General features: G+C 49.4%; 4 protein-coding genes, 1 non-coding gene and 1 pseudogene across 8 annotated transcripts; 2 read left to right on the top strand and 4 right to left on the bottom strand.

Annotated features, from left to right (window-relative positions):
- Nucleotides 1-19093: 19093 nt before the first annotated feature.
- LOC123458174 lies at nt 19094-19196 on the bottom strand. Its single transcript, XR_006635472.1, has one exon. It is a non-coding gene; the product is annotated as a U6 spliceosomal RNA (small nuclear RNA).
- Nucleotides 19197-29454: 10258 nt separating this feature from the next.
- On the bottom strand, nt 29455-71967 carry Ptpa (protein phosphatase 2 phosphatase activator). Of its 2 annotated transcripts, XM_004671773.2 has the most exons (10): nt 71733-71965; nt 66596-66693; nt 63080-63166; nt 50924-51049; nt 44948-45065; nt 42452-42551; nt 41595-41719; nt 39538-39638; nt 34642-34749; nt 29455-30908 (listed from the first exon to the last, which is right to left on the bottom strand). In XM_004671773.2, the coding sequence occupies exons 1-10, from the start codon at nt 71761-71763 to the stop codon at nt 30831-30833; spliced, it is 972 nt and encodes a 323-aa protein (XP_004671830.2). In that variant the 5' UTR covers nt 71764-71965; the 3' UTR covers nt 29455-30830. The 2 variants fall into 2 exon arrangements, with proteins under 2 accessions (XP_004671830.2, XP_044989774.1); XM_045133839.1 differs by lacking the exon at nt 39538-39638 and having other exon boundaries at nt 71733-71967.
- Nucleotides 71968-72679: 712 nt separating this feature from the next.
- Nucleotides 72680-88144, top strand: Crat (carnitine O-acetyltransferase). 2 transcript variants are annotated; one of them, XM_004671776.2, is made up of 14 exons: nt 72680-72861; nt 75098-75361; nt 80097-80215; nt 81638-81691; nt 82215-82380; nt 82553-82727; nt 83258-83436; nt 83931-84031; nt 84422-84541; nt 84667-84789; nt 84877-85012; nt 85362-85424; nt 86493-86630; nt 87386-88144. In XM_004671776.2, the coding sequence occupies exons 1-14, from the start codon at nt 72835-72837 to the stop codon at nt 87599-87601; spliced, it is 1881 nt and encodes a 626-aa protein (XP_004671833.1). In that variant the 5' UTR covers nt 72680-72834; the 3' UTR covers nt 87602-88144. The 2 variants fall into 2 exon arrangements, with proteins under 2 accessions (XP_004671833.1, XP_045005063.1); XM_045149128.1 differs by lacking the exon at nt 72680-72861 and adding an exon at nt 74389-74491.
- A 1640-nt stretch (nt 88145-89784) lies between these two features.
- Dolpp1 (dolichyldiphosphatase 1) lies at nt 89785-100907 on the bottom strand. Of its 2 annotated transcripts, XM_004671778.3 has the most exons (8): nt 100789-100907; nt 97363-97463; nt 97041-97125; nt 96847-96946; nt 96662-96760; nt 95333-95461; nt 94834-94923; nt 89785-91182 (listed from the first exon to the last, which is right to left on the bottom strand). In XM_004671778.3, exons 1-8 carry the CDS (start codon nt 100862-100864, stop codon nt 91146-91148), a joined length of 717 nt encoding a protein of 238 aa, XP_004671835.1. In that variant the 5' UTR covers nt 100865-100907; the 3' UTR covers nt 89785-91145. The 2 variants fall into 2 exon arrangements, with proteins under 2 accessions (XP_004671835.1, XP_004671836.1); XM_004671779.2 differs by lacking the exon at nt 95333-95461 and having other exon boundaries at nt 100789-100880.
- A 4892-nt stretch (nt 100908-105799) lies between these two features.
- On the bottom strand, nt 105800-135686 carry Miga2 (mitoguardin 2). Its single transcript, XM_004671780.2, has 16 exons — nt 135610-135686; nt 131737-131958; nt 129538-129748; nt 125638-125750; nt 124084-124201; nt 123655-123791; nt 118742-118859; nt 117451-117551; nt 116821-116936; nt 115062-115134; nt 114842-114928; nt 109427-109525; nt 109093-109227; nt 108403-108456; nt 107738-107854; nt 105800-107493 (listed from the first exon to the last, which is right to left on the bottom strand). Exons 2-16 carry the CDS (start codon nt 131830-131832, stop codon nt 107290-107292), a joined length of 1779 nt encoding a protein of 592 aa, XP_004671837.1. The 5' UTR covers nt 131833-131958; nt 135610-135686; the 3' UTR covers nt 105800-107289.
- Nucleotides 123197-123286, top strand: LOC123458371 (annotated as a pseudogene).
- Nucleotides 135687-140347: the final 4661 nt, after the last annotated feature.

The raw sequence follows: 140347 nt of genomic DNA, 5'->3' as shown, positions 1-140347 counted from the left end.
GAAGAATGGGCATGCCAGGGCCTCTGGCCACTACAAGCAAACTCTAGATGCATGTGCCACTTCGTGCATCTGGTTTTATATGGGTACTGAGAACTGAACCCATGCCAGCTTTGAAAACAAGTGCCTTTAACTGCTGAGCCATCTCTCTAGCCCTTTTATTGACTTTTGTTTTGTTTTTCCAGGCAGGGTCTTACTGTAGCCTAGGCAGACTTGGAACTCACTCTATACCCTCAAGCTGGCCTCAACACATGGTGATCCTCTTACCTCAGCCTCCTGAGTGACTAAAGGCCTGTACCATCACGCCTGGCAAAACTCCCCCAACGCTTTTTGTTTGTTTGTTTGTTTGTTTTGTTTTTCAAGATTGAGTCTTTCTCTAGCCCAGGCTAACCTGAAATTCACTATGTAGTCTCAGGATGGCTTTAAACTCATTGTGATCCTCCTGCCTCTGCCTCCCAAGAGCTGGGATTAAAGGTATGTGCCATCACACCTGGCTCCTGGACTTACTTTTCAAAAAATATTTTATTTATTTATATTTAAGACATAGAGAGAATGAGACACACACACACACACACACACACACACACACACACACACACAGAGGCGGGGAGGGAGGGACAGGATGAGCACACCAGGACTTCCTGCTTCTGTAAATGAACTCCAGATGCATGTACCACTTTATGCATCCAGTTTTACATGGGTACTGCGTAATAGAACCTGGGCCATCAGGCATTGCATGTAAGTGCCTTTAACTGTTGAGCCATTTCTCCAGCTCCAAGACTCACTTTAGAACCAGACATGATGGCACATGTCTGAAATACTACCATTTAGGAAGTAGAGGCAAGAGGATCAGGAATTCAAGTCCATTCTTAGTACATAGCAAGTTTGGGAACATTAAAAAAAAAAACAAGAGGGCTGGAGAGATGGCTTAGTGGTTAAGGTATTTGCTGGGAAGCCCAGCGACCCAGGTTCTATTCCCCAGTATACATACAGACCAGATGCACCAGATGACACATGCATCTGGAGTTCCTTTACAGTGGCTAGAGGACTATATCTACCTCTTTCTCTGTCTCTCAAATAAATAAATAAAACATTTTTAAAAGAAAGAAAAAGAGGGGCTTAGCAGTTAAGGAACATCCCTGCAAAGCCCAAGGACCCAGGTTTGATTCTTCATAACCCATGTAAGCCACATGCATAAGGTGGCACATATATCTGGAGTTCATTTGCAATGGCTAAAGGCCTTGGTGTGCCATCCTCCCACTCTCCTCTCTCTTTCATAAATAAATAAAATAATATTAAAAAATTTTTTTAAAGAAGAAGTTCGTTTGCAGTGGCTGGAGGCCCTATCACACCCATATTCTCTCTCTCAAATAAATAAAAATATTAAAAAAAAAATTTCAAACAAAGGAGAAGCTGGGTGTGGTGGTGCACGCCTTTAATCCCAGCACTCGGGAGGCAGAGGTAGGAGGATCACCATGAGTTCGAGGCCACCCTGAGATTACATAGTGAATTCCAGGTCAACCTGGGCTACAAGTGAGACCCTACCTTGAAAAATAAAAACTGAAAAAAACAAAAGAGAGAGAGAGAGAAGACTCACTTTTGGTAAGGGACAGCAACTTGACTGGCATCAACTTGTACAAAAGATGGGACTCTGCTTCATAGTCCTAACCTGTAGTGAGCCCAGATGCAGCTAGCTTCAGGCACAGCTGGATCCAGGCACAACCCTCTATGGTGCTTTATTGTTCTCGTGGGACCTTTTTCTCTGCACTTCCCACTCTCCTGCTGTAGACCAGCTTCCTGCTGCCCTGGTAGGAGGCAGCTCTGGCTATGCTATCCCAGAGGGACTGTCCTCTTCCTTTATGGCTAACTTGGAAAATTCCAGGAAAGAACTCCATGATGCTCCCAAACCTGCAGGCAGGCCTGTGAAAAGTTGGGAGCCCCCACTGGAAGCTCATAAGCCAGAATGGTCTGTTCTTTAAATATTTTATTTGAGAGAGAGAGAGAGAGACACAGAGAGAGACAGAGAAGGGGGGGCAGATAGAATGAAATGAACTCCAGACACATGCTCCACCTTGTACATCTGGCTTTACATGGGTACTGGGGAATTGAACTTGGGTCCTTTGGCTTTGCAAGCAAGCACCTTTACCTGGTGACAGAGCAGAGACGTCTTCTGCACCCTGAGCTGAGGAGGCATTTTTTTTTTATCGACTTGGAAAGACACAGGGCCTGGACAGGGCTGCAAGGGACCAGGCTGATGAGGCACAGCCAGCACTGCTCTGGAGAAAGAAAAGTTGCCTGCCTGGCCTGGGGCCACTTGGTGCCTCCTAGGTTTGCCACTCTGGAGTGAACAAGGGAGGAAAGGCCCCCCTCCCATCCCAGACAGGAGTCGGGTTCTCCCAGCAGGCTCCAGACAGAAGGCCACAGGGGCTACTCCCAGGGGATTCATGGCAGGGACACTGCAAGGAGGCCAAAGTGGAAAAACTGGGCTGGGAAAATGTATGGGTTCCCCTCCCTCCCCCCATCCGGGACTCCAGATATAAATGAAAAAGACTTTAAAAAATGTATTTTTTTATTTATTTGAGAGAGAGAGAGAATACGCACATCAGGGCCTCCAGCCACTGCAAACAAACTTCAGACATATGTGCCACCTTGTGCATCTGGCTTACATGGTACTGAGGAATGAAACCTGGAACCTCAGGCTTCATAGGCAAATGCCTTAACCACTAAGCCATCTCTCCAGCCCTGAAAAAGACTTTAAAGGAAAAAAAAAAAAAAAAAACTACTTATTTATTTATGAGAGAGAGGCAGATAGATAGAGAGAATAGATGCCGGGCCACCAGCCACAACAAACGAACACTCAGACACATGTGTCACCTTGTGCATCTGGCTTATGTGGGTACTGGGGAATCAAACCTGGGTCCTTAGGCTTTGCAGGCAAACGCCTTAATTACTAAGCCATCTCCCCAGCCTTGAAAAAGACATTTAACAGGAAGCAAAGATATTGGCCAGCACAGCAGAGGGAAGACACACCCTGGCAAGTCGAACATGGCCACTTGGTGGGGCCTGTAGACATCTGGGATACAGATAACATGATTCGTTCACCTGTTCAGGTAAGCAAGGCTGAAAAGAGGCTCAAAGATGTTAAGGTGGCTACACTAGGCAGGAAGGCCACAGATAACCTTGATTTCATACATCTCGATGCATGCTTCTCTATATCGCCCACATTTCTACAATGAACATGCTTATTATTTTCTAAATATTTTATCTTTATTTATTTGTTTATGAGAAAGAGAGAGAGAGAGGGAGGGAGGGAGAATGGGTGCACCAGGGCCTCTAAGCCACTACAAACTCCAGCCCCATAAACATATTATTTATTTATTTATTTGTTTAAGAGAGAAAGAGAGTGGGTACACCAGGACCTCCAGCCACTGCAAACAAACTCCAGATACATGTGCCACCTTGTGCATCTGGCTTATGTGGGTCCTGGGTTAATCTGGGTTCTTTGGCTTTGCAGGCAAGCACCTTAACCACTAAGCCTCTCTCCAGCCCCCAAACATATTTTTTTTTAAAAAAAAAGAAAACATGGTACCCACGCAAGGTGGCTCATGCATCTGGAGTTCATTTGCAATGGCTAGAGGCTCTGGCATGCCCATTCTCTCTCTTTTTCTGTCTCTCTCTCTCTGCTTGCAAATAAATAATTAAAAAGAAAGAAAGAAAGAGGGAAGGAAAAAAGAAAGAAGGAAAGGAAAAAGGGAAAAGGGAAAAAGGGAAAAGGGAAAAGGGAAAAAGGACTGGAGAGATGGTTTAGTGGTTAAGGCACTTACCTGCAAAGCCTAAGGACCTAGGTTTGATTCCCCAGTACCCACATAAGCCAGATGCACAGGGTGGCACACGCATGTGTCGGGAGTTCGTTTGCAGAGGCTGGAGGCCCTGGAGCGCCCATTCTCTCTCTCTCTCTGCCTCTTCTCCCCTAAAATAAATAAAAATAAAAATATTTTTAAAAAGCAAAAGGATATGAGGGCATGCTGCAGAGATAGCTCGCCTGTTAAATGTACAAATCCTGATTGCCCTGGCTCAGCAACCATGTAAATCGAGGCATGAAAAATGAAGTATCCACCTTCTCTCTCTCATTATTTCTGCTTGTAAATAAATAAATATATTTTAAAGGGGGGGGGGCTGGAGATATGGCTCAGAGGTTAAGGCACTTGACAGCAAAGCCAAAGAACCCCAAGTCGATTGCCCAGGACCCACGTAAGCCAGATGCTCAAGGTGGCACTATGTCTGGAGTTTGTTTGCAGTGGCTGAAAGCCCTGGAATGCCCATTCTCTCTCTCTCATAAGTAAATAAAAATTTAAAAAGAGAGAAGGAAAGGAAGGAAGAAATGAGGGCCACGCATAGTGGTGCACACCTTTAATCCCAGCACTCAGGAGACAGAGGCTCTTGAGACTACATAGTAAATTCCAGGTCAGCCTGGACTGCAGTGAGACCCTACCTAAAAACAAGGGGAGGGGGGTGTACTGGAGAGATGCTTAGTGGTTAAGGCGCTTGCCTGCAAAGCCAAAGCACCCAGGTTCGATTTCCCAGGACCCACATAAGCCAGATGCACAAGGTGGCACATGTGTCTGGAGTTCATTTACAGGGGGTAGAGGCCCTGGTGCACCCATTCTCTCCCTTCCTCTCTTGCCCCCACAATTGCTTTTCTTTTCTTTTTTTTTTTTTTTTGTTTTGTTTTGACATAGGGTCTCACTGTCTCCCCCCAACTTTCTCTCTCAAATAAATAAATAAAAAGAGAGAAGGAAAGGAAGGAAGAAATGAGGGCCATGCACAGTGGCGCATACCTTTAATCCCAGCACTCAGGAGACAGAGGCTCCTGAGACTACATAGTAAATTCCAGGTCAGCCTGGACTGCAGTGAGACCCTACCTAAAAACAAGGAGGTGGGGGGTGTACTGGAGAGATGCTTAGTGGTTAAGGCATTTGCCTGCAAAGCCAAAGCACCCAGGTTCGATTTCCCAGGACCCACGTAAGCCAGATGCACAAAGTGGCACATGTGTCTAGAGTTTGTTTGAGACAGCTGGAGGCCTTGGCATACTCATTCTCTCTCTCAAATAAATAAATAAAAATAAAAATAATTTTTAAAAAAATAAAGGAAGAAGCCAGGTGTGGTGGCTCACACCTTTAATCCCAGCACTCGGGAGGCAGAGATAGGAGGATCGCCATGAGTTCGTGGCCACCCTGAGACTACATAGTGAATTCCAGGTCAGCCTTGACTAGAGTGAGACCCTAACTCGAAAAAAAAAAAAAGAGGAAGGAAGGAGACAGCAACACACCCGCACAGGTGCCACACCAGCATGACAGCCCACCTATAACCTACCATCCCAGCACTCAGAAAGTAAAAAGAGGAAATCCTGGAGCAAGCTCATTAGCTAGACCAGCGAATGGTTGAGCTCCGGGCCCAAGTGAGAGACCCTGCCTCAGCAAACAAAGGGGAAAGCAATCAACATCAACCTCTGGCCTGCGCATTCACATACCCCCACACACAAGAACATGCATACGTACATGCATGCATGCACACATGTATGCACACTATACATACACACACACGTTACTACTGTAGCGAGAGAAGTGGCTTGGCAGGTAAGAGCAGTTGCTACACAAGCACGAGGACCTGAGTGGGCCTAAGTTGTTCTGACTTTGATTCCCCAGCACTCCTGCAAACAGCTGAGCATGGCAAAGCACTCCTGCAACCCTCATCCTGTGAGGAGCAGAGAACAGAGAATCACTGGGGCTTAGTGGTCAACCTAGCTGACCAAAAATGGCCACTCCAGGGCTGGAGAGATGGCTTAGCGGTTAAGCACTTGCCTGTGAAGCTTAAAGAACCCGGGTTCAAGGCTCGATTCCCCAGGACCCACATTAGCCAGATGCACAAGGGGGCGGACACATCTGGAGTTCGTTTGCAGTGGCTGGAGACCCTAAGGCACCTATCCTCTCTCTCTCCCTCTCTCACTCTCAAATAAATAATTTTTTAAAAAAATGAAAAAAAAATGGCCATTCCAGGTTCAGTGAGAGACTATCTTAAGAAACAAGAAAAAAAAAAAAAAAAGAGAAGAAAAAAAGAAACAAGAGAGCAAGCACATGAATAAAAAGGACATTCAATGGTCTCTGCCTCTCCACGCATGCACATGGGGTGCACGCATCTGCACACACATGCCACACCTATTACACACAAAAAATATCAGGGATTGGAGAGATGGCTCAGCAATTAAAGGCATTTGCTTACAAATACTGATGCTCTGGGTTTGATTTCCCAGTAGCCATGTAAAACCAGGTGCACAAAGGGTTGTATGCATCTGAACTTAGTTTGCAGTAGCAAGAGGCCCTGGCATGTCCATGCTCTCTGTCGCTCTCACAAATAAATCAAAATTCTAAAATATTTTATTTTGGGGGGATGGCCCAGGGCCTCTAGCCGCTGCACACTAACTCCAGATGCATGCGCTGCCTTGCACATCTGGCTTATGTGGGTCCTGGAGAATGGGACCTGGTCCTTTGGCTTTGCAGGTGGGCTGAAGGCATGGCTTAGTGGTTAAAGCACTTGCCTGCAAATCCAAAGGACTCAAGTTCGACTCCCCAGGACCCATATAAGCCAGATGCAGGCAAGTGCCTTAATTGCTAAGCCATCTCTCCAGCCCTATTTATTTTCTTTTAAAATTATTATTTATTAATTATTATTATTATTATTTTTTTTTTTTTGGTTTTTCGAGGTAGGGTCTCACTCTGGCCCAGGCTGACCTGGAATTCACAATGGAGTCTCAGGGTGGCCTCGAACTCACAGCGATCCTCCTACATCTGCCTCCTGAGTGCTAGGATTAAAGGCGTGTGCCACCACACCCGGCTTCTATTTATTTATTTTCAAGCAGAGAGAGATAGAGAGTAGAGAGACCGACAGAATGGGTGCACCAGGGCCTCGAGCCACTGCAAAAGAACTCCAGATGCACATGCATCTGGCTTTACATGGGTACCAGGGAACTGAACCTGTGTCCTTAAGCTCTGCAGGCAAGCACCTTAACTGCTGAGCCATCTCTCCAGCTCTAAATCAAAATCTTACAATGTGCTGGAAAGTACAACTACAGTTAAAGAGGACTGTATGCAGGTAGCGGGACATCATTAGACATGGTGATGTGAGTAGGTGATGTTTGAGACCTGAATGGGTCAGCTGCATCAGTCAGCAGAGGGTAGGCCATAACAACAGGGAACAAGCTAATCCCCAGCCTCCAAGACTTCACACCACAAAAAATTTCATGGTTTCTGACCACGTGAGGTCCAAGTGAGACAGGTCTGAGTGACCAGCGACCCCTCTACCTCTTTCTCAACACTACCACTGTCACCATGGCACACAACGAAAGCTGAGTGCTCGCCTACATGCCAGCCTGAGGCCTGAACACTAGGGCCTGTGGTGCACAGGTGGGCAGCTTCTTCAGGCGAGTACTAGAAATGCCCACCACAGCACCAGGGCAGGTAAGTGGAAAAGCATGCCAGGCAGGAGGAACAGCCAAGGCAAAGACAGGCCCGGGAGCAGCTTTGGCATGTTGGCAGGACTGACTGAGGCACAGAGCAAACAGGAGAGTGGTAAATGGGGCCTAGAAGGCAGGGAGGGGTCCAACTGGGAGAGGTCAGCCATGGGAACCCAGTGCAGTGCCTAGAGTTCAACTTTGGGCATCTGATGACATGCCTGTCCCTGTAGGGCTAGAGCTAGGAGCCTGATATTTTATAAAAATACTTTTTAGGGGCTGGAAAGATGGCTTAGTGATTAAGGCACTTGCCTGTGAAGCCTGCAGACCCATGTTTGACTCTCCAGGTCCCATGTAAGCCAGTTGCACAAGGTGACACAAATGCGCAAGGTCACACATGCACATAAGGGGCTGCACATGACTGGAGTTCTAGTACAGTAGCTGGAGGCCCTGGTGCACCAATTTTTTTTTTCTCTCTCTCCCTCCCTCCTTCTCTCTCATAAAAGGGGAGCCAGTCTGTTGGGCTTGTCTAAAAAATAAATTAGGGATGGCTTAGTGGTTAAGGTACTTGCCTACAGAGCCAAAGGACCCACATTCCATTCCCCAGGACCCACCTAAGCCAGATGCACAAAAGTGGCACATGTATCTGGAGTTCATTTGCAACAACTGGAGGCCCATTCTCTGTTTCTCTCTCTCTCTCAATCTCTCAAAAAAAAAAAAAAAATGCTGGGCGTGGTGGTGCATGCCTTTAATCCCAGTACTTGGGAGGATGAGGTAGAACGGCTGTGAGTTTGAGGCCACCCTGAGACTACATAGTGAGTCCCAGATCAGGCTGGGCTAGATCGAAACCCTACCTCAAAAACAACAACAGGGCTGCAGAGATGGCTTAGCGGTTAAGCACTTGCCTGTGAAGCCTAAGGACCCCGGTTCCAGGCTTGACTCCTCAGGACCCACATTAGCCAGATGCACAAGGGGGCACATGTGTCTGGAGTTTGTTTGCAGTGGCTGGAGGCCCTGGCACGCCCATTCTCTCTCTATCGGCCTCTTTCTCTCTCTGTCTGTCACTCTCAAATAAACAAATAAAAATGAACAACAAAAAAATTTAGAAAAAAAAACAACAAATTTGAGAGAGAGAGACAGAGAATGGACGCACAAAGTTCCAGATGCATGTGTCACTTTATACATCTGGCTTTATGAACCCTAGCCACCCGGCTTTGCCTTTTTACCACTGAGCTCTCTCCCCAGCCCCAACCTGATGTTTGAGGCTCAGTCCCCTTAGTGTTGAGCGATTGGCCTGTGGAAGGCCTCGCAGAGTATAGCACCCAGCAGACACTCAGAAGCAGCTGTAATTCTTGGTGTTACAGGAGCCTCTTTCCTTCCCCCAGGTCAATGGAGGGGCGGCCCAGGGCGGGAGAACGGGGTGGGGGGAGGGGGGACAAGCCAGCACAAACAGTCGGGATGGCTGCCCCAACCAGTTTTCCCTGTTGTTCCTGGCAGGCTGAGGCCCTGACCGAGCTGGGCCTGTCGCTTCCCCATTGCACTGAGCTCCGGAGACACTCCCCTCCCAGGGACCCTCGGGGAGCAGTGGGCATTGGGGGAGGGTGTGTACCGCAGGCTTCAGTCGAGGATGTCAAGGCGGAGGAGTGACTGTGGACCACAGGCCTTCCAAGCTGCCCACCCTGGGGCGTCGTTCCACAGCACAAGCAGGCGATTCTCAGTTCAGCTTCCAGCCCTACAGTGCGCACACAGGGCTCTGCCACCTACCAGCCGGCAACAAGCTCTTCACCTCTCCGAGGCTCAGGCCATTTGTCACTCAAAGAAAGATGAGCATGAGCGACCCCTGTGTAGAGAGGCGCCTGCAGCACAGCGCCTGGCACACAGTGAGTGCCCAGTGAATGAACGCTGCCATCTGGGCACCAGCCAACTCTGCCCAGGCTGCAACTAGTCTGCAAAGTGGAGTTTTCCCACCAACAGTCTCCTGCTAAGCAAAACCAACAGTCTAAATCAAGCACAGTTTTTTCTTTCTTTAAAAATTATTTTATTTATTTGAGAAAGCGAGAGGGAGGGAGGAGAGAGAGAGAGAGAGAATGGCTGCATCAGGGCCTCCAGCCACTGCAAAGAACTCCAGACACATGTGCCACCTTGTACATCTGGCCCTAGGTGGGCACTGGGGAACTGAACCTCCGTCCTTTGGCTTTGCCAGCTAGTGTCTAAACTGCTAAGCCATCTCTCCAGCCCAAGCATACCTTTTCTAGATACCCAGGTCAAGAGACCTAGTCACAGCTCTTTCACTCTGTGCTAGGGGAGGAGACAGGGAACCCCCATATACTGCTGTTTGTTTTTCCATAGCTGTCATGACTTTTGTTGCTGTTTGATTGATTATATGTTTGTTTTTGTTTGGGGTTTTTGTTTTGTTTTGTGTGGGAATATTTTTTTAAAATATGTTATATTTATTTATTTGACAGAGAGAAAGAGGGGGAGAGAGAGAATGGGCATGCCAGGGCCTCTAGCCACTGTGAATGAACTCCAGACACATGTGCCACCTTGTGCATCTGGCTTACATGGGTCCTGGGGAATCGAACCTGGATCCTTTGGCTTAGCAGGCAACTGCCTTAACCGCTAAGTCATTCCTCCAGCTCTCCCTATCTCTTTTTTTTTTTTTTTTAATTTGAGAGAGAAAGAAAATGGACATGCCAGGGCCTCGAGCCATGGTAAATGAATTCCAGACATAGGCACCATCTTGTGCATCTGGCTTATTAGGGGAATCAAACCTGGATCCCTTGGCTTTTCAGGCAAGTGCCTTAAAAGTTCTTTAGCCCAGAGTTTTTTGGGTTTTTTTTCCAGACAGGGTCTCACTCTAGCCAAGGTTGATATGGAATTCACTCTGTAGCCCTAGACTGGTCTTGAACTCACTACCTCAGCCTCCAAAGTGTTGGGACTAAAGACATCATGTTTGTTTTTTCCAGGTAGGGTCTCCAAGAAGGGTCCAGGCTGACCTAGCACTCATTTTGTATCCCAGGCTGGCCTTAAAATCACTCACAGTGATTTCCCCTACCTCTGCCTTCTGAGTATTGATATTAGTGTGTGACACCACATTGGCTTTTTTTTTTTTTTTTTTTTTTTTTTTTTGAGTCAGGGTCTTACTATGGAACACAGACTGGCCTCAAACTTGTCATCTCTTTACCTCTACATCCCAAGCACTAGGATTATAGGTATGCACTACCACATCTGACTTGGCCCTGATGTTTTTCAAAAGGTTAGGGCTGGACATATTTATGCAACAGAAATAAGTAATTTTTTTTTGAAGTAGGGTTTTGGTCTAGCTCAGGCTGACCTGGAATTCACTACGTAGTCTCAGGGTGGCCTTGAACTCATGGCAATCCTACTTCTGCCTCCCAAGTGTTGGGATTAAAGGCGTGCGCCACCACGCCTGGCCTGAAATAAGTAATTTCTAAGTCATACTAGTTTCAAAATAAAGAGGTTAGTCTCCAGGAAAGTATGTAGGTATGTTCAGGGCCTAGCTGTAGCTGACAGTCAACATTAACTCGGTGAAGGAGAGTGATTTCAGTCAGGGGTGGGATATGGATAGAGTGCTCACCTAACATGCACAAAGTCTGGAATTAGATCTCCAGTGCCACATAAAACCAGACGTGGTAGCAAACCTCTGACAACTCAGCACTCCAGAGGTAAAGGGGAAAAGATCAGAAGGTCAAGGTCATCCTCGGCAACACAGTCAGCCTGGAATAGAGCGAGACCCTACCTCAGGGAAAAAAAAAAAAAAATTCAGGGGCAAGGGAGATGGTTCAGTGGTTAAAGGCTCTTGCTTGCAAGACCTGCTGGCCTAGGTTCAATTCCCCAATACCCATGCAAAGCCAGATGCATAAAGTGACACATACATCTGGAGATCTGGAGTTTGTTTGTAGTGACAAGAAGCCCCAGCATGCCATGCCATTCTCTCTCACTTTCTCCCCACTCATAAATAGAAACATTTAAAACAAAATTCAGTCTTGATGACTGTTCAGGGAGTGAATGACTGAGTAAATAGACTGTTGATTCTAGGATATGGCTTAACAGGAAGCAGTTGGTGAGAACTTGTTCAATTTGTTCTCCCCAACCAGATTCTCCTTCACACCTCTACTCCTGGGTCTCCCCCTCCCCAGCCTTGTAATTTCCTGATAGATTCCTCCATATGTGGGTGAAACTCAAGCCTTCCTCCATGTGAGGCAAGCATCATGCCACTGAGCCACACATCCTCTATCCCCATTTTTAATCTTTCTTTCTTTCTTTTTTTAATTTGTTTATTTGTATTTATTTATTTGAGTGTGAAAGACAGAGAGAAAGAGGCAGATAGAGAGAGAATGGGCACACCAGAGCCTCCAGCCACTGCATATGAACTCCAGACGTGTGCACCCCTTGTGCATCTGGCTAACATGGGTCCTGGGGAATAGAGCCTTGAACCTGGGTCCTTAGGCTTCACAGGCAAGTGCTTAACTACTAAGCCATCTCTCCAGCCCTAATCTTTCTTTCTTTATTATTTTCATTGTTTTGTTTTAGAAGCAGAGTCTTACTGTAGCCTAAACTAACCTGGAATTCACTCTGTAGCCCAGGCTGGCCTCTAACTCATGCAGACCCTCACACCTCTGCTTCAAAGACACATGCCACACTCTTGATTTTTTTTTTTTTCTTTTTATTTTGAAGTGGCGTCTCACTTTAGCCCGGGCTGACCTGGAACTCACTCTGTATTCCCAGGCTAGCCTCAAATTACAATGATTCTCCTACACCCTTGAGTGCTAGAATTAAAGGCCATCCATCAGTCACCATGCCCAGATGTCAAATCATTTTTGAAACAGATCTTCCTACTAAGCCCAGGCTGGCCTTGAATTTGCAGCAATCCTCTCCGTCAGCCACCCAAATAGCTGGGATTACAGGCCTGTGCTAGCAGGTCTGGCTACCTAATATTTCTCTTTTTTCCCCCCTTAATTTTATTTATTTATTTAAGAGAGAGAGAGAAAGAATGAATGAACACTCCAGGGCCTCTAGCCACTGCAAACAAACTCCAGGTACATGTACTGGTTTGGGCATCTGGCTTATGTGGGTATTGAGGAAATGAACCTGTGTCCTTAGGCTTCACAGGTAAATGCCTTAACCACAAAGCAATCTCTCCAGCCCCTACCTAATATTTGTTGAACAAACCCCTCCTTTCCCACTCCCATCCTTAGTTCACAGGTACTCTCCAGAGCCAACACATGCACACACCTCCTTCCCTCCTGTGAACTACATCAACCAGTTTGGGGAAAACTTGAAAGACTGGGGAATAAGCTTCTTTTTGTTCCTAGAAAGAAACTGGGCCTAAGACAGATGAAGTACATGGCCTGAGGACAAATAGAGCTGTGTGAGGAAGGGCAGCTAAACCTCTAAGTGACCTGCAGGCATTTGGATGCAATAAGCAGCTCCAAGATACAAGTCAAAAAAGGAGCTGGGGCTGGGGGAATGGCTTAGCTGTTAAGGCATTTGCCTGCAAAGCCAAAGGACCCAGGTTTGATTCCCCAGGACACATTAGCCAGATGCACAAGGGAGCACATGTGTCTGAAGTTCGTTTACAGTGGCTGGAGGCCTGGCATAATCATTTTCTCCTTCCCTCTTTCTCTGTCAAGCCTAAGGACCCAGGTTTGAGGCTTGATTCCCCAGGACCCACATTAGCCAAGGGGGCACACACATCTGGAGTTTGTTTGCAGTGGCTGGAGGCCCTGGTGAGCCCATTCTGTCTGTCTCTCTGCCTCTTTCTCTGTCGCTCTCAAATAAAGAAAAAAAAAATTTTAATAAAAGGAGCTGGCAAAAAATATATATTTACAAAAAAAAAAAAATAGCTGGAGAGATGGCTTAGTGGTTAAGGTGCTTGTCTAGGTAGCCTAAGGACCCAGGTTTGATTCCCCATAACTCACGTAAGCACAAGGTGATGCATACAGTTCCCTTGCAGTGGCAAGAGGCCTGGCATGCCCATTCTCCTTCTCTCTCATAAATAAATAAATATTTTTATTTTACTTTTTAATTTTTTTAAATTTCTTTTTATTTTTATTTATTTGAGAGCGACAGACACAGAGAGAAAGAGGGAGAGAGAGAGAATGGGCGCGCCAGGGCTTCCAGCCACTGCAAACGAACTCCCGACGCATGCGCCCCCTGGTGCACCTGGCTAACGTGGGTCCTGGGGAACCGAGCCTCGAACCGGGGTCCTTAGGCTTCACAGGCAAGTGCTTAACCGCTAAGCCATCTCTCCAGCCCTATTTTTTAATTTTTAATTTTCATTTTCTGAGGTGGGGTCTCACTCTAGCTCAGGCTGACCTAGAATTCTCTATGTAGTCTCAGGGTTCTCTTAAATTCATGGTGATCCTCCTACCTCTGCCTCCCAAGTGCTGGGCTTAAAGGCGTGCGCCACCACGCCCAGCACAAATATTTTTGAAAAAAAAAAGGCATAGGGCTGGGGAGTAAAGGTGCTTGCTTGTAAAGCCTGAAGGCCTGGGTTCAATTTCCCAGAGCTCACAGAAAGCCAGATACTAAGTGACGCATGCATCTGCAGTTACAAGAGTCCCTAGCATGCCAGTTGCCCAACCCCATTCTTTCTGTGTGGGTGTTTGCACATATAATTAAATTAAAAAGAAAAAAGAGAGCCCTGAGCAATGCTGGAGTAGATCTATATGTAGCTCCAGCATTGAGGATGCTGAATCAGGAGGATCTCGAGTTCAAGGCCCAACAGCCATAGAGCCAGACCTATCTACAATGCAAAAAAAGAAAGAAAAAAACACCCAAAACAAAAAACAACAAAAGCTGGGCGTGGGGGTGCACACCTTCAATCTCAGCAGGCAGGAGGCTGAGGCAGGATTGTTGTGAGTTTGAGGCCAGCCTGAGACTACATAGTGAATTCCAGGTCAGCCTGGGCTAGAGCGAGACTCTACCTTGAAAAACCAAAAATAAATCAAAGAAGGAAAAGAGAGGGAGAGGTGTGTATTAGGGTGCCTGGATCCTAGGCAGGGCCCTCTCTCTCCTCCATGGCCCATTTTGCTCTGGTGCTAGCTCAAGCCTAGGCGCTGGTCTCTCAGCAGGGAAACAGGAAGGTCCACAGCTAGCCAGGAAGCTTCCAGCATATCACCAGAACTCAGGTTCACAGCCTATCCCTGGACATTTCTCACCTCTCTTTGGTCCCTTCTTAGGTCTTCCGCGGCATGAGCAAGGCAGCCAGGAACACTGCAAACATACAAGGCCCCACTTTACATGTCTTCATGCATGGGGACGCTGTACCTTTGAACTTGTGTATCACTTTAGCCTGGAAGCTGCAGCCAGAGGCTTCAAGCTCTGACCTTCCCACAGTCCATCCTCCCTGGCACAGGTTTGTGCCCTACACCCCGTGGTCCTGACTCGCCTGGCCTTGACAGGAGGCTGGGCACTAGTGCAGAGAAGATTGGGAATAGACATAGGCACCAAGTAGCCCCCAGGTCAGAGTGGCAGTGGTCACTGCCTGGGCAGGGCCTGTGTCTAGATGTGGGGAGCCTCGAATCCCTGCTCCCCACCTGGGTACTGAGACCCTCAGGGACACTGCTCTGTGGCAGGCTGAAATAAGGTTTATATGGGAAGGGACTATACTGGGGCTCAAGTCATCAGTCTAGTGGCTCATGGACATGTAGGCCAGTAGCTGGCGGGCCCCAGGGAGAACAGGGACAGAGGAGGTAGGGAGGCCACCTCTGGGTGACTGTATCCCAATGGGGAAAAGCAGGTCCTCTTGAAGCTCGGTGCCTGGGAGGAGGGGGTCCTTTCTTCCTGCTCAAATCTGGCCTGTGTTTCTCTGTTAGGGCCAGTTCAAAGCACCCTGTGGCCCAGGCACAAAGTACAAATGGCGGTATTTCTGTGATTCTGCATGAACTGAGTACACTAATACTTACAACAGTGGTGTTGCACAGTAGAAAGATGAATGATGGGCTGGACAGATGGCTCAGTGGTTAAAGGTGCTTGCTTACAAAGCCTGGTGGCCTGGATACAATTCTCCAGTAGTCCCATAAAGCCAGATGCACCAAGTGGCACATGGATCTGGAATTTGTTTGTAGTGGCAACAGGCCCTGTCATGCTCAAACATATTCACATTCTCTCTCTCTCTCTCTCTCTCTCCGCCTCTCATATATTTTAAAAAGATGAATGGTATATTCAAGCTACTTTAATTTTTCCTTACTTAAAATGACGTTAGAGCATTTACCAGGAGCAGCTTCGAGGAAGACCATCCAAATGTCATTTTTCTACCTCTGGCAATAAGAGGCCTGCACTTCCATTTGCACTGAGTGCAACAGATTATGACCCTGGCCCTGACACTGGCACACCCAGTAGCAATTTCCCACCTCAGAAATCCTGACAAGAAGTGGGGCATGGTGGTGCACCCCTTAATCCCAGTACTCCAGAGGCAGAGGTAGGAGGACTGCTAAGAGTTCAAGGCTACCCTGAGACTACACAGTAAATTCCAGGTCAGCCTGGACTGCAGCAAGACTGTACCTCAAAAAGACCATTAAAAAAAATCCTGACACTGTCCCAGTATGTCCAACAGGAAATATGGGGAGGACACTCATTGGTTCAGGCCAGGTCACATTTTTACCCCTCAGTCACAGAGGATGGAAAGGAAGTGTGCCCTCTGATTGGCCAGGTCTGGACCTATGATCAGCCCTAAGACTAGAGGGGCTGGTTAACCCCGCCTCAACACCTTCTAATGGGAAGGGAAGGGGGTTCTGTTGCCAGAAGGGACTGCAGAGCTACAACCCAGTGTGTTCTCTACTTATCTCAGCATAGTCTCAACACTGAAGCAAAATCAGCAGATGGGCCCATCTTCTGGTCTCCCCGTCCCCTTTGAAGTGGGGGGGGGGTGTCCTTTTCTCCTTCCTCTAAATGCTAGCTAGGCATTAAGGCTCAGGCCTGCTCACTTCCCTCTGCCTGCCTCCATTTCAAAATCTCCTCCACCCAATGCCAACTCCTATGCCAAATATAGTCGAAGGCTCCAGCCCTGCTCTGCTGTTTGTCTGACACCAGCTCCTGGAGACCAAGTCAACTCCCAAGGACTATATCACCTGCTCCTCTCCTAGCCACTGCATCCCCATCACCGGACATCCAGCCAGCTAAGACCCCCAAGACTACCAACCCAGTCATGAGCAAATCCCACTAGCTTTCCTTCAGAGGAGCGATACCAGCTCCTCCTCCTGTATCCCTGGTCAGGTCCTCTGGCCTGGACCTCCTCCCCTTCCTGCAGACACTCTGGTGCTTCTTGCCATTCTCACATGAGAGAACACAGCGTGTAAGTCATGGCACTGTCCAGCTCAAAGGTGGGTATACCAGCCTATAGTAAGCAACTTTGTGGTTGGGGCTCACGCAGTAGGTTCACAAGTTCTTATACAGAATGACTTCAAGCCCAGCCTGGGCAAGTTACTGACACCCTGTCTCAAAAGTTAAAAAAAAGGGGGGGGGTGCTAAAGACATAGCTCAGAGGTAGACTGGTTGCTTGGCTTACATGGGGCTCTAGGTTCAAACCCTACTCAAAAAACAAAACAAAACACCTAGTATTAAGAATTTTTACAAATATTTTATTCATTTGAGAGCAAGAAAGAGAAAACAGACATGCTAGGGCCTCTAGTCACTGTAAGCAAACTCCAGATGCATGTGCCACCTTGTGCATCTGGCTTACTTGGGTACTAGGGAATCAAACCTGGGTCCTTAGGCTTTGCAGGCAAGCACTTTAACCACTAAGTTCTCTCTGTAGCACCCTTCTCCTCCCCGTCCCCCCCCCCCCTTTTTTTGAGGGTCTCACTCTAGCCCAGGCTGACCTGGAATTCACTACGGAGTCTCAGGGTGGCCTGAAACTCATGGCAATCCTACCTCTGCCTCCCGAGTGCTGGGATTAAAGGCGTGCGTCACCACGCCTGGCTTCCCTTCTCCCTTTTTTGAGGTAGGGTCTTGCTCTATCCCAGGCTGACCTGGAATGCACTATGTAGCCTCAGAATGGCTACAAACTCAGTGATCCTTCTACCTCTGCCTCCTAAGTGTTGGGATTCAAGGTGTGCGCCACCACAACTGGCTTGGTGGATGTTTAAAATGACCAATGGAGAGCTAGAGAAATGGCTGAGCAGTTAAAGGCACTTGCTTGCAAAACCTGAAGGCCTGGGTTTGATTCCCCAGTATCCACATCAAGCCAGATGCACAAAGTGGCACATGCGCATGGAGTTAGTCTGTAGTGGCAAGAAGCCCTGATGCATCCATACCAACTCTCTCTTTGCCTCTTTCTCATCTCTCAAATAAAAATATCTAAAACATGGTTAATAGAGGAGCTATGATGGAATTTCATGAGACATTTGCCCAGCATTCCTCCAGTACCTTGTCATTGACAAATGAAGTCTCTGCTAATTCGGCATTATAAACACCCCCACCTGGCCAATTCCAAGCTACCAAGGAGACATTATTGAATGTGTGGAAGGAAATGTAGACAGTGCACTCTGGGTCAGCCAGCTTGAGATCCCAGTGGCCCCTGCTCCTCCCTAGTGCTCTGCTCAGCTGCCGCTGCCGGCCTTTCCACCGGTGCCTCATTGTGCACGCACATGCCACCCTCATCCTCTGAACTCCAGCATGTCAGGAACACTCACACCCCAGGGCCTCTGCACATGCTGCCTCTGCTGGGAATGCCCACAGCTCAGCCTATGGTTAGCTCAGGTCCCTGTTCATGTTGCTGACCCCAAGCCACAGCTCCCATCACACCTGCCCTTTTGTTTCCGTGGGCTTTGCCAACGCTTGATGTCTGTGTATGGGCTGCTCTAACCTCCTGCCCAGAAGCAACCTCCGTCAGTTTACCACTTCATCTCTATCCCTGCAGACAATAGTGCTGGCACACAGTTGGTGCCCAACAAACCCCTGCTGGTGCCAAGAACCCAATCCAGGAGTTAGCCAGGTATGGGAAAGTGGCTAGGAATGGGCCGTGGTCCCTGTCACTGAGATAGAGATGGGTCTTGAGGGACACAAGGAGGCAGCAGAAGAGCCTGTTTCCTAAAGGGCCACGACCAGCACTTAGACACTGTCCTGTCATGGCAGATGTCATTGCTCCTGTGTCACTCTGCCTCTCTACCCTTGGCAGTACCCTGACAAACTCCTCCTGCCCAAGGCCAAGGGTAGTCAGTCTGTGTGTCTCCATCAAGGGTGCTGCTCATGCCTTAGACCCACAGAAATACCAAGCTTCAGACCTTGAGACTTCAGAGCTTGAGAGTGGAAAAGCTGTCCTGCCAGTGTGCCTCACACCCAGTAACGAAGGGGCAACTGGGCACCTAGGGCCTGTCCAGTACCTGTTGCTCAGTTGTCCCCCCTCCCCCGTGGCTTCAAAGACAGGAGACTCATTTTCTTTTTTTTTTTTTTTTTTTTTTTTTGGTTTTTCAAGGTAGGGTCTCACTCTAGCCCAGGCTGACCTGGAATTCACTATGGAGTCTCAGGGTGGCCTCAAACTCATGATTCTCCTACCTCTGCCTCCCAAGTGCTAGATAGGATGAAAGGCGTGCACCACCCTGCCCAGCTTCATTTTTTTTTAATAAAAATATGGAACGCTTCACAAATTTGCATGTCATCCTTGCACAGGGGCCATGCTAATCTTCTCTGTATCATTCAAATTTTAGTATATGTGCTGCCAAAGCGAGAAGTCATCAATTCATTTTTATATCAATAGTTACTGAGGGCTGTGGAGATGATTCAGTGGATAAAGGTGCTTGCTTGCAAAGCCTGCTGGCCTGGACTGAATTCCCCAGTACCCATGTAAAGCCAGATGCACAAGTGTCTATAGTTTGTGGTGGCAGGAGGTCCTGGTGCACCCATTTTCTTTTTCTCTCTCTCAAATAAATAAATAGTAATAATAGTTCTTGGGTAATTGCCTGCTCTGGACTAGACATTGGGAATTTAATAGTGGCCAGGAAAAGCTTGCTTCCTACCCTCACAGGGCTCACATTTCAGTTTAGTTTTTTGTTTTTTTGTTGTTTGTTTTTTCGAGGTAGGGTCTCACTCTGGTCCAGGCTGACCTGGAATTAACTCTGTCATCTCAGGGTGGCCTTGAACTCATGGCAATCCTCCTACCTCTGCCTCCTGAGTGCTGGGATTAAAGGCGTGCGCCACCACGCCCGGCAAGGGCTCACATTTTACTAAGGAGGTAGTATCCAGGTAAACAAGCCAGAATGAAAGACAATAAATCTCAGATTGTGGTGTTACAGAGGCAATGGGGTGAGAGGGGAAGATGGAAGACCCCCTAGCAGCAACTCACAGAAAGCAGGGAGGCCAGTCTAAGGGGGCAGCATCTGCACTAACCACAGGTACAAAGGCCCAAGCTGATCCAGAACTTACTCTGTAACTCAGACTGGCCTTAAACTCAGTGAACCTTCTCCCTCAGCCTCCCAAGTGCTGGGTTTAAAGGTGTGCACCACCAGCTTGGGCCTGGGTTTTTGTTTTGTTTTTTCAAAGTAGGCTCTTGCTCTAACCCAGGCTAACCTGAAATTCACTCTGTAGTCTCAGGGTGGCCTCAAATTCACCATGACCTTCCTACCGCTGACCCATGAGTGCTGGGATTAAAGGTGTGTGTACTACCTTGCCTGGCTCAGGGTCTACTTTTGAACAGCTCAGGGGATGGTGGGCAAAGTGGAGTCAAGGAACCAAGGGTGACTGTAGAGTGGCCCAGTGTCAGCTGACGATGAACTGGACTGAGCTGGCCATGGGGCAGGTAAGCAAGAAGTGGACAGGTCTCACTTATAATTTGAAGGGAGACCAAATAGGACCTGCTCATGGGTTGGATTCTGGGGGTAATGGAATGAGAAGAATGAAGAATTAAGGGTGATGCCTAGGTTTGGACCTCATTAACCATTGGGATGGTTTGCCTGGGCCTGGGGCCCAGTCAGTTTCCACTACTGCAGCAGGTAAGTCTTTCTTAGCATGCTCACCTGAGAGGTGATAGACCAGCTGGGTCACACCCAAATATACCAGGAGGAGCTGGAGGCCCTGGACTGCTACTGACATCCTCCAAATTCCATCTTCATCATCCCCCAAATAGGGACGTGGTGCTAATTGTTCCCCTTACTGCGGGGATACCATGGAGGCACACAAAAGCAGGTCCCACAGGCTGACGCTGTCAGCCAGAACTGTCACCACTATCAATGCTATCACTCTTTTTTGCTGCTTGGGCAAGTTAGCATCTGCCTCCTGGCCAAGTTGGGCTCAGTCTCTCCATCTCTGATGCCTCTCAGCTTGGGCCAGGGCCTCAGGCCACTCCTGCAAAGCTAGGCTTTGAACAGGAGCAGAGAGGCTGTCAGCCACCAGAGTAGGGCCAGCGTGAGGCAACACAGGCCACCAAGGCCTCATGTCTTGGTGTGAAAGACTCAAGCCAGGTGTGGAGGTGCACAACTTTAATCCCAGCACTAAGGAGGCAGAGGTAGGTGCATCAATGTGATTTTGAGGCCACCCTGAGACTACATAGTGAATTCCAGGTCAGCCTGGGCTAGAATGAGACCCTCCCTCAAATCCTGAACCCCCCAAAAAAAAGATTTAGCAACTCCCAATCCACCTCAGCCTCTATGACCTGGGGACATGGTTAGCTATGGTTGAGGATGAGGTAAAACAAAGACTTAGCTCCAGGCCTGATGTGCAGGCTCAGCTCAGGAGCCACCTGCTCCAAGGCTTCTGCATAAACCCCCAGGGCACCAGGCATGATGGCTCCTACCTGTAATCCCAGCACTCAAGAGGCCGAGGCCAGGAAGACTGCCATGAGTTCCAAGCTGGGCTGGGCTACACAGCAAGACCCAGTCTCAAAATAAGAGCCGGGTGTGGTGGTACATGCTTTTAGTCTCAGCATTTTGGAAGCTAAGGTAGGAGGATCATTGTGAGTTGAGGCTAGCCTGGGTCTAAAGAGTGAATTCCAGGTCAGTTTGGGCTAGAATAAGACCCTGCCCCCACCAAAGGAAAACAAAACCAGAGACTAGAGGCCAGGTGGCTTGTGGGGCAACTGAGGACATGGAGTTAGGAACCCGCATGGAGCAGCAGAGCAGATACTCCTGAACGAGCTTGTTTAGCCAAGGGGCCACCAGGATAAATGACAGGTCTGGGGTACACAGCCAACAATGGCACACTCCCCACCCAAACTCCAGATTTCTAGCTCTGACTCAGACCCTCCCTATGAGGTTCTCACTGCTGGAGGTCTTGGTCCTGCCCAAAGGGAGGCTTCTCATAACTCCTGAGTATCTTCATGTGTCCCTGGACCACCCCAACAAAGGAAGAAACCACTTCTGCCTCCTCTGTCCTTAGCACCTCCTCAGAGCTTCTGATGGGCCTGGCATTGAGTAGGTGCTCAACAAATGCGTACACGGACAGCCTTATGACCCTCACTGAGTTGAGTGGCTAGATGTGTTGAGCTGATGGCTGGAGTGGATCACCACTCACCAAGGAAGTCCTTAGCCTCTGCATGGGTTATCACATGCCCACAAACCAAACCTTGTGTTTGATGGCTTGTACAACTGCTCAGTAAGGTCATATTTATCCACACCACGTTTACAGGAGGAAATGAAGGCTGAGGGTTAATAATGGCTCCAGGTCAATGATGGGAAGTATGAAAGTCAATACCAAAGCCAAGGCACCCCTTGCAAAATGTTGGAAGCTTGCACTAAGAGGGTCAGCAAATCTTATCAACTCAGCCAGTACAGCCAACCAGGAGGGCCACCTGGGGTCTCCCAGATTGCCATCCTGACTGAGCTGGACTCTGGTTATCAGAGGGTATGTGGACTTGACTTTAAAAAGAATATTTTAGGGCTGGAGAGATGGCTTAGCGGTTAAGCGCTTGCCTGTGAAGCCTAAGGACCCTGGTTCGAGGCTCGGTTCCCCAGGTCCCACGTTAGCCAGATGCACAAGGGGGTGCACGCGTCTGGAGTTCGTTGACAGAGGCTGGAAGCCCTGGCGCGCCCATTCTCTCTCTCTCCCTCTATCTGTCTTTCTCTCTGTCTCTGTCGCTCTCAAATAAATAAATAAAAAATTTTAAAAAAATATTTTAAAAAAAGAATATTTTACTTATTTATGAGTGAGAGAGACAGACAGAGAGAATAGGTGCCAGGGACTCCAGTACAGTCTCACTCTAGCCCAGGCTGACCTGGAATTCACTATGTAGTCTCAGGGTGGCCGGGAACTCATAGCAATCCTCCTACCTCTGCCTCCCGAGTGCTAAGATTAAAGGTGTGTGCCAACATGCCTGGCTGTACCAGCCCCCCAAAAAAATTTTTAAAAGGGGGTTGCAGGGGCTAGGTAAATGGCTTAGCAGGTTAAGGCACTTGCCTGCAAAGCCAAAGGATCCAGGTTTGATTCCCCAGGACCCACATAAGCCAGATAGATGCACAAGGTACACATGCATCTGGAGTTATTTGCAGTGGCTGGAGGCCTTAGCACACTCATTCTCTAATATTAAGATATATATATTCCAGCCAGGTGTGGTGGCACAAATCTTTAATCTTAGCAATCAGGAGACAGAGGTAAGAGAATCGCCATTAAGTTCAAGGCCAGCCTGAGACTACAGAATGAGTTTTAGGTCAGCCTAGGATAGACTGAGACCCTATCTCGAAAAACCAAGAAATAAATCTTCCCAACTTAGTCTAGCAAGTAAGGAAAGTAGAAATTTGTTTAATCTAGTCTGAAAGAACTTTCTGGCATCAGTGCCTCAGGTCCAGCTGGAGAGGTGATCACAGAGGGGACAGCAGAGACCAGAATGGGGCATGGTTTCTAGTTCATCCCCTACAAGCTCATGTCCTTAGCCATATGAGCTAAGCTCATGAGGTGAACTGGGCTCAGTACAGGATCAGTGAGTGTGCGGATCACATAGGTCTACTGATGTCTGTAAGAGGCTCCACTCACCAAAGGGCTCCTGAGGATTGTCCCAACTGTCTCTGGCGCAGGGAAAGATGGTGGACAAAGCTAGACCTACCAGAGCCTCAACCCCAGCACCCCCCACCCTGGTACAATCAATGTTGGATCTGCACCTTGTCTTATAGCTACCCCTCCATTTTACAGGCCACAGAGAGTCCACACCTTGGGCACTGAATCTGCGTCCAATCCGTTGGCAGGCTCATAGAGAGGCAGACTCACAGAGGTCCCAGGGAGGCTCAACACACCAGAGAGCTGCCAACTGGGCTTTGCCTCTCCCCAGCCAGAGGTTCGCCACGTATCAAGCTGCCTCTCTTCTGGGCCTCTCATACTATTCTTCACAGCACACTTAGTGCCTCTGCCCTGGTCCCTCCTGCCCACTCCCTCCTCAAGGGTCTCTGGCCCAAACTATCTCCAAAGATGCACTTCCCCTTCCTTTACCCACTTTCCCAACTTGAGGGAGAAGCATCCACCCTTCCTAGAGGTATACTACTCTCTAGGAATCTTTAGGGGAAAGGTTTCTAATCAGCTTTTGGCTTTTGGACATAGGGTCTCGCTCCAGCCCAGGCTGACCTGGAATTCACTATGTAGTTTCAGGGTGACCTCAAACTCACAGTGATCTGCCTATCTCTGCCTCCCGAGTGCTGGGATTTAAGGCATACACCACTACATCCAGCCTCTTTTTCTTTTTCTTGAAAATTATTTATTTGAGGCAGGGGGCAGAAGGGGAGGGGAGAGAATGGGTGTGCTAGGGTCTATGCAAACCAACTCCAGCTGCATATGCCACCTTATGCATCTGGCTTACATGGGTTCTGGAGAGTTGCACCTGGGTTTTTAGGCTTCACAGGCAAACACCTTAACTGCTAAGCCATCTTTTTCTTTAGTACAAAAATACTATGTGGGCCTTATGGAAAGACCCAACAATCCAATATGGAAAACAAAAAGCAAAGTTGGTACCCACAACTCCTTTTTCTTTGGTGCTTCAGTGACATCTAACCTTTTCTCCACCTTACTTCTTGCTGTTTGTTCAATGGGATTACAGAGACCTGCTACAGCTTCCGGCGTTTCTACAAGGGGTTTGGGAATCTGAGTTCAGGTACTTGGAGTTGCAACACAAGTATTGTATCCACCACACCATGTCCTTAGCCTGATATTTAACATTTTAACAGCCATATGTGAAATCAGGAAAAGCAATAGGATTTTCCAAAACCCTCAGCCCCATTGCTGGAATAATTTACCTTGGTAGAAGAACAGACAGAGGGCAGAGTACAGACATGCTTCTTTACAGAGAGTTTTTTTATGTCTCCATGGCTTAAAAAAAATTTTTTTTTGTGGGGGGTGTTGAGGTAGGGCCTCACTCTAGCTCAGGCTGACCTGGAATTCGTTCTGTAGTCTCAGGGTGGCTTTGAATGCATGGTGATCCTCCTACCTATGCCTCCCACGTGCTAGGATTAAAGGCATGTGTCACCACGTCAGGCTTTAATTTTTAAACTTTTAGTATATATATGTGTGCATGTGGAGGTCAGAGGTCAACATCAAGTGCCTTCCACCTTTGAGACAGGACCTCTCTAGTAATCTAGAGCTGATTTTGCTAGTCAGCTGGCCCCAGGAATCTGTCTCTCTCTGCCTGCCCGGTGCTGGCATTACAAGGACATGCTACAATGCCCAGATTTTATGTGGGTGCTGGGGATCCAAATTCAGGTCCTTATGCTTGTAGAGCAAGCACTTTACCTACTGAGCCATCTCCCCAGCCCCGGAGATGGTTTCCCTATTTAATAGCATCTCCCCAGGATAAACAGGCAAGTCTATTCTGATGGCCGCTCCATCAGCCTCTAAGACTTCTCAACTGTTGCACACAGGGTTTCCAGTGTTTTCTTGGGGTCATGCTAGCATATGTTGCTGGAGGGCAGGCCCTGTCTGATTCACTGCAGCCTCCTCGTGCCGATAAAAGGTTTGGGCACAGGGCTCCACCAACATTTACTGAGTGAGTGAAGCCGCCCAGGCCTAGCTAGCACCTACCAGCACAGCTCTCACCAGCATCTCTGGCCTTGGCCATCCTCATCTCCCATGCTGGCCCTCTACCTGAAGACATTCTCAGGTCCCTTCTTTCTTTCTTTCTCTCTAGCCACTTCATTTTCAGTTCAGACAGGAATTTCAGCTTTCTCATCTGTGGCTCCCTAAATATCTTTTACAAAAGTGCTTAGTGCTGGCTAGAGCTGGGTCCAGGACTTCATTTTACAGATTGCTCCCAAGGTCCCTTCACTCTAAGGGCATCCTGGTACCTGGATGTTGGCAAGCCTTGATGGGTCCAGCATGGGCTGGTGGTGAGTCTCCCAGTGGCTATCTCCAGGGGCTGAGTGCACCTCCCATCCACCCATGCCCTCAATGCTCCTATTGCCCCTCTTGGGTCATTCTACTACACTCATAACCCAGGGCAGCTGATTGCTTTACACTTCCTCACCCAGGTAAGCCTGGTACAAGTACCCACTGACTGCCTGGGGAAGGCTGCCCTTGGCCTCAAGGACTCACCCTCATCTCCCCTCTGCCTGTATCACCATCTGTGACCTAATCCTAAACTCCTTTGGACATGGTGAAGCATGGCCTGCCTGCCCAAAGCCTTCTCCTGACCTCCAGTCTCACCCACTCAGGACTTTTCTGTCCTGGAGCTTTTTGGGAGTTCATAGTGGCCTGGGAACCACACCACCCAGCTATACCTTCTTTCCATCCCAGGAACTCACTTCTGCTTCAGGGAGACCTCAGAACAGTCCTAGTAAAACACCGGTTATGTCTGGTGTGTGGTACCCAGGGCCAGGTAGCTGTTGCACATGCCACTTCATCCTGTCCCAGCCCTGTGTACCACTCCCAATGCTTCCCTTCACTCCACAGAAACAGCCCTCACCAAGGGTCATGGCCAAAGCCCTGTCTTCTCTGCCCTGAAGATGTGGCAACCCCTTGCCTCCTCACATTTGGCAAAGGTCTGTTAACTGTACCCCATCTGTGTGCTGACCACCCCCAACCACTTTCAGGCACTTACTCAGTGCTGAAACAGGGATCCAGCACCTCATCACCACTCTTAGGAGAATGGCAAATCCCTTAATCTCTTCCCCACCAGCAGCATCAAGACAACAACTGGTATTTTTTTTTTATTTATTTGGTTTTTTGAAGGTCTCACTCTAGCCCAGGATGACTTAGAATTCATTTTGTAGTCCCAAGCTAGCCTCAAACTCACAACAATCCTCCTACCTCTGCCCCGCAGTGTGCTGGAATTAAAGGCATGCACCACCACACCCAGCAAAGAACTGGTATCTTATCTGCTTTTTCTCCTCTTCCACCTTTCTTCAGTGACATCTCGACACCTGAACTGGCCCACTTCTCACCCCCTTCACTCGTCCTGGCCATAAATCATCCTTGTGCCAAACACAGCTAGTCTTCCAGATAAGCCTGACTTCCCTTTGCTTCAGTCCAGGCTTCTCAGGTATCAAGCTAAACCCAAAAATTATAGGAAACTCCCATCTACTACTGGTCCCTGGCCCAGAATGGCCTGCAGCCTACAACCCCATGGCTGTACTGTCTCTTCTGGCGTTATCTCCATGACCATCAAGGTGTCTATCCTGACCCTGTAATTTAAAAAACAGCTCCTGGGCTGGAGAGATGGCTTAACAGCTTGCCTGCAAAGCCTAAGGACCCAGGTTCAATTCCCCAGTACCCATGTAAAGCCAGATGCACAAAGTAACTCATGCATCTGAAATTTGTTTGCAGTGGCTAGAGGCCCTAGCATGCCCAGTCTTTTTTTAATTTATTTATCACACACACACACACAGAAAGAGAATGGGCACACTAGGGCCTCCAGCCACTGCAATGAACTCCAAATGCATATGCCACCATCCTCAGCTTGCTTATGTGGGACCTGGAGAATTGAACCTGGGTCCTTAAGCTTCGCAGGTACATGCCTTAACCACTAAGCCATCTCTCCAGCCGCATACCCATTCTTTATCTGCCTCTTTCTCTCTATGTCAAATAAGTATATTTTTAAAATGGCTTAAGTAGGGTTAGGGTAAATCAAATCAAGATGTTGTGAGTAAACCATATGGAAACCTACTTTCTTTTTGGTTTTTTGAGGTAGAGTTTATCTAGTCCAGGCTGACCTGGAATTCATTGTGTAATCTCAGGGTAGCCTCGAACTCATGGTGATCCTCCTACCTCAGCCTCCCGAGTGCTGGGATTAAAGGCATGCACCACCATGCCCAGCTGAAACCTACTTTTTAGGATAATTGTTTACCCAGAAGCCACAGATTGTTACTATACAACTGCAGTGCCAAGGATGGGATATCTTCCAGTGAGTTGTTGGCCTGGGAGACCCTGATGCCCCCAAAACATTACAGGCTATTGCCAAGGCTCTAGGTCTCCCACCAGAAATAGATGTTAAGACCCTATTGCTGCAGATGCCACATGCTTGGGCTGCAAGGTCACTGAGAAAATCTGTTGGAGCTGAGCTGAAAACTTCCTCCCTGTAGACCAGCTAACAGAAGACTGGAAGAAGCCACAATGCATGCAGCCTTATGGGAGAGAGAAGTCATCAGCAGTGTTAACAGTGGACACTCCAAGCCTTAAGTTTGGCCACCCAGGCCAAATGAGCCAACAGGTAACAATAGAGGCATGTCTGTTATAGGGGGAAACCAGCCATTCTCTAACTAGACTGGAGGCCCGCTCCATGGGAGGGGAATACATGCCTGGGACTGAAAACCCACTTAAAAGCCTTAGGAATGTTAACATCTGATACTGTACGGCTAAATGCATATGTTATGCTCATCAAACTGCCCTGAAAGCACTTTTTAATTACTTTTTTTTGAGGTAGGGTCTCACTCTAGTCCAGACTGACCTGGAATTCACTATGTAGTTTCAGGGTGGCCTTGAACTCACAACGATCCTCCTGAGTGCTGGGATTGAAGGCATCCACCACCACACCCAGCTGAAAGCACTTTTCTTAACGTTCATACCCATCTTAATGCTACTCTCCCTTTTGGTTAGAGAACGTTCTATTTTCAGATGGCAGTGACCTTGGGATGACTCAGAAGGCACCATGGTGCTGAGAAGTGAAAGAGGAATACTCAGCACTGCAATATCTCTATCACTCCTTCCATGGCTCAGGGTCCATTGTGGAAGAGGTAGAGGAAAAATGTAAGAGCCAAAGGAAGGGTAGAACTCATTACAATGCACTCCTCCACACACAAAATGGCCTGGATATCCATGACCTTACAGTGCCTGGCACTACCTTCACATGACCCTCATAATTGGAGGAAAAGATGATGAAATTAAAATAAAAGAGAGACTAAAGAGTGGGAGGAGAGAGCTGCAGAGATGGCTTAGTGGTTGAGGCACATACCTGCCTAAGGACCCCCGTTTGATTTTCCAGGTCCCACATAAGCCAGATGCCCATGGTAGCGCACGTGTCTGGGGTTCATTTGCAGTGGCCAGAGGCCCTGGCGTGCCCATTCTCACTCACCCACTCAATCTCTTCCCCTTTCTCTGTCTCTAATAAAATAAATTTTTAAAGAGAGGGGGAGGCCAGCACTTAGAAGGCAGAGGTAGGAGGACTGCTGTGAGTTCAAGGCCACCCTAAGACTATATAATGAATTCCAAGTCAGCCTGGGCTAGAGTGAAACCCTACCTCAAAAAACAAACAAAAAAGAAAGAAAAGAGGGAGGGGATATGTTGGAGAGTGGATTTGTGAAGGGGAAAGTGAATTATCATATATATCTATAATTATGGTCACTGTCAACAAAAAAATTTAAGTTAAAAAAAAACCCAGCTCCTATTATTACATACCATTAAAGGTGGTGGTGGGGGGGTGTGTTGGGTGCCCTGAATCCATGTCTCTGCCCCAGTCACTGTCATGTATCCTACTCCCTCCCAGGAAAGACAAGCCAAACAAACACCTCCAGACACATGGCCTCAGTAAAGAGGACCTGCTGGGGATGTCATTCATACATGTCAGGAAAAAATGCATCTTACACAGGTTACAGGTGCAAAACAGAGGCTTTAATCTGTACAGCAATGAAGGCGCAGGGCTTGGGGCCCAGGGGCATGGGTGGAGCCAGGATGGCTATGGTTTGGCCCTGGGAGGGAGGCTGATGCTGGGCCACTCGGAAAACTATCTGACTCTGATGGCTCCTGTCCCAGTTTTGCCCAGACCATTGCCAGTCCCTGGCTTAAGCCCCTCGGTTGTGCTTCTTAGTACCCTCTGCCCAAAGGTTCTGTGGACCCAGACACAGAAGGGGACAGTGGAGGACAGGCCTGGGTGGAACAGAGGAATCTGCAGGCACCAGCCTAGCGATAGCACTAAAAAAACACTGGTACTGATGAGCTATGACCAGGAGCCTAGCCCATGCTTAAGAGTCTATGCTGAGGTGGGGGGGGGGGGAGGGGGGTGTCACTTACCTCAGCCTATAAAGGGAGGTGGGAGAAGGGAGTAGGGGGCTGCTGCCTCCCCTGCTCTCCCACACCAGCTGCACTAACAGAGCAGAGCAGCAGGCCTCAGCCTCAAATGAAGTTGGAAGCGGCAAGGAGGTAGCAGCAGTGTCCTGGCCTGAGACTGTCTGGAGGAAACCAGGCTCTCTCTACAGATACCATGACCCCAGGACCTCCCTGAGTGTCTCACATCCTCTGCTTGCTAGGGACAGTTCTGGAAAGACAGCCCCCACCCAGTCAGATGAGCTCTTCCAGGAGCCCAAGGACTACCCAAAGGGCAGTTTTTAGAGCTTAGACTATCCCTGGGAAGTAGGGAGAAGGTGTGGCAATGGCCAGAAAAACCTGGCAAAGCCAAGGGCCAGGGAATAAGACAGGATGAGGGTCTGGGTACAGGTCCCCTAGGGACCTAGGGAGACACTTTGAGAGGGCCAGCCCCAACAGCCACAGCCCCTTCACTAACCCCTATGCCTCCACCCCACATTGACCCTCCCCATAGCTACCACCAGCCTCACACCCACTGGAACATGGCTTGGGAAACTGACCCACCCCTGGAGGAGCAGAAACCCTGACCCTTAGCAAGGCATCACTGGGACAAGGAGGAAAAGCAAAGGAAACAGCAAGATGCCCTGGTCTCAACAGGGACTGGGCAGGAGAGGAGGGTGGGAAGGGCCAGGAAAAGGGGTGGGGTGCCTAGGACTGGGACCCAGTCCCTTTCGTATCTGCCCACGAGAAGGACAGTCAGAAACTGGCCACTTTGGTCACTTCTCCCAACTCACTCAAACCCTTCAGTCTCACCACCCCACCCTACACCACCCCATTAAACAGCCTCTCATCAAACAGAAAGAACAGAGAAAGGGTGGGTGGGTTGTCAGGTCAGAGAGGGCACAGGAACCTGGCCTGGGTAGCTCTGATGGCTCAGCCCCTCCTAGCCAGATGTGACAGGATGGATGGGCAGCAGGCTCCCAAACTTGAAGTGCTGGATCACAGGAAACTTCTCCAGGCACTGAGGAAAGAAGGAGACCAGGGAGGTGAGGCCTACCCTTAGGTCCCAGACAGACTGGAGCCACTTCCACAGCATATCTTACCCAGGGCTCAAGTAGGCCGGTCTGGGGCTATTCTTACTACTTTCAAGGGTGGTATCTGTCTGTTGTTCCGGTCCCCCCACCCCTCCTAGGCAAAGATGTGCACACAGCACAGCAGGCCCACAGCTATGGGGCGAGTCCAACCCCATAGTAGAAGCCAAGACAGTCAGCCAAGCTGTACCAGAGGCAGAAGACGGCCAAGAGAAGCGATCACCATCCTACCCCAATCCTGGAGGTGTGGGGACCTCTGAACACAGTCTGAGAGGAGGCCAGGGCTCTTTTCTCCAGTTTTCAGTTCTCTACACTGAAAAAGGCATCTTGGCACTTTAGAGTAAAACAGTGGAAACCAATGGACATCCCCCTACTGGCAATTCGCAGCAGCCCTGATGCCGGGGCAGGGCGTGAGCACAACCCCAATCAGGCCTCACCACAGAAACTGAAGCTGGCTTTGTCTAGTTGTTTACAGGGAGCCAAATCCAGGGCCTAGAGCCCTGTGCCCACCCTTCCTTGCCTGCACAGACTCTGTCACAGGCTCCCTCCTCTCTAGATAGTGAAATGGGATCTGCTACACTGACAAAATGATGTGCTTGGCACCTGAGGACTGTGGGGAACAAGATGTATGGCCTTAGGAAATGAGGGCCTTGCTCTGGCTTGATCTCCACTGCTAACTTAAGAGAGACAAAAGGGTATCCTGATGGCCAGCTTCCCTCAATTTCAAAACCAGCTGCAGAAGCAGGTTAAGGGACATACATGGAGGAAGTGGTCCTCAAGACCACAAGGAGACCAGGCTAGGTGTGGTGTGAGGAACACAGCCTCAGGCCACAGCTGAGGCCTGAGCAGAAAAAGTGGGGAGCAGGCAGCTGGAGGTGGTCCCTGGGGGAGGAGGTGCATGTCCAGGCCTGAGGCAAAGCAGCTGCCATGGTGCTTATGTCATCAGGAAGTGGTGGGAGTTTGGAAAGCAACCCCCCACAGGCCCTGGAATTCCAGAAAGGGTCAAAGGTCAACCTTCTAGCTCACAGAAGCCACAAAGGCAACTACGGGGGTGGACTGGAAGGAGGGCAGGTGTAGAAGTTGTTACCACTCTGGCCACAAGAGAGGCCAGGGCTGGCTGGACAGAAGCTGCAGGGGCAGGGAAACCCATGGCCCTAAGGCAACAGGAGCCTCCAGCCAAGACTTTCTTCCAGCTAGACTGCTAGCTAGCCTTGCATATAGGCAGGACATAGACTCAGCTTGTCACCTCCTGACCCTCTGCACAAGGCACAGGCCTACTGTGGTCTGTGACCCTGGGGAAGCAGGCCACATGGTGAGAGTCCTCAGGCATGGTAAGAGACTCCAGGGGAGAAGAGTTCTACCACACAAAGCCCTCAAAGTCCCTGATTCTTCTCCTCAAAAAATAGGTAAAGTGGAGATACAGTTAGTCCAATATCCTGAGGCCATCTAGTGCTAAGCCTGATGAGTCCCCTGTGACAGCTCAGAGTGCCTATTCCCCTCCAACAGCTAACTCTAGCCAAAGGCTGGGGTCCTGTTAAATCTTTTCTGTACTTTAAGACTAGTGGGCCTCAATGGTCCTCCCTGGGGATTGAGAACAAGCTGAAAAAATAAGTCCTTTCCTGGAACCTCTGTGCAGGGCTTAAAACTTCACAATTCTCAGACCAGAGATAGGTTATTAGTGAGAACAGCACACTACAAAGACCTGGGGTCCTCAAACTAGTCACTCAAGTCCTAGCATTCTCCTATACAGAAGTCTGGCCTGGCACAGCATTCAGAGGCAGTAAGCTCCCCAACAACCTGTGTGCACCAGAGCTTTAAATGTCAGGCTTCAGCTGCCTCCTCCTTGCAGTCAGCAACTGCAGACATATCCAGCAACCACGTTTAGGCCAAGACTGGCTGGATCTGTTACTGTGTAACCATTTTTAATCTGAATTTGTTCCTTCCCTTAGCCTGTCTACTTGCAGCTTCTGCCCTTAGGAGCACTGGATCAAGACAGGTTTAGAGCCACTCAGTATAGTATTTAATGTTCTAAGCAGGGAGGCAGCTAGCTATACACTCTAGCAGTAGGGAGGACCCATCAGGGTGGCAACTGGTCACACATCACCCATTGCGGGTCCAGGAGGAACAGGGCTGTGAAGGCCAGTGCCCTGGTGCTAGGGCTGGAATGGAGAGCCGGAAGGAGCCTGGGCAGCCCCAGCCTCTCACATTAGAGAGGTATGTGGACTGGAGCCTAAACACAGGATGTGAAGTCCAGAGGAAGGGGATTCAGAGGAGAGGGCGGAAGGAGAGCAGAGCAGGCCATGCCACCAGTCAATTCATGAACTGTTAACTCCTTCATGGCCAAGCAGAGAAAACCAGACCAACTGGAAGCATTTGTGCAATGAAATCCTGCTGGCCTCCTTACCCCCTTTCCATGTTGTCCTGTCTCTGCTGATGGATGAAGAAGGCTTAGTTACCATGAAGCAGGTTCCTTCCCAGAAGAGAAGGAATGATGGCCAAGAAGGGTAGCTAAGCAGGCATAGGACAATATCTGAGACCATTAACTAGCCAGGGTGGTAGGGGGAGGGTCTGTCAAGGACACACTTTTAGTACTCATGGCTCCAGGAGGGGACTACACATGGAGATCAAAGTTAAGCAATTCCAGAATTAGTGTGTTCAAGACATGGAACAAGGTAGAAAAATACCCCCCTCCCTTTCTGCAAAAGAAAAAGCCTGTTACCTCCTGAGCTGGGAGGGCCATACCAGGGAACAGAAAGGAGGCCATGTAAAGGACAGGCACTTCCCAATAGGGGGAGCTCTGGGACCCAAGGCTCCGCCCAGCTGCAAATTTATGAGCATACAGCAGGGAAGACCATCGGCATCCTTCGCAAGCACCTGAAATGGTCATTAAAAATGTCAGTGCCCAGCCAGGCGTGGTGGCACATGCCTTTACTCCCAGCACTCAGAAGGCAATGGTAGGAGGGTCACCGTGAGTTCAAGGCCAGCTTGAGAGTACATAGTGAATTCCAGGTCAGCCTGGACTAGAGTGAAACCCTACCTCAAAAAAAAAAAAAAAAAGTCAGGGACTAGAGGCCTGGCTCAGCGGTTAAGGCATGTGCCTGCAAAGCCAAAGGACCCACGTTCAATTCCCCAGGACCCACATTAGCCAGATGCACAAGGGGCACACGGCGTCTGGAGTTCATCCCTGGCATGCCCATTCTCTCTATATATCCCTCTTTCTGTTAAGTAAATAAATAAATTTAAAAAAAAAATTAATGACAGTGCCCACCTCTTCCTGCATCTTCCCCTCAACAGAAGCCACGTTATGGTCTTGAGAGCCAATTTTGGATGCTGTTCTATACCATCTCACTCACCCCAAGGATGCCCTGGTCACCTTAGGAGAGACACTTAAGTTGCCTGTGCTTCAAGACACCTCTGGCCACTGGATAGGTGGGAAGAGAGCTCCAACTCCTTTGAGCTATGCTGGGCCTCCACCTAGGGCTTTTGTGACTACCATTCTGCCAAGTGGGAGATTCTGAGGTCCCAAGTGTCACAGGGACTGGTCACAGCCAAATAGTGTAGTTGGGAAGCAATAGTCCTTAACCCACACTTTCTGCTTGGTCCCTGCCTCCAGGACCTAGTGAGACAGCAGAGGAGTAGGCATGCTGGCCAGCCCCTACTCACCTCTGCCTTATACATGCGGATGAGACCCTGGTTCACTTTGGACCAGGAGGGCACAGCACTGATGTTCCAGAGTTGATTGGAGTGTTCTGCAAATGGACCAGTCTTCATCTGGAAAAGAAGGTTCAGGAGCTGGAGAGGCAGGAACCATCTGGAAGTCCAACCCTGCTTCCCTGCAGCACATGCATGCACACAAATAGGTGCCAAAGACAGATGAAGGTCCCCTTGGCCTTCAAGGACTGCTGGACAAACAGTCTGTGTTGTCCATCCACATTCCCCACACACTCCTCTCTTTCTACCATAGCCAAACTGGGACTCCAATCCTACCATCCACCAAATTTAGCAGCCACAGGAAAATGAGATCTCCACCCAGGTTCCTGATGTGGCCCCTATAAGCTCTCTAGGTACCTTTCCAGAGCAAGATATATTCCATCCAGATAACAGTAGCAGCCTTCCCTCCTTTTCCCACCCTGCAGGGAACTTGGTCTGAACCTGCCAGGCAGAGCTAGAAGGTCAGGAGAGGTGCTTTGGAAAACCCTGTTAGTCCGACCAAGCATAGACATCAGGTAACCTTTTGCATGGTGGGCAGGAGAAGGGAAGAAAAGAGGGAAGACAGGAGCCAGGCTACCAGCAGCAGGTGGGGGAGGAGCACCTGTTTAGGAAGCTAGCCAGGCCAGGTGGAGGGAAGAGATAACCACCACAGCAACAAGACCAGCAAAAGTACAGACAGTCCATTGCTGCCCCTTTTCTTGCTCAAGTCTGACCTTCCAGGAAGGAAGAGAAACATTCTGCAATGAGACCAGTACAGTTCCCATGACATCAGAAACCACGGCACCAGGAGACGGAAGTGTGTGTCCTGCGTGTATTCCTCCAATGATACCGCAAGGCCGGCATGTTTGTATTTATTAACCACACAGTTCACAATGCCCTCCTCGCTACCTTCCCAGCCTGCAGACAGCAGTTATGTTGGGAAACAGGGATCAGGGATCAGCACTGGCCCCAAGCTAAAGAAACACTGAAAAGCAAGGCAGCTGAGTCTGGCAAGAAAGCAGAGACTTTGACTCTGTTCGAAGGTTCCAGAAGCTGTGCATGAAAACTGAGGAGGGGGTATTATTCCAGTGTGAAAAGATAAACCCAAACTCTGTCTAGTAGAACATCATCTCCATAATGGTCCCAAGGACCACACACCTCGGAGGTACGGCTAGTGGCTCATCCCTACAGGTCTCTTCTCCAAAGAGGGCAACTTCCAGATCTAAATGAGAAAAAGCTACCATCTGGCCGGGTGTGGTGACTAAAATAATGTAATGCAGTATTATAATCCTACCACTAGGGAGGCTGAGGTAGGAGGATTGCCATGGGTTCAAAGCCAGCCAAAGTTACAGTGAGACCCTGACCTTTAAAAAAAAAAGACAAGCAAAAAAAAAAAAAAGACGAGCTAGGCATGGTGGCACACATCTTTAATCCCAGCACTAGGGAGGCAGAGGTAGGAGGATCGCCGTGAGTTCGAGGCCACCCTGAGACTACAGAGTGAATTCCAGGCCAGCTTGGGCTAGAGTGAGACCCTACCTTGAAAAAAACAAAAAAGAACAAAAGAAAGAAAAAGCTGCCGTTTTATTCTTATCATCTCCCTCCCCTGGCCCATGTCCCCAGAGACAGCTTGTCTCAGACCTCCATGCAGGGTTGAGGAAACTAGGCTCATAAAGCCCACTCTGGTCCCTGCCAGGCTTTGGTTGGACCTTCCCTTCATATGACCAGAGGCACACAAACCTACAGGGCCTTCACCTTGTCCCGAGTGCTCTCCTACCTAAGACTTCAACCCAGAATATTTGCTCCCCATGTTGTACACTTGCAGACAGAGACTCAAGAATCACTGGAGATGTGAACAGCATCACCCTCTGGATGCAGTTCTGAGCAAACCACAGTGCCTTTATCACACAGCAGCAGCTCCAGGTCCTCATCAGCAAAGGATCTGAATGAAGCCAATCAAACCAGTACTCTGCCTCCGGGGCCAGTCTCACCCACCAGGGCCAAGGGACATGAGAGACACGCCCTCAAAGGTCTGTCTGCATAGTGAAGTCCAGTGGCCTTTGGCTCCATCAGAAAGACAAAGGTCTGTATCTCTGGAGGGGCTGCACCTCACCCCTAGGCCTTCGGTGTTTCAGGTCTCCCTAAGTCCTTCTGAAGGAGATTGCAACTCTGGGAAAGAAAAACAGACCAGAAGAAAAAAGGAATTGGGAGCGAGAAAGAAAAAAAAAAATCTAGCTCATTCTAGCCACAAAGGGAGAAGAGAAAGAACAAGAACAAGCAAGCAAGCAAGCAAGCTGCAGTCCCGCAGTGACCCCAGGGGAATCGTGTGAGTCAGAGCAGCCATATTGAGCAGGAAATTACTCACAGACGCTGCGTTCCTGCCTCTCCACTCCCCAGAGAATCGGCCTTTTGTAAATGGTTCCTCTGTCAGTAACTGAGGGGGATGGGCGGGGGTGGGGGAGGCTCTGCACAGCGCCTTCCTGTCAGCTCCTTCCCTTCCAGCTGAAATCTGATCCCTCCCTTCCCAAAACTCCAAATTTAGAAGCCAGATTGAAACTGAAATTCTTTTCCTGCCTGCCTTAGGCTCTTAAAGGAGCCAGGGCAGTATTTCCCTAAGCAGAAGGAGCCTTGCAAGGTGGGCTCCCTTGCTCAGGCAGTCCAGGCACAATACCCAGGAAGAGTAGCACAGTTCATTTCTCAACTTCCCTTTTTTTTTTTCTTCAATACCCTAGTTACACACCAGTCCTTAAGGATTTCCAGTTTTCCAAAAGCAACATCAGCCCAAAATTGTGTCCAGGCCTCCAGATTTCTGAGCCCCACGGTCTGGGGTGGAGAGAAACAAGGCCTCTCTCACTACTGACCAAAGGATGCAAAACACTGCCCACTGCTCTCAGGCCGAAGGGCTCAAGAATAACAGAAACCACTCAGCCCTTGCTTCAGCAGCTCCTAGCAACCAGTGCTTAACACCATGCCCCAGAGCCTGGAACCAATGTGAAAATCAGTCCTTGCAGGGAAGGTGCAGAACAAACAAAACTACCCCCTCCCCCCACCACACACCAAGTTCCTACCTCTCAATATTACTTTAAAAAAAAAAAATCTGACTTCAGTGTAACTATAGCACCATCTTGTGGCTACTTTTGGCTATCTTCTAGCAGAGGACCCGGGTCCCAAACTTCGGGAAAAATTTTTAGTTTTATACAAGCACAAACACATCAACTCTTAAAATCATTTCCCAGTCTCTGAAACCCAGCCATGCCTGCCTTCTTGTTGGAATTACTGACAGGGACGTAGGGGCTTGGCCAGCCACCAGAGGGAGCAAATCCAGCTTAGTCTTTAGGTTTCAAGCAGCAAGCTCTGCAGAATCTGTACTGCTCTTCCCACCCTTACTCCTCCATCTCATCTCAGCCTCCTGAGGCTCCACAGCCCCTCACACTCCACTCTGAAGGGAGCTGTGTGTGGCTTCTTTCAAGGCGGCAAGCCAGGCTGCCCTCGCGTCCTCCCAACCTTGAGCTCAGCCGCTACAATGCTGAAGGCAGCAGATCTCCAAGTACGAAGCAGTAGCGGCCTAGCTGTCATTCCCAGCCCCATTTGCTGACTTGGAAAAAATGTGTCATTCCCCTCTGGCCCCTGGAGTTTGGCAGAAGCCTTAGTCGAATGCTGACCAGGGGAGCCTGGAGCCAAGGCAAGCAGAAGTCCACAGTGTACCGCCCGAGAACAGACATGAAGGCTAGGCTGGGGGAAAAGAATGAATCCAAGGATTGTTTCCCTATTAGCAGACTTAGGATGTCCTTTGCAAATGTGGAGTGGCTATTTTATAAGTATAGGGTAGGGAAAATGAGAAGCTCCAACTCTTCTGGAAGCAAGACCCTTGTATGTGGGTCCCCAGAACTGCTCCTGGCCATAAGACTGTGATTCAGAAAGCTGGAGTAGGCTCAAGCACATGCTTTTTAAAAATTTTATTTATTTTTTAGAGAGCATGTGAGAAACAGAGAGAGAATTGGTGCACCAGGGCTTCAGCCACTGAAATCAAAACTTCAGACACTTGCACCACCTAGTGGACATGTGCAACCTTGAACTTGTTTCACCTTTTTGCATCTGGGTAACATGAGATGAAACATGGGTTCTTAGGCTTCTCAGGCAAGCACCTTAACTGTTAAGACACTTCTCCAGCCCAGGACCATGTCACACCACAGGGTCTTACAGGACAAGAGTTTCCAGTTAACATGCCTACTGGTGGGCTGGGGAGAACACTGCCACTGCACTTTGCCAGGCACTGACTGAGGTTTCTATTTAGCTGAAGATCCATTAACTCAAGTCATTCCCACTCCTCCAGTGATTTCAGTTTGCACATTTATAAGCATATGGCTCTATAGACCTCAAAGACCCCATTGAGAAGATGCCACCACCTCTTCAGACCTGCTGCACTGGGTCACCAAGTCTAGCCAGTGATTGAGTCTTATTAGTCCCTTAGCTCAAGAGGCCTGCAGTAGCCAAGTGTAATGGCTCATGCCTGGAATTCTAGCACTCAGGAGGCTGAGGCAGGAAGACTGCAGAGAGTCTGAGGCCAGTCTTGGCAACAGAGTAAAACACTCTCAAAAAACCAAACCAAACCAAAACAAAACAAAGAAACAATTTGTCCTGTGGAATCCAGGTGCCAGGTGAAAACCAAGATTTGGACAGGGAGATGCTGGCTAATCCTTTCAGGACAGACCTAGTGGGACTTTTTTTTGGGGGGGGGGGACATCTTTTCAATACTCACCTCTAATGCCAGCCCTTGGGCAGCACCTCTGACTGCTCTAAAACACCCTGCCATCATCAGCCTCAATTCTGAGCCCACAGGTCACCAACAGCTGCTCCTGTGCCCCTTCTCACCTCAGTGATGAACAGGATACATTCCAGGAACATGTAGTCTTTGTGGTTCTCATTCACGACCTTTTCATCCACAAAGTGCCGGGGCTCCAGGTATGGGTGGTCTGGGAAGAGCAAAAGGCCCCAGGGCTCAGAACCAGGCCCTCACATCATATAGGTATACCAGCCTCAGTGTAGTCGTCACCCACCGCACTTTTATCCTAGCACTAGGGAGGTAGAGGTAGGAGAATCTGAGTTTGAGGACAACCTGAAACAACACAGTGACTTCTAGGTCAGCCTAAGCTAGAGTAATACCCTACCTAAAAAAAAAAAAAAAAAAAAAAAAGCAAAAGCTGGGCATGGTAGGACACACCTTTAATCCTAGCAGAGGAAGGCAGAAGTAGGAGGGCTGTTCAAGGCCACCCTGAGAGTACATAATGAATTCCTGGTCAGCCAAGGCTAGAGCAAGACCCTACCTCGGAAAAAAAAAAAAAAAAAAAAAAAACCTGGTGTGGCCAACAAGCCTGTAACCCCAGTCCTGTTTGGGGATGGAGGGGTGGAGACAGAAGAACAGATGGGACTCACTGGTCCGCCAATCTGTCAGGGTGCAGGAGGAATGCCAGCTGCAGGCTCGGTGAGATTCTGTCTCAACAGAACAAAGCAGAAGTCTGAGAGAGGAAGAACACCAATGTTCTCCACTAGCCTCTGTACCTAGGCACATGTGGTATGTGCATCTGCAAACACACCACACACATATCACACATACTACACAAGTATGTGCACATGCAAAACAAGTTATGGAGATTGGAGAGATGGCTTAGCAGTTAAGGCACTTGCCTGCGAAGCATAAGGACCCAGGTTCAATTCTCCAAGTCCCACGTAGGCAAGATGCACAAGGTGGCACATGTGTCTGAGTTTGTCAGCAGTGGCTAGAGGCCCTGGTGTGCCCATTCTCTCCCCCCACCCCTCTCAAATAAGAATAAATTTTTAAAAAAGCAAATTATGGGCTAGGAAGATGGCTTAGATGTTAAAAGTATTTGCTTGCAAAACCTGCCAGTCCTGGTTCAATTCCCCATGACACCCATGTAATATGGGAATTCATTTGTAGTGGCAAGAGACCCTGGAGTGCCTATACACACAACTAATAAATAAAGTTATGGTAAAGCTGTGTTACACTGGTATTTTCTCACTGCATCAGGAAGACAGGATGAGCGGCTGACCACCTCCATGTGGAAGCACACTTGTATGGTGCTTGTACACTGTAGCCACAAACTACACACAGACAACAAAGGGCTAAAGTGAACTGAACTCCAGCTCAGTCTGTCACTGTGTAACTTCACCTGGGCACCTGAGATGAGAACAGCATACCCTCAGGATGTTGAGGGCCACAAAACAATGATATCACCATGTGCATAGCAGCACTCCAAAGTACCTGGCAAAGACACTTCCTACTGTCACTGTGGGTGATCAACAGAGACACTACAGTGCCTAAGACAAAGCAAGTCAGCCACCAACTGTGTATCGGGATTATGCTGTAGGCAGCTCATTCTGTCAAAACAGAGATATTCACCAACCCTGCCCAGTGTTCAATCCCACACTGCCGACAAACTGGAAAACCACTTCCAAGTTGACGGTGTCATAAAGCACACATCTGGGTGAGCCACACAGGAATCAGGCCAACAGCGCAGCCTTTAATGGCAGGCAAGTTTACTGATGGGCCCCTCTTGCATAGAGTTCGATAGTAACAGTAGATGACAATGATCACCAAATCAAGAGAGCCCCTGATTTTCAACACAAAACCTTACAGCTGCTGCCAGAAGCTGGGTACATTTCACACCATTTCATTCTGTACCAGCTCATGTCACTTTCCATTATCTTGAGAGCATTCAGCTTCCACCTCCCCCAACCAGCCACACGAGCTTGAAGCAGAAAGTTGGAAGCAAACAGCCTCCACCAAACAGCCCATCTAATGCCCTGGTATACAAACTATCACTGTATGCCTTGAGCAGGAAGAAGGGAAGAAGGGAAGGAAGGGGAAGGACAAAGGGGCAGAGAAATGGGTAGCACCACCTTTCCTGTACCTATAAGCTGGGAACTTCCCCAGATGAAGGGCAGAAACTGAAAGTCATCCAGGCCCCACACTCCCTGGCTGCCGGCAGGTTCCATCCTGTATGTTTTCTGGAGTTTCCGCATAACCTCAAGGTACCTGCACAGGAGGGGCCAGAAAGAGTCTTAATCAGACCTGAGCAGGCACAAGGCAGCAAGGTGTCCCTAGTACAAGCAAACCAATGTAGCTTCATTCTTTCTGCCACACTCAAGTATCACCTTCTGGCCAGGAAAAGGGAAAAACATGGCTCAGCAATGTGGCTTAGTGCCACCAACTTCTGACAACCTATAAGACCATGGGCAGAAGCCTCCCTTCCCTAACCTCAAGGGGCCACTGGTGAAGTTCAAAGAGATCATCTCCTGGGTCCTTTAATTTGTTCAAGCTGTGCATCTGAGTCACTTGCAGAGTTGTATGGATGCCTGGGTACCAGGACACCACAGTGCTCTGGTACTGCTGCCCAGCAGGCTATGGGGCAGGGGCAGAGCCTGCCTACCTGACTTTAGCAGTCTGTGTGAACTCAGTGGAGACAGCTGATTTCTTTTGTGCCTCAGTTTCCTCTTCTGTAAGAGGGCAACAACACCTGCTACTTCATAAGGTGGGAAAAATGAACTGAGATATATGTAAAGCACTTATAATGGGGCCTCCATGTGGTGAACACCTGAGTCATTACATGCTATTTCCTTTCCTTGTTTACTTGGAGGGAGATGAGTCTTGGATGCAGCCAGAGCTGGATTAGGACAAGAACTATGAGCTGCAGGAGACTCCTCCAGCACACCACTGTTGCAAGAGACTCTTTTGCCCCCTGCTCCTGCTACACCCCCTTTCCCTCACCGGTCGAACACCTTGAAGACAATAGCTACTTGGTCGTCTACCCGGAGCACCCCAATCTTGCAGAGACAGCAGAGGAAAGCAGCAAAGGCGGCCTCGTGTCCTGTGAGAAGAAAAACAGTTAAAATTCACAGTCTTCCAGAAAGAAAACTGAGATTATTCTCAGTCTCCAGCCCTTCTGAGGAGAAAAGCCAATGTGGAGGTAGTAGGATCTCTTTCCTGTAAAGACCAGAAAGATCCAGGTCCTTTCAAGACCTACCAGTACTATATATTTATAATTCTACCCCTAAGAGGCCCAGTATGTTGGCTTCTTCAGAGAGAGAGAGAGGAAGAGAGCGCGAGAAGAGCGCATGTGCACCAGTGCCTCTAGCACACATGCCACATTGTACATCTGGCTTTACGTGGGTTCTGGGGAATTGAACCCAGGTCTTTAGGCTTCGCAGGCAAGCGCTTTAAATGCTGAGCCATCCCTCCAGCCCAGTTTATTTACTTGAGAGAGAAAAAAACAGGGAGGGAGGAAGGGAGGGAGGGAGAGAGAGAGAAAGAAGGAGGGAGAGAGGAGGGAGGGATGGGGAGGGAGAAAACGGGCATACCAGAGCCTCTAGCCACTGCAAATGAACCCATGACACATGCAACACCTTGTGCATCTGGCTCATGTGGGAACTGGTGAATTAAACTTGGATTCTTAGCCTTCACAGGCAAGCAGTTCAGCGGCTAAGCTACCTCTCCAGCCTGGATGTTGGCTTCTTAAACAGACAATACTATTTTATTTAATGGGTTCAAATCATTCAGTAACTTTGCCCAATTTGAGAACCTACTATGTGGGAAGTACTAGGAAGATAGTGGTAAATGAGTACCTGACTTTGGAGAGCTTATGATCTATCGAAGATAACAGACATTAAATATACAGTCATTAATATGATTCTAGTTCTGGGCCGGGCAGGATGGTGCACGCCTTTAATCCCAGCACTTGGGAGACAGAGGTAGGAGGATCACTGTGAGTTCAAGGCCACCCTGAGACTACATAGTGAATTCCAGGTCAGCCTGGGCTAGAGTGAGACCCTACCACAAAAACAAACAAACAAAAAAATGATTCTAGGGCTGGAGAGATGGCTTAGTGGTTAAGTGCTTGCCTGTGAAGCCTAAGGACCCAGGTTCAAGGCTCAATTCTCCAGGACTCACGTTAGCCAGATGCACAAGGGGGCGCGCATGCATCTGGAGTTTGTTTGCAGTGGCTGGAAGCCCTGGTGCGCCCATTCTCTCTCTCTCTCTCCCTCCCTCTCCCTCTCCCTCTCTCTCTCTCTCTCTGCCTCTTTCTGGCTCTGTCACTCTCAAATAAATAAATAAAAATGAACAAAAAAAATGATTCTAGTTCTGAAGGAAAAATAGAAGTTGAGGGCAGGAGAGATGGCTTAGTGGTTAAGGTGCCAGTCTGCATAACCAAAGGACCCAGGTTCAATTCCCCAGTACCCACATAAGCCAGATGCACAAGGTGGCCCATGTATCTGAAGTTTGATTGCAGGGTCTGGAGGCCCTGGTGTGCCCATATTCTCTTTCTTTCTCAAATAAAATAATACAAATGAAAATAAATCATTTAAAAAGTACAAGTTGAAGCCGGGCATGATGGTGCACGCCTTTAATCCTAGCACTCAGGAGGCAGAGGTAGGAGGATCGCTGTGAGTTCAAGGCCACCTGAGACTCCATAGTGAATTCCAGGTCAGCCTGGGCTAGAGTGAAATCGTACCTTAAAAAAAAAAAAAGTTGATAATTGAGGGACATCACAGGGAACTTAAGGGCTCCAGGATTCCTCTAACTACATAATACTAGAGCTGAAAAATGAATGGGTACAAAGGGTTCCTGGGCACATGTTGTCTAAAATCTTTCCCTTGTTGGTCTTAACCAATCCAAGCTCTCCCTGCTCAGGGTTTCAGAACATTTGTCAAACCAGCAGCAGGGGCAGAGGACAAAATTCTGCCACACAAAAGGAGGCTCTGGAGGTCAGCAGCTCCCCCTCGTTTGCTTTAGGATAGAAAGGCAAGGGGAGCCCTTACAACAGCAAAGATTCCTTGGCTACACCGACATTAATGACCTAGAGAATACTTCTTTCAGGTGCCCAGCCCTCTCTTCTAGTTCCACTGCAGCTTGGATTAAATGGAGCCAAAGAGCATAGAGAGCAGGGTTCAGAAACAAGGGGCATCACAGAGAGTGGGCCATCTGTTGCCAGGGGCAACCAAAGCCATTTCATTTCTTAGCTTCTATAAGCGGTTGCCTTGAGATATAGTAAGTGCTCAATAAAGTATTACTGGTGTGGTGATGAGGAGACATCATTACAAAGAACAAAATCAGATCTGTACAGCACCTGTCTATGGCAACCACTCCCCCTGGTGGGCCACACTAGAATCGCAGCCCCAGGCATTGGCTCAGAAGGCCCCTGAAAGAGTCTGGGGCAAGAAGAAAGTAGTAAGGCCAAACAAGCTCAGAGCTTCACAAGAGCAGTACCTGTGCCATAGTCGATGCGTGTGGAGTTCCCCACTGATTCCTTCAGGTAAACAGCCACTTCAGGAACAGCAGCTGCCAGGTGAGTGGGGACCACTGTGGCCACCAAGTTTTCTGCTTCCTGATAACACAAGAAACACAAAGCGGTGGCAACAGATTAGGCAGCATGTGGGTGAGCAGCACCCAGGGACAGCATTTGCTGAGGCCCAGGCTGCCAGGCTAGCCTGGTTCCCTATTGTGAATGGCCAGAAAAGGAAGTAGGGGAGGGGCACTTACTCTTAACAGAGAAACTATCTGGGGTAGCTTATCACCTGCTGACCTTTTCTCCAAGTCACAGGGATCTGTGAGCAAGACAGGTAGCTCACTGCAGACCCACAAATTCTGTAAGGTCAGGATCACTATCCCCATAGTTGCTGTCTCCCTTCACATACTCAGGGCAGAAAGACTCGGCCTAAGTTTATAACATAACATATTTAAGCATGTTCCAAATGGCATTAATTATAGCAGCCAAGACATAAAAACACAACTGAAGTGTCTGTGAGTGGTACAATGAATAAATGGTGATATATTTCTAGAATGGAAAACTACACAAGAAAAACATACACCACTACAAGTGACAATATGGGTGAGTCTGACAGACATAGCATCAAGCAGAAGACAACAGATATCAACATGAGGCTCAAAAGCAGATACCAAACAACAAAAAAAAAGTATGGAATAGTAATGAGGAGAGTCTTGGTGATATCAATCTCCAAGGGCATGAGGGCCCTGCTCAAGAACTGGAATGATGTGCCACTTGATACTGGGGATGGGTGCACAACAAAAACACAAAGATCATTTGAGCTATAAAGCAACTGTCAGCTTTCTGTCAACATTCATTTAAATTATAACTTAACACAACCCTTCTGAAAAAGCAAGGCCACATGTCACCTTACAGTCTAGAGGCAGCTTCTAGCTGCTCTCAGGACATTGCTGTGCTCCACAGGAAAACACTGTGGAGACTCCTGGAAGAGCTGGTAAATAAACTGTACACCAGGCTCACACAGACCTGTGTTATGCCACTCATGCATAACCTAAAGATCTGCATTTTCGGTTGGCTCTAAGTAGGTAACAGCTTCAAATGACTGAAAAATGCAGACAGTATGCACAGAAATTTCATCATTTCCCCAACTCTCTACTGCCCAAGGCCAGGATGTAGCTCAGTGGTGAAGTTTTTGCCTCTGGCTTTACACCACAAAGCCATCTTTCCAAACCATGTTCTATTTTTTTTTTTTTTCGTAAGGTGGTTTTAAAGTAGGGTCTCACTCTAGCCCAGGCTGACCTGGAATTTACTATGGAGTCTCAGGTGGCCTTGAACTCACGGCAATCCTCCTACCTCTGCCTCTCAAGTGCTGGGATTAAAGGCATACACCATCATGCCAGGCTTTCTTTTTCTTTTTTTTTTTTAATATTATTTACGTGAGTGAGACAGAGAGCATGGGAATGTCAGGGCCCCTTGTGGATGCAAATAAACTCCAGATACATGTGCCATTTTGTGCATATGGTTTTATGTGGGTACTGGGGAACTGAACCCAGGCTGGCAGGCTTTGTAAGCAAGTGCTTTTAACCACTGAATCATCTCCCCAACCACCTCTGAATGCTTTGTTTGTAAAACCTGCTGTTTGGGGCTGGAGAGATGGCTCAGTGATTAAGGTACTTGCCTGCAAAGCGAAAGAACCCAGGTTCCATTCCCCAGTCCCCACGTAAAGCCAGATGCACAATGTGGTGCATGCATCTGGTATTTATATTCAGCAGCTAGAGACCCTGACATGCCCATCCTCTCTGTCTCTTTTCTCTCTACTTGCAAATAAATTAAAAACAAAATACTATTTACAAGCCAGATGTGGTAGCTCATGCCTTTAATCACTCAGGAAGAGGGACACCATGAGTTAGGAAGCTAGTCTAGGCTAAAGAGTATGTCCCAGGTCAGGCTTAGAGACCACGCCTTAAAAAAAAAAAAAAAACAGGGCTGCAAAGTGAGGTGAGGGGACGAGATTGAGTAAAGGAAAGGTGGAAGGAGGGCTAATCAAAATCTAAGAGGATGCAAATAAATCATATGGAATCGTCCGGTTTCAGACAATTCAGGAGCCATAGACCGCTGCTAGTAAATTTTCAGTGCCAGGGATGGGTTACCTCCAGTGAGTTGTTGGTCCCCGATGCCCCTAAAACATTATAGGCCATTGCCAAGGCCCTTGGCTTCCCACCAGGAATAGATGGTAAGACTCTATTGCTGAAGACTCCACATACTTGGGCTGCAAGACCACTGAGAAATCCCACTGGAACTGAGCTGATAACCTCCTCCATGTAGACCAGCTGACAGAAAGCTGGAAGAAGCCATTCTACATGTAGTTCATTGGGAGAAAGAGATACCACCAGTGAAGATACTCAACAGTGGACACTGCAAGCCCTATAATTGGCCAGCCAGAACAAATGAGCCAATGGGTGCAATAGTGGCAGGTCTGTCATGGTGGAAACCAACTGCCCTCCAATTGGACTGGAGGCCCGCTCCATGGGAAGGAACACATCCCTGATACTGAAAACTTAAAACAGGGGTACTCATGAGCCCTAGGGGTGTAACATCTGCTGTTGTCTGGAAAAATGTATATACTATGCTTATCAAACTGCCCAGTAAGCACTTCTCTTAATAGTTATACCCTTATATTAATGCTACTCTCACTTTTGGTAGAAAATCTTCTCTTTTCAGATGGCAGTGACCTTGGCATGACTCAGAAGGTTATCATAGTGCTGGAAAGAAGTGACTGGAATACAGACTAACATCTCAATCACACCTTCCAAGACTCAGGGTCTAATGTGGAAGAGGTGGCGGAAAGAATGTAAGAGCCAAAGGAAGGGTAGGACTCCTTACAAAGTGCTCCCCCAAGACACAGGATAGCCTGGATATCTACGACCTCACAGTGCCTGACACTACCTACGCAAGACCATCATAATAGGAGGAAAAGATCATGACATCAAAATGAAAGCGAGACTGATTGAGATGGGGAGGGGATAGGATGGAGAATGGAATTTCAAAGGGGAAAGTGGGGGGAGGGAGGGTTTTATCATGGGATATAATCATGGAAAATGTTAATAAAAATTGAGGAAAAAAAAAACAGGCTGGAGATGGCTCAGAGGTTAAAGCACTTGTCAGCGAGGCCTAATGACTCAAGTTTGATTCCTAAGGACCTATGTAAAATCAAATGCACAAAGTGGCACATGTGTCTGGAGTTCATATGCAGTGACTGGAGGCCCTAATGTGCCCATTCTCTCTCTGCTGGGCAAGGTGAAGCCCAGCACTCAGGAGGCAGAGGTAGGAGAATTGCCATGAGTTTCAAGCCAGTCTGAGACTATATAGTGAATTCTAGGTCAACCTGAGCTAAAGAAGACCCTACCTTGAAAAACCAAATTAGAAAATATAATAATAATAAATAAAAGAAAGCCAGGTGTGATGGCACATGCTTTAATCCTAGCACTTAAGAGGCAGAGGAAGGAGGATCATCATGAGTTTGAGGCCAGCCAGCAACTACAAAGTGAATTCCAGGTCAGCCTGGGCTAGAGTGAAACCCTACCTCGAAAACTTCCTGCTCCCCCAAAAAAGAGCCTATATGGTAGCACACAGCTTTAATCCAAGGACTCAGGAGGCAGAGATATGAAGATTGCTGTAAGTTCAAGACCAGCCTGAGACTATAGAGTGAGTTCCAGGTCAGTCTGGGCTAAAGAGAGACCCTACCTCAAAAAAAAAAAAAAAAAAAAAAATGCTTTTGAGTTACTGACTTGAGTTTCATAAAAATTAAAAATGTTAGCCAGGACAGAAAGCTGGAAGAAGCCATTCTGCATGCAGTTCAAAGGCAGAAAGAGAAATCACCAGTGAAGATACTCAACATTGGACACTGCAAGCCTTATATTTTACCAGCCAGGCAAAATGAGCCATCGGGTGCAATAGTGGCACGTCTGTCATGGTGGAAACCAACTGCCCTCTAATTGGACTAGAAGCCTGCTCCATGGGAGGGAATACATCCCTGATACTGAAAACCTACAACAGGGGTAGTTATAAACCCAACAAGTGTAATATCTGCTGCTATCTGGCTAAATGTATATGCTATGCTCATCAAACTGCCCAGTAAGTGCTTCTCTTAATGTTTATATTCATATATTAATACTACTCTCACTTTTGGTAGAGAACCTTCTCTTTTCAGATGGCAATGACCTTGGGATGCCTCAGAAGGCATCATGGTACTGAGAAGTGACAGAGGAGTGCTCAGCACTGAAATATCTCCATCACACCTTCCAAGGCTCAGAGTCCATCGCAGAAGAGGTGGCAGAAGGAATGTAAGAGCCAAAGGAAAGGTAGAACTCCTTACGACATGCTCCCCCCAGACACAAAATAGCCTGGATATCCATAACCTCACAGTGCCTGACAGTACCTACACAAGACCATCATAGTAAGAGGAAAAGATCATGACATCAAAATAAGAGAGAGACCGAGCCAGGGAGTGGTAGCACATGCCTTTAATCCCAACGCTTGGGAGGCAGAGGTAGGAGGATCGCCAAGAGTTCGAGTCCACCCTGAGAAGACTACACAGTGAATTCCAGGTCAGCCTGAGCCAGAGAGAGACCCTACCTCAAAAAACCAAGAAAAAAAAAAAAAAACCAGAGAGAGAGAGAGACTGATTGAGACGGGAAGGGGATATGATGGAGAATGGAGTTTCAAAGTGGAAAGTAGGGGGATGGAGGGCATTACCATGGGATATTATTTATAATCATGAAAGTTGTTAATAAATAAGTAAAGGTGGGTGTGGTGGTGCATGCCTTTAATCCCAGCACTTGGGAGGCAGAGGTAGGAGGATTGCCATGAGTTTGAAGCCACCCTGAGACTCCATAGTGAATTCCAGGTCAGCCTGGGCTAGAGTGAGACCCTACCTCGAAAAACAAAAAAATAAAATAAATAAATGTTAGCCAGGCATGGTGGCGCACATCTTTAATCCAAGCACATAGGAGGATCACCATTGAGTCTGAGGCCACCCTAAGACTACACAGTGAATACCAGGTCAACCTGAGCTAGAGTGAGACCCTATCACAAAAAAAAACAAAAAAAGAAAAAGAAGAAGCCATTAATCAACTTCCCCTGGATTTGTAAAACTGAAATAAACTCATTCCTTCCATAAACTGTGTCTGGTTGGAATGTTAATCCCAGCAACATAGAGCTGACTCCAACAACAGGTTTGATCAAAGTTGTATAAGGGCTGGAGAGATGGCTTAGCGGTTAAGCGCTTGCCTGTGAAGCCTAAGGACCCCGGTTTGAGGCTCGGTTCCCCAGGTCCCACGTTAGCCAGATGCACAAGGGGGCGCACGCATCTGGAGTTCGTTTGCAGAGGCTGGAAGCCCTGGTGCACCCATTCTCTCTCTCTCTCTCCCTCTATCTGTCTTTCTCTCTGTGTCTGTCGCTCTCAAATAAATAAATAAATAATTTTTAAAAAGTTGTATAAGCCCTGTCCTGGAACTCAATGTCCTTCTGCCTGAGCCTCCCAAGTGCTATAATTACAGGTACTTGCCACCACACCTCACTTTGGTTCTTTAACCTAAAGAATGAATCTCTTCCATCAAGTTCCCTAAATAGCTTCCTTATTCTTTTTTTTTTTTTTTTAAGTATCTGCAGAGTATTCCACAGGGTGGATGACCTAGTATATTTAACTGACCAATTCTGGATGAGTACCTGGGTCATTTCCAATCTGCTGCTAATAAAAAATGACTTAATAAGTAGTCTTGTATAATCATTGCTGCAGTTCCCAAAGAATGGCTGAGACAGAAGGTAAACAGATTTGTAGGTGAGGTAAATGAAACTGAGTTTATAGGCCTGTCTGCCTGAAATGCCTGCTTTTCCCCATCCAGTGCCACAACAGTCTTCCTACTGTCCCAGCCCTAGTTTGTGCATGGCAGCCTCACCTGGTCGAGTTTGGCATACCAGGTCCTGTAGGCCTTGTTCCCAAATCTAGAGGGCTGGTCCACCGGAGGGGTCTCATCAATCCACCTGTCCAGTGTGTTAAGAAGAGCCATCAGCTTCTCAATGGCCTGTGGAGGTGAAACAGAGTGACAATGTCATAGTGACTAAATGGCCTGGCTAGAGTCACAGAGGGAAGCCCTGTTTGCTATGGGATGGTAACCCCTATACATGATACCTGCTGTCCATTCTCCTAGCTATCCTCCTTTCTTCCCAACTATCCTGAATGTGAAGGAGGGTCAGGGAAGCACTGTGAGATTTCTATAGAGGGAAGAGCATACGCTAACAGCAAAGGGTAACAGGTGGTTTCAGTTCCATTCCTCCAACCAGCTGACCTGACAGATCAGTGGACAGGTACAAACTTCAGCCCAAACATTTCAAACATTTGTGAGAAGAGATTTATGGCTTTCAATGAACAATAATAGCTACCCTCACAAAACACAGAAATGTGGAAAGGATAAACAAAATGACCAATGTAGTGGTTAATCTTCATTGTCAATATGGCAGGTTTAGTATCACATGGAAACACACCTCCAAGAAGGTTTAAATAAGGGAAGATCCTCACTGAACAATCCATGGGCTGAAGTCTTGGATTTGAATAAAAAGGAAAAATGAGCTGAGAATGAGCATTCATCTTTCTGCTTCCTGATTCTAGAAGCAGCTATGACCAACTGCCTCATGTACCTAGTGTCATGCCTTTCCCAGCCACGATGGACAACTCTAAACTGTAAGCCAAAATAATCCATTCCTCCTTAAAGTTGCTTTTATCAGTAAGGTATTTGATCAAAGCAACGAGAAGAATAACCAGTTCTGCCTCTAAAAAATAAACTGTCCAAGCCAGGCATGGTGTCACACACGCCTTTAATCCTAGTACCTGGGAGGCAGAGGTAGGAGAGGATCGCCGTGAGTTTGAGGCCACCCTTACATAATGAATTCCAGGTCAGTCTGGGCTACAGCGAGACCCTAACCTCAAAAAACCAAATAAATAAAAAGAAATAAACTGCCCACATCTTAACATATCCTTGGTTTTGTCTTTTATGGTGTCTTCTATTATTTCGCATGATAAAAGTTTTGAAGGCAGGGTAGGAGAGATAGTTTAGTGGTTAAGGCATTTGCCTGCAAAGTCTAAGGACCCAGACTCAATTCCCCAGTACCAACACAAGCCAGATGCACAAGGGCACATGTGTCTGGAGTTTGTTTGCAGTGGTTAGAAGTCCTGGCACACACATTCTCTCTCTCTCTCTCAAATAAATAATAAAATATTTTTAAAAATTGGGGGGGGCCTGGAGAGATGGCTTAGCAGTTTTTAATAGCTTGCCTGTGAAGCTTAAGAACCCCAGTTTGAGGCTTGATTCCCCAGGACCCACGTAAGTCAGATGCACAAAGTGGCGCATGCATCTGGAGCTCTTTTGCAGTGGCTGGAGGCCCTGGTGTGCCCATCCTTTCTGTCTCTCGCTCTCTCTGTATATATCTCTCAGATATGTATATCTGCCTCTTTCTTTCTGTGTCGCTCTCAAATAAATAAAAATAAACAAAATGTTTTTAAAAAAAGATTAAAAAAAATTTTTTGAAGGCAGATGGGCCTGTATTCAGTTCTCTACTAAACATCACTGAATTGCTAGAGGCCTTGACCAAGTGATTGTAATGTTGAGCTTCTGTTTCTTCATCTAAGCATGGGACAAGGATTGTGCTTCCTGAGATACAGAGTGCCTAGCCTTGGGTAATGGGATGTGCTGTGCACCGACTGACTCTCTGAGACACAATCATGGGACAGATGCTGCTCTGCAGCCTGCTCATTTTCTTCATGAACCTCATCCCAACTTGTAGCCTTTAAACAGTGAATAATGGGGCTGGAGAGATGACTGAGGGGTTAAGTCACTTGCCTACAAAGCCTAATGACCTGGGTTTCAACTCCCCAGTACCCACATGAAGCCAGATGCACAAAGTGGTACATGCATGTGGATGGAGTTCATTTGCATTCTCTCTCTCTCTCTCTCTCTCTCTCTCTCTGCTTACAAATAAACACTTTTTTTTTTTTGCAAATACATTTTTCTTTTAAAAAGTTATGGGGCTGGGAAGATGGTTCAGTAGTTAAGGGCACTTGCTTGCAAAGCCTGATGGCCTGGGTTCAAGTCCCCAGTACCCATGTAAAGCCCGATGCACAAAAAGGCACATGCATCTGGAGTTCATCTGCAACAGCAAAAGGCCCTGGCATGCCCATGTGCTGTTCTCGTTCGTTCCCTCTCTCTCTCTCTCTCTCTCTCTCTCTATCACACACACAGACACAAAATAATAAAAAGAATAGGTATTGAATTTTTTTTTAAAAAGTGAATATGGTCAGTTATTTAGCAACTTCCTCACTATTAAATATACAAGTTATTTTCAATTATTTTACTACCACAGAAGATACTGTGGCCAATAATCTCGATTTTTGTGACAATCCTGGGTTACAATGTACAAAGCTTTAGAGGGATGGCAGAGTCTGACAGCCTATCTCTCTGTGCCTTTCCCACAGATGACATGGATCAGCAAGTGGAGGCAGCATCACAGGTGTGGGAGGCATTAGCACACCAAATGTTACTGAGAATGGAAATCAGATTGGGCAACCATCCACACACAGAAGTCTGTGAGGTTGGCTAGAATGTTCCTTCCAGATGTGACTTGGAGATACCAGACAGAACTAAGGGCTGTAGAAAGATGTATCAAGTGTCAACTCCAAGTCAGGCAACCCTGGGAAGAGGCTTGGCATCAGGAAACAGATCTTGCCTATGTCAATGGGGACAGAGTAAAAAGAAACCTCCAGGAAATGCCAGCACTGGGTAAGAACCAGCAGGGAAAGTCCACAGGAAAAATTATGGCTGAAAGGGCCAGGCACAAGTCTGCCTCAGCACTGCTGAGGCTCTGACTGGGGCAGAGATCTGGAGAGGGATGTATCTACAGGCAGGGCGTGGGCTAATGGAATTCATGGTGGTCAGCAGCTCTAAGTATACAGTTCCAGGAGGCACAAATTATGTCATAAATTGTTCCCTAGTGCTGTACAACATGACAACAGCCCTGTATGTGGCTCTCACTAACCTCCTTTACCTAGGACATGGGAGAAAGGGAGGTTTCCTGTAGGTTGAGGCAGAGGGCTGGGGTGGCGTAAAGCTGCTTTGCTGAAATGTTACAGTGCTGCCGGAGCCTGGCTTTGTGAAGAACCAGGTCACCAGGAACTGCTGAGGAACACAAACTAAACCTCATGTGGCAATAGGCTTGCAACTGGGGCTTATGAAGGAAGAGGCAGTAGTCTTGGCCCCAGACAGCCCTGGAAGGCCCCAGGCTCTCTGGAGATCTCAGTCTGTGGTCTTGGCAGGCACTGAAGGGGATAAAGAAGGTGGTTCCAGAGGGCAGCAGAAGCCTGGTCCCAGCTGCTAGTTCAGCTGAGTCAATGAATAATTAAGAGACTCCCAGCTCCTCCTTCTGGCAGGGCTTTTTGAACACAGAAGGTTGCCTCCATTGTTTGGCCTGCTGGGAGAGAAAGGTTACAGGGGTAGGGACTGTGGGCTAGAACCCTTAGAGGCACAAAGAATCCCAGCTTCCCTTGCCTCCCTATAGCACTGCTTCTTTTTTGGACTTCATGGACCACTAAATATCTTCCCTAAAACTTTTACTAATTATGTCATTTTTTATGTTTACATTTTTAAATTTTTTTGACATTTTCATAAACATAAAAATAGTATTTCAATCATATGTACCCTCCTTTATCCCATTCAGTCTCATTGTACTCCTCATTACTTACCAGTGACTGTCCCATGGAAGAAAAACTTTTCATCCCAATACCCATTAAATGTCATTAGCTCATTAGGGAGGGGAGTGGTTTTCCAACCCCACCCCTATCTATAATAGAATGTTCTGCCCCTTAGTACGCTAAAAGCAAAAACTATCCAAACAAAAATAAAGACTATTATCAATTTTTCTTTGCAAAAATAAAAAAATTTAAGCCCCAAAGACTAGGAAGGGAACAATCTAAACGACTGCTTAGAACTAAAGAGATGACTCAGCAGTTAAAGGCACTTGATTACATAGCTTAACAGCCTGGGTTTGATTCCCTAGTACCCATATAAAGCCACATGCACAAAGTGGGGCATGCACCTGGAGTTCATTTGCAGTGACATGAAGCCCTGGAATACCCATTTATTCGGTATGTCTCTGTCTGTCTCTCTCGTCAACAAAGATCTAGACAAACTCCTAGCCTTGCCATTACTTGTTCTCTGCTTCATGTTTTATGGAAGCCATTAGCCTTGGTCTCTCTGCCTTTCTTTAGCCATCTGTGCAGTAGTGAGTGGATGCAGGAGACCTAGCAGCTGGACCAGGTGGCCCAAGGAAAGCCCTACATAGTCTCATGACCATGTGCCACAAGCAGTGTCCTCTGCTATCCCTGTCAGCAAGGGCAGAAATTGGGAGATTTCTGGAGACCAAACTAGTCATCTCTGCAGTGAGTAAGGAGAGTACCAGGATGAACCCCAGCTAGGGAAAAGCCATGGCTAAAGCAACCACATGCTGCTGAAAGTTAAAACTGAGTGACAACTAATGACATCAACAGCTAAGAACAGCAAAGGCACTGAGAGTGAAGCCAAAATCTCTACATGTGGGGTATCTCACTGGCTCCACCTCCCACACACATTCTGTGGGTCCATGCCCGTTTGCTGACTCCTCCCACTCTACGGATAAGGACAGAGGGTCAAAACAAGTGTGGTTGGTAAGCACACACCTGTAATCGCAACACAGGAGGCAAGAGGATCACCACAAATTTGAGCCCAGACTGGTCTACAGAGTTCCAGGCCAGCCAGGGATACAGAGTGAAACCCTACCTCAAAAATACAAAAAAAAGGGGCTGGAGAGATGGCTTAGTGGTTAAGCGCTTGCCTGTGAAGCCCAAGACCCCAGTTCAAGGTTCAATTACCCAGGACCCATGTAAGCCAGATGCACAAGGTGGCACATGCATCTGGAGTTCGTTTGCAGTGGCTAGAGGCCATGGTGCACGCATTATCTCCCTCCCCATCCCCCCTCCTCCTGCGCGCGCGTGCGCGCGCGCGCTCTCTCTCTCTCTCTCTCTCTCTCTCTCTCTCTCTCTCTCTCTCTGACTTTCTCTGTCTATCACTCTCAAATAAATAAATACAAGTAAAACAACAACAAAAAAATACAAAAAAGGGTAAGCCAGACATGGTGGCACACACCTTTAATCCCAGCAGTTAGGAGGCAGAGGTAGGAGGACTGCCATGAGTTCAAGGCCACCATGAAACTTCATAGTGAATTGTAGGTCAACCTGAGCTAAAGCAAGACCCTAGCTCAGAAAAAAAGGAGGGGTATGGGGAGGCTGGAGAGAGAGAAGGCTTAGCTGTTAAGGCACATGCATACAAAGCTAAAGGACCCAGGTTTGATTCCCCAGGACCCACATAAGCTATGTGCATGCATCTGGAGTTCGTTTCCAGTGGCTGGAGGCCCTAGAGCACCCATTCTCTCTCTACCTGCCTATTTCACTCCCTTTCTCTCTCAAATAAATACATGAAATGAACTTTTTTAAAAATACAAAAAAGATCCAGGTGTGGTAGTGATACAGGTTAGGAGCAAGGCAGCCTTTCCCTGGTGCTTAGCTAGAGAATGGCCCACGAAAACAGGGATGTTGCCTTGCCTGCCCTGACAGGACTAGAACCCCCATCTGATCCAGTCTCACCTGCATCCTCCTCTTCAAGTTTTCCCAGGCTTAACACACCTTTGGGTTGACTCTTTCTGAGTCAGCTTTTTTTTTTTTGGTTTTCCAAGATAGGGTCTTGCTCTAACCCAGGCTGACCTGCAATTCACCATGTAGCCTCGAACTCACAGCACTCTCCTACCTCTGCCTCCCGAGTGCTGGGATTAAAAGTGTGCGCCACCACAACTGGCTTATTTTTTATATTTATGAGAGGGGGGAGGGGAGGGAGGGAGAAAGGTTACACCAGGATCTCTAGCCACTGCAAACAAACACCAAATGCATGTACCACCATGTGCATCTGGCTTACATGGGTAATGCAATGGAGACTAGAACCTGGGTCCTTAGGCTTTGCAGGTGATCACCTTAACTGCCAAGCCATTTTTCCAGCCCTGAGTCAGCCTCTTGAGCCCATCAACCAATCAAGTCTCTCCCTTATACATCTGAGTCTGGGGATGAGGCTCATCCAACTTGGATGTTTGATCTACATTAATGAGGCTGGCACATGTGTATAAGTTTCCTCATGCTTCTTAGTCCCCTTTGCCTCCAGGATCCTGGCCCTTTAGTAAGGTCTTGGCTCCTTCCCTATCTGAGGGAGATATTCTCAGGCAGGCCGGGAAGAGGAAAGTATTCTTTTTGTCAAGGCACTCCTGAGGCAAAGGTAGACATCCACACTGACCAGGTATCTTATTTTAAGAATTTTAAGAGCTGTCCTTTTGGCAAGAATGCTTTGTTTGGGGTGTTTTCCTGCTTCACATTCTGTATGTGTGCTTACCATATATCCTTCTGTGTCGATCTGTTCCCAGACCTTTCTCTGCAAGGAAGATTTCCTGTTTCCCCTCTTCCTCCCCAGTCAGGCTGAGAAGGGGTAGAATTTCTTTTGACTTGGATTTCCCTGCTGGCCTTCCTCTGGATCCTAACTCTCCCTAAAATATATCTCACAGATCATAATTTATGATTCTCTGAGTCTACATTCTCAATTCTTTGATAACTTAGACAGGATCCAAACTTGGGGACCCACAGGCCTGGGATCTCCAGCATCTTTATCAACATTTGGTCCCTCCCTGGACTCCAATAATCTCACATCAATGGTACATGCCTTCAATCTCAGCACTCCCATGAGTTCCAAGCCAGCCTAGGCCACAGTGAGACCCCATCTCAAAACAAACAAACAAATGGGACTGGAGATATGGACAGCAGTTAAGGAACTTGCCTGTAGAGGCTAACGACCCAAGTTAAATTCCCCATAAAGCCAGATGCACAAAGGGACACATGCATCTCAAGTTGGTTTGCAGTGGCTGAAAACCCTGGTATACTCATTCTCTGTCTCTCTTCTCTTCTCTTCCCTCCTCTCCGCTCCCCCTCCCTCCCTCTCTCTGCTTGCAAGCAAATAAATAAAAACCAGCAAAATACCAAAAAGAAAATGGACAAGGCCATGAGGGATAGGGCTGGAGGTGTATCTCAGTGGTCAAGCTCCTTCCTAGGATATATAAGACCCTAAGATCCAGTGCCAGCACCACAGGGGAGAACAAAAAGAGGGCAAAAGACAAGCTCACTTAGCTGAGAAGTTGCATACTAGCAAACACTGTTGGCCTGCCTACAAAGACTTGGCAGGGAAAACCACTGTGTTCCTACCAAAAGAACAGCTCTTAAGCTAAAGACACCTGGTCAGTGTGTACATCTACCTTTATTCAGCAGCTGAGGGATTAAAGGGGATTGGAAACTGACTATTAGCTGGGGGTAATTATGGCATTTCCCTTTAGTTAGCCTTTTCTCACCATGTTCCTAGCATGCTGGGTAGTTGAGAACCCCTCAACACAGGCTCAAGGAGGAGTCCATTCCCCCTAGCCAGCCTGTGCCCAAAACCACAGCCTAAGAACTAAACCCAAGTATGGTGGTTTGATTCAGGTGTCCCACGTAAACTTATGGGTTCTGAATGCTAGGTCCCCAGCTGGTGGCAATTTGGGAATTGGATCCTCCTGGAAGTAGTGTATTATCAGGGGTGTGTTTATGGGTATTACAGCCAACTTCCTTGCTAGTGTTTGGCACACTCCCCTGCTGCTACTACTATTGTTCACCTGATGTTAGCTAGGAGGTAATGGACACTCCCTGCTCATGCCATGGTTTTTCCCTGGCATCATGGAGCTTCCCCTCGAGTCTGTAAGCCAAAATAAACCCTTTTAGCCCACAAGCTGCTCTTGGTCAGGTGTTTTCTGCCAGCAACATGAACATGTCTGCAACAGTAATATTGGTACCAAGTGTGGGGCTGTTGCTGCTAGAAACCTGACGGTGTGGCTTTGGTCATTCAGAAGTGATTTGAAAAAGGAATGTGGAAGGATATGAAACCTTGACCTCAGAGATGCTTTGCAGCACTTAAATACAACTTAATGGACCACTCTGGTCAGGGTTGAAAGACCTGAATGCAGTAACAACTACGGACTGTGAGGTTTGGATTATTAGGGTGAGAAAGAGCTTTGCCTGGACTGGGCTACAAGCAGACTGTGTGAGAGGCTTACTGTTATGCCCAAGTCCTGAGAACCTGTACAGGGTTGCACTGTGTAGCAATGGACTAGTGTGAGCAGAGGAATATGGTAAAGAAATGAAATCTTTTTTTTTTTCTTTCTTATTTAAGAGAGAGAGGGGAAAAAAAAAAAAAAACTGGCACGCCAGAGCCTCAGCCACTGCAATCAAACTCCAGATGCTTTTGTCACCTAGTGGGCATGTGCAACCTTGCACTTGCCTCACTTTTTTGTGCGTATGGCTTATGTGAAATCTGGATAGTCGAACATGGGTCCTAGGCTTCATAGGCAAGCACCTTGACCACTAAGCAATCTCACCAACCCTTAATTTTAACTTTTAATTTTTATCTATTTGAGGGGGGGAAGGAGACAGAGAGAGAATGGGCGCACCAGGCCTCTAGCCACTGCAAACAAACTCCAGATGATGTGCTACCTTGTGCATCTGGCTTTATGTGGATCCTGGGGAACTGAACCTGGGTCCTTTGACTTTGCAGATAAGCACCTTAACTGCTAAGTCATTTCCCCAACCCAGAAATGAAATCTTGTGCCAAAACTTCTGCCTGTTCACCTACAGTTGTTTGAGAGGTTACAACCATTGAGACTGGGCAAGCTGATGTGCATTGGGCAACAAAAAGAATGCAGACTTTCTTTTGAAGGAGCCTGAATGCTAAAAGGAGTGTCCTGTTCTTCGAAGTGAGCTTTATTCCCCCCTGGAATAACAAATTGGCAGCCCACCTGGTACTATGGAGTATAACAAATGCAGGAAAGACAGTCATTGAATATGAAACACAGTTTTGTTTTTTCGAAATGGCCGTGGACAATGGGAAGCATGCTTGTTGGATTAACTATATGGAGGCCCAATGGATCCATGAGGATGAACCGTGGGTTGCAGAGAAGACCCAATAGAAATGCCAGACTGTGGGATGACTGCCAAGGAGAGCTGCTGTCATCAGCACTGGATGAAGTATTCTGGGACTGTGAGTAGCCTAGCTAGAGGGGCAGAATTAGAACTCCAGAGACTTGTCACTGGTTACAATTATCAGACTCAAGGACTGTCACTGACTAGAGCTGTCAGACTTGGAGCTACAGAGTTTGATGTTTGCCCTGTTTGTTTTAAATCTTGTATTGGTTAAGTATTTCTTTGCTATGCCCAATGCCATCTCTTGCAGTGTTTTATTTTATTTATTCTCTGCATTATGGGAGTTTTTGCTTTTTTTTTTGTATTATGGCTCAGTTAAAAGACCTTGGACTATCAGGATATGTGAACAGCGTTGCGACTGGTAGAAACTATGGGGATGGAGAGATTGCTTAGCAGTTAAGGTGCTTGCCTATGAACCCTAAGGATCCATGTTCAACTCCCCAGATCTCACATGTGCAAGGCTACACATGTGCACAAGGTGGCACACACATCTGGAGTTCAATTACAGTGGCTAGAGGCCCTAACGTACCAATTCTCTCTCTCTCATAAATAATAATAAAAAAAAAATGGCCGGGCATGGTGGCACATGCCTTTAATCCCAGCACTTGAGAGGCAGAGGTAGGAGGATTGCCATAAGTTTGAGGCCACCCTGAGACTCCATAGTGAATTCCAGGTTAGCCTGGGCTAGAGTGAGACCCTACCTTGGAAAAACAACAACAACAAAAAAAATGGCCAGCAGGGTATGGTGGCACACACCTTTAATCCGAGCACTCTGGAAGCAGAGGTAGGAGGATCACCATGAGTTTGAGACTACACAGGAATTCCAGGTCAGCCTGGCCTAGAGTGAATGGCCTTCCTTGAAAACCCAAAAAATAAAAATAAAAAATGGCCAGTCTGTTGGGCTTGCCTGAAAATAAAGAAAGAAGAAGGGGGGATAGAGAGATTGCTTAGCAGTTAAGTGCCTGCAAAGGACCTAGGTTCGATACCCCAGGACCCACGTAAGCAAAATGCACAAGATGGTGCATGTGTCTGGAGTTAGTTAACAGTGGCTTGAGGCCCTAGCGCGCCCATTCTCTCTCTCCTTCTGTCTGACTGTCTCTCTCAAATAAATAAATAAAAATAAAATATAAGAAAGAAAGGACTGAATGCATTGCATTTTACATCATGGATGACTGTCAGTTTGTGGGGGACAGGGGTGGAATGTGGTGGTTTAATGCAGGTGTGCCCCATAAACTTACGTGTCCTGAATGCTAGGTCTTCAGCTGGTGGCAATTTGAGAATTAGAGCCTCCTAGAGGCAATGTATTATTGAGGGCGGGCTTATGGGTGTTAGAGTCATCTTCCCCTTGCCAGTGTTTGGCATACTTTCCTGCTGCTGTTGTCCACCTGATGTTGGCCAGGAGGTGATATCCATCCTCCAATCATGCCATTGCTTTTCCCTGCCACCAGAACCTCCCCTTCGTGTCTGTAAGCTTCCCCTAGCGTCTGTAAACCAAAGGAAGTCCTTTCCTCCCACAGGACACTCTTTGGTTGGGTATTTTCTGCCAGCAACGTGAACCTGACTGCAACATCAAGGAATCACTATGGAGGAGCTCCCAAGTGAAAGCTGTCTCTCCCCAGTGCAACCCTAGCTCCCTCCTACTGGACAGAACCCCATCAGGCTACCTAGCAGCCAGAGAGAGCCAAGAAGAGAGGGCTTCACCAGGAACTTGGTGTAAGGGCTAAAAGGACAAAATGGCTGGGGCAGGTGAAGAAACTGGGTCAGAACAAAGCCAGACCTTACCCAATAGGCCCAAGGCTATGGCTAGAGGGCAGATGAGCCAAAGTGCAGAAAGGCTGCTCAAATCCTGATGTCTGAGATAAGAGGCTCAAGGTGGCTCTAGGCCAACTGGGACATGAACCCAAAAGGCCACTGGAGGCCTAGGACCTAGTTCTGGGAGATGGCATTTTAACAGCAAAAAGCCTGTGAAACGACACCTTCAGGTGAGCCCTCTGTCTGTCCACAGCTCTTGCCCTTCCTACACTGCACAAGATGAACCCAAGTCCTTTGATTTGGCATAATCTATATCTGAGAATAAATCCTCAGGAAATAAGACCAACAGATCTACATGCAGGATGTTCAGAGTAGCAATGTCCAGGGACACAACATAAAAATCTATAGTTTGGAGCTGTTTAAACTACAGCACAGCTCAATGGGGCAACTACCTACATCACCAGATAGGAAGGAAGAGCTCTTGTCACCAGGGTTACCCTGAGAGTTGAGTATGAAGGCAGATCAACTTTTTATTTTGTGGTGCTAAGGACTGAAGTTAGGGCTTTGAGATGTTAGGTAAGTGCTCTACCATTGAGCTACAGTCTCAGGTCAGCTTCTTTCTTTCTTTTGTTGTTGTTGTTGTTTTTGTTTTTGGTGTTTTTTGGGGGGGGGGCATTCTGGTTTTTCAAGGTAGGGTCTTGCTCTAAACCAGGCTGACCTGGAAGTCACTATGTAGTCTCAAGCTGGCCCTGAATTCACAGCAATCCTACCTCTGCCTCCTGAGTGCCACCACAGCAGGCTTTTTTTTTTAAATCAATGTTATATGTATTTGTATTAATGACCTATCTGTTGTTATTTTGTAATGCTGTGGTGGACTCCAGGGTCTTGTCTTGCATATGCCAGGCAAACACTTGACTACTAACCCATAACGCCCCAGTCTTCTCTTTTCATCTTTAATTCCAATTGTATAAAAATACCTATTAGCAACAATGTAAACTATAAAAAATTGCATATTTACCTTGATCCCAATTATGAATATTAATCTGTCCACAGATTTAAAATATCAGGACTATGAACTGCAATGTCATCTGCACATGTGACTGAGTGACCCATCTTTTGAACCTGCCTGCTAAGGGTGATCAGTCCACGTAGTGCTGTAATAGTCTTCTTGCCCTGTGCCTACCTCAGAGACTTTGTATTCGAAGGTCAGCTTCTTCCCTTTCACGCCTTCATTGAGTGTAAGAATGAAGCCAATATAGTCAGCATATGCCTGCCAAACAGAGTGAAGAGTGGGGAAAGAAGAGAAGTGTCAGACCCCACCTGTTCCCACTCCGTCCAAGCTGCCCCCACTCCCAACCCAGTATCAGAAGGAGACAGACTCACACCCTCCCTCACCCCCAATAAAGCTGGCAATGCTATGGCCATAATGATACCTGACCTCAAGTCAAGGTTTACTGGGCATTCTCAAAGGCTACTGACAGGTTTTTATTAATTTTTTTTTTTTCAAAGGGAGTGAGAGAAAGAGAGAGAGAATACGAATGGGCATGCCAGGACCTCCTGCCACTGAATATGAAATCCAGATGCATGTGCCACTTTGTGTATCTGGCTTTATGTGGGTACTAGGGAATAAAACCTGGGCTGTCATGCCTTTAACCACTGAGCCATCTCTCCAGCCCCCCTTTTTTTTTTTTGTTGTTGTTGTTTGTTTGTTTTGTTTTTTGGGTATTGTTTTCAAGGTAGACTCTCACATTAGCCTAGGCTGACTTGGAACTCACTCTGTAGGCCCAAAATGGCCTTGAACTCCCAGCAATCCTCCTACCACTGTTTCCCAAGTGCCGGGATTAAAGGTACATGCCACCACATCCAGTTCCTGACAAGGTTTTTGTTTTGTTTTGTTTTTGTTTTTCGAGGTAGGGTCTCACTCTAGGCCAGGCTGACCTGGATTTCACTATGGAGTCTCAGGGTGGCCTCGAACTCATGGTGATCCTCCTACCTCTGTTTTCTGAGTGCTGGGATTAAAGGAGTGCACCACCACGTCAGGCCTGACAAGTTTTTTGTTTTGCTTTTGTTTTGGTTTTAGTCTCAGGGTGGCCTCAAACTCACCATGATCCTCCTATCTCTACCTCCCAAGTACTGGGACTAATGGTGTGCACCACTACACCCAGCTTTTTTTTTTTCCTAAACATATTACTGTTATCCTCAAGGTTTCAAGGGGAGAAATAAACTGCCCAAGTCTTCCAAGACCAAGATCTCATCAGACATGGAGCTAAGACCCAGCTAGCCTATTTCCACTGAACACCTAAGTATCTGACCATTATGCTGGGCCACCATCAGTTAAAAGACTGCCCATCCCACAAGGATGGAGAGATCACTTAGCAGTTAAGGCGCTTGCCTGCAAAGCCCTTTAAGGACCCAGGTTCTATTCCCCAGTACCCATGTAAGCCAGATGCACAAAATGGTGCATACTTTTGGAGTTCATTTGCAGTACCCATTCTCTATATCTGCTTACAAATAAGTAAATATAAAAAATTTTAAAAAGGGGCTGGAGAGATGGCTTAGCGGTTAAGCGCTTGCCTGTGAAGCCTAAGGACCCCGGTTCGAGGCTCGGTTCCCCAGGTCCCACGTTAGCCAGATGCACAAGGGGGTGCACGCGTCTGGAGTTCGTTTGCAGTGGCTGGAAGCCCTGGTGCGCCCATTCTCTCTCTCTCCCTCTATCTGTCTTTCTCTCTGTCTGTCGCTCTCAAATAACTAAATAAAAAATGAATAAAAAAATATTTAAAAAAAAAATTTTAGCCGGGCGTGGTGGCACACGCCTTTAATCCCAGCACTCGGGAGGCAGAGGTAGGAGGATTGCCATGAGTTCAAGGCCACCCTGAGATGACAGAGTTAATTCCAGGTCAGCCTGGACCAGAGTGAGACCCTACTTCAAAAAACAAAAAAAAAAAAAAAAAAAATTTTAAAAAGGCCCCATGGGTCCCTCCTTCAGTAATCTCCCAGCATAGATATCTCAGGGTGTCTAGCTACAGTGTACATGCGATGCTCATATAAGGAACTATTTTCTGCCTACAGCCAGTTCTTCCAACATACCAGCTCAGCTTCTAACTGGACCCTCTCTTCTGTGCTGGTCAGTACAGAGACAAGAAAGCACTGATATGCAGGTTCTAGGAAAACAGCTGCTGGGAGCAAATGCCTCCATTCATTCTTTACCCACTTTTCCTCTTTCTTCCCCCTAGTCCAAGTCTGTAAGTACTGGGACATCCATGACAAACCATGAGAATCAACACTTGCTATCTAGAAGCAGGCATTCTTATACCAGGGCCCTCCTGCCATAGGCTGGCCTTCAGGAGCCAAGGGTCGTCTACAGCAATTCTCCCAGTGCGGGACGAGACTAGGCCCTCATTCTGCCCACAGCACTGTCTTCACTCTGGAGTATAAGAGTCAATGTCACATTTGGATTTAGACAAGCTAGCAGGTTCAAGGTTCAGGGTAAGGAATGATTCTCACCTGTGTGATTAGTTCCTACAACATCTAAATGTCTGGAGACACTTTGGGGTGTGACAATTGGGAGAAGGGTGCTGCTGGAAACCTCATAGGAAGAGTCACAGTACAGCCTGACATAAATAGGACAGCCCTACAACAAGAAATCATCTGTTCCAAAGTGTCAATGGTGTTGAGGTTGAGAAGATAAAAGGATCTGTCTCCCATCCTTTGAGAGTGAAGGGACAAAAGCGTTTATCATGGTGAAGACTTAGAAGGGATATGATAACCATCTGCAAATATTTAGAGGGCATGCTTGTGAAGAGGAACAGGGCAGGCTCCTCTGACTCCAACCGCCAATGGAACAAAAGCATGGAGACTGCAAGGTCTAACTAAGCTCAATGTAAGTCAGCAGACTGGTATGGACATACTGCCATGCATGCAAGAGCCCTTCACCTACCATTATCTGTACAAGTAATATGGCAGTTGACAAGATCTGGCATTGTTGCCTGACTGAAGCTGGGCCTAAGGCCTTCCCTGAGAATTCAAAACAGTCTTTCTTTTTCTCAGTCTTCACGTTTCCACAGCCTAGATCAGAAGCCTAGGAAGTACAAGCTGTTTTCTTCTGCCCACTATCTGGACTGAACAGCAAAGAAAACCAGCCTACTGCCCAGTGTGCTGGGCCCTAGTTCCTAACTATTTTTAGGTTAGCCATGTCCCTAGCAAGGGATCCACAAGCCAGCTGCTTCTCCTTTTGCTGCATTGGCTCCCACATCTGCAGTGACTTGCAACCAAGATTCAGTGAGCACCATCATTTAGGAAATTCCTCATCAGCCAGTACAATATTCAAAGAGCAATGGTTTGTAACTGAAGAGGAACATTCTAGGGTTAACCAGGGACGAGGCCCTGAGACCTTACTGATAATGCAACTCTGTGGGTTGCTGCCCCTGAGGGAAAGGGACAATCAACTTCCCTGTGATCTCTCCTTAGGTTTGATTCCCCAGAACAATACACAACATGGTGCAGGCGTCTGGAGTTTGTTTGCAGTGCTGAATGCCTGGCACAATCATATTGAGATTCTCTCTCTCTCTCCCTCCTTCTCTCTCCCTCTGTCTGATTCTGCCTCTCTCAAGTAAACAAATATTTTTTTTAAGCCACTGTCTGATTAAAAGCCCAAGTTCTCATCCCAGTTCTGTCCCCAAAGTGCAGACACCAATGGTACCTGAGAATGCTTCCATTTGCCCATATCTGGAACTGTATGGATCTCCTTTTTTGGAATGATAAAGTCCTGAGTGGCTGAAGGGGTCTCCTCTGAAGAATCTTGACAAAAAGTGAAAACACAAACAAGTAAATAGAACCTCTCATTCCAACACACTCTTGCTCTCTCTTCCTCTTCCCCGTCCCCTTCTGTCATGCTCATTGTTTTGTTTTGTTTTGTTTTTTCGAGGAAGGGTCTCAATCTAGTCCAGGCTGACCTGGAATTCACTATGTAGTCTCAGGGTGACCTCAAACTCATGGTGATCCGCCTACCTCTGCCTCCCAAGTGCTGGGATTAAAGACATGCACACATACACACACAACCCCAGGCAAGTGTTCACTATAGCTCAGGCTGACCTGGAATTAACTACGTAGTCTCAAGGTAGCCTCGAACTCTCAGCAATCCTCCAATAACCATGCCTTCCTGCTCCTCAATTAAAAAAAAAAAAAAACTCACTAAGGGAAATAAAATCAAGCCAAGCATGGTGGTGCATGCCTTTAATCACAGATATCGAGAGACAGAGGTAGTAGGATTGTTGAGAGTTCAAGGCCATCCTGAGAATTCATAGTGAATTCCAGGTTAGCCTGAGCTAGAGCAAGACCCTACCTTAAAATAAATAAATAAATGATAGGAATTGTGGCCTGGCCTGGATTATACAGTGAATCCCAGGTTATCTTGGGCTAAAGTAAGACCCTACAGCAAAAAAAAAAAAAGAAGAAGAAGGAGAAAGAAAATGAAAGAGGGAGAAAAAGACAAAGAGAAGAAAAGGTCAGGAGCAAGACCCTATCTCAAAAAAAAAAAAAAAAAAAGTTAGACATGGTGGTCCCCACCTTTAATCCCAGCACTACAGAAGCACAAGTAGGAGAATCACTGAGAGTTCAAGGCCACCCTGAGACTACATAGTGAATTCCAGGTCAGTCTGGGCTAGAGCAAGACCCTACCTTGAGAAACAAAACAAAACAAAACAAAAAAAAGAGTTGAAGAGATGTCACAGCAGTTAAGGCATTTTGCCCACAAAGCCTAACGACCTGGATTTGATTCCCCTGTACCCATGTAAAGCCAGATGCACAAAGTGACACATGCATCTGGAGCTTGATAACAATGGCTGGAGGCCCTGATGCACTCATTCTCTTTCTCTGTGTGTGCAAATAAATAAATAAAATGTTAAAAAAAGAAAAAGTAAACCAGTCACAGTGGCACACCTATAATTGCAGCACTTGAGAGGCTAAGGCAAGAGGAACACTATTCCAAGTCAGTGTAGGCTACAAAGCAAGAACCTGTTCTAAATTGAAGTCCAAGCCAGACATAGTGGTGCATGCCTTTAATCCCAACACTTGGAAGACAGAGGTAGAAGGATCACCATGAGTTCAAAGCTACCCTGAGACTACATAGTGAATTCCAAGTCAGCCTAGACTAGAATGAAACCATACCTTGAAACCACCACCACCAGCACCACCCTCCAAAAAAAAGAAAAGAGGAAAAGAGAGGTTGAGACAGAAAAAGGGAGAGGGAGAAAATGGCAGAGAGGAAGAAAAAAAATCACTTTAATCTTTTGTAGTTACACAGGTGATTTAAAGAAAAAATAATTACAACCAATATTTGAAGGAAAAAAAATTAACCAACCACTTGAATAAGCAAAGACAGGTAAATTTATATGTGGTTCTCTTTTCCCAGATAAGATTGGCAGATCAAAATCATTTGGCATTGATCTTGGAAGAGGAAATAGAACCCTGTGACACCAACACTTCAAAAAGAGGGTGCTAGCTGGTAGGACCTGCTAAGGAGCTTCTAAGCTTTATCTGTTGAGGTCAAAAATCACAAAAACAACAGTTCCACTTAAGAGAAAACCTACTCTTGCCAGGCATAGTGGTGCACGCATTTAATCCCAGCACTTGGGAGGCAGAGGTAGGATTGTCATGAGTTCAAGACTACCCTGAGACTATATAGTGAATTCAGGTCAGCCAGCACTAGATTTAATATAATCCCATTCTTGTGTTAAAAAACAAAAACAAACAACAAAAAAACACATACACATACAGTAAACATACCAGCAAAATTCTCAGTATTAAACAACTGATGATTGTCTCTGAGAGGTATGATTCAATGATGGAGAGATGGCTCAGTGGTTAAGGCATTTGCCAGAAAAGCTTGCTGTCTTGGGGCTTCAATTCCCCAGTAACCATGTAGAGTCAGATGCACAAAGTGACACAAGAGGTTCTGATGCACCCATACTATCTCTCTCCTTGCAAATAAAACAAAACAAAAAGTTCAGGGAAGGGCTAGAGGGATGGCTTAGCAGTTAAGGTGTTTGCCTGCAAAGCCAAAGGACCCAGGCTTGATTTCCCAGGACCAATTGGAAGCCAGATGCACAAGGGGGCACACGCATATGGAGTTCATCAGCAGTGGCTTGAGGCCCTGGCACACCCATTCTCTCTCTCTACCTGCCTATTTCTGTCTGTCTGTCTCTCAATCTCTCTCTCTCTCTCTCTCTCTCTCTCTCTCTAACTGCCTATTTCTGCATCTCTCTATCTCTCAAATGAATAAATAATATTAAAAAAAAAAAAAGGTAAGGGGTTGGAGTGATGGCTTAGCAGTTAAAGCATTTGCCTGCAAAACCAAAGAAGCCAGGTTCGATTTCCCAAGACCCCACATCAGCCGGGTGCACAAGGGGCGCACATGTCTGGAGTTCATTTGTCTCTCTCCCTCTTTCTCTGTCAAATAAATAAATAATAAAATATTTTTTAAGCCAGGTGTGATGGCGCACGCCTTTAATCCCAGCACTCAGGAGGCAGAGGTAGAAGGATCGCCGTCCTGAAAATGCAAAGTGAATTCTAGGTCAGCCTGAGCTGGAGTGAGACCCTACCTCAAAAAAAAAAAAAAATATATATATATATATATATATATACATACCTACATATATATATATATAATTTTTTTTTCAAAGAAAAGAAAACCTAAGGCAGTTCAACATTATAACCTAGAGGCAAATTCCACAACAAAGCCAAAACCTCAACCAAACCTGCATTCTGTAACATTTGTAACACTAGGAAACACACAAGCATCAATCCTTATTCATAATTCCAAGATCCCAAAAGGCCTAAACGTGTACACACACACACACACACACACACACACACACACACACACACACAAAATCAACAGATCTATAAACAATTTAAACAGACTTTGTGTGTCCCACTAAGTGAGGGTACTCATCAGTTTTGCTGAAATAGTTTTACTTGAGTATAGGGTAAACCTGAAAATGAGATACTATGAATTCCAAACTCCCCTGGTCCCCCAGAATTGGAATACCTGAATCTGTAACTGGATATGCTCTGCTTTAGTAAGCATTTCCTTTAAAAATTCAGTGTCTGGGGCTGGAGAGATGGCTTAGCGGTTAAGCGCTTGCCTGTGAAGCCTAAGGACCCCGGTTTGAGGCTCGGTTCCCCAGGTCCCACGTTAGCCAGATGCACAAGGGGGCGCACGCGTCTGGAGTTCGTTAGCAGAGGCTGGAAGCCCTGGCGCGCCCATTCTTTCTCTCCCTCTATCTGTCTTTCTCTCTGTGTCCGTCACTCTCAAATAAATAAATAAAATAAAATAAAATGCAGTGTCTGGCCAGGCATGGTGGTGCACGCCTTGAATCCCAGCACTTGGGAGGCAGAGGTGGGAGTATCGCTGTGAGTTTGAGGCCACCCTAAGACTTCAAAGTGAATTCTAGGTCAGTGTGGGCTAGAGTGAGACCGTACCTCGAACAAAATAAAATAAAATAGAGGGCAAAGCAGGCCCCAGAAAAAAACTCTCTTCCTCCCATCTGTCCTGCAAACCTTACCACAGAGCCCCAAACCAGGATCCTACTGTTAGTAAATTACTACTTTAAGATGTTAAACAAGCTGGGCATGGTGGCACATGCCTTTAATCGCACCATTAGAAGGCAGAGATAGGAGAATCACTGTGGGTTCAAGGTCAGTGAGTTCCAGGTCAGCTTGGGCTAGAGTGAGACCCTACTTCAAAAAAAAAGATGCTAAACAATAAGCTTTAGAAGCCAGTCTAGGAAAATGCTGCACATTCCAAATAAACTGGCAAATAATCTTTGGGAATATAGCTCTTTTAGAAGAAACGGCTCTCCAGACTATTTTACAGGGAAGAAGGCCTCCAGGGCTAGCCCTATCATACCCACAGTCTTCCCAGATTCTGTCTCTGGCGAAGGTCCCAGGGAACGGCAAACTCACCGCCACCCTGAGACTACACTGTGAATTCCTGGTCAGCCTAAGCTACAGCGAGACCCTACCTCGAAAACCAAAACCAGAGCAAAACTCCTTCCTCCTGAGTCTTTCCCAGGGACCACCAGATGCTAAGGCAGGGCAGAAGCACAAGCTGTGTTTAGCCAACCTCTTTGCTGTGGGTCGGAATTTTAACTTCTCCGGGGAGGTACAGGGTGTCAGCAGACAGCCTTTTTTCCGCGCTCCAGGAAAGGGGTCTCTAGTGGAAGATCCCTTCCGGCACCTCTGCCCCAGTTACTTGAGATCGACTAAAATGAGGCCACCGTGTAAATAAAAGTTACAGGCGGTGATGCCACCAACTCTGTCATCTTGCACAATTTTATTATTATAATTTTTTTTTAATTAGTGGTTTAGACACCCTGGGCGGTTTCTCTCAATAAACCCTGTAGTCACTGAAACCCCAGGGCCCGGCCTCCGAGAGAGGAGCGGGAGGAAGGAGGTGGGACGGGCCGACGTGGAGGCTGAAACCGGGCCGAGGCAGGCCCGGGCCCGTCCGAGCAGGACCTAATCAACAGGGCAGCCGCCGGGACGACTCTGGCCACCAGGTCGGGATAGTTGAAGCACTCGACACCTGGATGTGGGACAGGACCTTCCTTCCCTCCCTCCACGGCCGCGGCGCCTCACCTCCTTGAGGCCCCGCACCTGCCACAGCACCGCGGGGAAGCGGGGGGGCCGAGCGCCGGAGCTTGGGGCCTCGAGCGTCCCAGGGTCCGCAACCCCCGAGCACCCACCCCGCCCGGGCACGTACCACACCCCTTTCCCGCTCCCACGCCCGGAGCCGCCCCCGCGCCGGCTCGGCCCCGGCCGACCGTCGGCTGTACCTGGCGGCGGCTGCCGCTCGCCCTCAGCCATGTTTTCTTCCCTGGCGCACGAGAGCCCGGCCGGGGACGGGTGCAGGTCTCCTCGGCTTCACCTCGCACAAGCTCTTCGGTGCGTCTGCACTCGGAGCCGGCCGCTCACAACCGCAAAGCCACAAGCATTAAAGTCACCCCAGGGAAGGCGGCCGCCATGCCGGTGCGGGGCCAAACTCAGGGAGCATGCCCACCAACGGCCGGGCTCGCGGCGCACGCGCGTTACGGGACGGCAGCGGCCATGTTGGTGCGGGGCGCCGGAGGTGGGGGGAGCATGCGCACTAACGGCCGGGCTCGCGGCGCACGCGCGCTACCAGACGGCGGTGGCCATGTTGGTGCGGGGCGCGGGGGCGGGGGAGGAGCATGCGCACTAACGGCCGCCGCGTACCAGTCAACGGCCGTCAGGGTAAGCCCGGCGGCAGCGCGGCCATACTTGTGCGGGGCGTCCTATTTCTCAGGGTTGACAGGAGTCATGTGTTTGGCGGGGAGAGGGCCGTCAATCTCTGTGCTTGGCGCTGATTCGCACTCAAGGAATCTGAGACACTGCCCTGGCCACCCGGGCTGTCACTCTGAGAGTGTCGCTCAAGGACACCGGTAGGACTTGAAGGGTACGCACAACCGTCTCTTAACAGCTTTTAAGAAAAATATAAAGTATTGATAGGTGAGCAAGAGCGAGCTGGGCGATGACGTCCGTCGTACGCTACTGCCGCAATCGCCGCGCCTTCCAGGGAGTGGTCTCTAACCCCTGCACCCACGACCCCCTGGCAAGCCACGCCCCCGCGCTCGCCACGCCCCCCGTCTCTGGCCACGCCCCCAGCTCGCGGCTAGCCTCCCGGGGCCGCAACGGACCACAGGAGGCTCCGCCCCGCGAGTTCTGGTCCTCGGGCCGCCAGCCCGCCCGCCCGCCCGGCGCGGTGGGCGCGGGGCCGCCTCTACCTAGTGGTGGCAGTGACTCGACGACCTTGAACTTAGAATACTACTCGACACAGACCCGCTGACCCAAGGAGCGGCGCGGACTTTGCCCAGCGCGAGGGGCGGAGCTGACGGAGGGTCACGCCGGCGGGCAGCGAAGATGTTAGCCTTTGCCACCAGGACCGTGGTGAGTGCGGCCAGCGTCTGGCCTTGCCGGACTCGGGCCGGGGCAAGTGGGCCGGGCGGGCTGCGCAGCTGCGATCCGACAAGGGAAAACGATCGGGGTTGTTTTTTTTAGCCGAGCAGTGCCGAACAGCTGCTGTCCGGGGGGTGGGGGGAGGGAGGGCTACCTAGACTGATCGAAGGGGGCGGCTAGCCAAATGAACTTCCCCTAGTTTGGCCGAGGAGCGTGACTAGCTAGGTCAGAGGCGGTATCGAACCCATGTAGTTGCAACAGCCCGGAAAAGACAAATGGAGAATCCTGCCTTCAGTCTGCAGCCCCTACCAACCCTTACACCCAGAGGCACACTACCAGCTCCCTTGTCATTCTCTCAGCTAATTCTGACTCAGGCTAAGCCACCCCTGCCTAGGCCAGAGCCTCTCTTCTCCAAGCCTATCAGGTGCTCAGTGTTCTGGGGTTTACAAGATCCCTCCCACCTCTCCATTTGTACGCTGCCGGGAGAAATCCATGTGGAGACACAAATTGGGCTGCACTAGGAAGTCATCACGCCCCATGTTCCTGCTCCCCACTCCACCCTGTACCCATTGCTGCTGTCGTGTTGTGGGCTTGGTTCCTCTCCCACACAAGTATATCTCTGCAACTGTGCCTCCATCTGGACATTCTAGGCGGCTGGCTGAATGTGCCCATCCCAACTCAGACTAAGACTCTTTTGGGTGTCCCGGCCCCACCTGAAGGTCCACTTCACCCTTCACACTGCCCCCAGAGCTGTGCCAGGACCCACAGACTGCTTTTAGATAATCTGTGACCACCAGACTAGCCCGATCACTTTGTTACTGAAGAAACTGAGGCAAAAAAAAAAGAAAAGGACTTAGCTAGGTCCCCTGGGTCTGTCATTTCAAATTTAGCCCGATCCCAATAGGAGCCATTTTCTCATGCCAAAAGTCTACCACTCTTTGCCCCACAGCTGAACAAGCCAGGGCTAAAAAAAAAAAAAAAAAAGGCTTTGGTAGAGGGGGTGACCCAGAGAATCCTGGAGCCTAGGGAGGAAACAGATGGGCAGGGTTCGTGGCAGATACTGCCCACTGTTGACCCTTCCCTGGTGTCCCCCGTCTTGCATCAGTCCCAGTCAAGATTGATTTCAGCACCATGGTGCTGCAGCCAGAGAGTTTCCACCCTCTAGCAAAGTTTTCCCACATCAAAAGATCTAGCAGATTGTGACAGGTGGATTTTTAAATGCCTTTTGGCCTACCTCCCTGGCACTGGGCCCATGCAAAGAAGAAAGGTGAAAAAAAAAATACAGGTTTCCGCCCACTCCAGTGTCTAGCACTGGCTGCTCCACCTGCTCCCCATTCCTCTTCTGGAAGCTAGGAAAGGTGTGGTAGCTACTGCAGTTCAGTAGCCTCTCCCGCCATTGCCACCACCCTAGATGTCACCACAGCAGTGGCCACTGCTACCCTGCTTCCCCTCCTGAATCTTGGCTCTTGTCTTCTCTTTCCAGCCCGGGCAAGTGGCTGCCTCTTACTAGGTTCTGCTCTCCCACTTGGTAGCACAGTTAGGCTTAGCGATCCAGCCAAGGCAGGCAGACAGGGCTCAGAACTTCAGTCCTGCCATGGAAGACAAGCAGCAGAGAGAGAAGGTATGGAATGGAGCTTCTGCCGCTTGCCTGCCACTGTGCCAGCAGCTTGGGACCCTCCTGTCTCTCTACCTGCTGCCTCCAGAGTCTCCTGGACTCCTTCCACCTCTCTGCTACTTCTCATCCTCCATGCCAGGCTACTCAGCTGTCTCTTGCTGCACTGCTGCCCCACACACCCTACCCTCATGCCACATGGCAGGAGAAAGCTAGAGGCTGAGGCCTCACCCCCAGAGGTGCTGCCAATATTGGGCTAACTTTCCAATTTTCTCCTTTTTCCCAACCTGCAAAGGATGGGAGAAAAGGATCAGATCAGAGAGCGAGCTACCACCTCTCTGCTGGCTGATTCATCTTCTCAGGGCAAGAAAGGTTGGTCTTGTGCACCCAGACAGGTGGGATGCCCCCTTACCTCTGCCACCCCAACGGTGTCATTCATTTCATACCCCACCCTTTCTGCCTCTGAGAGATGGGGACAGCTACAGGGCTGAGAGGCCAACGCAGGCACCACCCATGAGGCTGTCTCTGCTCTCAGGGAGAGATATAAGTGCCCAAGACTGGTGGTTAAATGAGAGGGTCAGGGAGAGAATGAGCAGGCTGTTCTGCTTCCCACAGGCCAAGCCCCTGGGCCTCCTCAAGCCCTCAAGTCTGACGAAGATTTCTGGGCGCTTTAAGGCCCACCAGGATGCACTGCCACGGCTGCCTGTGCCCCCACTACAGCAGTCCCTGGACCATTACCTCAAGGCACTGCAGCCCATCGTGAGCGAGGAGGAGTGGGCCCACACCAAGCAGCTGGTGGAGAAGTTTCAGACCTCAGGGGGTGTAGGAGAGCGCCTACAGAAGGGGCTGGAACGCAGGGCCAAGAAGATGGAGAACTGGGTGAGTGAGATGGCAGGAGCATGGTGCTCCCTCAAGAGGCTTTGGGTCCTCCTGATCATTCCTTCTTGTGCCTGTTGCTGGCCCTGCCCCCAGAGTCTCTCCATACCAGCTGATCTGGCATCTTTGTTTGCTCCATAGCATTTCCCGGTGCCTGGCACTCAGCAGATACAGGGTGGGCAAAAAGGACCAGTTGCCACCTCTCAAAGCTAACATGCAAGCAAGAGGAAGGAAAAGGTGTTAAATAGGACACAAGTCAGCAAGTGACATCATTTTAGGCTAGGAAGCTACATGAAATTTTTTTTTTTTAATGATGAGGAGATAGGCATGGTGGCACATGCACTTGGGAGGCCAAGATAGAAGAATCGCTGTGAGTTCGAGGCCAGCCCGTTACCACAGAGTGAGTGCTAGGTCATTCTGGGCTAGAGTGAGACCCTACCTTGAAAAAAACAAAAAATATGATGAGGGCTGAGGCTGTGACTCTGGTAGAGCCCTTGCCTAGCACATGTGAGAGAGAACATGAGTTCCATCCCCGGGGGGGGGGGGGGGGTTAGATCAAGGGAGGGCTGGTTGATGGCAGTGTCGGTGTTGAGTGGGCAGGGAAGACAGAAGGTGAAGATTCTGGGTTTGAAACCTTAGGGCAAAGATGGAAACAGCATGGCATGTTCAGGGACAGACTGGTGTGGAGTGAAGGGCAGGTTGAATAGTCATGGCGAAGGAATTAGAATTGAACTTTGCCAGACAAGCTCAAGCAAGGAATTGGTATTGGACAGTAGTAATGGTCTTGTATGATCTGTGACACATGAGTGTTCAGTTTGGAAAACATGTCTACATTGCTGCATGAATACCTACCTCTCTGTATTCATCTTGCACTTCAACACACAGATTAAAAAGTTAGCCCCAAGCTGGGCATGGTGGCGCATGCCTTTAATCCCAGCACTCGGGAGGCAGAGGTAGGAGGATCGCTGAGAGTTCAAGGCCACCCTGAGACTACAGAGTGAATTTCAGGTCAGCCTGGGCTAGAGTGAGACCCTATCTCAAAAAACAAAAACAAAAACAAAAGTTAGCCCCAGCTGCTGGGAAAGAAGGAAAAGGAGCCAGAGGTGATTGGAGTAGGGGAGGCTGGTACTTGGAGAGGGGTTGCTTGTGGCCTGAGGGAGAGTCGTGAGTCAGCCAAGAGCACACGTTGATGCGGTGGGATGGTGGGGTTAGCCATTATGGGGATGTCTGAAGAAGAACCTGGCTGTGAGAGAGAAGCAAAACTAGGTTTTGGCCCTTAAAGTCTAGTTGCCTTCAGTATTCATGGGTCATTATTTCCACCACCCCTTCAGATACTAAAATCCACATATGTTCAAGTCCCTTCCTAAACATATCCTCCTGTGCCAGGTATTGTGGCACATGCCTTTAATCTCAACACTCAGGAGACTATGGTTGGAGGATCATCACTGTTAGTTTGAAACCAGCTTGGGCTACAGCTGGGCATGGTGGCACATGCCTTTAATCCCAGCAGAGGTAGAGGCAGAGGTAAAGCAAACTCTAGTAGCTGCGTGTGGTGGTGCACACCTTTAAGGTAGAGGTAGAGGCAGAGGTAGGAGGATCACCAAGACTTCGAGGCCACCCTTAGACTACATAGTGAATTCCAGGTCAGCCTGGGCTAGAGTGAGACCTTACCTCAAAAACCTAAAAAAAAGAAAAACAAAAACAAAAATATAAGGGCTGAAGAGATGGTTTAGCTGTTAAGGCACTTCCCTGTAAAGCATAAGACCCAGGTTTGATTCCCCAGGACCCACACAGGCCAGGTGCACAAGGTGGTGCATGTGTCTGGAGTTCACTTGCAGCAGCTAGAGGCCCTGGCACCCCCCCCCCCCCCCATTCTCTATCTGTCTGCCCCTCTCGCTCTCTCTCTCAAATAAATAAATAAAAATTTTAAAAGTTATAAAAAGCTGGGTATGGTGGTACACGCCTTTAATCCCAGCACTTGGGAGACAGAGGTAGGAGGATCACAGAGAGTTCAAGGCCACCCTGAGGCTACATAGTGAATTCCAGGTCAGCTTGAGCTAGAATAAAACCTTACCTCGAAAAATCAAAAGAAAGGAAAAGTTATAAAAAAAAATTAAAAAGAAAATGGAAAACTTAATGCATCCTCCTGTATACCTTAAATCCACGTGACCTTATACCTAACACATTGTAAATACTCATATAGTTGTTATATTGTGTAGCTTAGGGATAATAATGATAAAAAGACTACATTACAGATGCAGTCCTCTTTTTCATTTTTCAAACACTCTCTTCTGGGTTGGTTGAGTCCATCCATGGATGTTGACTCTATGGATACAGATCTGTGGAGGTGGGACCCATGAATCTGAAAGGCTGCCTACACTGTGAAACAGGAGATACTTTGGGTGGTGGGCAGGAGAAAGCTGACTAGGGCTCAGTGAGCCTGGGGCTGCATATAAGAGATAGGGGCATGTTGGGGACAGACATTTCCTGAGCCTCAGCAAGTCATGCCCTTGGAACCAGGGTACTGGCTCTGGAAAGGACTTGGGAGGATCTGGAGTCTGATGGCTTTCTTCCTTTGTTTAGCTAGGGAACCCTTCAAACGAAAGCCTGTGGCTAAAGGGTGAGACTACCCACTCTCCACTCAGTTTCTGAGGCACTGCTGTCATAGCTTGGCAGATTATCTCTCGGGGGTGCTGTCCTAACAGTTCCCCTCATCTCCCAAGCTGTGACTAGGGGCTCTGAGATCCCTAGTGGCTAAGAGGGAGCTCCTGTCTGCAGATGAGGTAACTGCAGCCCAGGGAGGTAGATCACCACAGCTCTCAAGGAGGCCCTGACTACAGGAAGACCTGGCTTGATCAGATGGCCCACTTTTCAGATGTGAATCAGCAGGCAGCCATCTAGCCCTAGGCAAGGCACCTCCTACTTGCCTCTTGCCAAGAATACACAGCAAGTGTGATGAGAAGCCTGCTGTTTGGGATAAGGCCAGAAATTAGAGTTGTGGGCCTGGTCCTGAGGTGGTATTGCAGTCTGTCAGCATAGAAGACTCAAGGATGACAGGCACTTGGAAATGTGCACAGCCCCAAGAAAAGCTTTTTTGTTTTGTTTTGCTTTGTTTTGTTTTTTTTGTTTTTCAAGGTAGGGTCTCAGTCTAGCCCAGGCTGACCTAGAATTTACTGTGTAGTCTCAGGGTGGCCTCGAACTCAAAGTGATACTCTTACCTCTGCCTCCCAAGTGCTGGGATTAAAGGTGTGTGCCATCACGCCCAACCAAGACAACTTTTAACACCATGTCTCCACCTGGCCCCAAGAGGTTCCCGATTCCAAGGCAGAGAAAAGACCCCCATCTACCTCTTGACATTTGCACAATAACTTACCCTGGCTGGGAACTCCCCCCTCAGAATTGCCTTCTTGAGAACAAAGCAGGTATCTACTTCTCAGTCTGACATGAAGAAAACTGAGGCCAGAGAATAGGGGCAGGTCTTTAGGTGACTCTGACACAGGTCACCATCTCCTCAAATAATTCCCAGCTCACTCACTGAACTTACTTTTCATACACTGTTCTCTTTACCTATTCAGGGATGTGTTTTTCAAAACTGTTTTATTGCCGGCTGTGGTGGTACACATTTTTTTATCCCAGTACTTGGAAGGCAGAGGTAGGAGGACTGCTGTGAGTTCGAGGCCACCCTGAGACTACATAATGAACTCCCGGGCAGCCTGGGCTACAGCAACAGTCTACCTTGAAAAACCAAACAAAACAAAACAAATTGTTTTATTTGCAAGAAGAGGGTGTGTGTGTATGGAATATCAAGGCTTCTTGCCAGTACAGATGAACTCCAGAGGCATGCACCACTTTGTATACCTGACTTTACGTGGGTACTGGGGAATTGAACCTGGGCTGTCAGGCTTTTGCAAGCAAGCATCCTTTAACCACTTAACCAACTCTCCAGCCCCCAGGGATGCGTTTTTATTTACTGGTATATTATAATGATGGAGAAAATTTTTTTTCTTTCTTTTCAAAGAGAAAATTTTAAAGAAAAACTAAGACTGGAGGGGGGAAGACTGGGAAGATGGCTCAGTGTTTAAAACATTTGCTTGCAAAGCCTGCTGGCCCAGGTATGATTCCCAAGCCACCTATATAAGCCGGACTCTTGTTTTCAGTGGCAAGAGGCTCTGGTGTGCCCCCCTCCTACAAACACACATGTGCACAGAAATAAATTTTTAAAAATGAGGGCTTAGTGGCAGAGCATGTGCTCCTTAGCATGTATGAGGCCCTGGGTTCAATCCTGAACAGCGAGAGATTGGGAGGGGGATTGTTTAGCTTTCTACACCCCCAACCTGTTTCCTTCCAGTCTTTTCTTGTGTTTTTCTTGGCCGTGTTGATTGCTCAGGCTAAGGAGAAATGATGGATTTAAGGAGGCAGAGAAAGGGTGCTATGGACCTTAGCATTCAGTGGAAGGCTGTGCTGCAGAGAGTGAGAAATCAGAAGGGCTGGGTATGGTGGCACACGCCTTTAATCCCAGCACTTGGGAGGCAGAGGTAGGAGGATCACCATGAGTTCGAAGCCACCCTGAGACTAAATAGTAAATTCCAGGTCAGCCTGAGCTAGAGTGAGACCCTACCTCAAAAAAAAAAAAAAGAAAGAAAGAAAGAAAAAAGGCATCAGGGCCATCCCCTAGTTTGTGGAAAAGGGGCACCAAGTCTCTGTACCCTGCTTCTGATGAGCTCTGGTCCTTGTCCAGCTGTCTGAGTGGTGGCTCAAGACAGCCTACCTCCAATATCGCCAGCCCGTGGTCATCTGCTCCAGCCCTGGCGTGATGCTGCCCAAACAGGACTTTGTGGATCTTCAGGGTCAGCTCCGGTGAGTTGTGGATCTTCAGGGTCACCTCCTGAGGCTGGCACAGGCCAGGAAGAAGCCGGTGGCTAAGGCTCTGTTGACTCCCAGAACCCTCAAGGCCACTCCCCAGGCAATTAGAGAACCCTCAACCATGTTCTTTGGTCCTCACAGATAACCCCATGTAGTAGAGACCATCATCTCTATCTTACAGATTAGGGAAACTGAACCTTCACCTAAGATCACCAATCAGGGCAAGTGGGAGGGTTCCCAGTGCCAGAGCTTTGTAACCATTCACTACCAGACCCTAGCCCGAGTCCCTCCCACTTTCCTCAGCTGGCACACTGGTGACCTTTATACACAGTCCCCTTTTCCACATTCAGCCATGTCACCTGCCCTGGCCCCTGTTCTAGTCCTACCAGAGATAAAAATACTAGCAGCAGGATCTCCTGTCCAGGGGCCTGCCACTTGCTCTTGCCACCAGCTTCTCTTAAAGAGACCAGGGCAAGAAAAAAGAGAGGGCTGGGCATGGTGGCGCACACCTTTAATCCCAGCACTTGGGAGGCAGAGGTAGGAGGATTGCCGGGACTTTGAGGCCACCCTGAGATGACATAGTGAATTCCAGGTCAGCCTGAGCTACAGAGAGACCATACAAAAAAAAAAAAAAAGGAAGGAGAGAGGAAGGAAAAAGGAGGCTGTAGTATAGTTCAGTTCAGTGGTGGGATCATTGTCTACCATGTGTGACATCCTAGGTTCACCCCTAGCAAAACACACAAATAATGATAACAATAATAATGGGACCAGGGTCCTCTGATTAGGGATGGGGCTCAGTCTAAGAATTCTAGCCAGTGATCTGTCTCTATATTGGGGTCAGGGTGGCCCTAGGCATTGGAGAGGTTGGGATGGGTCAGAAAATCCCTCAGTTCCAGGAGAAGAGAAGAGCAGTGGTCTGGGTACACAAAAGCTCAGGAAAGGGAAAAGGACTTCGCAGGGGAGACACCTCACCTCTGGCAGGGGCTCCTGTTCCCGCCACCTTGAGGCCTTGAGTCTTCCCCATAACAGCTCCAGAACAAATCAACAGCCTTCCCAACCTCAGGCTGTTGGTTCAGGCCCTTGGTGGGTGGAACCAGCTGGCACTGACCCCTGGTCTAGTCAGAACTGCCCTATTGGGTATATCAGGTTCTGCCAGGCCCTTGGCCACCAGCATTTCCCTGAGGCCTGCTGCAGCCTTTGGCTGGAGATGATGAGGCAGAGGTTCAGCAGGGTCTCCCATGGCCAGAGTGTATGGGGCCCACCTGGAGCTTCCCACACCTCTGAAAATGCTGAAGGAAAGGAGGGTATCCATAGACTCTGCCCTTAGTTAGGGCTCCCTCACCCAGCATGTGTCCCTGACCTGGCCCAAAGGCCTTGGATGTCCACCTAACTTTACATCTCTAATTCATCCTCCAGATTTGCTGCCAAGCTCATCGAGGGTGTGTTGGATTTCAAGGCTATGATTGACAAGTGAGCAGCCTCACCCCTACCCTGACTTTCTTGCCTAGGCAAACAGTCCTAAACCCTGATCACCCACTGTGTCAGACTGGGCACTGGACAGAATTGCATGTCAATCATTTTCACTTCCTGTTGGCCAAGCCTCTGAAGGGGTTAGAGACACTGAGCACTGGTGATTGGGACACTTAAGTTCTCTGCTCCAGCTCCTGGGGACTCCTTTCTGGTGATCTTATCCCATCCCAGCCACAGTGGATCTGAGAGTTGACTAGTTGCCACATCTTCCTTGTTCATATTGAAACCCAAACGGGAGGGAGAGAGTTTTGGAGTGATTCATAAATAGTAGGCCCCTCCCACCTGAAGACCCTGCCTGTACCCTTGTGGCTTGAGCTGAGGGCAAGTAGGGAGATCAAGGGCCTAACCTGGCCTATGTGATTTACCACATGGCCATCTGGGCCTCCAGCAGTACTGTGCCTGTCCACCCTGGCTTTCTCCCAGTTTGCTTGCTCAGTGTCCCTCATTGTTCCCTCCCCTGTAGTGAGACCTTGCCTGTGGAGTACCTGGGGGGAAAGCCACTGTGCATGAACCAGTACTATCAGATCCTGTCTTCCTGCCGTGTGCCAGGCCTCAAGCAGGACACGGTAGTGAACTTCATAAAGACCAAGAAGCCACCCATGCACATCACTGTGGTGCACAACTACCAGGTGAGCACCTAGTGTCTCCTTCACGGAAGGACCATTACAGGACCTCCTCTTCCCTGTCCTCTGGACCCCAAGCCATGCTTGCTGTGTCCTCCACTGTTGAGGCTAGAAGCTGGTGGAGTTCTCAACCCAAGATCCTCCAGCCCCATTCTCTGCCCTGCCCATGTCTGAACAGTTCTTTGAGCTGGATGTGTACCACAGTGATGGCACGCCCTTCACCGCGGATCAGATCTTTGTGCAGCTTGAGAAGATCTGGAACTCATCCCTACAGACCAACAAGGAGCCTGTGGGCATCCTCACCTCCAACCACCGCAACACCTGGGCGAAGGCCTACAACACCCTCATCAAAGGTGCCTCCAGGGTGGGGGGGCAATGCTGAGGCCACACACAGGGGCCTCCTTACTCACCAGGTGGGCTTTGTGTCAAGATGGGACAGCCATGTTTCTCACTTACTCCTCTCAGTTTAGAGCAGGTCTTACTAACCCATTTTATAGATGAGGGTAGTTTTTCCCTGGTAAGTAGCAAGCTGGGATTAGACAAGTCCTCTAGCTAAGGAACTCGCCTCCTTACTCCCTCTTCTCACCAAATCCTATACTAGTCATAAGAATTGTCCCTAGTAAGATCACTGTGTCACCAGCTCTCCATGTGACCTTTGTCTTCAGCTTGGCCATAATCTAGACTGGGCCAGGTTCTGGACCTCGCTGTATGACTCAGTGAAGGACTGCAGGAACTTTTGAAGGGAGAAGCTCTAAATAATGCTGAGCCCTTAGTGAATGCCCTGGAAGCCCAAGGCAAGGAACTTCCCTTCCCCAGAGGGGCACAATCAGGCCAGAAGAACCCTGGGCTGGAGGCCACAAGTGGAGACTTACCATCTCCACAGATAAGGTGAACCGGGGCTCAGTGAACTCCATCCAGAAGAGCATCTTCACTGTGTGCTTGGACAAGCCAGTGCCCAGGGTTTCAGAAGATGTCTACCACAACCACGTGGCCGGCCAGATGCTGCATGGAGGTGGCAGCAAGCTCAACAGTGGCAACCGCTGGTTTGACAAGACACTCCAGGTAAGGGCCATGACCCCAAACACACATCCAAATGTGGTCCACTGAGGGTTGGGACGTCCTCTCCCTGGGTCTAGTATTCCCAGCCTCTTGCTTGTAAAGCAGGCAGGAAGCTGACTAGCTGGATGCATGCCACTGTCACCCCAGCACAGCCTTCCAGCATATTAGACAGCCTGGAGGCCAGTGCTGAGTGGAATGTCATTACCAGGCCTGTGTGCCAGTGTCATCCCAGCATAGCTCTTCAGCATGCTAGAGACAGCTAGTGCCAGATAGAATGGGTACAGTAGAACTCTTGGGCAGCATGTTCCCAAGGACAAGCTTCCAACATGTGCTATGCAAGGATGTGCTCATGTCAACCTGGCTGCGAGGCCAAGGCTCCTATGAATGTTAGCATAACCCCTGGAAGATGACTTCAGGGACCCTTCCTGCAAGACCCACCCAGAGAATGGCTGAGTCTCCAGGCACCAAGGGATGACAGGGTCCCTTACTGTCCACAGTTCATCGTAGCAGAAGATGGCTCCTGTGGGCTGGTTTATGAGCATGCAGCAGCAGAGGGGCCCCCAATTGTGGCCCTCTTGGACCATGTCATAGAGTACACGTGAGTATGGTTAGAGCCTTGTTCCCAGTTCACGGTGACTGACCTACAGGTGATAGACTTGACATGTAGAGGAATGTCACTTTCATTTTCACCTAGGAGTTTGTTTCTTCTAAGTAAGCAGCAAAGAACATGGTTTCTTAAGTCAGTTAAGCCAGGGTTTGGATTTTGGCTTTGTACTTCCTAGGCTTGTGACCATGTACTAGGCCCAGCCCTCCTCAGGCCTCCATGTGCCCTATTGGAAGCTAGAGTTTAGGTAGTTTGTAGAAGGGCAAACCTGAGAATGTCCCTGGAAGTCTCCAGTTTCACGGATCTCTCTTCCCACCTCAGTCCCAGAGACACTCAGGCTCCAGCAGCACCAGCATGAGCCTGAAGCCCCTGTGTTCCATTTAGAAAGAAGCCTGACCTCGTGCGGTCTCCCATGGTGCCCTTGCCCATGCCCAAGAAGCTGCGGTTCAACATCACACCTGAGATCAAGAATGACATCGAGAAGGCCAAGCAGAACCTTGGCATGTAAGTGCCAGGCTGTCCTGTGCAGAGGGCAGTGGTGCCAGTCACTAGGCCAGTCTTGTTCTGAGATGGCTGACAAGCTGCAAGTTGCCTACTGCTGACCACTCCTTCCACCTTCCCATACCCAGCATGATCCAGGACCTGGACATCACCATGATGGTGTTCCACCACTTTGGGAAGGACTTCCCCAAGTCAGAGAAGCTGAGCCCTGACGCCTTCATCCAGATGGCCCTGCAGCTGGCCTACTACAGGTGTACCCCACCCACCCACCGCTGGAGGAGGATGGGGGGGGGTGCAGGTGTCCCTTGGAAATATGCTAAAACCCACCTTCCATCCAGGATCTACAAGCAGGCATGTGCCACATATGAAAGTGCCTCTCTCCGCATGTTTCACCTGGGCCGCACAGACACCATCCGCTCAGCCTCCATAGACTCACTGGCCTTTGTGAAGGCCATGGATGACTCCAGTGTGACGGTGAGAGGTCTGGGCAAGAGTGGGTAGGCTGTGCTTGAGTGCTCTCCTTCCTGTCCTGGATACATAGTGTCCATCTCTGGTATTCCAGCCCCATGGTGGGATGGGAACCTCACAGAACATGGAGCCTTGGATTTAGTGCTGAGCTTCCCAGCAACCAGCCAGCCAGGCAGCCACAGACCCATCCACCCTTTATCCGTTCACTCACACTGATCAGCAGTGACATCTGCCTCTTGCTGGGCTCTGGAGAAGGAAGAGATGGCAGTTCCAATACTTGGTCTTGTGCTGGTGGGGAGTGGACTATGAGGTGGGGGAGGACAGTATCTCACTTCCTTTGCCCACCGGTCTCCAGGAGCACCAGAAGATAGAACTGCTGCGGAAGGCTGTGCAGGCCCACCGAGCCTACACTGACCGAGTGAGTGAGCCCTGCCCCCCCATTGCCTGCTACTGTCCTCCACATGTCTATCCATCCCGGCCAGAGCTGTCCCTCCCCTAAGCAGTGGAGCAACTGGAGCAATCTATTTCCTCATATGAAAGTTGGAGAAACTGAGCTAGGGAGGTGGCTCAGTGGTTACAGGTACTTGCCTACAAAAGCCTGGTGGCTTGGGTTCAGTTCCCCGGTCCCCATGTAAAGCCAGATGCACAAACTGATGCATGCATCTGGAGTTCATTTATATGGGTTAGGAGGCCCTGGTGCACCCATTCTTTGTCTCCCCCACCCCTACTTGCAAATCAATACATATATTTGGGGAAAAGAAAGAAAAAAGAAGAAAAACTTGGAGAAACCAAAGCTGGGCCAAGCAGTTGCCCTAGTCCGAGTACACTGAGTACATGTCCTTGGATCTTGTCTCATTCTCTCCCCCTGATGCTCCAGCAGATGGCACACTTCTTTACCTCCAACACCTTAAGCTATGGCCAGGAAGGTGGTGGTCTGGGGCACCCATCCTGGCTCTGGCACTGGGCAGTGTGTACAACATGCTCATGTTAAGCAGCACACAGATACCGCCTGTTAGATTGTGTGCACATTGCCCGTCACACTTGTACAGATGTGTTTGTTACACAGCCCATGCATGCCCTGCCTATTACATGGCATATACCCACACTGCCTATGTTATATGCAGCTCTCACTGCCTCCCACTTTACAGATTAAGATACTGAAGCTTGGGCTGGGGAGATTGCTCAGTAGTTAAGGCTCTTGCCTGCAAAGTCTAAAGCCCTGGATCCAGTTCCCCAGCACCCACATAAAGCCAGATGCACAAAGTGGCACATGCATCTGGAGTTCATTTGAAGCAGCTAGAAGCCCTGGTATACTCATTTTCTTTCTTTCTCTCTCTCCTTGGAAGTAATTAATTAAAATGTAAGGATTCTACTCCCTCATGGTTCTGAGGGACCAGTGGCTAGAAGGGGCAGCACTGCCACTTGGCAGGGCAGGGGTGCCCCATGGGCCTGCAGTGCTTGCCCCTCATGGTTCCTCCACGTGCAGGCCATCCGCGGGGAGGCTTTCGACCGACACTTGCTGGGCCTGAAGCTGCAAGCTATTGAGGATTTGGTGAGCATGCCTGACATCTTTATGGACACCTCCTATGCCATCGCTATGCACTTCAACCTCTCTACCAGCCAGGTAGGACACTGCCCTGTGTCAGGGGAGGTGGGGAACAGGAGAAACTGCTAGCAGCTGAACCTTAGGGGTATGTCCACCACAGGCACTGCCAAAGCAGCTAAGCTCCTGAGGAGGAGCTGGGGGCATGAGTATTGCTACAGCACAGGCAGGCTGAGAAGGCTCAGGACTTCTCAAAAGAATCAGCTCTGGCTGGAGATATAGCTCAGTTGGCAGAGTGCTTGCCTAGCATGTGTGAGGACCTGGATGTGATCCCCACAACTGAATAAGTGGGCATGGTGGTACATCCCCTGCAATTCCAGCACTCTGGAGGTAGAAATGAGAGGATCAGAAACTCAAGATAATCCTCAGTTATATAACAAGTTCAAAGTCAGCTGAAAATATGTGAAACTCTGTTTCAAAAGAGAGAATCTGCTTCATTCATTTACTAGTCAGTTATAGGTGACACCTGATTCACACATTTCACTAATCTGTGCTTGGTGCTGGGACACAGCTGGGGAAAGACTGGTTTGGGTTCCCAAGGAACTCATAGCAACTGTGCGTACTATCTGTGACACAAATGGCCTGGGAGAAGTGCTGGGGGTCAGAAGAATGCCAAAGAAAGAGTTGCAGCTCCCCACACCCAAGAGGAAGGCTCCCCTGAAGAAGGGAGGAAAAAGGGCAGAGTGGGGTAGACTTGGAGAGGCAAGCTGGTATCCCCCAGGATGGGAAGGGAACCACAAGCCTGGGCATGAGAACTCTAATCCTGTTGTCCTTAGGTCCCTGCCAAGACAGACTGCGTCATGTTCTTTGGACCTGTGGTCCCAGATGGCTATGGCATTTGCTATAACCCTATGGAGGCCCACATCAACTTTTCCGTATCAGCCTACAACAGCTGTGCTGAGACCAATGCTGCCCGAATGGCACACTACCTAGAGAAGGCACTCCTGGACATGCGCACCCTGCTGCAGCATCACCCCCGGGCCAAGCTCTGAGCCCCGGGCCAAGTCTGCCAACGCCACAACCACACCCACTTGGAGACAGGCATCTGCCAGGGCTCAGGTCCTTGGCTCTTGTGCCTCCCCATTTGACTGAGCCAGGGAAGCATCCTCTAGTGGGTCCTACAGACCCAAGCCAAGTGCCTTCCATGGACTTGTCCTCAGCACATGCCACAGGCCAAGCACCAGGGCTTTGAGAGGCTGAGCAAGACAGAAGGCCCAGGTCCCCAACATATCACCCCCCGCAAGGCTTTACCTGGGGAAGGGAAACAGTCCCTGCCATTGCCAGGGTCAGCACCTTGCGCCTAAACTCCCAAAGTATTTGAAGTCGGCATTATTGAGATCTGAGAGGCTATGAGCCTCACTGAGCAGAGGGTTCAGGGATGAGGTTCCCTGACAAAGGGGGGGTGCCTGGGATCTACCTTAGCCCACCCACACCAAGGATCCATCTCCCATGTGTCTGCCATACTCTTTTGGACGCCCATGGTTTTATAATGTGAACATGCTGGGGAATCAATAAAGGGGAGATGTGCTGGTCAAGATAAGTGTCAGCTAAGGGGTAGGCAGAAGCTAGATCCTAGCCTTGCCTTCTTCCAGATTTCCTTGCTCTTTGACACAGAGCAGTGTCACAAGTGGGCCAGAGAGTGCCCAGAGAAACCAGGTGGAGTCCTCAAGCTGAGCCAAGGGCCAGCTCTAGGTTAGTCCTTGCTGCTAGGCCAAGCACCCTTCATCAGCAACTTGCCACCTATCCTGCCTGGTTAAGGCCTTCCCAAGTCCCATGGCTTATGGGGTGTAAGCCCTGGTCTGATGGGCTAGTTAATGGGCCCTGCTCCCACCAACCCAAGGCCTAGTGTAGCTGACCCCATGGAGCTCACAGCAGAAGAGCACACGTGTGCACCCAGGGCTAGACATCTGAGGCAAACCCCTGTTGGAGGTGGCTAGGAAAGCAACTAATAATTAGAACTATGTACTTGCCCCAGCCCATACACCTGGTAGAGGGCATAAGTTCTGCCAGAAACCCTAAGGCACTTGTGAAAGCCTAAACAGGGGCCAGGGCCTGGGCAGCTGGCACAACTCTTGAGTAGTTTCGTGGCCTGACCTAGGGCCATCACCTGAGGGTGGGAACTGTGGTTTTCCATTTTTGTTTTTGAGGCCGGGTCTCGCTCTACCCCAGTTGGCTTGGAATTCACTATGTTGTCTCAGGCTGGCCTCGAACTTAATGCAATCCTACCTCAGCCTCCCAAAGAGCTGGGATTAAAGAAATACACCACCACATCTGGCTGGTTTTTCCATTTTTCACAAGACAGGCTGACAAGTCAGTGTTACCATGATACTAAATGGCAGACTCCTGAGAACACTTCCCTTTTCCAGGCCAGGGAGGGTTTGAGGAGGCCCAAAAGTTCCATCCTAGCCTCACATCCCATTCACTAGCTGTCACAGGGCAGCACCAGAGAAAAGGGAGGTGAAGGGTAGAAAGGAGACTTGCTCAGGAGCAAGCAAAGGAGGTACAGGAAAGAACTGACCAACCAGGGTGTTGACGTGGCCTAGGGATCTTCTCAGTGCTTCACAAAGGCTGAGAGGAAGCCCAGAGAACAAGAGTAGAGCCCAGATAGGGCTCCACCATGACTGGAAAACTATTTGACAACTTATGTGACGTCTACGATGCATTCTTCCTGGATCACTGCCAGTCAGAAAGCACCTTAACTGGTTGTCAGGGTTCTGTGGTCCCTTGAAGTAGTATAGCTGTGTATCTCACCATAACCTGCCAAGAACAGATCCCCCACCTTGGCTGGGCCAGCCTGTGCCCAGACCCTTCTCTGTGCTACAAGACCTCTGACCATCCAGCGTAGTAGGCTGGCACTTCAACTGCCCACACTCGTAAACCCTGAATTGACAACACAACTGTCCCCAGTCCTCAGGTCTATCCTAGGGAGTAAGAACTAGTTGAGGGTAGGGCCAGCCGGCACCAGGCAAGGAGAAGGCTGACAGGACCTGCAGGGTAGGAACCAGGGGTCAGAAGGCCCTGGTGGGAAGTGTCTCAGGCCATTTGAACCCTGCTTTGGCTGCTGGAGAAGACTAGATATCTGGATGCTTATGATTTTATAGTCTCAACCACATCTTTGCCCTTAGGGTTGGTTACATGTCACCCAACCACCCCTAGCCTCTCGTGCTCAAGCTTCCAGAGTTTCAGGTTTTATTTTAAAACAATAGTAAACAATTTCATTATTTTCTTAAGTCAAACCACCTCACACTTGGCTTGTCTCAGGCAAAAAGTAAAAATAAAAATGCTAGAGAAATGGGAGGAACTGTGGAGACTGACCTACCTCCCTAGAAACCAGCCCTGGTCCTGGCGTCTGGGACGGCTTTGGACATGGCCTTGACAGACAAGAAAGGAAAGCACCAAAAAATTGTGCTTCAGCAGCAGAATAGGAACCTCCACAAAGAAAAGAAGGGATGGTTCAAACACAGGTCCCCCTGGAGTCTGGTTCTGGAAACTTCCAAGTCTAGAAACATCTGTCCACCAGTGTGGCAGAGTGACTTAGAAACAGGCCCTTAGAAGGCGTTCTTCCAGGTTGGAATCAGTTAACCCACACTTGACACAGGCCTCAAGGTGACCCCTACACAGGTTCCCAGCCTGTGGAGACAGGGCATATCCACAGCACACGGGGAGGGGGCAGGGTTCCCAACTCCTGGTTCCTCTGAGTCTTGTTCCAGTGGGGATGAAGACAGACTGCTACTGGCTGGCCAGACAAAAGGAGCTGTAAACGCTTGGGTGTGCTCACCCACATGTGCAGGCTCTTTTGTCAGAAAGGGACTACTGTCTTGGGGATAGGGGACCAGAGAAAAGCCCTTGTGATGTTGGGTTGATATGGGGAAGAACACACTGACAGCAGCTGCCACCGCAAGGGGTGCTCGCTCAAGGCCCTGCCCGCAGACAAGGAAACACTGATGAGGTTCTGGAATGGCAACAGTGGCAGAGAGAGCTTGGAGATGCTTCACTCTTGGCCCCAACTCCCTCAGGCCCAGTGGGAGGCAGGCCATAGGGCTCGGGGAAGTGACCTGGGTCCCTCTGTACACAGGGCAGCTACTGTGGAGCAGGCTCTTCCAGCCTCATCTCCAAAATCCTGCCTGCCTTTGACAAAACAAAACAAAAAATTATAAATAGTGTGTACTCCTCACACCACCTGGAATTCCTGGCCCCAAGACCAGAAGTGCAAGCCCCTGTGCTCTACCCCACACCCCAAAGCCCATGCCAAGAGCACTTTCCACTTAGTCAGGGGCTGGTAGCAGCAGAGCCAGGGTCTCTGGCCATGTGGCCTGCCCCCAGGCAGCAGGCCCTCCCTGGGTCCTGGCTGAAGGGTTAACTTGGCCCTTTGGTCCATCTTGTCCATTAAAATTAAAATAAGGAAAAAAAAAAGGCTCCACTTGGTGACTTGGGTCTGTAGAGGTCTCTGCTTCATCCCTCCATCTGTCATTCTGTCCAACCTGCAAGGCATGGTGCAGGCCAGACTTGGAGGCTGGACCCAGCCACACCCACCAGTCACTGCAGTTTTGTCCCCAGCTTTCGCTGTCTGTTCCTGCAAAACAGATGTGGGTTGCCTGGTGTTTAGTGGCCCAGCTACACAACTGTCCCCTTCCCACTCACAGTCTCAACAAAATGGACAATACCCACCCAGTAGCCAGTGACTGATCCAAGCCAGGACAATCAGCTCCTGCCCTGGGTCTGGGACTTGGCGAGTCTCTGACTGGGCTGGGCTGTGCCACCACAATGACCCAGTTTTGGAGCTCAGGAAGGGAGCAAGGAGCCAGGGAGGGTGGGGGCAGAGACAAGATGAGAGGCCAGAGGTACCTGGTTGAGTCCTACTAACCATGGTACCCTTTCAGATAAGCCAGCCCAGGTAGGTTCTGCTGTTACCACCAAAGCAGTTACACAGAACTGGTGAGCTCTGCAAATGGGTGTGAATGTGTAGATAGAATAGGAAAGAGGAGATACCTAGGGCATGGGGGCACCTGGCTTGGAGGGTATCTATATCCTCGATGTACCCAGAAACCTGAGGGGTGCTGGGAGAATCGCTGCTGTTTAACAGAGGGGCTGACTGACACTCAGAAAGATGAGCTGGAAAAATGGCTTAGCAGTTAAGGCCCTTGCTTGCAAAGCCTAAAGACCCAGGTTTGAGTCTGCAGGTCCCACATAAGCCAGATGCACACGGTGGCACATGCATCTGGAGTTTATTTGTAGTGGCTGGAGGCCCTGATGTGCCCATTCATTTTTTTTTTCTCTCTCTCTCCCTCTCTCTTTCTCCCTCTCTGTCTCAAATAAATCAAAAAAAAAAAAAAAGAAGGAAGGAAGGAAGGAAGGAAGGAGAACAGAGCTTATCTTAGGTCCCTATTTATTTAACGTTTTTTATTTATTTTATTTTTTGGTTTTTCAAAGTAGAGTCTCACTCTAGCCCAGGCTGATCTGGAATTTACCATGTAGTACCATGCTGGCCTCAAACTCACAACAATCCTCCTACCCCTGCCTTCCAAGTACTGGGATTAAAGGCATGTACCATCATGCCTATCAGAGAAAGAGAAAATGGGCACACCAGGGCCTTTAGCCACTGCAAATGAACTCCAGATGCATGCTTTTGTGCACCTGGCTTTACATGGATACTGTGGAATTAAACTCAAGCTTTGCAGGCAAGTGCTTTAACCACTGAACCATCTCTCCAGCCACCACCCCCCCTTTTTTTTTTCCAGGTAGGGTCTCACTCTAGCCCAGGCTGACCTGGAATTCACTTTGTAGTCTCAGGGTGGCCTCGAACTCTCAGCGATCCTCGTCCGGCCATTTTTTAATTCATTATTTGACACAGAGAGTGGGAGTGTCAGGACCTCTTGCTGCTGCAATCAAATTCCAGACACATGCACCACTTTGTGGGCCTGAATTTTTACATGGATACTAGGGGATTAAACCCAAGCTGAAAGGCTTTGCAAGCTATCATAAAGTCCCTGGGCATAGTGGTTCTTGCTTATAATCCTAGGTTGGTAGGATGATTGCCATGAGTTCAAGGTCAGCGTGGACTACAGGTTGAATTTGAAGTCAGCCTCAGGCTAGACTAAGACCCTGACTCAATGCCCACCCCCATAAAAAAATAACCTAAAACAATGGTGGCACACAAGGCCCTGGGTGGCACAGCCCAGCCCTCCCCCTTGCTCCTGAGCTCTAGCAACATACCTCTACTTGCCTCAGGAGCTTCCCAAATGCTGTGACCTTTGCTAAGACTCCCTCCCTGGCAGCCTTGCTTCAAAAGCCTTGCTTTTTCTTCCAGGCTAGTCTCCTTGGAGGCTGTGGACCATCCTGCTCCCATACTGGGTTCTTGTCACAAGTTCTAAGCCTCTGAGCTTGGCTCCTGGTGTGGCTCACACAGGCAGACCCTTTGTTCCCCATGGCTCCCTGCTCCAGTAAGCACCAAGAGAGTGGGACCATGTCTGTCTCCCTTTATGCCCAGTCCCTGCACATACCTGGCACAGAGCAGGTGTCGTGTTAAGTTAGTAAATGAAGGCAGATGGTGGCTGGCTGGGCAGGGTAGGGCATGGCAGAACTGGCCACTCTGGGAGCCAGGTGCAGAGCTCAGCCCTGGACCAGCTGAGGCCTTTCTGTCACTAATGGGATTGCCCTGCCCTAACCCCCCAAATCCCCTTTCCTCATGGATCCAAGGCTTTACCCTTAAGCTCATTAGGATAATTTGGACCTTGATGCACTAACACATTTCCTAGCTGCTGGGATAACCCACCTGCCCTGCCCTGTACTGTCCTGCTGTATGGCTCCCAGGCCTCTCGATGGAAAAACTCCCAGGATTCTTCTGGAGCTGAGACTGCCTCAGCCTCCCCCTGAACCCAGGCTGGCCCTTCCCCAACCTGAGGCACCCGCCCCAGAGTTGGGAGAACTAAGTGGAAGAGCATGAGTCAGGACACTCCAGAACTGAGTATGGTGGCATGTATCTTTATTCCCTGCACTTAGGAGAATTGCTGTGAGTTCAAAGCCAGCCTAAGCTATAGAGTGAGTTCTAGGTCAGTCTGGGCTACAGTGAGATCTTGCCTTGAAAACATTTTATTTTATTTTTTGGTTTTTCAAGGTAGGGTTTCACTCTAGCTCAGGCTGACCTAGAATTCACTATGTAGTATCAGGATGGCCTCAAAATTGTGGTGATCCTCCTACCTCCGCCTCCCAAGTGTTGGGATTAAAGGTGTGCACCACCCACGCCTGGCAAAAACATTTTAAAAATTAAAAATAGACCAGGTGTGAGGTAGGAGAATCACCATGAGTCCAACAGGCAGAGATAGGAGGATCACCACGAGTTTGAGGCCACCCTGAAACTAGTGAATTCCAAGTCAGCCTGGACTAGAGTGAAACCTTACCTCAAAAATAAAAACAAAACTGGGCATGGTAGTGCACACCTTTAATCCCAGCATTCAGGATACAGAGGTAGAAGGGTCACCATGAGTTTAAAGCCACCCTGACACCGAATTCCAGGTCAGCCTGGACTAGAGCAAGACCCTACCTTGAAAAAAAAAAAAAAAGAAAGAAAGAAAAAGAAAACTAAAACTAAGGAAGGTCAGGGCTGGAGAAATGGCTTAGTGGTTAAGGCACTTGCCTGCAAAGCCAAAGGACCTAGGTCCAATTCCCCAAGACCCACATGCGCCAGATGCATAAGGTGACGCATGCATCTGGAGTTCATTTGCAGTGGCTGGAGGCCCTGGCATTCCCACTCTCTATTTGCCTCTCTCTCTCTCTCTCTATCTGCCCACCCCCCACTCAAATAAATAAAGAAAATACTTTTTTTAAAACAAGGTCATTCCAAAGCCCAGCTTTGTCCCAATTTGCTATTCAACTGCAATTGGCTCCCACCTCAGTGTGAGCCAGCTAACCCACCTAGTAAAAGGCACCTGGCTAAACAGCCCCCCAAATGGCTTCACACAGGAACCTGATAGTTCCTGTGGCCCAGATCTGTGGTTCTGGGCTATAGAGGGTATATACAAGCATCCTGGGCCAGCAGTTCACTATCAGCTCCTTACTGACTATCTGAAAGAGCTCAGGCAAGTGACTTCCCTCCTCTCTGAGCCTCAGTTTTCCCATCTTTAAAACAGGAGCTATAGAACTCAATATCAGAAACGTAGGTAAGTGTTTGATACTTAGGAAGCCCTCCAAACAGTGGGCAGTGGTGACTGCTGTCAAGTTAACTCACCTGGCTTCTGCTCGGGTTACTGTGTACTCAAACCAGAGTACATTAGGGATGAGGCTTGTATCCCGGATTAGGAAGAACTCAGAGATGGGCCTGAGGAGATAGATACCCCAAAGTCAGGGCCACAGCAGGGTACCAGCAGACTACCAAGCCAGATACCCCACCAGTTTCTGGCACCCCCTGCACCTTTCTTCCACTGCCCAAAGGCTTCACCCAGCCCAAGACTACAGAGACACTGAGTTCTTTAGGCAGGGACAATGCCCCAGAGGACTCTGGATGCCTCCTAAGTGCCTCGCTCTGGCTGCTGAGCCCAAGAATACCTGAAAGCCCGCCACAGCAAGCCCCTGGAGGAGGTTCTACAGTCTCATGTCCCCAAAGGCCTGGGCACCGGACCTCCCAGGGAGACTGGGGTGGGTCGTCTAGGATGTGGGTCTGCCACAGATAGTCACGCCTGCACAAAGGGACAGTGCCACAGTGCTGGCAAGGGAGGGGAGCTGGTTACCAGGCTGCTATCCTGGGGAACAGCGGGGTGAGGACCTCCTGGGTGAAGATGAACCAGGCGATGGCCATGAGGCTTCCAGCAATGCCCCCGTAGAGCACCTGGCTCCAGGTGTGGTACAGCAGGTAGACCCTGGGCCGAGGCCAGAAGGGAAGTTCATGAGAGTCAGCCAGGGACAGGCCTACATAATCCCCCATGCCCAAGGGCCTGTGTGTACACACATGGAGACACAGAGATAGGACAGCCTCCCACGAACAGCCTCAGCCTCAGCCCCACTTCTGCAAGGAGACATGCCAACAGCTGCTCACCATCTCCTGATCTGTCTCCCTCCTGTTTAGCGCCTAAATTTTGAGCTTGTCTTCAAAGGGACCCTCCAGGAGGCTAGAGACAAATGGCTAATACAAGGAGCTGTTGTCAGAATCTTAGCTCAGCCTACTAGGCTAAAAGTTGCAACTGGAATCTGTTCCTTAAAGCTAGGGTACTGGCAGATGCACAAAATGGCACATGTGACTAGAGTTCGTCTGCAGTGGCAGGAGGCCTTGGTGTGCCCATACTCACTCTCTTTCTGCCTGTTTCTCTTGGTCTCAAAGAAATAATTTTTTTGGGGAAAAAAAAAAGGCACTTCCTTTCAAAGTATAAGAACCCAGGTTCGATTCCCCAGTACCCATGTAAGCCAGTGCACAAGGTAGTGCATGTGTCTGGGGTTCATCTGCAGGGGCTGGAGGCCCTGGCATGCCCATGCTCTCTATCTGCCTCTTCCCCTCTCTTTCTCAAAACAATAAAAAAATTAAATATTTAAAACACTAAAATAAAATAAAAGAACTAGGACAATGACTCAATCAGTAAAGCACTTGCCATTCACACTGAGAATTGGCGTTCAGATCCCCAGGACACAAGTAAATGCCCAGTGGGCATGATGGCCTCTTGTCATCCTAGCACTTGGGAGGCAGAGACAAGAGATTCCCCAGGGCACAGTGGATGGTTAGACTAGCCAGAACAGTGAGCCCTGGATTCAAGTGGAGACCTTATCTTAGTAAATTAAGTAAGGTGGAGAGGAAGACCCCTGATGTCAACCTCTGGCCTCCTTATGCACACAATCTGCACACACACATGTTCCCATGTGCGAACATGCAGATGTGCACACACATCACACACATATACAACACCACACACATAAATGCAAAATGAAAAATATACAGAGGCCAGAGGCCCTTTCCAAGCCTTGCCCTAGTCTGTAGGCTCAGGGCCCACAGTAGGGTTCAATAGGGACCAAGAACCCAGCAGGACTCCAGGTGGGCAAGGTGCTGGGCAGGGCTTGTCTTGCCTCCATACCTGCTGTAGGAGACGAGAAAGGCCGCAGTGAGGAGCCCCAGGGAGAGAACATGCCTCCATAGCAAGTCCAGGAATCTAGCATTATTTGTTTGGTGCATTCTGGGAGGAAAAAAAGGCACATCAAGACAGTCTCATTCCACAGGATGGGTTAATTAAAGGCCCCCACAGCTAGGGCAGAAGCTCACCTTAAATACAGGAAAAGGAAGGAATAGACAGAGAAGAACCACATAAACTGGGAATGGCTGGAGGGCATCCCGTACTTAGTACCCACTGCTGTGTGGGGACCTGGAGGAGAGAGAAAGCAAAGCATCATGGGAGGAGGGGGCCTCCCAGCAATGACCCAACCTGGGGCCCCAGGTCCTCACAGTCCTGGCCCTACCTCCACAGGGCCGAGGCTCCTGGATGACGTGCTTGATTAGCCAGTTGACCCCCTCGTTCAATGCCAGTCCCCCGAGGAATGAGATCTGTGAGGGAAGACAGACAGTCAGCTGGGTCTGTGTACTTTCTGGCTGTGACTGCCAATCCCCAATCCCGTGGCCTCTGACTGGGTCTTCTAGGCCAAGGAGTGAACAACTTGGACCAGCCAGGGGGCATCACACCTCAAGATGGGACGAGGCAAGGGGAGAGGCAGAGCAGACAGGCTTGGCAGCGTGCAGCATGGCATCAGGATGGAAGGAGGGCACTTAAGAGAACAGACTCACTGTGTGCAGCTCCCGCTTGAATATGATGAGGGTTACAAAACCAACGATGACAAAAACAGGGCTAAGGCTCAGGTAGGCAAGGAGGTGGCCAGAGAGATCACCTGTAGGAGACAGGAGCAGGATAAGGACATAGACATCAGATGAGGGACCAGGTCCATGCTGGTCAATAGGGCCTAAATCAGAGAGGAGGTTCCAATAAGACCTAGAGCCCAGGGCCACAGCCATGGATGCACAGCTGAGCAGCTGACATTCTGAGTGTGTCATGGGGATAATGTGAGTGTCTGTTACAATGAAAGCCCGTATGCCACAAGTTTACAGCTGGTAGCTCCCATGTTCCTATTCTATAGAGGAACTGAGCCTCATCAGGGTTATGTGACTTACTCAAAGCCAGAAAGAGGTAAGACCCAGATGAAAAGTCAAGTCTTGCTGGGCAAATCCCAGCACTTGGGAGGCTGGGTTAGGAGGATCACTGGGAGTTTGGAGGTCAGCCTAGAGCTACGGAGTGATTTCCAGGTCAGCCTGGGCTACAGTGAGACCCTACCTCAAAAAAGTACACAAACAAAACACACACTTCTAACAAGCCAGGATGGAGGCAGTAAGAGGACCACCACCCCTCTGAGAGATGGAGACACTGAAGCCAAGAGATGAGATGCCATGTTCCTTGCTTGCCCACCAGCGAGGCTGAGTCCAAAGGCTGTTGTCGCTTTGAGACCAGGGTGGCTGACAATGTTGGCACTCTGACTGTGCAGGTCAGTGTTCAGGTGCTGCACCAGCTCATGCTGCCTACGTGAACTCAGGCAAGGACTTCACCTCCCTGGGCCTCCACACTCCCTCCTGCTGGATCTGGGTATTAGTGCCTCCTCATAGCTGTGCATGTCTGAGGTGATGGGGCCTGTGAGATGCCTAATACAGTCCCTGGCACCCAGATCGCTTCCATATTTGGACTCACAGAGGCTGGGCGAACCCAATGTGGAAAATGGCCCATACCACCAGCCTGGCCTTACACAAGCAGCAGGGCAGGTATCCACAGATGACAGAGCGGCTTCCAGACCTGAAGAGATGGACAGAGACTTTCTGGCCTATCCACTCTTGCAGCAGAGGCCGGGAGGAGAGAACACTGGCTTAGAGTTGTTCTGAGAGAGAAGGACAGCAACCTCGCTCCAAGTGCGGATGTTGCTACAGTCCCACTAGTCCTGAGTCTGTGTCTCCTTATCCTTCCCCTCCCAGCTGAGAGGCTGGCTGTCTCCACAATGCAGCTGATGATGACAGGACTGTGAGGACGGGGGGTGGCTAGGACCCCTGAACCTTTGGCCATCTCAAGCTGTCTCAAAGCAGGCACAACCCCCAAGCCTCACCATTGTCTGAGCCACACCTGCCCCCGCTGCCCTTGGGATGCATCCCCCTCAGCTTTCTCATCAGGCTCTGCCTGGTCCTGACCTGCCTCTTTCCTACCCTCTGCTCCAGTTGCAGGGACGAAACTCCAGCTCCCTGGACGCATGTGCTGTCCTACTTCTGGACCTTTTACACACACGGTATTCCCCACCCGGGGTGCTGCTGGGGGTGAGCTTAACAAACATAAACCAAGACCCAAGAGAGCTGCCAAAAACCATAGACAAGACCACACTGTCGCAGAGCTCAGCCTGAGGGGGAACCTGTGACTCAATGGCAGTTCATAAACACCTACTACAGAGTACCTTGGGGGCCTATACTGCAGGCCCTATGAGGACAGTGACAAGGTATCTTTAGGTCCCACTCTCCTCTCCGAATATAGCACAGTGCCTGACACTGCACCAGCTTCTAAAACCATGTAAAATGATGGATATAAAAGAACCAAAGCCGGATGTGCTGACGCACACCTTTAACCCCAGCACTTGGGAGGCAGAGGTAGGAGGATCGCCATGAATTCGAAGCCAGCTTGAGACCACATAGTGAATTCCAGGTCAGCCTGGGCTAGAGTGAGACTACATCAAAAAACAAAATCAAAAACAAAAAAGAAGCAAGTTCAGCATTCTCAGAAATACAAAGAAGTGTTACAGGGGACTAGACCTTACCAACTGTTCCCAGGCCAGCCAGGTCCTACATCACAGCCTGAATGTTCCTTAGCGAGTACCTTCTCCTTCTCCCTTGTAAGCCCTCCAAGAAGCTACTCTGAGGCCAGAGAAGCACAGCCAGGAAGGTGTTGAGACCTCAGCCAAGCCCCTTCTCCTCTCCAGGCTTTGGTTTCCCTCCTCAGAAACAGAGATTTACAGAAACAGAGCAGGTATGGAGGGACCTAAGGGGCCTGTTCACCACTGTGAACCCAAAGCCAGCCCATGACCTAGGCACTTAGCAGATACCAGGTGGATAAAGGCTTGAGTGAATGAATGAATGAATGAATGGTGGGCAGACAAGTGAGTAGGCTCAGCCCCTGGCAGAGCTGCCCCACTCCTAGTATAATCCAGAGTCAAAGTTCTCTGGCATGTGGCCCTCAGCAGGCCAAGTTCTCACGTCCCTAACCGAGAGCGCAGCTAACAATTAGGGATCAGCAAGGACTTCATAACCGTGCCCCCAGCAAGCATCATATCCTCTCCAAGGAGGGGGCTGGGAAGGCAAGGACATGAACCGCAGGTATTTCCTGGGGGTTTACTGCGGCTAGGTACTGCGCCCAGCACCTCTCAGGCCTTTGGGCATTTGATTCACACATCATCACAGGAAGCACTTTGCTGGCTGCTACTTGAAGTGACTAGGGGAGGAGGGACAGCGCTGAAGCTCGGATACGTCTTTCCCAAGGCCCAAGCTCCGAATCACTTTGATAGTTGGAATCCACAAGAGTGGCTAATGGACCTCCCCACTAGAGAAGCTGGCGCTCCCAGAGGTGTGTCTGATGGAAGCTCCCTAAGTCAAGATCCTGAGGCTGCCTCCCGGCCCCCGCGGCGGGTGGCCTTTGCCGCTGCGCCGCTCAGGGCGTGGCACTACCAATACTCCCCAAGCCTGGCCTCTGGCACACTCCCTGCAACAGGGAGCTCTCTTCCATGCAGCCCACAGCTCTGTAGGAAGCTGGCACTCCCTGCACCCCGGAGAGGGAGGGCGGCCTCTCTGGCTCCGGGGAGGGCGGGGCACAAAAGCCAGGGTCCAGGCCAGGGACCCTTTGTCGCCAGACCCAGACCCCTGCCCCATTAGCCTATACGCGCACCGGGACCCCGGGAAGCACCTCGGCCGCGCAGCCGCACAGTGCGCGAGCGAGCAGCTCACAATTTCGCCCAGCTCATCGCAGCCCCACTGCGCTTGCGCGGCGCGCGCGCCGGCCGAGCCCCTCCATGGCTCACTATTTGACAGTTCCCACCCCAGTCTCTCGGTGTTCCCCCCGCCGGCCCGTGGGGGCCGGGGCGCCCGGGCTGGAGGGGCCGGATCCCGGAGGGCGTTCTTGTAGCCGGGGCCGCCTTTTACCTGCAGGATATTCGACGTGGGTGAGGGTCACTGGCCGCCATGAAGCGGGGAGCGAGCACTGTCCGTCCGCTGCCATCTTACCCGGAGACCGGGCTTCGCAGAGCAGCCAATGGGGAACGAGGGGGGCGGTGGTCCTGACCTATCACGCCGGGGAGGCGCCACGCACCCAATCCGAGGCCGATACAGGTAGTGGCGCAGCCATTCAGCGTGCAAGTTGTGGGGCTGGCCCGAGCGGCGAATCAGAGAGCGGGGTCTCTAGGAGCCCGAGAGCCAGCCTAGTCGCTGTCCAATCCGGGGCGGACGCAGGTAGTTGCCTGGCCAATCAGGAGAAAGGAGGGTTCCAGCACACCCCAGGGAGCAGGACAGCCAATCAGAAGGTAAAACTGCCTCAAAGTGTAGGTCGGACGAGCCAATCAGGTGCTATCTTAGGGGGCGTGTAGCACTTTGGTGGGAGCTTTGGTTCCCTTGGCACCTGTGCCCAAAGCGAAGGCTTCCCGGAGTATCCGGAGTGTGGCCGCCTTCTGCGGGAGCAGCTGGAAGTGGAAAAGGAGCCTCAGCGCCAGGGAGTGTGAACCGACCCACTTCTTTTTTAATTGAAATTTCATTATGTAGATCAAGCTGGCCCTAAACTCCCTATGTTCACTAGTCCGGCCTCAAACTTGCCTCGGCCTCCCAAGAACTGGGGAGGTGTACAACCACTACGCCCAATTTCCGAATCCTCCCCCCCCACCCAAGGTAGGGTTTCACTCCAGCCCCAGCTGACCTGAATCTCACTCTGTAGTTCCTGGCTGGCTTCGAACTCGCGTTGATCCTCCTCTGCCTCCCAAGTGCTGGGATTAAAGGCCTGCACCCCTATGCCCACACTGAATCATCTTTTTGAAAAATATTTATTACTTACAAGCAGAGAGAAATAAGACAGAGACAGAATGGCCACACCAGGACCACCAGCTGCTGCAAACAAACTCCGGACGCCTACACCTCATTGTGCGCCTGGCTTTAAGTGGGTACTAGGGAATCGAATCCAGGCTGGCAGGGTTTGCAGGCAAGTGCCTTTAACTGCTGTGCAGTTCTCCAGCCTCCCAAGTCATTTTTTTTTAAAAATATTTTTATTTGCAAGTAGAGAAAGAATGGGGGTGCCAGGGACTCTAGCCCCTGAAAACAAATTCCAGATGCATGAGCCACTTTGTGCATCCGGCTGAATGTGGGTACTGGGGAGTTGAACCCGGTTGTCAAGCTTTTGCAGGCAAGTGCCATAACTGCTGAGCCATCCAGCCCTCAAGTCATATTTATTTATAAGTAAATTAAGGCCAAAATCCCAGGGCAACTTACTTTTCTCTGCCCTTTACTAACCCAAAGGAAGAAGTCCCACAAAGCAAACAAGCTTTTTGTTACAAGATCATGGGCTGGGGAGATGCTCAGCAGTTAAAGGGACTTGATTGCAAAACCTGCCAGTACAGGGTTCAATTTCCCAGTCATATAAAGCCAGCTGTTCCCATGTTCATTCATTCTTATTATCTCTTCCTGCAAATAAATCATTTTTTTTTAACTAAATCTTTTTTTTTTTTTTAAATCATGGGTTTTCCACTCCTGGAATGGGGAACATGTAGGTACCTTAAATCTTTAAGCTTTCCAGGCTAGGAGTGTAATTGTGGTCAAGGAGTCCTTCCTTCTTTCACCTATCTAACAAAATTTTATTTACTCTTTTCCTGTTTATGAGGAATCAGAGGCATAGAAAGAAGCTGAGATGTTCCAGCTTCCCAAAACATTCCTGAGGAAGCAGCCATACCTCCCACTCTCCAGACTCAAGTCTCTCCAGCCAGCCTGACTTACATACAGTCCAGCCAAGGTGCCCATGTCTCTGAACCTTTGCACACGGTTCCTCTGCTTGGAATGCACACATGCCCCTGTGCCATTTTGCTTGATCACATCTGGCTCACATCTGTTTATACAGGTTTCCAGGGTTAGCTGAGGGGTTTCCACTAGGCACGTGTTTGAACCCCTTCTTTCTTTTTTTTAAAGTTATTTTTATTTTCTTTCTTTTTAATTTTTTGTTCATTTATTTATTTATTTGAGAGCAATAGAGAGAGAGAGAAAGGCAGATAGATAAAGAATGGGCGCACCAGGGCCTCCAGCCACTGCAAACTAACTCCAGATGTGTGCGCCCCCTGTGCATATGGCTAACGTGGGTCCTGGGGAATGAGCCTCGAACCGGGGTCCTTAAGCTTCACAGGCAAGTGCTTAGCCGCTAAGACATCTCTCCAGCCTCTTTTTCTTTTCTTAATTTATATTTATTTATTTGAGAGAGAAAGACAGAAGCGGGAGAGAAAAAAAATGGGCATGCCAGGGCCTCCAGACACTGCAAACGAACTCCAGACACATACACTCCCTTGTGCATCTGGCTAACGTGGGTCCTAGAGAATCGGAGCTGAGTCTTTTGGCTTTGCAGGCAAATGCCTTAACTGCTAAGCCATCCCTCCAGCCCTCTTTCTTTCTTTCTTTCTTTCTTTTTTTTTTGTGTTTGTTTTTTTGTTTTATCAAGGTAGGGTTTCACTCTACCCAGGCTGACCTGGAATTCACTATGTGGTCTCAGGCTAGCCTCGAACTCACGATGATCCTCCTACCTCTGCCTCCCAAGTGCTAGAATTAAAGGTGTACACCACCATGCCCAGCTAATAAAACTTTTTTAACTTTTTTTTTTTTTTTTTTTTTCCCCAGAGGGTCTCGCTCTAGGTAAGGCTGACCTGGAATTCACTATGTGGTCTCAGGCTGGCCTCGAACTCATGATGATCCTCCTACCTCTGCCTCCCAAGTGCTAGAATTAAAGGTGTACACCACCATGCCCAGCTAATAAAACTTTTTTAACTCTTCTTTCTCCCCCACCCCCCAAGGGTCTCACTCTAGGTCAGGCTGACCTGGAATTCACTAGGTACTCTCAGGGTGGCCTTGAACTTACAGCGATCTTCCTGCCTCTGCCTCCCAAGTGCTGAATTAAAGGTGTCTGCCACAACGCCTGGCTCTGAACCCCCTTTCTTATCTCAGCCTTTACCATACTGGACCATAACTATTCCTTGTTGGCCACTGCCAGTAAGCAATGATTCTCTAACTTCACCTATCACCTACCTCCCCGTGTAAAAACCAGACTTCCAAGTGTTTTTGGAGCCTGCGTGGACTATAGGTCTGGGGTGGGTCTTTGGCTGTATATTCTGGGGTTTGGGGTTCAGAGCTACCTAGAAAATGCCTGGGCAACATCCCTGAGCCTGGCCCATGACCTAGAACTAGGATGTGACAACATAGCGTTTGTGAGAATAAACCAGGGAGGTCACCTGCCAGAGTGGCGTACTCTGCCCAATAGCTGAAACCTGGAACGCAGGCTACCTTGAATGGGCTGGGGACATGCTGGTGAATCAGAACCCAGCCATGGGCCAGGAAGGCCTCTGCCCCAGAAGTGCTCAGCTTCCTCTCTAGCCCCAGACTGGGTTTGTCTGGGTCAGCTGTTCTGATTTCCTTGTCACCTGCCCTCAGCTCTCAGGCACTGCCATTATTAGCCTCTGAGAAGCAGGAGGTGTGAGGAGTGTGCCAGGAGCTTTCTGAAATAGTGCCCAGAGATACAGCAGCCATCAAAGATTGAACCCAGAGTCAAAATCCCTGACATACAGGGAGAATGTTCTGGAGGAAGTGCTCAGAGGAACTGCAATAGAAGTGGGTGTGATCTAGGGAGGGGATCTGGGAGAGGCAAGAAAATATACCACTGTCCTTTGGTCAAGCCTGAGAGGAGCAGGGGGTAGGTGGGCTGGGACAGGCCACCCAAGGCTCTGAGGACAGTGTTAGCGCTAAGGATAGGGGGAACTTTGAAGAATGGATAAGAAAGGTTTGATTTGCTTTTGCTATCTTTTTAAATTAAAATATGACAGCTGTTGTCACATACCTGAAATTCTAGTATTTGAGAGGACAAGACAGGAGGATCCCAATTTGAGGCCATCATGGGTTACACAGTGAGTCCCAGGCCAAACTTGAGCTACTGAGACCTTTTCTCAAAAATGAAATTATGGGGCTGGAGATATGGCTTAGTGGTTAAGGCAACTGCCTGCAATGCCAAATGACCCAGATTCAACTCCCCAGGACCCACGTAAACCAGATGCATAAGGTGGCACATTCTCTGGAAATTTTTCTGGCTCGGTTGCCCAAGATGTGTGTGACAAGCAATGCCTTCTGGGCTAGAGGTCCTACTGTTCTTTCAGGAACTGCTTGAGCAGTTCTGGAACATGCCAGAAAAAAAAAGAGAGAGAGAGAAGGCAGTCAGCCTGCAAGTGCTCAACAACAGATGGGAGGCTTCCACTGGCCAAATCTGTGAGCTTTAAAGTTATAACAGACTGTAAAATGCCAAGATAGGGTCTCACTCTAGTCCAAGCTGACCTGGAATTCACTATGTAGTCTCAGGGTGGCCTCGAACTCCTAACCTCTGCCTCCTGAGTGCTGGGATTAAAGGTGTATGCCACCACCATGCCCAGCAAATTTTATTTATTTACTTATTTGCAAACAGAGAGAGATAGAAGAGAGACAGAGAGAAAGGGTATGCCAGGGTCTCCAGGCACTACAAATGAATTCCACATGTATACACCACTTTGACTTTACATGGGTAATTAAACTCTGGTTGTTAGGCTCTGCAGGCAAGCTCCTTAACCACTGAACCATCTCTCTAGCCCTTCAACCCTTTTTTTCTAAAGACCTTTTACATGAAACTTGTCCGTGAAAACAAGTAAAGACCTAGAGGACTACAATCTGCTAGGGTCCCACCTGTCCCAGTCCCTATGCACCCCTGGCTGGGGAGAAGCAACCTCCCTGTGATAGTCTTGAGCTGGATTGGGGTAAGACTGCCTACCTCCCCTTCCCAGGGACTTGCAGACCCTCAGCAGGCTCTGACCTTTGTTCTGGAACCTCCACCCACCACACCAAAAAGCAGCTCTTGGGTCTGCTCAGCCACCCATTCCCAGCAGCACGCAGCACAGAAGAGGCCGTTTCAGTAGTTTATTGGACTTGCAGTTGAGGTGTACGCTCTACTGTACGGAACTTGGGAGCTGCAACAGACCAAGCGTTGGAGGCAGTGCGTAGACATGTAAACAAGACAAAACGAAAATGCAACTTCCGTGTGACTTAGGAGCAAATCAGTGGGCCTTGGCCCAGGGTTACATTCACAGCGTGGGTAAGTAAGTGCAAAAGAATGGAATGTCAGGGTGGGGGTGATGGTGATGGCTGCTCCCTCCTGGGCATCACTTCAGAAAGGTGGACTTGGAACCAGACCCATGCCCAGCAGCACCTGCTCCCATCCCCATCTCCCTCTCCTCACTGAGTCTCAGGAGCCATTGCTCAAGTCCAGGGGGACAGGAGTCTTTCCTCAAATAGATCTCACAATGTGGAAGGGGCAGAACCTCCAAATAAAGTGTTAAGGCAATAAATGAAACTCCCCAGCTCAGGGAAAAAAACACTGGCAAAGTCTGCAGGGCTGGCAGGATCCCTGCAACTGCGTGGATGTGGTACCATCCCTTGCAGGAGGGCAGGAGGAGCCCCCAGCAGACTCTGTACCGGTGACCCCAGAGCTGTTGTGCGTGGAATTGAAGGCAAAGTGCGGAGCCCAGCCTCTTGTCCAAATGAGGTTGGGGAAACCAGGCCAGCTGCACATCCTCTACCCTCCCCTGCCATGGTCCCTAGGCCCTCCCCACTGGGACCACCAGAAGCAGCAGATATGAGGGTCCTCTGTGGGCCCTGGTCCGAGCCCTCAGCAGAAGCCTAGCACCACCCGGGGGATTGTGGGCTCATGAGGGAGGGGGAAAAGCACTCAGCCCACCTCCTTCATCTTTGGTGGTGGCAGAGGTGGGAGAAAAAAGGAGTCTTTGGCAGGGCATGGGAATGCTGGAGGACAGCGTCCAGGATTGGTGATTGGGTTTGTCCAGAAATGAGCACAGCGGGAACAGGCTTACCTCCATCCCACCCCTGAAGAGCCTTCCAGACTGCCTAACAGCCAGATGCCTGAGGACACAGCTTTGGGCTGCTTCTAGCTCAGGACCCCGCAACCTTCACCACACAGCTTTGCCCAACCCATCCTTCACTTCCACTTCCGAAGCCACCCTGTCTCCAGTCCAGGGGAGGCTGGAGGTTCTGTGGTCCCATACTGAGCACCCTGACTCTCCCTGTCCCACTTCCACAGGCTTTCCTCTCTCATTACCTTCCCCTCGTCAGGCCCTGCTGACCCTGGTCCTGCCTCTACCTTCCCAGGGACACCCCAGGACAGCTGAGTAGGCCCCTAGTGGCTCCAGACCTCTCTGCAGAAATGTGTCCTCTGACTCTTAGAACCACCAGATGAGGGAGGCAATGGCCCTCAGCCACCATGGCTGTTGGATGCCAACCCAGAGGGAAGGAGGGGCAGCCTTTCACTCTGCCATCACCACTGCTGCACGAGCGAGGCCCAGGCAGCTGCTTCTCCCCTCCAGCCTGTGCTTGCCACTGCTACAGCTCTGCTATGGGTCCATTCTCTCGGGGCAGCACCCCATTCAGCCCCATGCTGCTGGCCACTGGTACCCCCAGGTAGCCCAGCAGGATCTCGCTGCGGCGCCGGGACAGTTGCAGGATGTCCTCTGCCAGTGCAGGCACCGACGTGTAGCGCACATTGTCCAGGTCAAACATGTCCCTCAGGTACTGCACAATCTGGTGCTGGGGTATAGAGGGCTGGCATTGGCCCACGTCCCCTACTGACATCCTCCAGAGCCCATGAAATCCCTTTCTCACCCACAGAGCCCTAGCCATTCTCAGGTATCTCCCTTCTGCGGGGGGTGGGGGGGGGGAAGGGTTCCCCTTTAGATTTTTCCTTTGAGAGCAGCCCGAGCCCCCAGACCTCTGCTGGCACCTGGGGATCCCTGTACTGGGCAGAGAAGGAGCAGGTGTCACTCCCGTGTACCTTGAAGAAAGCACAGACTTCGGCAAGCTGGGGCTTGGGTCCAAGGAAGCCGAAGGCCAGCACAGGGCTAACATGCTCCGATACGGAGTAGAAATGGGAGATGAAGCCATCGGGCACCTGCGGTGGGTGGCAGAGGTCAGGGCTGGGTTGAGGGGGCGCCCCTCCCGCCTCAGGAGAAATGTGAAAGCCCATTCATGTCCTCGCTAGATCCCTGGCAAATGACTCAAGCTGGTGCAGCCCCACTTCCCATTTCTGCTGAAAGGGCTACATCAGGCGGGGCCCGGAGAGCTCAGCAAGCAAGTGCTGGAGCACCGGCCGCAGGGAAGCTGGTGTGGGCTGGGCAGCAAAGCCTAGTGGGTGAGGGGGAGCAAAAGATCCTAGCTGAAAGAGGGCAGCCAGTGCCAACCTGTGCAGATACCAGTAGCCAGGCAGATGGGAAGAAAGGCTCCACCTGTTTCAGGCGCCCTGCCCCACCAGCCATACATGCCCTTCCTCCCTCCCAGGATGCCCTTTTCTGTTTACCAGCTCCTTGGACATGTACTGATGGCAACTCTGTGCCTGGCCCTAAGGAGATGGTGGGATGGGCAGCCAATAAAAGGTCATGCAGGCTGGGAGCTCCCAAGGTCCCAGCTCAGCTCTCCCCAGGGGCCTGACTAGTCACTCACCATCAAGAGCCTCCTCTTGGCTTTCAGGACAGACCAGCATGCAGTGGCCAGGGCCTAAAACACAGAAAGGCCCACCCCAGAGTCAGACCTTGTCTAACACGAGCCCTACACAGACCCTGGCCAGGACCAGCCCTACCCCCAATTCCCCCCACCCAAACCTGAAGGACAGGGCTTAGAGCCTGAACCCTACTATTTCTTTGTCCTTAATTTGGCATCGGAAACGTGTACCCTTGAAATTTAGGTTCTAATCCTTCCTGATTCAGGTCCCTGACTAGGTGCTGATTGTCCCCAAGCCTCAGTTTCCCAATCTGTTAAATGGCTATGACATGACACCCCACCATCTGTCTGGTGGTTGTGGGGAGCTGCAGCAAGTATTTGTAAAGGATCCAGTTGAAGATCAGCCCTGGGCAGCACCACATGTTGGCAGTGAAATGCTGGCAGACTGGGTCAGCTTCCCCCTATTTTCACTTGACATGATACTACATGAACCCAACACAGGGGGACCGTGCACCCTGCAGGTCTGGACCTGAGGCAGACAGGAGCACTGGAATGCCAGGCCTGGCAGACCCAAATCTAGAGGGGCAGAGGATGGCCCAGGAGCAGGTGCCTCACTAGGGACCACAAGAAGGGAGCCCAGCCAGTGCCCAGGATCATGTGACATGCTTGCAAGGGAGGGGGGCGGTGACTCACGGTCTCCTTGAAGCTATCAGACAACCAGCGGTTCCGCAGAACAGCGAGCACCGAGGACGGGGGATTCTCCAGGTCCTCGAAGGCATCCATGAGGATGAAGTCAAGCACAATGTCGAAGAAGCTCATGCATGCCACCTGAAAGAGGGGAGCTGTTCCTGGAGCCACTGTGCACACAGCAAAAGCAAGGCCTGCTGGGGCCTGGAGCAGGGCCGAAGGGCAGGCTCTGTGAGGGCGCTGAGGGAGCCATCTCGGCCGCCTGGAACAGATGCAGGGGTGGGCACAGACCCCTACTCCTGCTCAACGACCCCAGGAAACTCAACATGAAACAACTCACCCCGCGGCCTTCCAGCTCCAGCCGGGTGGTGGCCCATGTCTCAGGCCGCAAGGCATAGCTCAACATCTCTTCATAGCTCTCCTGAAAGCCTTTGGGGCTCTGTGGGGACAGAAACACAGCCTGCTCTGGTCATGGGAGAGGCACGGAGACCCAGATGGACAAGATTCACAGGGACAGGCTAGCTGGTAGAAGGGAACATGTCAATGCAGGGATGGGGCCTTGCCCAAGAGAGGCAGCAAAATCTTCCAAAGAACTCGGGTGTGTCTGGGAAAGATTCCACGTCAAGTCACTCGGCCATGCCTCACTCACTGAGTGATCACCTACTGCCTTCCAGGAGACAGGCATGACCCTGCAGGACTATCTCACCACGCAGGGGCATGAGAGGGCAGATGGTTTGGAGGGGTCAGGCGCCGAACTCACCCCTGTGCCAGCATCAGGCCAGCCCTCAGCTCCTAAGCATTCCGTGAGCAGTGGAGAAGAATGCTGCAGGAGCTGGGGGCGTGGCTTATCAGGAGAGCTCAGCCTAGCATGGGAATGTGGCTAATATGGGACAGAGCCACTTACACCCACGTACAGGGACATGGGGCACAGTTAGGAAGTGGCCTGACATTACCAATCTGGAGCCTGGACAAGTCCCACAGGGTCAGCATCCTCTCATACCATGGATGGTCCAGCTCACCTGCTTATAGAGCCCTAATAGAGCCACGTGGGCTCCTGCTCCCATCACAGGGCTCAGCACAGGTTTGGTAACTGCCCACCTCATAATGACACGGCTGTCTGGTGCTGCAATGGAGCAGAGGCCTCATTCTTGCCCTCCCTCCCCTACCAGGGAGGCCACAGCCAGCCAGCGAAGGTGAAAGGATGGGCCTGGCCTTCTTGGCTACAAAGCCTGGCTCCTCATTTCACAGGCACAGTGGACAAGGCAGGCAGGCTTCCTTCCATCTCCCAGCTCAGATGAGCGGCAAGAGCTCAAGAAACATGAGTATAGCCCGGAGCTCACTGTGGGGGCATGGGGCAGGTGCTGGGGGGGGGGGGAATAATTACCTGAAAGATGTTCACAAAGCACCTGCCCTACACGGGCACCACTGTGTGCACACCTGCACCAGGCTTACAGCCCAGCCCCTCGTGGAGTTCACTCCATAGGGAAGAGCAAGAGGTGGCACCCACAAGCAAGATGCAGGGTGACTAGGCCACAGAGGTGGAGGAAACCCTTGGTGCTCATCTTCTCATCCATTAAACCCATACACATTTCCACTCTCCTCTACATACATTCCACAACAAAGTTGTTTTAAAAAAAGAACTGACCAGCACTCAGGAGGCAGAGGTAGGAGGATTGCTGTGAGTTCTAGGCCACCCAGAGACTACACAATGAATTCCAGGTCAGTCTGGACTAGAATGAAACCTTACCTCGAAAAACCAAAAGCAAAACAAAAAAAGAGAACAGCACAGAACTGAGACAGACTACACGATGTAAAGGCCCAGGGCAGGCAGAGTCTGGCCACACCAGCTCATAGCTGAAACCTCAGCCCTCCAGCGGGACACATGAGGAGCACTTGGCACAGCCACGGAATAACACTCAGGCTATGCACTGATCAGAGTGCCAAGAGGGGTCTGAAGCAGATGGAGGACAAGAGTGGACAGGGCTTTCAGCACCATTCCTCCAGCATGGGAGAGCAAGCAAGGCAGAGAGGACAAGCCGAGTTAGAAGCCTTGCTCCAGCTGAATGTGATGTGACACAGTGATCTCAGCACTCGGGGGACTGAGACAGGAGGGCTGCATGAATTCAGGGCCAGTCTGGGAAATAGAGAGAGAACAAAACAAAGAAACAAAACCACAACAAGGGCTGGTGAGATGGCTTAGCAGTTAAGGCATTTGCCTGCAAAGCCAAAGGACCGAGGTTCGATTCCCCAGGACTCACATAAGCCAGATGTACAAGGTGGCGCATGTGTCTGGACTTCATTTGCAGTGGCTGGATGCCCTGGCACGCCCATTCTTTCTCTCTCTCTCCACCTCTGTCTGACTGTCTCTCTTAAATAAATAAATAAAAACAAGCCTGATGTGGTGGAACATGCCTTTAATCCTAGCACTTGTGAGGCTGAGGCAGGAGGATCACTGTGAGTTCTATTGAGGCCAGCCCGAGAATTCTAGGTCAGGGTGGACTAGAGTGAGACCCTACCATGAAAACCAAAAACATAAAAATTAAAAATCCAAAACAAAAGAAAAACCCAGCCAGGGTATGGTAACACATGACTTTAATCCCAGGCAGAGATAGGAGGACTGCTCTGAGTTCAAGGCCAGCCAGAAACTACAATGAGATCCAGGTCAGCAAGGGCTAGAGTGCGACCCTATCTCAAAACAAATGAAAAAAGGGTGGGGGCACTGGAAAGATGGTTTAGCAGTTAAGAAGTTTGTCTACAAAGCCAAAGGACCCTGGTTCGATTCTTTAGGACCCACATAAGCCAGATGCACAAGGGAGCACATGCATCTGGAGTTCATTTGCAGTGGCTGGAGGCTCTAGCATGCCCGTTCTTCTCCTCTTTCTGCCTCTATCTTTAAAAAAAGAAAAAGTAGCCACAAAGACAATTAACAACAACAACAACAACAACAACAAAACATGCTATAGAGGTGCGTGCCTGTAATTCTAGCACTTGACAGGCTGAGACAGGAGGGTTAGAAGTTCAGGGTTGGGCTGGAGAGATGGCTTAGCAGTTAAGGCTTTTGCCTACAAAGTCAAAAGACCTGGGTTTGATTCACCAGGGCCCACATAAGCCAGATATACAAGGTGGCACATGTGTCTAGAGTTCCTTTGTAGTGGCTAGAGGGCCTGGCACACTCATATTCTCCCTCTCTCTCTCTCTCTCTCCTTCTCCTTCTCTTTCTCTCTCTCTCTCCCCCTCTCCCTCTCTCCCTCCCTCTCAAATAAATAATAAAGAAGTTCAGGCCCAGCTACAAATGGAGTTTGAAGGTGAGCATGGTGGCACACACCTTTAATCCTAGCACTTGGGAGGCAGAGGTAGGCAGATTGCTGTGAGTTTGAGGCCACCCTGAATACACAGTGAATTCTAGGTCAGCCTGGGCTAGAGTGAGACTACCTCACAAAAACAAAAACAAAAACAAAAAATTAGCTTGAGGCCATTCTGGGATACGTGAGATCCAGTCTTCAAGCCAGGAATGGTGGCTCACACCTTTAATTCCAGCACTGGGAAAACTGAGGTACGAGTATCCCTGAGTTCAAGTCTAGCCTGGGCTAGAGTGAGTTCCAAGTCCACTGGGCTACAGTAATACCCTACCCTGGGGGGAAAAAAAAAGGTTTTTTTTAAATAGACATTTTTTATTTTACTTATTTGAAAGCACCAGACAGAGCAAGAGGCAGAATGAGAGAGAGAATGGGCGCACCAGGGCCTCCAGCCACTGCAACCGAACTCTAGACACGTGTGCCCCTTGTGCATCTGGCCTCAAACTGGGGTCCTTAGGCTTCACAGGGAAGAACTTAACTACTAAGCCATCTCTCCAGTCCCAAAAAAAAGTTTTGCTCCAACTCATCAACAAGGAAAAGCAGCTGTGGGCAATGACAACGAAAACTTATGCAACCTCATGCATCCACATCAACAGCCGTGGAGCAATGGGTAAAATGGCAAAGGTTAAAAAGATTGCAAATGTCCGTCGTCAGCCAAGGTATGAGGACACACTCTTACCTTGCCAGGGGACAAAAGGGTTCAGGCCTTTCAGAAGGCAAACTAGTGAGATCCACCAGCCCTCAAAATGTCCCACAATGACCTGTGACCAAGAGCTCACAGGTCACCTTAGGCAGAGTAGTCATGTCTGTGTTGGTGATGATCGCATGCCACTCAAGTGTCCACACGCAAGGGAATAGGACAGACAAGAAGTGGCCCACACAAAGGGGTGTTCTGCAGTCAGTAGCCACCACCCGACTTCCTGATGTGGGATAAGATGAATAAGCTACCCTGTGACACCAAAAGGCCAAGCTTTAGGCCATCAGGAGGATAAGCAGGCTAGGAGACTAGGCATGGATTTGTGCAGCCAGCAGGAGCACATGTCAGACGAAGCAGGCAGGGGCAAACTCACAGAGATCTCCAACCTCTGCCTCCTGAGTGCTGGGGTTAAAGGCATGCACCACCAAGCCCAGCTGGTTTCTTTTTTTTTTTTTTAATTATCTATTTATTTATTTTGAGAGAGAGAAAGAATGGGTGCTGTAGATACTCTAGCTGCTGCAAACAAACTCCAGACACATGCCACACCTCGTGCATCTGGGCTTACATGGGTACTGGGGAATTGAACCCGGGTGATTAGGGTTTACAAGCAAGTACCTTAACCACTGATCCATCACTCCAGTCTCCAGCTCAGTTTTGTACATCTGGCTTTATGTGGATAGTGGGGAATAGAACCTTGGCTGGCAGGCTTAGCATGCAAGCACCTTTAACCACTGATCTACACCATCTCTCTAGCCTGCAAAGCCTAAAGACCTGGGATCCATTCCCCAGTACCCACATAAAGCCAGATGCACAAGGTGACACATGCATCTGGAGTTAGTTAGCAGTGACTGGAGGTTCTGGTGTACCCATTCTCTATCTGCCTCTTTTTCTTTCTCAAACAAATTAAATTTTTTATTTTATTTATTTATTTATTTTGGCTTTTTTGAGGTAGGATCTCACTCTAGCCCAGGCTAACTTAGAATGCACTATGTAATTTCAGGGTACTCTTGAAACCATGGTGATCCTCCTACCTCTGCTTCCTGAGTACTGGGATTAAAGGTGTGTACCACCACATCTGACCAATAATTTTTTTTTAAGTAGTAGAGCTGGGTGTAGTGATACATGTCTTTAATCCTAGCACTTGGGAGGCAGAAGTAGGAGGATCACTGTGAGTTCCAGGCCACTCTGAGACTACATAGTAAATTCCAGGTCAGCCTGGGCTATAGCAAGACCAAAATCCAAAATAAAAAGTACTACAAATCTCTATTTTTCTTAAGAAGGAACAGGGAAAAACAATATATAGAAAGAACTAACCAAGCCAGGTGTGGTGGCACACGTCTTTAATCTCCCAGCACTTAGGAGACAGAGGTAGGAGGGTAACTATTAGTTTGAGGCCACCCTGAGACTACGTAGTTAATTCTAGGTCAGCCTGAACTAGATTGAGACCCTACCTCAAAACACCAATAAATAAATAAAGAACTAAGCAGCCAGGTGTGGTGGCATACATCTTTAATCCTTGCATTCAGAAGGCAGAGGTAGGAGGATCACTGTGAGTTCAAGACCAGCTGGGGACTACAGAGTGAACTTCACTTCAGCCTGGACTAGAGCAAGGCCCTACCTCAGGGGCTGGTGGGGGAGCGGGCTAACCAAAAGCCAACAATGCAAAGCAAACACCAAACTGGAACTGAATACAAGTTTGTACCTTCTCGGCCTTGGTCATCAGGCCTGTCACCATCTGTCGGCCAACCTCCCCAAAGAAGAGCTGATTGTTTCTGTCTTCCAAAAGTCCCTGAGAAAGGAGAGGAAAAATGAGCCAGTCTCCCAAAGCCTGTGGAGAGGGAGGAGCAACAGCTAGGCAGGTGATTCCAGCTGCACGGGGCGGGCCTGTCACCCTCTCTTAGTGGTCCCTGGGCCGCACCTACCTCGAAGGCCAGCCGTACACAATGCAGCTTGGCTAGGAAGTCCTGGTCACTGTAGCATCCCAGCAACTCTGTCCTGAGGAGAGAAACAGATGGTGTTAAGTCACCTGGTCCTGCCCAGCCAGTCCCCACAAGGGGACAGGGTACAAGCTGGGTGGGGCATGAGGAGGTGAGAGACAAGGTCCCGGGAGGCCCTGGCTCGGCCTGACAGCACGCTCTCTAGCTGGTAGTGGCCTCCCTCTAGCCTCGGTTTCAACAGTCAACAGCCAAGGCCGAACAGCTGCTCTGCGAGGGCGGTCTGCTCGTGTCATCTGGGCTGGCCTCAGCCCCCTCCAGGCCAGGGCTGTGCTCACTGGCCCCTGGCAGAAGACAGGTGTGACCGAATGGCTTCCAGATGGCAGCTTCTGTCCTACTCTCTCACTATGGCTCCATCCTGAGCTTTCCACCATGTGGGACCGCTGGACTTAAAGCATAGTCAAGTGTGTAAGTTACGACTAGAACGCCACGCTCTGAGTTCCACGCCACTCAGCAGAGAGCTAACAGGTAATAGGAGTGGCGGGGTAGAACCACGGAGGCAGGAGAGCCAGTTTGAAGCCAGCCTGGGCTATGTAGCAATTCTTCCTCAAAAATCTCTCCCCCACTAGAGAGATTGCTCAGTGGTTAAAGAAGCTTGCTTACATATCCTGATGACCTGGGTTTGATTCCACAGTCCTAATGTAAAGCCAGATGCACAAACTGGCACATGCTCCTGGAGTTTGTTTGCAGTGGAAGGAGGCCCTGGCATCCCTATTCATATTCTCATATTCATTCTCTCTCCTTGTAAATAAATAAATAAAAATAAAAATAAAGGGGCAGGAGAGATGGCTTAGTGGTTAAGTGCTTGCCTGTGAAACCTAAGGACCCGGGTTCAAGGCTCAATTCCCCAGGACCCACGTTTGCCAGATGCACAAGGGGGCGCACGCGTCTGGAGTTTGTTTGCAGTGGCTGGAGGCCCTGGTGCGCCCATTCCGTCTCTTTCTCTCTATCTGCCTCTTTCTCTCTCTGTCTGTCGCTCTCAAATAAATAAATAAAAATGAACAAAAAAAAAATTTTTAAATAAATAAATAAAAATAAAATCTCTCCCCCAAAAAGAGGACCAAAAGACCCACCTAAAGGCACAGAAGAGGATGCTGAAGCAAAGAGACAAAAAGCCCACAGAGCTAGAGAGATGGCTTTGTGGTTAAGGCACTTGCCAGGTTTGATTTCCCAGGATCCATGAAATGCCAGATGCACAAGGTGGTCCATGCATCTGGAGTTTGTTTGCAGTGGCTGAAGGCCCTGGCACACCCATTCTCTCTCTATCTGCCTTTCTTCCTCTCTCTCAATAAATAAATATGTGTGTGTATGTATGTGCACATACATACATACATATATACATATACATATACATATACATATACATATACATATACATATACATATACATATACATATACATATCCACACTGCAAAGTGGCAGTCTATCTGTCTGTTTGTCTCAAAGGCTTGAAACAGAACTCAGGGCCTTGCACATGCCAGGCAAGCATTCCACCACTGAGCTGCATGCCCAAGTCTAGGTTCATTTTTGACCTCTGCTACAAAGGGTTGGAAACAGGAGCTCTAACACCCACTGTGGCCTCCAGTCAGCCTATGATTACCCAACCTAGTCCCCTCAAGACAATGCAGGCCTCTGTAGCACTTCCCTGGGGCCGGAGGCCACCTGACAGCCTCCATATACTCTCACCTGAGGGTGCGGCAGGGCACCTTCCCCTCCTTCACCAGCTGCAGGGCCTCCTCATAGGCTGCGGCGGGCCTGGAGAGGGGGAGTGTGTAATCTCCAACCTGCAGGGTCTCAAAGAGCTGGGGAAGGGGCCAAGGAGGCCTGTGAGCAGCATCCTATGGGGGCTAGGGTCCCAGCCCTAGGGACCTGCCCATGCCCCCATCAGGAAGATGTCAGGGGCCCACTGGCCCATGAGATAGGAGGCCTAGGTTCACATCTAATCCTGGCTCTTAGCATCTTTACTTCCACGTGCCCTTCCCAAAGATACTATTAAGACACGAGCTCTTGTCTTCCCATCCCAGGCAAGGATATGGTGACCCACACACATGGGCACAGTAATAGACTAATGCCAAGCAGGCCCAGTGCATTGAAGACGAGAGGCCAGTGTGAGCTGGAGCCTCTTCTCTCACCCTGGGGACCCACAGCCCTTGCTTCTCAGGCCTCCCTGCCTCCAGCAGCTTTGCTGAGTTCCCAGGAAGCAGCGGTTTCCACAATGGATAATGCCCTCGCTTCCCCACAACTCAGTGCTACTCCAGTGGGCATGTACTGGAGCCCCAGCCTGGCCCGACCCCACTCAGTCTCTATACAAGTCACCTCAGTGGCTGAAAAGAAGGAGTCTTCAGAGGTCAGACTATCCTCGTCGTCAGCCCGTAGCCGTAGCGAGCCCTCAGCCAGGGGCAGCATGAGGGTCCTCTCTGAAAGAACGCCAAAACAGGGCTGAGCCGGGCGTGGTGGTGCACGCCTTTAATCCCAGCACTCCGGAGGCAGAGGTAGGAGAATCGCCGTGAGTTCAATGCCACCCTGAGACTACATAGTAAGACCTGGATTAGAGTAAAACCCTACCTGGAAAAACTTATAAAAAAGGAAAAAGGACAGGGCTGAGTAGAGACCCACACAGAGCTGGCAGGAATCCTGGCATGCAGCACGTCCACTCAGACTCCCAGAGCCTCTGCCTGGGGACGGTGGGACTAGAGGTCACAAGCTTCTCTGAGCTACGTGAGGACCTTAGGGTTGCCACCTCAGATGCCCTCATGCTCACAACATGCTTGGAGATGGACAAGGAGGCGAGGATCCAGGCTTGCCAAGGGAACTTGCCCACCACAGATGTGAGGCCTAGCAGCCCCTAGGCTCTACAGGAAAGGACTCTGTTCTATGTGAGCAAGTTATTTCCCTTTCTGACAGGCTAACACCTAGCCTCAACAGAGTCCAGTTGGTGTCTCCTTGTCTAATGGCTCTAGAACTCATGGGTTTGGACCTTTGAGGGTGCATAAGAAAGACGTGTCAAATAAGCAAAGGACACAGAGCTATGGTGGCCTCCTCAAAGTCCCCACTAACCTCTGTATTCTTCCAGTAGGCAAAGCCACACAGACCACATAGCATGAAACCGGAGAGAATGTAGCCTTGGACAATCTTCCCTTGCTGCCCATGGTGGTGGGGGGGGTATGCATCCTGGTAAGGACCAGGGGGTGGCAGCACCGCAAGGGCCTGGCACACAGTAGCCATGAGGAGGGCACTGGCCATTGGAATGAACTACCTGGTTCTCTCTCTGGTGTCACATCCCCTTACCTCCACAGAGTGATAAAAGAACATGCCTGTGGACTCTGCCTGCTTTGGGGGCTAGCCAAAATAATGAGCCCACCGAAGGCCTGGACAGCCATCAGGAAGCTGTGGATATGCAAGAATCAAGGCCTGCCACCAAGCGGCTGGAGCAAGACACGCTTGGCCAGGGACTCCTGGGACCTCCTCCTGGTTCTGCTTTGGTATGCCACGTTTAAGGGGAAGCCTCAGCTCTATCACTGGAGAACGAGGACCCATTCCTCTTGCTTCCTCCCTGTCTCCATGACCGGCACCCTGGGGCCCTGCAGACTGCACAGCCCCCACTTACCAAGGTCCAGCAACATGCTGTCAGAGGGGAAGGTGGAGCCAAACTCCTCTTGCAGGTGGTAGGCTCGGTGCAGCAGGGACTCCAGCTTCTCAGCAAACTCCCTCCGCTGCGACTCTGGCTGTGGCAAAGACAACTGTCAACCTGGAGCTGAGACGCTCCCCAGGGGAATGGCCCCTTCCCTCACCAGGTCCCTGGTGAATGAATGAAGAAGGTTCTAGACTCAGAAAATAAGCTCTGGACCTGCAGTGCCCCTGACCATGATAGGAGGTACCAGCCACATGTAGTCATGAACTCCTAAAACACATAGTTCTTATCACCAAGAGTAAATACACATGCAACAATTAACAGTACCAAAAAACAGTGCAAAATACCTCAGCAGCTGGGTATGGCATCCCTCTCTAGAAACCCTTATAGACGACAGGAGGTCATCTACTCAACAGCTTTCCTCTGTGGCCAAACACACCTGTGTTCATAGCTCAGCATACCCAGTTCCAAACTGTGCAGCCTCCAGCAAACAGATTCCTTACCCTGAGCCTCAGTTTCTCTCTCTCAGTGGTGACAAGAGCCTGCCTCCTAGGATTCTAGGACGAACAATGTAGACCTGTATATAAAAGCACACTGCACAAGACCGGCCTTTTCTGATCACCACCGGGTAATGACTCTCCTGACAATGAGGAGGTTACTGTGTGCCCTGTGATGAGGCAGGTGGAGCCAGAATGAGTGGGGTGGAAGCCCCCTGCTACATGCAAACCATGGGTGCTTAGCAAAGCCTTGCACAGCAGACTTCAGCCTCAGAAGTCCTACCTAAAAGGGGTACTTGAAGCCGGCCGTGGTGGTGCACACCTTTAAACCCAGCACTCAGGAGAGGCAGGGGTAGGAGGATCGCTGTGAGTTTGAGGCCACCCTGAGACTACATAGTGAATTCCAGGTCAGCCTGGACCAGAGTAAGACCCTACCTTGAAAAATAAAACCAAACCAAAAAACAGGGTACTGAAAATAGCCCTGTTAACAACTGCCCAGGACACAGGGGCAGCTGCAGACAGTTAACAGCCTGGATACAAAGGGGCACCCCAGCGCCATGATGCTCTGGTGTCATGAGCCACAACTGAGGTCAGACAGGGAGGCTGGCAGGCTAGGGGAGGATGCAGGTATCAGGAGAAAACATGAAAGGAGGACCCGGTGGAGATGGAGGGGGGAATCAAATGTGGAGGGAAAAGCTTCCGTTGGCCTCCAGGCCTCGTTGCTGCACCTGGCCTCTAAGCTGAGGCTGGGAAGTGGGGTGCTACTCCTCCCGCCCTGGGCTTCTGTGCCCAGGGCCCAGGGTGAGGGAAGAGCTAGTCTGACTGCTCTTTCCAAGGAGGCTGCCAGAGGCTGCCCTGAGGTAACTGTAACCCAGGAGGGAACCCACAAGAGCCAATTAAGCTTGAGGTGCAGGAAGTGCCCAGAGGCACCATCACCGGCACCATCACCGAGGCTCGGCCAGTAAGCTCAGAGCCTCAGAGGCATCCCTCTGAGGCAGGGATGTAGGGTCCCATTCCACACAAGAATATAAGGAGGTTAAGTGGCCCAGGTCACTCAGTTGGAGTGTGGCAGGACAGTAGGCTAAAGGCCTACAGAACTCTGGACTCCACAGGCCACTCTGCTGGGTTCTTTGGTGAGGTCAGGCCCATTCCCAGGAGCCGACAGAGCCTGCCTGGCAGCTCTGGGAGATGTCTGCCAGCTCTCTGTGAAACAACCTCAGGATAGGCAAGTTTCATAGATGTGACAGCAGAAACACACTCAGGAAGAGAAAAGCAGACACACTTCAGATTGGGCCAGAGCTCCACAAAGAAAGTGAAATGAAAACCCTCAGAAGGAGAAAACATAAATTTGCAAGCCATGAATCAAAAAGGGAACTGCATCAAGACTACATAAAAAACCCTTAAAATGCAACAATATGGGGCTGGATAGATGGTTCAGCAGTTAAAGGCACTTGCCTGCAAAGCCCAATGACCCGGGTTAGAGTCCCCAATACCCATGTAAAGTCACATGCACAGAGTGGCACATGCATCTGGAGTTCGACTGCAGTGGCTAGAGGCCCTGGCACACCCATTCTCTCTACATAGCTACCTCTGACTTCCTCTCTCTCTTTCAAATAAATAAATAAAATATTAGGCTGCATGTGGAGGTACATGCCATTAATCCCAGTACTTGGGAAGTAGAGGTAGGAAGATTACCAAGAGTTCGAGACCACCCTGAGACTACATAGTGAATTCCAGGTCAGCCTGAGCTAGAGTGAGACCCTACCTTGAAAAACCAAAAAATGAAAAGAAAAAAAAAAAAAAAGAAAGAAACCCTAAAATATTAAGGAAAAAAATGGGGCTGGAGAGATGGCTTAGCAGTTAAGGTGCTTGCCTGCAAAGTCCAAGGGCCACGTTCTACTCTCCAGGTACCACATAAGTCAGACAAACAAGGTAAAACAAGTACACAAGGTCACACATGCACACAAGGTGGCGCACATGTGTGGAGCTTGAGTACAGTGGCTGGAGGGCCTGTCATGCCAATTCTCTCTCTCTCTCTCTCTCACACACACACACACACACATTTTTAAAAAGGCCTTAAGCCAGTCATGGTGGCACAAGCCTTTAATTCCAGCACTAGGGAGGCAGAAGGATTGACATGAGTTTGAGACCACACTGAGACTAGATAGTGAATTCCAGGTCCGCCTGGACTAGAAGTAAGACCTTACCTTAAAAAACCAAAAATAAATAAATAAATTAAAAGGTCAGGGCTGGAGAGATGGCTTAGTGGTTAAGGTACTTGCCTGCAAAGGACCCTGGTTCAATTCCCCAAGACCCACATAAGCCAGATGCACAAGGTAGTGCATACGTCTAGAGTTCATTTGCAGTGGCTGGAGGCACTGGTGCACCCATTCTCTTTCTCCCTATGTACCTCTTTTACTCTCTCAAATAAGTAAGTTTTTTAAAATTTTGTAAGAGGCCAGTTTATTGGGCTTGCCTACAAAACCAAAGGACCCAGGTTCAATTCCCAGGACCCACGTAAGCCAGATGTGCAAGGTGGTGCACGTGTCTGCAGTTCACTTGCAATGGCTAGAGGATCTGGCATGCCCATTCCTTCTCTATCTGCCTCTCTCTCTCAAATAAATAAATCAAAATAAAATATATTTAAAAAAATAATAAATAAAGGGCTGGTAATGTAGCTTGGTTGATAGTGTTCACCTAGAGTGCACGCAGCCCTGAGTCTGATCCCCAGCACCATATAACCCGCATGGTTGTGCACACCTGTACTCTCAACACTTGGGAGGTAGAAGCAAGAAGATGAGAAATTCACTTTCCACTACAGATCAAGTTGGGAAACATCCTGGGATACATGAGATCCTCTCTTAAATATAAATAAAAGGCTGAGCATGGTAGCACACACCTTTAATCCCAGCACTTGGGAAGCAAAGGCAGGAGGATAACTATGAGTTTGAAGCCACCCTGAGACTACAAAGTGAGTTCCAAGTCAGCCTGGGCACGAACAAGACTCTACCTTGAAAAAACAAAATAAATAATAAAGGACAAAAATGAAATTTCAATAACAGAAATAAACAAGTGGCCAATACCACATGACAACATGCCCAGCATCACAAGCACACATACACACACACAAAAAAAAACCACCACTGAGCTGGGCGTGGTGGTGCACACCTTTAATCCCAGTACTTGGGAGGCAGAGATAGGAGGATCACCAAGAGCTCAAGGCTACCCTGAGACTAACAAGTGAATTCCAGGTCAGCCTGGGCTACAGTGAGACCCTACCTCAAAAACTAAAAAAAGGAGTCCGGGTGTGGTGGTGCACGCCTTTAATCCCAGCACTTGGGAGGCAAAGGTAGGAGGATCGCCATGAGTTCAAGGCCACCCTGAGACTACATAGTGAATTCCAGGTCAGCCTGGGCTACAGTGAGACCCTACCTCAAAAAAACAAAAGACAAACAAAAAAAAAAAAAACTAAAAAAAGGGGGCTGGAGAGATGACCTAGCGGTTAAATGCTTGCCTGTGAAGCCTAAGGACCTTGGTTCAAGGCTCGATTCCCCAGGACCCACGTAAGCCAGATGTACAAGGTGGCACTTGCATCTGGTTTTCATTTGCAGTGACTGGAGTCCCTGGCATGCCCATTCATTCTCTCTGTTTCTCTTTCTCTCTCAAATAAATAAAAATAAAAATAAATTTTTAAAAAAGAGACAAGATGGGCTGCAGAGATGGTTTAGCGGTTGAGCGCTTGCCTGTGAAGCCTAAGGACCCCGGTTCGAGGCTCGGTTCCCCAGGTCCCACGTTAGCCAGATGCACAAGGGGGCGCACGCGTCTGGAGTTCGTTTGCAGAGGCTGGAAGCCCTGGCGCGCCCATTCTCTCTCTCTCCCTCTATCTGTCTTTCTCTCTGTGTCTGTCACTCTCAAATAAATAAATAAATAATAATAAAAAATTTTAAAAAAAAAGAGAGAGACAAGAATAGCATGACCCCTGTGTAAGGATAACATGCAAATTCACGGAACAGTCCATATTTTTAAATGTGGAATCTAAGAAAGAAGAGCCCGAGGAGTCTGATGACAGCATGAGCATTGGTCTTTTTGTTTGGTTTTGGTTTTCGAGGGTTAGGGCAAAAAAAAAGATAAAGAGTAAAGATAAAGATGAGCATCACCATGCATCTGTTCATGATTCATCACCAAGATCAGGGGCCAGACTTATTGCTACATGAATTATCTTACTTACTGTGAAAGACACCCTCATGGAGGGGAAAGAACAGTAGACGCTTGGTGGCAGAAGGCACACCCATTGTCAGCCTGTCCATCTTCCAGCCTCGCAATCTCTGCATAGCCGGTAGAGGCCATGAGAGGAGCAACACAGGAACAGGGGACACAGGGAAAACCACCTACCTCTGACAGCACCTCTGATGAGGTCTCCAGATTCCGGAGGTTATCCCCTGGTGTGGGGGTGCTGATGCCATCCCCCCTCTGGCCCACAGTCAGTGCCTGCTCCCACTTCTGCAGGGCTTCCTCAAAGAGCTCCATGCCTAAGAGGGAAGGGGAGAGCCAGGCCTTACAATATCGTTCATGAGGGGATGTAGCAGAGTGCCAAGGCAGAAGGCCCCGGAAGGATGCAAACCAGGCAGGACTGTGCAGCTGGGTCCCATTTCTTCACTTAGGCTAGATGTTCAGCCCTGTCCAGACGGGGCTGAAATAAGGATTTGTGGGGATTGTGCAGCAGTGCCTAGAGAAGTGATCTGAGCCCTGACTGGACTCCCAGAAAGCCAGTCCTCTCCACCACCCTGCCCCTGAGGCCCAGGGCCAGCCTCCTGGCCGCACCTTGCACATAGAGGCTCTCAGCACTGCCGTCAGTGGTGGGCACAGACTCCTCCATCCCTCTGGCTTCCCATGGGCCTGAGCATGCAGCTGTGGGGCTGGATGAGTTCACCACCACCATCTGGGAAGCAAGTGTAAGGAGAAGTAGTGAGGCCATCGGTGGGACCCCTCTAAAACCACCTCCAGTGCCTGACCAGATGCCACATATCCTCCCTAAAACCACCCCTCAATGAGCCAGGCTAGCGTTCACTTGCTCAGAACTGCCCAGTCCCATCGACTCAGGTAGCTGAATGGTATCAAATGCCAATAGCCTCACATGAAAACACTTGAGACCAGCTCCTGACTGATGCCACCCAGTTCCCGTTCTACTACTCAGAAAAGGAAGACAGAATACTTACCTCAAATCAGAATCTTGCATGATTCTGATGAATGGCCAGTGCACTCCTACAAAAGACTGGGTTCTAACAAGAACCATCTCTTGCCCACCCCTGCCTCCCAAGGGCAGAGTCTGGATCCAAGCCAGGGCTTGGTACTTGCTGAAGTAATTAAAAACTAGATGAAAAGCTGGGCATGGTGATGCACACCTTTAATACCAGCACTTGGGAGGCAGAGGTAGGAGGATTGCCATGAGCTCAAGGCCACTCTGAGATGATATCCCTGAGATGATATAGTGAATTCCAGGTCTGCCTGGGCTAGAGACCCTACTTTGGAAAACCAAACAACAAGAACAAAAAACAAACAAACAAAAAAACAAACAAAAAAACCTAGATGAAGGCTGGGGAGATGGCTTAGCAGTTAAGGTATTGCCTTCAAAGCCTAAGGACCCAGGTTCAATAACCAGTATCCATGTAAGCCACATGCAGATGTGGTACGATCGTTTGCAATGGCTGGAGACCCTGGCATGCTCATTCTCTATCTGACACCCACCCCCCAATGAATGAATAAGATATTTAAAAAGCAAAAAGCTAAGAGCCAGGCGTGGTGGCACTCTCCTTTAATCCCATCACTCAGGAGACAGAGGTAGGAGGAGTGTCATGACATGTTCGAGGCCACCCTGCGACTACATAGTGAATTGTAGGTCAGCCTGGGCTAGAGTGAGACCCTACCTCAAAAAACAAAACAAAACAAAATCAAAAAAGAAAAACTTTAGAAGAGTGAAGGAAGCAAAGCCACAGCCTAGGGAAACAATCATCTCCTGATCTCGCTTGCGCTCCAGACCCCCAGCGCCCACGCCCCCTGTGGTCACCGCCCAGGTACTCGCTCGACATCTGAGCAATGAAGTCTGCCAGGCGCTTCCACAGATCGGCGCTTTCCCGAGAAGCCCTCCCCTCCCCACTTCTGCACCCGCGCATCTGTCTCCTAGCAATGCCTGCAATGCCTGCAGGGGTTGGCAACGACCTCTGAATGCTCGCAGGCATGGACGAACACGTGAACCAGTGAAGAAGCCCGCCTCTCTCATCTCCTTGCCAGCCCAGAAGCTTCCGAAGAGCCGAGTGGGAGGCTCTGTCGGCCACTCTGGCTGTCCCTGGCAATCCACATCCTACTCCAGTTGCTCACCGAGGCCAAGCTGTGGGAGGAGCCTGAGTGCTTGCTGGGTTCGATGGAGGAAATGCCGCTGAGAGTGTCATTGCTCTTGCTACTAGGGCTCTGTACCCTCCGGCTGGAGTAGCCTGTGAGGAGCAGAGGGGTGGGTCATGCAGGTGGCCCTCACCCAAATCTTCTTCCCCATCCTCACCTTCTAGAAGACAGTCCTGACCTCCTAAGCCAGGCCACCAGCAGAGCCCTTCGAGCCCATGCACTTAGCAGAGGAACAGGGCTGTCCTGCTGTCGGCAGGCCTAGCCCAGGCCAGGCCCAGAGGAGGACCCCACTCTGTTGGGATAAGATGAGAACGAGGCCAGGTCACTTTCCTGTGTGCTTGACTGAGGGACTCATTAGGAATTCTTACTGAAAGTCGGGCGTGGTGGTGCACGTCTTTAATCCCAGCACTCAGGAGGCAGAGGTAGGAGTTGAGTTCAAGGCCACCCTGAGACTACAGAGTGAATTCCAGGTCAGCCTGGGCTAGAGCGAGACCCTACCTTGAAAAACCAAAAAAGAAAAAAGAAAAAATTCTTACCAAGGGCTGGAGAGATGGCTTAGCAGTTAAGGTACTTGTCTACAAAGCCAAGGGACCCAGGTTTGATTCCCCAGGATTCAGATGGACAAGGTGGTGCATGTGTCTGGAGGCTCTAGCATGCCCATTCTCTACCCCCCCCAAACAAACAAATAAATAAATAAATTCTCGCCAGAAGTTGGGCAGGCTTGGTGGCTCACGTCTTTAATCCCAGCACTCAGGAGACAGAGGTAGGAGGATTGCAGTGAGTTAGAGGCCACCCTGAGAGTATGTAGTTGAATTCCAGGTCAGCCTGGGCTAGAGTGAGACTCTTCCTTGAAAAAACAAAAACAAAATAATTCTTGGCCTGGAGAGATGACTCAGGGGTTAAAGGTGCTTGCTTACAAAGGTCCAGGTTCAATTCTCCAGTACCCATGTCAAGTAAGATGCATGAAGGTTGACACATGTGTCTGGAATTTGTGTGCAGTGGCAGGAGGCCCTGGCATATCCATACCCTCCCCTCTAGTAAATAAATTAAAAAAAAAAAATTCTTTCCAAAGGAGCATAGTAGCATACACCTTTAATCCCAGCAGCAGGGGAGGGTGAGGTAGAAGGATTGCTATTGCTGAGAGTTGGAAGCCAGCCTAAGCTACAATGAGACCCTGTTTTAAAACAAACAAACAAAACAAAAAAGTGGGAGGGCTGGGGAAATGGCTTAGCGGTTAAGGAGTTTGCCTGCAAAGCCTAAGGACCCTGGTTCAATTCCCCAGGACCCACGTAAGCCAGATGCACAAGGTGGCACATGTATCTGGAGTTCATTTGCAGTGGCTGGAGGCCCTAGTGCACCCATTCTCTCCCTCTTTCTCTCTCTCTACCTGCCTATTTCTGTATCTCTCTCTCAAATAAATAAATAAAAATAAAATATTAGGGCTGGAGAGATGGCTTAGTGGTTAAGCGCTTGCCTGTGAAGGCTAAGGACCCCGGTTTGAGGCTCAATTCCCCAAGACCCACAGTAGACAGATGCACAAGGGGGCGCATGCGTCTAGAGTTTGTCTGCAGTGGCTGGAGGCCCTGGCATGCCCATTCTCTCTATATATCTGCCTCTTTCTCTCTGTTGCTCTCAAATAAGTAAATAAAAATTAAACAAAAAAATTTAAAACAAAATATTAAAAAAAAAACATAAGTCAAGTGTGGTGGCACATGCCTTTAATCCCTGGACTTGGAAGGCAGAAGTAGGAGTTCAAGGCCACCCTAAGAATATATAGTGAATTCCATGTCAACCTGAGGTAGGGTGAGATCCTGCCTCAAGAAAAAAACATAAAGCTGGTGAGATAGCTTAGAGGTTAAGGGGCTTGCTTGTGAAACCTAAGGACCCAGGTTCAATTCCCCAGTACCCACGTAAGCCAGATGCACATGGTGGCACATGGGTCTGGAGTTTGTTTGCAGTGGCTGGAAGCTCTAGTACTCCCATTCTCTCTTGTTCAAATGAGTAGAAACAAAAACTATTTTTAAATATATATAAAAAACATAACTTTTACCACATGCAAATCAATCTTCTATTTTTTTTAATAAAAAAGAGGAGGGGAGCTGGAGGGATAGCTTAGTGGTTAAGGTACTTGCCTGCAAAGCCAAAGGACCCAGGTTCAATTCCCCAGGACTCACATTAGCCAGATGCACAAGGGGGTACATGCATCTGGAGTTCATTTGCAATGGCTGGAGGCCCCGGGGTGCCCATTCTCTCTCTCTCTCTCCCCCCACTTTCTTTGTCAAATAAATAAATAAAAATATTTTTAAGAAAGAAGAGGGGCTAGAGAGATGACTTAGCTGTTAAGCGCTTGCCTGTGAAGCCTAAGGACCCTAGTTCAAGGCTCAATTCCCCAGGATCCACGTAAGCCAGATGCACAAGGTGGTGCATGCATCTGGAGTTCATTTGCAGTAGCAAGAGGCCCTAGAACACCCATACTCATGTACTCTCTCTCTCAAATAAACATAGTTTTTTAAAAGAGAGAAGAGCTGGCCATGGTGTTGCACGCCTTCAATTTCAGCACTCAGAAGACAGTGGTAGGAGAATCCCCTTGAGTTCAAGGCCACCCTGAGACTACATAGTGAATTCCAGGTCAGCCCGGACTACAGCAAGACTCTACCTTGAACCTCCCCCCCAAAATAAAAGAGAGAAATGGAGGAGGATGGGAGGACTAATTTATATTTCAGAATCCTTATGGCGAGGGCTGGAGAGATGGCTTATCAGTTAAGGTACTTGTCTGCAAAGCCAAAGGACCTGGGTTCAATTTTCTAGGAACCACATAAGCCAGATGTATTAGGTGGCACATGCATCTAGAGTTCATTTGCAGTGGCTGGAAGCCCTGGGGCACCTATTCTCTCTCTCTCTCTCTCTCTCAAATAATAAATAAATGAGCTGGGCGTGGTGGCGCACACCTTTAATCCCAGCACTCGGGAGGCAGAGGTAGGAGGATCAACGTGAGTTCGAGGCCACCCTGAGACTACATAGTGAATTCCAGGTCAGCCTGAGCCAGAGTGAGACTCTACCTCGAAAAACCAAATAAATAAATAAATAAATAAATAAATAAATAAATAAATAAATGAAAGAATCCTTATGGCCTGGGGAAGCTTATATCCCTGGACCCAACCTGGGTACTCCAAATTTTATTTTATTAATTTATTAATTTTTAAAATTTTTTTGGTGGTTGGCTCTTACTCCAGCCCAGGCTGACCTGGAACTCACTCTTTTTTTTTTTTTTTTAATTTTTTTTTAATAGGAAATGCAGTAGCCTCTTGGAAGAGCTGCTTTTTTTTTTTTAATTTTTTTTAAATTTTTTATTTATTTATTTGAGAGCGACAGACACAGAGAGAAAGACAGATAGAGGGAGTGAGAGGGAATGGACGCGCCAGGGCTTCCAGCCTCTGCAAACGAACTCCAGACGCGTGCGCCCTCCTGTGCATCTGGCTAACGTGGGACCTGGGGAACCGAGCCTCGAACCGGGGTCCTTAGGCTTCACAGGCAAGCGCTTAACCGCTAAGCCATCTCTCCAGCCCTGGAACTCACTCTTTAACCCTAGGCAGGCTTCAAACTCACAGCGACCCTCCTACCTCTGCCTCTCTCCTAACAGCTGGGACTAATGGTATGCTGAAGGTTCTTCATGTGATAGAACACCGAACCAGCGCGACGGGCCAAGTGCCCGCACTGGGGTACTACCTATAACAGTGAGCCTAACAGTCTCAAGGAAGGTTGATTCCCACTGAGGAGAATCTAGGTGTGAGACACGAAAACACCAGCACCAGCCTGAGACCCCACATTGAATAGCTCTGGGATATGAGCAGTCAGGGCATTTCACTGCAGCTCACCTACCTTTCTTCACCGATGGGACCTTGCGGGCCATGAGGATGGGCAAAGGTATGGTGCCCAGCTGCTCACCTCCTACCTCAGGGCCCACCTGCTTCTTCTTCCGCCGGCGCCTCTTCAGCTGGTGGGCAGCCAGGGCCAGGGCCACGGTCCCCAGGGCCGTGGCAAACAGGACCTTCCGCAGGCCTGGCGTCAACCGCAGTTGTGAGAATGCAGACTACAGGAAAGAGAGAGGTGGTCCAGTTATGTCACCCGAAAGAAAGCTCTTCCGCTGGGGTGTGGGGGCGCATGCCTTTAGTCCCAGCACTCCAGAGGCAGAGGTAGGAGAATCACCAGGAATTCAAGGCCACCCTGAGACTACATAGTGAATTCCAGGTCAGCCTGGGCTAGAGTGAGGCCCTACCTTGAAACAAAAGAAGAGTGATGGAGGGCTGGAGAGATGGTTTGGCAGTTAAGGTGCTTGCCTGCAGTGTTAGGTTTTTTTGTTGTTGTTGTTTGTTTGTTTTTGGTTTTTCAGGTAGGGTCTCACTCTAGCTCGGGCTGACCTGGAATTCACTATGTAGTCTCAGGGTGGCCTCAAACTTACAGTGATCCAATCCAACTACCTCTGCCTCTGAATACTCTGAGGGTGGCCTGTGAACTCAGTGATCCTCCTACCTCTGCTGGGATTAAAGGCATGAGCTACCATACCTGGCTGCTGTGGTAGTTTGAAAGAATTACCCGCAATAGATTCAGGAGGTTTGTTTACTCAAGCTTGCAATTTGGCTAGAGGAAATGTCACTGTGGGTGGATCCTAGAGTCAAGCCCTAAAGTGTGTTTGGGGGCGGATCTGGAATTTCCAGTATCCAACCTGGCTGAGTTCTGTCTGGAGTTCTTGAAATGTGTTTGCTTGTGCTAAGGGTGGTTGTTTTTTTGTTTGTTTGTTTTGTATTGTTTTTTGTGTTTTTTTTTTTTAATATTTTTTTTATTTATTTATTTGAGAGCGACAGACACAGAGAGAAAGACAGATAGAGGGAGAGAGAGAGAATGGGCGCGCCAGGGCTTCCAGCCTCTGCAAACGAACTCCAGACGCGTGCGCCCCCTTGTGCATCTGGCTAACGTGGGACCTGGGGAGCCGAGCCTCGAACCGGGGTCCTTAGGCTTCACAGGCAAGCGCTTAACCGCTAAGCCATCTCTCCAGCCCTTTTGTGTTTTTTTTTTCTCTCTCTACATGGATCTATGAAAGGTGGCAAGCTTCTACCATCATCAAACTTCCCCTGGATCGCTAAGCTTCAAATAAATTCCCTTCCTCCCATAACTGTGTGTGGTTTGGAAGCTCACTGCAGCGATGCAAAGATTACTGTGACACCTGCGAAGCCTAAGGACCCAGGTTTGATTCCCCAGAACCCGTGTAAGCCGGATGCGCACATTGGTGCATGCATCTGGAGTTCGCTTGCAGTGACTAGAGGCTCGAGTGTACCCATTCTTTCTCTCTCTCTCCTCTCTCTTTCTCATAAGTAAAAAATAAATATACAGAGTGACAAAGTCAGCCGCCATTGGAGAGGGGACTGGACAGTCTTTGTGAACTGTGAACCACAGAGATATAAAGATAGCCCAATGCCAGCACCAAGGAAATGAATCTTCGGGTCAAGAGCTGTCCCCAACACTGTCAGTCACCATAATACACCTACAGGGCTGCAGCGCACTGTTCCAGGACTTGACACGTTACCTGTCATGCTCCAGATCAGGAATGGTGACGTCAGCAACAGTGACAGAACTGTAACTCAATCCCAGATCTGATGACTCTCAATGCGTAATGACTCCTAGAGTGGATGGCAATCGCTCTCCCAGACAACCCCATCCAAATAGGCTCATCCTCACCCTCTGCCACTGGCCTGGATGTCTCTTGGATGGGACTTTGACCCCCAGGACAGAGCTTCAGGAGTGTCAAGAAGCTCAGTCGGACAAAACATACAAGGCTGTCAGAGAAGACAACATTGATCCCGTCCCTAGACTGAGAAACTGGGCACCTAGCTTTAGTGCAACGACAAGACTTGAGGCCCCAGAGCCCTAACCCAGTCCTTTTACTTTGCTTAAGGCGTAGACATAACAAGGACCCAGCACATTCACTGCTGAGAGTCCCTGGGCTGAGCAGCTCAGTTTTTCAGACTAGTGCGGGAAGGGGGAATAGAACAGGGGCTAGACCACACTCCCCCCAGGCCTTACCTGCCCAAATGTTGTGTACAGGAACACAGGGATCTCTGCCACTGTCATGGCCAAGGCCTGGATCATGGGCATGCCCTCAGTCCGGCGGAAGGCCATGATAGGTCCAGCAGCCCAGGCAGAAGCCCTCAGGGAATGTCTTCAACTGGTTGCTGACTGGGTCCTGAGCACCATGCACATCCCAGCAGGACAGGGGCACACATACCAGAAGGTCCCTCCGCAGAGCTAAGAGACAGAGGAGTGAGACACAAGTATCTCAGGAATCTAAGATCTAAGATGTTTGAGTTGCTGAGGCTGAAGAATACCAAGCTGAAGGCCTGCCTGGACTTCACAGCAAGCTCAACACCAGCCTAATTGAGCCAAACTCTGTCTCAAAATAAAAAATAAAACTGGGCATGGTGGTGCATGACTCTAGAGTTCTTTTGTAGCTGCAAGAGGCCCTGGTATGCCCATTCTCTCCCTCCCCATCCTCTCTACTTGCAAATGAATAAAATATTTTTTAAGTGCCCTGCAAGGCCTGGTGGTACACATCTTTAATCCCTGCCCTCAGGAGACAGAGGGAGGATGATTGCCTTGAGTTCAAGGCTATCCTGAGAATACATAGTGAATTCCAGGTCAGCCTGAGCTAGAGTGGGACCCTACCTCGAAAAACCAAAAATAAATAAATAATAATCAAATGAGGGGGGGGCTGGGGCGATGGCTCAACAGTTAAGGAGCTTGCCTGCAAACCCTAACAATCTTGGTTTGATTCCCTGGTACCCATGTAAAGCCAGATGCAAAAAGCAGCACAGGAATCTGGAGTTCGATGGTCGTGGCTGGAGGCCCTGGCATGCTCATTCTCTCTGTTTGTATCTCTTCTATGTCTCTCTGCTTGAAAATAAATAAATAAAAATTAAAAAGTGGGGCTGGAGAGATGGCTTAACGGTTGAGCACTTGCCTGTGGAGCCTAAGGACTCTGGTTTAAGGCTCGATTCACCAGGACCCGTGTTAGCCAGATGCACAAGGGGTGCATGCGTCTGGAGTGCATATGCAGTGGCTGGAGGCCCTGGTGCACCCATTCTCCCTCTCTATCTGCCTCTTTCTCTCTCTGTCTGTCGCTGTCAAATAAATAAAATAAAAACAAAAAATATTTAAAAAAAATTAAAAAGTGGGCGGGAGCTACAGTTCAGTGACAAAGCATGTGTGGACACACACAAAGTGCACTAGGTGGACCAGATGATCACCAAGCCTGCATCTGGAATCCCAGGACTGGAACCAGGCCCCAGCCCACTGCCCCTGTAGGCCGAGAAGCCACCAGAGGATCCACAATCCCTGTATCCTTTTGGGGGTAGAAGACAACTCTGGCATGCTGGCCCCAAAAGGGACTTGGGGCCAGGCATGGTGGCGCATGCAGAGGTAGGAGGATCACCATGAGTTGAAGGCCACCCTGAAACTACATAATGAATTCCAGGTCAGCCTGGGCCAGAGTGAGAACCTACCTCAAAAAACTAAAAAAAAAAGGGGGGGGTCTGGAGCCTAGGAGATAAATAGATCATCTCCAACTTAAGAGCCTTCTGCACTTTCTCAGGCTTTTTCTTATGGGGGAGGAGTGTTCCAGGCTGTAGCTGAGGCTGACCATGTGGAACTCATTCCACACAGTCCCAGGCTGACCTGCTACTCAGGAAGATCCCTACCTCAGCCCCCTCAACCCCCTGAAGGCCACCACACCCCCACTTCTCTTTTCTCAGCCTTTTAAAAGTATACAGCCCATCAGCTAAACAGAGTTCTCAGGCCCCACACAGAAGCATGACAACTTTTTCATCTCCTACAAAGTCAAGAATGTTTTACTTCCTATAGATAGTAAGTGTGCTGGGAGAGTTTGTTTGTTTGCTTGCTTCCTGGTTTTCACTTGCTTTGCTTTGAGACAGGGTCTTACAAGGAAGACCAGGCTGACTTTGAACACCAGGCACTCCTGCAACCTCAGCCTCTCAAGGGCAGGGATTACATGCTGCATTTTTTCTATTTCACTAACCATGACAACTTGGTGAAACAGATGTAAACCGCCTGCTCCTACCTTCCAGTGAGGAAACTGAGTCTCAGGAAGACTAAACCAGGAGTCCAAAGTAACACAGCTGACATGTGGTAGGAAGAAGATTTAGATCAATGTCTAATGGACTCTAGACTCTTGCTTGACACAACTCTTCTAAACCTGATGTGGAGCAAGCGGGCAGTGCAGCCCCAGCAGCGCCACCTGCTCCCCACCCCAGACCTGCCCAGGGCACAAGACCAGGGAATCAGTGGCTAGACTGTACACAGTCCAGAACCCCAGACCCCACAAGAGTACTCCCCACTGCCAGCACCAAGTTCAAGAATGCCTTCAAGGTCTCCCAGGACCACAAGAGGAAGGAACACAGGCCAAGACAGACCCTGTCTTCCTGGGATGGCAGCCAAATTCACTGGGCCAGCACAAGAGACAGCTTATCCTCAGTGAGTGGGAGGCACACTTGTACAGATCCCAGTCTAGCCCGGGGCTGGGGGGAAGGGGGAGGCAGGCAGGGTGACATTCCGGAGTTGAGCAAACTGTCTCCTGGTCAAGGGCAAGGGACTACCACAAAGGAGGTCATGAAGTTGAGCTTTGACATCCAGAGGCCAGGACCTGGGTTTAATCCTGGAAGCCCTTCCTCCTACCCCCTGGCCTGGCTTGGCCTTAGTGGGAGAAGAGGAGAACATTAGAGGACCAGCCAGCTCTTCCTGCCATGACAGCTGGCAACAGGCTCTCTAGTAGTTTTAAGGTGGGTCATTCACAGAAGGCTCCTGATAACCACAGTTCATCAGAGGATGGGGAAACTGAGGCTCTGCGAGGTGAGCAGCCAGCAATCGGCAGGAATTCCAGGGCAGTAGGCGTGACTCTCAGTCGCCACATGCCGTACACACACACTGGTACTGTTTACCCATGCCACACGTGAAGGGCCTGACACATGCTCTAAGAGCCTGGCCTGCTACTGTCCCTAGGAGGGTCCAGATGGCCTCTGCTGTCTGGGACCCTCCCACAGGAAGGGAGGGAGCATTACCTGTCACGTGCGCCTGCTTCACTAAAAGTAAGGGTTCAAATTCAATCAATCCATACCCTGCCTGCCTCCGTGGCCTGAGAGAAGCCAGCGCCTCTTCCCCGATGCGAAAACACCCCACGCTGTACATACTTCTAATTCGGGACAGGGCCTGGCTCCACCTGGGAAGTCTCCTCCACCTCCGCTATGACACTTATGACACCCTCACCCATAGATACCCACGCTTTCCATCCCAGGCCCTCCTTCCCCGTCTCAAAGAACCTCACCCCTAAAACGCCTTTTACCTGAGCACCCTCTCGACCCAGCAGTGTCCCCAAATCCAAGCACTCCCTCGAGTCCCCTCTGCTCCGTGTCCTGTCCCATGCAGCCGGACATTGAGCAGCCACCCCCCGCCACTACAATGGACCTCGCAACATCCCTAGTTTTAGGGAGCCCAGGCAGACCCCCGACCCCTAAGAACATCCTTCAAGATCGTCCTGTTACCCTGCAACGCTGACACACCTGCTCCTTCCAAGCCGTCTGCTTTGCCATCCCGAGCTAGGCTACCTGCGCCCCTGCTCTGACAGCCGCAACGTTCCAGGCCCGGGCGCCTTCCTCCCAGACCCAGCTACCTTCTCGCGCCACCCGCCCACCCAGCCCCCCAGTGCGGCATCCTCTCGCGCCACCTTCGGCCCCATCCTGGGCACCTTCCCGGACCGGCTGAGCAAGGACAGCTGCCCCCATCTAGACCCCCCCCGTGGGTCGGGCTCCCCACCCGCTTGCAAGCATGAGCCCCAGGCCCTGGCGCAGCGCCGGCCGGCCACAGGACGCAGCGCGGTTCGCCACTCACCCGGGACACCATCGCCGCGGAAGGGCAGCGTCTCCTTCCCCGGCGGCAACACAACCAAACGCAAGCCTCCGGGGGGCGTGGCCTCGCGCGGACCAACCCCGCGCTGGCCAATGAACGCCTCCAAACCGCTCCCCGTCGCCGTGGACCTCGGCCAATGGGGTGGGTCATGTGACATGTTGGCCACGCCCCGCAGCCCCGCCGCCCCGCCTCCTAAGTGCGGTTGAGGCGCGGCAGCGGCCTCTTCTCTCCTACGATTGGCTGTCAGGATTAGATTGACGCTGGTGGCTTGAGTGGGGCGGAGTCACTTTAAAGGGGCTGGGGCGCAACCAGCTGTCAGGACGCTTCGGAGGGGGGCTAAGGAGGGGGGTTGCTGGAAGGTCGTGGGGCATCCCGAACTTTAGGCTTTTCTACCCCACGTGGACAAGGCCTTTCTGTACTTCAAGTGTCCGATTTCATTTTTCATGAATTAAGTAACGCATTCGTGACTTTGTGTGCGTGCGTGTGCCACCTCGTATCTAGCTTTACTCGGGTGTCAGGGAATTGAACTTGAGTCAGGAGGAGACCAAGTGCTGTTAACCACTGAGTGACGTGCCCAGCCCCATCAACTGCCCAATTTCAAACCCCACCACCTGTAGCTTCCCTCGAGATCCTCTTGATCACTTGCTAGATTCCTCCTTGTTTGCCAGATTCCTCCTTGTTCTGGATCTGTGTGTGTCTTCCCTGACTGTTGAAAGTCAGAAAATTTGGTGCTTTGTTTTGTTTTTTGAGGTAGAGTCTCACTTTAGACCAGCCTGCCCTGGAATTCACTAGGTCGTCTCAGGCTGGCCTCCAACTCACAGCGATCCTCCTACCTCTGCCTCCCAAATGCTGGGATTAAAGACGTGTGCCACCACGCGGCTGGCCCGATTTAGTTCTTTCTTTATTTCTTTAATATTTTATTTATTTATATGAGAGGAGAGAGAGGTTTAGATAAAGTCAGAGATAATAGGCACACCAGTGCAAATGAACTCTAGATACATGCTTTACACGGGTACTGGGGAATTGAATCTGAGTCCTTTGACTTTGCCAGCAAATGCCTTAACTTCTAAACCATCTCTCCAGCCCTTTCTTTCTTTTAAATTTTATTTGTATTTATTTATTTGAGACAGAAAAAGAGGCGGAAAAAGATAGAGAGAAGCTGGTTGCACTTGGGCCTCTAGTCGTTGCAAACGAACTCCAGACGTATGTGCCCCCTTGTGCACCTGACTTACATGGGTTCTGGGGAATCAAACCTGTATCCTTTGGCTTTGCAGGCAAATGTCTTAGCCTCTAAGCCATCTCTCCACCCCACTTTTGTTTGTTTACTTTTGTTTGTATTTTTCGAGGTAGGGTCTCCCTCTAGCCCAGGCTGACCTGGAACTCACTCTGTAGCTCCAAGCTGGCCTTGACCTCACAGCAGTCCTCCTACTTCTTCCTCCAAAATGCTGGGATTAAAGGCATGTACCACCGCGCCCAGCAATGAGTCTTTTTTGTCAATGTGAGTTATTAAATGAAGGAATGAACATTAACTGTATTGGTTAGCTGTTAGATGGTATGCTTGGATGGTTCTAAATGAATGCTATGATCAGCAACAGACAGATACTGGTAAATAAATGAGTGATCAGACACAAATTTAAAAAAAAAACCAGGCATGGTGGCACATGCCTTTAATCCCAGTACTCTGGAGGCAGACATAGGAGGATCACTGTGAGTTTGAGGCCACCCTGAGACTTCATAGGCCTTGGAACACCAAAACCAACCAAACAAAACCATCAGCTAGGTATGGTGGCATATGCCTTTAATCCCAGCACCTAGGAGGCAGAGGCAGGAGGACCACAGTGAATTCAAGACCACCCTGAGGCTAACTTCATAGTGAATTCCAGGTCAGCCTGGCCTATAACAGCCAGACCCTACCTTGAAAAACCAAACTAAAGAAGAAAAAAAAAAAGGAGGATGAACAAGACCAGGAAGAAGAAGATACCATTTCTCCCTGAGTCAGATGAAGCCTTGCCAGGCATGGTGGCATACAACTATAATCCCAGCATTCAGAAGGCCAAGGAAGGAGGATTGTGTAGGGAAGGAGGACAGGTCCAAGCAGATAACAAGCCAAACCACCCTTCACTCAAGCTACACAGAAGGCAATGGGGATAGGAGAATCTGTAGGTCATCCTCCTTCCTGTCTGGGGCTTATGAGAAGCTGGGTTCAAGGTCAGCAAATGCCCATACCCAAGAGCAACCCATTTCCTCCCCTAGCAGAGATAAGGACTTGGGCCTCACAAGGAAGGTGTCTATACCTTTCTTCCCATTCTGGTCTCCAGGTTCTGGCTCCAGGACCCTCTCTCTTCAATGCAACCCCTCTGTACCTATTTCCACAACTATGGGAAACATAAGGACCCCTGAGACACCCTGGCTCAGTTGTCTTATAGGGCCAAGATCAGAGGCTGAAGTCAGGGACAGAGTGGTTTTAGCAAGAGGTGTCTCAGGGCAAAAGAAATGGAGAAATTGGGATAGAAGGGCCTTACCAGATTAGAGACAGGATTGCAAGAAAGGGAAAGGGAGATGGAGAGGCAAAAATAGGGAAAGGCGGGGGACATGGGAAAGAAAAGGAGCCAGCAAGGGAGGGCTTTGATCATTTTCCAGATCTATTGCACAACTGCAAGGTGACAGTAGTTAATCAGGTATTGCGAATTTCACTAAAGAGGGTGACTTGAAATGTCCTAACAATAATAAGGAATGATAAGTAGGTGACGGAGATGATAATCTGATTTCATCATCTCATCATGTAAACATACATCCACCTAAATACATAAAATTAGCTGGGCCTGGTGGCACACGCCTTTAATCCCAGCACTCGGGAGGCAGAGGTAGAAGGAACACCGTGAGTTCAAGGCCACCCTGACACTACAGAGTGAATTCCAGGTCAGCTTGAGCTAGAGTGAAACCCTACCTCAAAATAAATAAATAAAAATAAGGGCTGGAGAGATGGCTTGGTAGTTAAGACACTTGCCTGCAAAGCCTAACGACCTCGGTTCAATTCCCCAGGACCCACATAAAGCCAGATGCACAAAGTGGTACATGCTTCTGGAGTTCTTTTGCAATGGCTGGAGGTCCTGGAGTGCCCATTCCCTCACTCTCTCTCTCTCATAAATAAAATAGCTGGGCATGGTAGCACACATTGTTAATCCCAGCATTAAGGAGCCATAGGTAGGAGGATCACTGTGAGTTCAAAGCCACCCTGAGACTACATAGTGAATTCCAGGTTAGCCTGGGCTAGAGCAAGACTTATCTTGAAAAACAAAAATTTAATTAATTAAAATAAAATTTGGAGCTGGTTGTGGTGGTGCATGCCTATAATCACAGCACTTAGGAGGCTGAGGTAGGAGGATTGCTGTGAGTTCAAGTCCAGTCTAGAGTGACAGAGTGAGTTCCAGGTCAGCCTGGGCTATAATATGATCCTGCCTTGAAAAAGAGAGGGGGGGGACACAGAAAAAGAGGAGGAGTACTTTCTAACACTATCTTCCAAGCACAAAGTGGCTGTGGTGTTTATAACCTCACAGAGGCTGACATAGCATGCATAATAGGAGAGAAAATTATGACATCAAAACAGAAAAGAGGGGCTGGAGAGATGGCTTAGCGGTTAAGGTGTATGCCTGCAAAATCAAAGGACCCAGATTCAATTCTCCAGGTCCCACATAAGCCATATGCACATGGTGGTGTATGCATTAGTGGTTAAGTGCTTGCCTGTGAAGCCTAAGGACTCCGATTAGAGGCTTGATTCCCCAGGACCCACGTTAGCTAGATGCACAAGGGGGTGCATGCGTCTGGAGTTCATTTGCAGTGGCTGGAGGCCTTGGCATGCCATTCTCTCTCTCTCTCTTGCTCTCAAATCAATCAGTAAATAAACAATAAATAAATAAATAAAATTTATATAAAATATATAACAAAATAAATAAATACATAGAGCCAGGAGTGGTGGTGCAATGTCTTTAATCCCAGCACTTGAGAGGCAGAAGTAGAAGGATTTTTTAAAACTTTTTATTTTTGTATCTTTTTATGAGCGAGTGAGAGAGAAAGAGTTGGCATGCCAGGGCCTCTAGCTATTGCAATCAAACTAGACACCTGTGCCATCTTGCGTGCATGTGCAACCTTGCGTGCTTTCATCACCCTGTGCCTCTGGCTTAGGTGGGATCTGTAGGGTAGAACATGAGTTGTTAGTCTTCACATGCAAGTGCCTTAACCGCTAAGCCATCTCTCCAGCCCTTTTTAAACTTTTTATTGACAGTTTCCGTAAGTATAGACAATAAACCACAATAATTCCTACCCACCACCCCATTCTCCCCCTCCCAAATCCACCTTCACTAAATTCCCTCCTCTTTCCCATTAGTCTCTCTTCTATTTTGAGGTCATCATCGTTTCTTCCTGTTATGTAGGTCTTGTGTAGGTTGTGTCAGCCCCTGCATGGTTATGAATATCAGTCACTTTCTGTCTGTGAGTTCAAGGCCAGTCTGAGACTACATAGTAAATTCCAGGTCAGCCTGGTCTAGAGTGAGACCCCTACATAAAAGAAGAAGAGGGCTGGAGAGATGGCTTAGCGGTTAAGCGCTTGCCTGTGAAGCCTAAGGAGGCTGGTTCGAGGCTCAATTCCCCAGGACCCGTGTTAGCCAGATGCACAAGGGGGTGAAAACATCTGGAGTTCGTTTGCAGTGGCTGGAGGCCCTGG

The sequence above is a fragment of the Jaculus jaculus genome, chromosome 1 (assembly GCF_020740685.1).
Source record: "Jaculus jaculus isolate mJacJac1 chromosome 1, mJacJac1.mat.Y.cur, whole genome shotgun sequence".
NCBI lineage: Eukaryota > Metazoa > Chordata > Mammalia > Rodentia > Dipodidae > Jaculus > Jaculus jaculus.
This window is presented reverse-complemented; position numbering and strand designations above follow the sequence as displayed.

What these genes read in the sequence shown, in the direction of transcription:
- Dolpp1 (XM_004671778.3), bottom strand. Translation starts at nt 100,864, where the DNA reads ATGGCAGCGGACGGACAGTGCTCGCTCCCCGCTTCATGGCGGCCAGTG. An exon ending in GGAGCCTCGGCCCTGTGGAG is followed by an intron (nt 96,947 to 97,040) that starts GTAGGGCCAGGA and finishes TCTCTCCTCCAG; the next exon opens with GTCCCCACACAGCAGTGGGT. An exon ending in TTCCTTTTCCTGTATTTAAG is followed by an intron (nt 96,761 to 96,846) that starts GTGAGCTTCTGC and finishes TTTTCCTCCCAG; the next exon opens with AATGCACCAAACAAATAATG.
- Ptpa (XM_004671773.2), bottom strand. Translation starts at nt 71,763, where the DNA reads ATGGCTGAGGGCGAGCGGCAGCCGCCGCCAG. An exon ending in GTATCCTGTTCATCACTGAG is followed by an intron (nt 34,750 to 39,537) that starts GTGAGAAGGGGC and finishes CTTCTTTTCCAG; the next exon opens with ATGAAGACTGGTCCATTTGC. An exon ending in TCCGCATGTATAAGGCAGAG is followed by an intron (nt 30,909 to 34,641) that starts GTGAGTAGGGGC and finishes TTCTTTCCTCAG; the next exon opens with TGCCTGGAGAAGTTTCCTGT.
- Miga2 (XM_004671780.2), bottom strand. Translation starts at nt 131,832, where the DNA reads ATGGCCTTCCGCCGGACTGAGGGCATGCCCATGATCCAGGCCTTGGCC. An exon ending in CCTTCTTTTCAGCCACTGAG is followed by an intron (nt 116,937 to 117,450) that starts GTGACTTGTATA and finishes CCCCTTCCCCAG; the next exon opens with CTCTTTGAGACCCTGCAGGT. An exon ending in TGATGACCAAGGCCGAGAAG is followed by an intron (nt 109,526 to 114,841) that starts GTACAAACTTGT and finishes CTGTCCCCACAG; the next exon opens with AGCCCCAAAGGCTTTCAGGA.
- Crat (XM_004671776.2), top strand. Translation starts at nt 72,835, where the DNA reads ATGTTAGCCTTTGCCACCAGGACCGTG. An exon ending in GGTTTGACAAGACACTCCAG is followed by an intron (nt 83,437 to 83,930) that starts GTAAGGGCCATG and finishes TACTGTCCACAG; the next exon opens with TTCATCGTAGCAGAAGATGG. An exon ending in TCAACCTCTCTACCAGCCAG is followed by an intron (nt 86,631 to 87,385) that starts GTAGGACACTGC and finishes TGTTGTCCTTAG; the next exon opens with GTCCCTGCCAAGACAGACTG.